This window comes from Cupressus sempervirens, chromosome 7 (assembly GCF_028749045.1).
Source record: "Cupressus sempervirens isolate cs-2001-9-10 chromosome 7, ASM2874904v1, whole genome shotgun sequence".
In the NCBI taxonomy this organism is placed as follows: Eukaryota; Viridiplantae; Streptophyta; class Pinopsida; order Cupressales; family Cupressaceae; genus Cupressus; species Cupressus sempervirens.
In genome coordinates this window covers 430,794,796-430,938,974 of record NC_143124.1, presented here as the reverse complement: position 1 = coordinate 430,938,974, position 144,179 = coordinate 430,794,796, and the positions used below count along the sequence as shown (strand labels likewise).

The 144,179-nt window shown below is 35.3% G+C and overlaps 1 protein-coding gene across 2 annotated transcripts; it reads right to left on the bottom strand.

Moving 5' to 3' along the window:
- Positions 1–49,911: 49,911 nt before the first annotated feature.
- On the bottom strand, positions 49,912–91,606 carry LOC149547388 (BolA-like family protein). Of its 2 annotated transcripts, none has more exons than XM_089791624.1 (2): positions 91,164–91,606; positions 49,912–50,306 (listed from the first exon to the last, which is right to left on the bottom strand). In XM_089791624.1, the coding sequence occupies exon 1, from the start codon at positions 91,507–91,509 to the stop codon at positions 91,183–91,185; it is 327 nt and encodes a 108-aa protein (XP_089647750.1). In that variant the 5' UTR covers positions 91,510–91,606; the 3' UTR covers positions 49,912–50,306; positions 91,164–91,182. The 2 variants fall into 2 exon arrangements, with proteins under 2 accessions (XP_089647750.1, XP_089647749.1); XM_089791623.1 differs by lacking the exon at positions 49,912–50,306 and adding an exon at positions 50,476–50,867 and having other exon boundaries at positions 91,164–91,605.
- Between the last annotated feature and the right edge of the window lie 52,573 nt (positions 91,607–144,179).

Sequence of the window (144,179 nt, the reverse complement as noted above, 5' to 3'; positions counted from 1 at the left end):
GTGCTTCCTGAGAGGCCTTTATATAGAGGCACTCCTAGTGTGTTTGAACATCACATTCTGAATAGAGCAATGTATTCCAACATACTCTAATTAATTGATCATATCCATTTTTGGTCTACTGTGTGCTTGTGTTTGAGTTCTTAGTTCCTGGGTGAATTTTTCCCTTAGGCAAATTCTTACACATCTAAACAACAATCAACAAATATAACCAATCTAGGGAAGGAAGGAATCTACACAACACATACATAGCTTATAGAAATGTAACATATATAGATAATAGATTTAAAGAAGGAAAGAACACGGACAATATACTTCTAAACAAAATATCATCATGTAATAAGGATATACTCTCAAAAAAGAATAAGGTTGCAACATTAAAGTAAAACAAGAAATGCAAGAAAGAAAGAATCTCAAAGTACAAGAAGATACAAGCAACCAGAAGATATTGGAAGACAAGGAGGAACACACTAACTCTGCTAATGGTATCCATGTATAAAATACATGTACTTTCAAGAAAATATCAAAAAATGCATGCAAGAAAGGATATCACTATATAAAATAAACATAAATTCCAAGAGAGAGAATGAACTTCTACAAATAGATAGAAAGGTGAAAAAGAGGGGATAACAAACTAATCTCCCCATGAGAGATTCTTATATAAGCTATATAATTGCTAACCTATAAAACATATAGATAAATATATCTAAAATAATTGCATACATATGGAAAGAAAAATATATCCCCACAAGAGAAGAGGGAGAAAGAAATAGATTGTACCCCTCAGCCAAAAAATTAAAGGATTTGAGCAATACAAATCCACAAAACCTGAAGAACACCTGCATGCAAGAACCTATTACAGAGAAGAAAAGATAAAGAAGAGGCAAGGGTTTTTTTCTGAAAATATGCAAATTATATTATCAGACTGAAAGAATGAGACATATTTACAAAATATCAATCCTTGTAGAAGGAGATTGAAAGACCTAAAAGGGAAACCCTTAGAGGCAAATGATATTTAATTACTAATTAATTATTAAATAGAAATTCAAAATGCATGAAGTGAAATCTTAAGAAGGGATTCAAGGTAATTTAATAAATTAAATTAAATTAATGCTTTACTCTAACACCCTCCTTAAGATAAGCAACAATGTAGCTACAAACAATGTAGAAAAAGAAAGGAAACTACAATGCTAGAAGCAAATTTGGGTCCTGACAACAAGGCCTGATGAGGTACCCAATAACAACCAAATCTCTATGAAATAGAGAAATAGGGAAAACCACATGGAAAAAAACCCTACTCCAAAAAGAGATAGCAAGAAAAGAAGGAAGGAATAAATCATCACTGAGACCCCCCAAAGAAAACTTCCTTCACCCCGAGCATAGAACACAATTGAAGATACAACAGGGATGCAAAAGGTTTAGTGAAGATGTTGGCAACATGCTTAGTAGTGGGAATGGACCCCAAGTTTAGAGAGCCATCCTGAATTAGATGCCTAATGAAGTATTTGTGAAGCTCAGTGTGCTTGGTACATTGATGCTTAACTAGGTTGTGGGAAATGTGTATACCCCTTTGATTATCATACCACAAAAAGGTGCGACTATCAGGAGGAAATCCAAACTCTATCATCAATTGTCAAAGCCACAAAACCTCTTGACTAGCTAGCATAGCTGCCCTATACTCTACCTTTGTAGATGATAATGTGTGAGTGTGCTTCTTGAAAGACCATGTGATAGGACCAGAACCAAGACACACAAAAAAAATCTAGAAGTAGACTTGCAATCATCAATATCACCAGCCCAATCGGAGCCTATGTAACCAGCAATGTGAGGATCCCCTGATGTGTAGTTAATGTCATAACATGTAGTACCTCGAATGTACCTTAAGATACATTTGGAAGCTTGCCAATGACTCTCATGTGGATCATGGGATAATCCAGAGACAAGTCCAACCAAAAAGAAAACATCAAGACATGTGTGTGTGTCAGGTATAACAACCTACCCACAAGTTGTCTGTATAAAGTGGAATCCATTGTCGTAGTGCAAGTGGTAGATTAAAAAAGCCCTAACTGAAAAGGTGTGGGAACAAGCATGCAATCAAGCATGTTGAATATATGAAGCATACCAAGAGCATACTTCTACTAGAGTATGGATATCCCATTCTAAGACTGAACAACCTGTAGGCCCAAAAAATAGTGCAGAATTCCAAGGTTTTTCATCTCAAACTTCTCTCTCAAGGCTCCTTGAACACTATGTATCATGGGGGGTGAGCTACCTATAATGATGAATCATCTACATAAAGCACAAGTATCTGTTAGAAGTTGTAATCTTTCCTTGGTGTATTTATAAACCAAGGTTAGAACTCCTTTCTTTATTGTTGTAATATATTAGGATATAAGCCAAGATATCCTAATATATTTCTTTTTTTTCCTTTTTCCACTACATCTTATTTTGTCATCTAGTGGAATATGTGAGGACAAATATATATTGTAATTTCTAATTTTAGATTATTCCTCCTTAAGAGGAATCTCACACTTGGCCTCACACACTTATGAATGGTGGCATTCATAGACATGGGAGTTACATTCCAACTCCTCTCTCTCATCTCTATTTAAGAGATGACCCTCTTCTCTCATTTAACAATGAGGTTTCTTCCTCTTCTCAATTACTGTATGAGCATTGCTCTCTATCTCTCTCTCTCTTCCTTCTTAGGCTTTTTATGCCTCATTCATAATGTCACAAGGGGTTTTCTTTGCTTTCCCCTTTCCAAATATCTTGTCTCATGGTGTTGGAGCTTGAAGCTTTCTCTCTCCTATTTTATGGTAATATCTTTTCATGCATTTACTCACTTAGATTCTTTCCTGGTATTGTTTATTTACAGATTTCTTTTTCCATTTCTAACAGTATCAATAAGTCAACCCCATGATGCTATAAGTCAGCCCCATGACACTAAATGTAAACTGTAGGATTGGAATGACATGGAGTGAACTATGAAGCAAGCAAGAACAAGTTCATCTTCTCATACCAAGCCTGAGGAGCTTGTTTGAGACTGTATAAAGACCTCAAAATCCTACATATCAATGAAGAGTCCTGCACAAAGCCATGAAGTTTCTCCACATAGATCTCCTCATGAAAAGTTTCCATGCAAAAAGGAACTCTTCATGTCCATCCGAAAAACTATCCATCTATCTGGAGTTGCATGAGACAGTACAAGGTGAATAGAATTCATCTTAGCAACAAGAGAAAAGGTCTCAAAGTAATCAATACCCTCATCCTATAAAAATCCCTTGCAAAAAATATGTGCCTTGTACCTATTAATAGAACCATTTGTATTATACTTGGTATGGTACACCCACTGACATCAAACCACCTTTCTTTCTTTTAGAAGAGGACAAAGATCACATGTGTGGTTCTTCATCAAAGAAGAGTACTCCTTAGCCATAGCCCTATCCCACTCTAAGTGTCCTGTCACCTATGAAAAACTCTATGGATCATCTACAATGGCATGACTCAAGAATCTAGTACTAGAATTGATCATGAGTGTGATGAGATTCTATAGGATCACCTACCATAGGTCTTGTTGCATCAACAGTAGCATGAGCCCACTTAGGCACAAACTAAACAACTAGTGAAGGTAGTGAAGGGGGATCAATATCAAGATCTTCCTCATAGGATTCATAATCTGTTGGAGGAGTAGAGGAAGTATTGGGTAGTGAGGGAGAAGTTGGTGATGGAGGCTCCATTTGAGGATAATGCTCATCAAGCTAAACATCTCGCTAAAACAAGACATCTCTAGACTCAAGACCAAACAACTTGTGCACCTTCACATCCTCACAATAGCCAAAAAAAATGATTGGTCAGCTCTTCTTACCCATGGCTTTCCATTGAGAATCTAGAATAAATGCCTAATCCTCACTACCAAAAATGTGGAATGTAGAAACATCAGGCTTGACATGAGTCCAAGCCTCCTTAGGAGTCAAGTGGTGCAATTCCTTATGAGGCATCTGAATCTAAATACGGTTGGCACAATTGATAACCTCAGCCCAAAATGAAGAACTCATAGCTCAAGACTAGATCATGCAATTAGTCATCTCCCATAATGTTCTATTCTTTCTCTTTGCAACCCCATTCTACTGAGGAGTATGGGGAACTATGAACTGATGTTATAAACCATGATTAGTAAAAAAATCTCTTAAAGACTAATTCACATATTCCCCCCCATTTTCATTGTGTATATGCCTGACAAAAAGACTAGACTGCTTCTCCACAAATGTCTTAAAGATTCAAAATGAATCAAAGACATCAGACTTGTACTTCAAAAAGTACACCTATGTGCATCTAGAGAATTCATCTATGAAGGTAAGCATATATCAAGCACCTGAAAAAGATGGAGTGGGGAATTACATAAGATCATTCTGTATCAACTCCAATGGTGCCTTAGCACATGTGGATTTACCTAATGGAAAGGGATCTATGTGATGTTTTCTAAGTGCACAACCTTGAAAAACACCATCAATACAAGAGATCTGAGGTAGCCCAACACTAGCTCCTATGTACTCATCTGTTGTAGATATCTAGAGTTGACATGGCCAAAACTCTCATGCCAAAGCTTATTCACTATATCTACATGAGCAATAAGAGAAACACCTATAGAATCGAAGATCTCAAAGCCATCAAACTAATATAAGTGAGACTGAAGATAAACGCTCCCAGTAGCAACAACCAATTAAAGATCATGAAGGTCTCGAATAACCACATCATGTGGTCAGAACTCAACTATCTTACCAAAGACAGAATGAACAATCTGAAAGATAGACAAGAGGTTAATAGAAATGATTGGAACCAAGAGAACATCTTGTAGTGAACCACCCTCTAAAGAGATAGTTCCTGAACTTGTTATTGAAAGTTGTGTAGAGTCACCAATTGAAATTTGTGTAGTAACACTCTGAGAAAGTGAAGTAACCAAATCAAGTGAGTGTTTCATATGGTGGTAAGCACTTATATCAATAATCCAAGTAGTTGTAAAAGACAATGCTCATGTAGAAAGAGCATGTCATTTCCCCGAAGGAGGAGGTAGTGGCTTTGAAGAAGAAATACGATGTTGTTGCAAGGCCTTCTCCAAAGCCTCAAGACATTTCTAACACCTAGAAACTATATGTCCTACCTTTTCACATGAATAGAAAGAAAATGGAAACATTTTTCTCAACCCTAATTTCGAAAAGGATTGATCCAAATTGATTAAGCACAAGAAAGTGTTCAATGTAGAAATGGATCAAGTGATGGAAAATAGGGATAAAGGGGGTTATATGATCTTCCTATTGTTAGGGAGTATGTGCCTAAATCCTGAAATAGATAAAAGACAAGTACTAACCTTGAATCTGGAAAAAAGCTATTTTCTAATGTCTATATGTAGTTTTTAGAAAATCTGCAATCTATTTAAGATTGGAAATGTTGAGATGGAGAAAACCCAAAAATCTTTGGTCTTTTTGAAGGGAGGTCAACTTTGACCCTATTGGCAGGGCACAATCTTCTCCAGAGGCACAATTGTACCCTTAAAAGTCAACCTTGACCTACACTTCTCCAATGAAATTTATGTTTGCGGATCTCACAAGTTTGACAAAAAGGGTATTTGAATATGCTCTCCAATTCATTGTTCCACACCTGTATCTATAAGAAAAATGGTTTGTTTTTTTGGATGGGGGGTTTGCCTTAGTCAAACCCCATTTTGGAATTAACTTTGAAATATAATTTAAATTATAATATGCATAAACAAAGTAAATAGAATATTCACCTTGCTTATGTGGAAATCCTTGTGGAGGATTTGAATCCTTTGATCCACAAGTATGGATGCTCCAAATGAATGTAGAAATGGATGTAGAATGCATCAAATCAATTTCATTAGATCTTCAACACCAATCTTGAATATATCTTTGCATAGACGAAGGTTTGAATGAATGTGGATGAAATCTTCAACAAGAGGGCTCCATAGAGATTGAATCCTTCAATAGCTAACAATGGGTCTCCTTGATGAATTGGATGCTTGAAGACTTAAATGCTTAAATGCTTGATAGAACTTTACTTCATGTAGATGAATATGCTCATAACAATCCGATAACTTATGCATAAATTGTAGATAATAACTTCGCTCATAGATAGTGGATAGAAAGTAGATGTCAAAATGAGGGAAGAAGGCTTCCTTATATAGAGATCTAGGGCATTGACTCCTAGAGAAGGCTGATATAGGAGTATTAAATTCAATTTAACCTTAACCCTTAGAATAGACCTAGATTAAATGTAATTTAAGAGTGTACCATTCTGAAACCCGAAATAGACAACCCAAAAGTGGGAAAAGAAACTTTTTGAAGCCTAAGATCCCTAAAACTCCCAAAAATTGAAAATAGGACCCGAGGTTAGGGATGAGGTTGACCTTTCCTAGGTTAGGGTCGAGGTCATCCTTCACCTAGTTCAGGATCTAGGTTGACCTTGACCTAGAAGGTTGTCCTTGACCCAAAGGCCAAAGTCCTCAACTTCACAAAGAAGATTGTTAGAAATAGGTTGGAAATAGAGATAAAGAAGTAGAAAAAGGGGAAAATAACTAGATCCATGCAAAGACCCATTCAAGGAACTTGACATGACCTTAGACTACTTACTTGAAGGGCTAAATGCTATTAACATGGAAGTGATTCCATTTTAAGATGATACACCACAAAAACAACAATGATTACCTATGCACTTCTTAGTCTTGGAGGAAGACTTGCCAAATTTAGAAGATTTACCCTTCGAAGTAGGTTTCCAAGAATCTAATTTAGGAGTGGTCTTGGATGAACTCTCACTACCTATTGAATTTGTCTTGGGCTTTGATTTCTACTTCAACTTCCCTATAGATGTCTAAGAAACCAATGTCTATTTCTTTGAACTTGTGATAGTATCCAACTATCTAAGCTTCAACTTCTCTCTAGTCAATCAATCAAAAAAGACCTCAAAAGCTGGCATGGTAAATTTGGGACCGAAGGCATCCATAGTAGAATGGAAGGTAGAAGAGAAAATTTGAAAAATTCCTCAAAGCTTTGATAGACTCAAAGAGATGCACTCCTTATCTATCTTTTCTTTCCTACATCCCTATAAAAAAGTTTGCTTATATTTTAACCTCATGATGAAGTCCTAAATGGAGGGAAAATCATGTGGTATAAAAGAAGCTATTCCTCAATTTGAAGTGCTTTGAACTTGTTGATGGTACCAAACAAGTCATTGAACCTATCCCACATTTCTTGAGTGGAACACTTGTCAAGATGAAACTGTACGCTATCTAAAACACTCAAAGAAATCAAACTCATGGCTTCATATATCTTATTCATGTGCTGCAAAGTCTGATATTAACTCTAAAATACAAGTTGCACTATATCTAAACAAGACCACAAACCCTTTGAATGGAGAAGCTATTGCATATGATATTTCCATGTGTGATAGTTGTGTGGGTTTAGAAGTACTCGACAAGAAGAGGTCCTGTCCATTGTTTTAAGAAAGTGTTTTGAAGTTTTCTGATATGTTGATATTGTAACAGAAAATAATGAAAGAAAAAAACACCCCCATAATGCAAAACATTGAACCCCAACTTGCAAAAGGAATCCATATAAAAGAATAGGGAAAAATGACTTCAGTTGAGTATCAAAAATACCTAGTATAAAATACTAGTTAAATGATAAAGAATCTAGAAATTTATTGAGAATATTGTTTTAGTGCTTCTTTCAGATCGAAAAATGAAGCAATAATGAACAAGTTATGCCCCCCAGAAGATAGAAGGCATCACCTAACTTCAAGAGAATAAACAAGTACTAAATTGGAAAAAAAAAATGCAAAAAATACCTTCACAATCATCTACGTCTCTGAATCAGCTTTTTGGCACTTCTTTTGGATTGAAAAAATACCTTTGTATGCTCAAATTAGAGTAAAAAGATTGCAGGGCCTCCGAAAGGCTAAAAAAATTCTTAAAAAATTTAATTTAATTTAAAAAATTCTTTAAAAAAAAACTTATGGGCAAAGCGTAAAAAAATATGTTTCTTTTTTACAAATTTTAAATTTTTATCTACATCAGAGTGCGTGCCTGAAGTCGTACGGCCTTGGTATGCAAAAAAAAAATTGCCTCCCTAGTCAACATTGTCCAAAATTGGCAAATTTTATATGAAAATGCGAGTTTTTATGCCTTCTAAATCCAACCGTGAGGTTTTTTTGGCCTCAAAGTGCTTTGAAAATCAAAGACCCCTTTATTTTCACATAAAATACCTAAAAAGGGCTAGATCTATTCTGTCAAACCCTCATTCTTCTTTTTCTCCAAATAAGAACAAGCTATAGCAAGTCAGGCTTTGATACCATGAAGGATTTGAGCACTAAAAATCTACAAAACCCAAAGAACACCTACATGCAACAACCTGTTATAGAGAAGAAAATAAAAAGAAGAGGCAAGTGTTTTGCTCTAAAAATATGCAAATTATATTATCAGACTGAAAGAATGAGAGATATTTACAAAAGATCAATCCTTATAGAAGGAGGTCAAAAGGCCTAAAAGGGAAACCCTAAGAGGTAAATGACATTTAATAATTAATTATTAAATAGAAATGCAAAGTGCATAAAGTGAAATATCAAGAAGGAAGTAAAGGTAATTTAATAAATGAAATAAAATTAACACTTTACTCTAACAAAAACAAGGAAGAGAAACCTATTGGTTGATTCAGAATGCTCATTATGTCACATAATGAGGAACCTTCCCAATAGGTGGAAAGGAAAGGCTAAGTTAAATTATGAATAATTTGTAACTCCTCTTGTATAAAAGGCATAATTCCTATGACGGTTTTTCCCCCACATACAAATGGAAGTACTCGATATCAACAAGCATATGAAAATTATCATAATGAAATGGACATTTAAAATGAGAGAGGGCATATTTCATGGGAGTTATAAATTTTTCCTTGTTAGAAACTTTTAATTGAACATACACCATTTTAGCCACATCCTGATGAGTATCAGCAAAATTAAGGTTAGCAGTAGATAATAGAATATGAACATGTGTCCTAGGAGTATAATCAACCACTTTAAAGTTAGAAACCTTAAAATCTAAACCATGTTCATTTTCCCTAGTGTGAATATGAATAGAATATTAATACCTTGTTAATTAATTCCAAGCCCTAAGACTTTCTAACCTTTCTTAGAAACTATGTTATATCTTGTAGTATATGTGTCTTTCAAAGCTTCCATGGGAGGAGGTTTTTCATGATAATCATGAGAAAAGGTAGTGTAAGATGGAACAATAGGAGGAGGAAAGATAACCTTTCTCTTCCTCTTAATATCATCATGAATATGAGGAGGAGGAGAAGGTACATCAAGGAACTCTTGAACATTCTCATTGTGAATGGTGTTTTGAGCTTGAACATATGTTTGAGAAGTACTAGAAGATGAATACACAATAATAGTGTAAGGGTTAGGAGGGTTAGGAAAAGGATTTGGAAGATTAGGAAGAGGTTCATCAACTAAGTTTCTCACATAATCAAAAGAATCCTAATAATCCAACCACATAAAGACCTAACTATAGATTTAAAGAACAAAAAAATGTGTGTGTTAATCTCATAATAGCATAAGGAAGAAAAGCATGAAGATTCATAAACACTATGAAATGAGAGAAGCTATCATATACCTCATAAGTGTTATAAAGAGATGCAAGGAAAATAAAATTAAGAAAGATAACCAACACCAAAACATCGTAAATATCTTAATATTAGTTGCTCCAAAGTGTAATCTAACTCCAAGAATTATAAAGAGGCAAAATATATCAAGTTGACCAAAATGGATTGGGGGGGGGGGGGGGGGAATGAATCCACTTCCCTATAAAAATATGACGGGTGAAAACCAATAATGACCTCCTAATGTAGGCCCAATTTACACAAGATGAAGTGTCAATTTGTAACCTAATGAAAAAGGCATAAATAGCTTGGAATTACATCTCTCTTAGCTCTACAAAGAGAGGGTTTTATATAGGTAGATATGCAAAATATATCTAAATGTAAAGAAAAATTTAATATAAAAGAATGGAAATGTGTATTGAAATAGAAAGGGGAAGAAAACTCACCTTGAATGATACAAACCTAAAAGTCTATCGTAAACTATCAAAACTCAAGTTCTAGACCTAAACTTGCCATATCTAGAAAACTTAAAAATCATTTAAATCCAAGGCAGGTCCAATTTCCAAGGATGGTGTCAATTTAGGATAGGTTGAATATGTAAGGGTGGGGTATTTTGTGCATCTCTAACCTTACGTGCCTGATTGTAAGACAAATTTTGGATCTCTAAAGATCTATGAAGAAAGGATCTTTGGATTTGCACTCTATTCTACTTTCTAATATCTATAACCTAGAAAAAAGGGGTTATGTTTCTTTGTTGGGGGGTTTCCCTTGTTCAAACCCTAGTTGAGGAATTAACCTTGAAATTAAAATTGAAAGAGAGAATGCTATCAAGTAGTAGAAGTATACCTAACATGAAGAAATGTAAATCTATGAATATGCTCTTGAATTTAGAAAGAAAATCAAAACCCTAGGAAAGGAAATCAAAAACTTAATGAATAGGTGTGATTGATATTTTCCATGGGAATGAATGTGGATTTTGAAGAGATGAATATAGAAGATGTAGAGAAGGATCCCAAATGTATGAAAGGGAGATCTTGAACATTGAAACTACTAGATCTTGTATAGAATCTATCAATTTCTTAAATGTGTGAATCCTTGATCTTCAATGGAGAACTTACTTGAAAACTTGAGTGCTTGAAGAATGATTGAATACTTGATGTGCATGGAAAAGATCTTTATTATGGAATATTTTTTATCAATTCCAAATGGAGAAAATGATGTGCTTATGAAGGAGTTGGGATAAAATTTCTCCCACTGGTGGATTAGGAAAAGAAACAATGCCTCCTATCAACCTCGACAAAATGGATGAGAAGGGGACACGAAGTAGGTCTCAAGTAAGGATGCACTACATCCCTAACATGGGTTAGGGATGTAATACATCCCCATTCTAGGACCTAGAAAGCACTAGGATTCTCATGGGCTCCTTGAATAGGTGCTCATCTTTGAAAATTATTTGAAGATATCAATAAAAACAACATTTCTATGCAAAAAAAAAGAGATTTTTTTTGTTGGAAGATGAAAAAGGATACAGTTTGGATAGGTCATAACTTGAACTTTACACCAAAGAATAGGAATACCAAGGAGGATTCATTAGATCTTGCCCAATTCTATCTAAGAGGAATAAAAAGAGATAAGAAGAAAAGGGAATATGCAACTTAAATGAAAATCTATCATTAAATTGCATTAAATGGGTGCTCAACCATCATTAAATTTAAGAGATTCTAATTTAAGATTATATTGTATGCTATGACAACTAGTGTGTATGGAATACAAAGATAAACCAAGCATTCAAAAACTAAAATTCAAAGCAATGAATGTGATAAATCAAAAAGGAAACCAAAAAAAAGAATGCAAACCTGTGAATTTTTATAGCCTCCTTGATGTCTTTGATATGGACTAAAGATGGTGTATGTGTTCTCAACGGTGTGTTAAAGATTCAACAATGGATGATAATGGTATATGGATGCATGGAAATTGGAGTATAATAATAGTGTTTTCATAGTAATTAGCTCTCAAAGTAGTATAATAAGTTTACTCAAAAGGTGGATAATTTTTGAAGGATTGAGGGTTCAATTTATTGTTCATGGGTAAAGGAAATGGATGGCCAAGATGTAAAGCATAGATATTTTGAGGTGGGGCTAGGATGCAAGGGTAAAAGAGCACATGGATTATGCTTTCTTGAATCCATAGCAACACTATAAGTGTCACAAGGAGAATGAGTGTGAGGAGATAGGCTTTGTGGAGGATCGATTAAGTGAATGAGGTGTAAAATAGACTTGAGTGTTTAAAGTTGGAAGAGGGAGATGTGGCATCAGAGTGGACTTGGGATTAAGTCAGGAAGATGTAAATATTGCCTTGATTTGTGCAAGTGATCTTGGGATGGAATTTAAACATAGATAAGGGGGTGATGTGGTTCAGTTGAGATGGTGAGTTGGCTCAGTTAACTAGATGAAGTGGTTGGTAGATGGATTTGTTAGAGAGAAAAAAATGGTGGGTGGAGGAGTTTGATTAAATAAATGAATTATTTAATTAAAAGGGGAATTGTTGGTGCATGAGTTAGGTTAAGGGTAACTATTGGGTTGGGGGTTTTGTTTGTGGTTAAGGGATTAATTAATTAAATAGAAAGGGGATTTGGGATTACATTAAATAGCTTTTCCATCCAATTATTTAATATAATAGAAGGGGGAATTTATTAATAAACCAGACTTTTTTTTGTCCTTTAATTTATTAAGTAGACAATAATTAATTAATTAGGAGATAAAATAAATTAATTTAATATTTAATATTTAATCAATAATTCCTTAGAAGATGACTAAATATGATTAGATTATTATATGATCAAATTTAAGTATCTATATGTTGTCCCTCTTTGACATAGTGTTGAGACAACACTATTTCAAAGATATTTTTATATAATAGATGATGCAGAGAAGATTTTTTTAAGCAAAAAAGTTGCCCTAATCTTGAATAGAGGAGAGAAGAATTAAATTGAGTGATGCCCCCTCAAGAAGGTGGCAGGGTGAGAATATGAGGCCATATGACATCTCAAAAAGCATGAAAGGCATGGCAAGAAAAAGGATGTTATAGGGCTAAGAAATGGGTAATCTTGTGATCAGAATGCAAAATTAGATGGAATGGGGTGAAAAGGAGTTATCGAGGAGGGCAATTAAAGAAAGGGGACTTAGAAGGAGTACTATATAAGGTCTGGGAAGGGGTGAAATGAGTCAGTTGCCTTTATTTTTATTGTGCATATATTGTTATTCAGAGCTCTGGCATTCATTTGCATCATGGTTGCGCAAGGATGACCAATTCAGGAGGTTGAGATTGTGTTATGTGTTTAGGTCTAGGGATGAGTTTACAAAGTGATAAGCTTTTAAAAAAGCATGTCAATTATGACTTTTTGTATTTTTTGGCATTCTTGGCCAGTATGAAATGTGTTCCAATAGACATGTGTTCAACAAGATTGTGAGTAGGACTACGAGGATCGTGGTCCTGCGAATAAGCCATAGGGTAAAGGTATTTTGGGGGGTTTTGGAAAAATGTTGCAAAGATGCATTCACAAAGGGATTTTATGTGGGAATTCATTCTTAGGAGGCACATCTATTGGGAGTGCATTCCTTCCTATGAGTTTGTAGTCCCGCCTATGAGAATCCACTCTTGCAGGGTAGACATAAAGTCAACATAGGATTGGGTTAGGGTCTAGACCCAGGAGGAAAAGGTATTGAAAGTGGTTCTACCAAATTGTATATCTGCAGGAAAACAATGAGAAAGTGGTCAAGTAGGATCATAAATATGCACCCATGGAAATGTGGGAAGTTGTTGGATCTAGTGTGGGGGTTAGGTTAGGGTAGAAAAATAGGCTCGATGGGTGCCCAAGGGGGTTAGAATGTAAAAATTTAGGGGGTAGGTTAATAGTTAGGTGTTCGGATAGCTATGAGATTGGACTAACAAGTTTATGGCTGTAGATGCAGTGGTCGATAGAAATGCTAGTGTTGGGAGAAAGGCATGCAACAGTTTTGTAGGTGATAGAGAATTTCAGACTGGTGGAGTGGTTTCTTGTGGAGGCCACTGGACTTGGATATCTAGTGTGGATGCCCCATCAGTACACTTACATGGTGATGGTTAGTTTCATATGTGAGAGGTCACACTCTAAGACTACCACTTTCTATCGCCTTGTAGGGGAGATGACAGTGACTTTGGAGGACATATACATGATATTTCAATTTCTTATATGAGATACAAAGGTTCTAGTGACCTATGACATGATTAGGGAGAAGGAAGTGTGGGTATTAGTTCGTCTTGGCATCCAATTCAAGATTCAATAGGGGTAGCTTTCTTTGGAGAAGTATGTAGATGTTGTGTCAAATAGTCATCTTTACTTCTATGTGTGTGGATTAGTGTTAGGGTATATTTTCCTAGACACAAGTGGGACAAGTGTGACTCTTGGATCCCCACCATAGTATAGATGTGGGCCTAGCATGGGGAGGAGCATTAGTTTTTTGACACTCTTGTAGGTGTGGGCCTTAGAGCATATTGTTGTGATTAGGTCAGTTGGGCATCAAGATCGAAAGGCAGATCAACCAATGGTATATTATAGTTGGGAAGAGCCTTGATGTACCACCATACTAATGACTTGGATTATTGGAGGGTGATATTTTTTGACATCTGAGTTGTTACATAGAGACCCTATACAGGGTTAGGGTCATTACCTAAGGAGTAGTTGTACCTCCCCTATACCATTACACCTAGCTTTGTTTTTCTTTTTTGGTATTACATTGTAAAGAAATATTAGCTAGATAGGATGTTGCAATAGTTTGGGTGGTCATAGGGGGTACCTGCAAATTCAGTGTGGTATTAATGTGTGACACCTAATCCCACCACTACTTTTAGGTTGAGGTTATGGAGAGATGGATTATTGGGAGAGTAGTGAGACTAACAACCACAAGATTGGGGCTAGTTTGAAGGGTTGGCATAAGTAGGGGCCACACAAGAGTATTTAGCATGGTGGAAGAGGCCTAGGTCTATTGGGAGATCATGGGTGGTATAGATTGTGGGGAGGATGAAAGAGGATATGTAAGCGGCAAGAAAGGGCCAATTTTGGAGTGTTAGAGATAGAAGGTAGAAGGAGGGGGAGAGGAGAGGAGAGAGGAGAGGAGGAGAGGAGGAGGGAGGATAATTTTGGTAAGAAACAAATAGATGTAGATGGTGAACAGGGTCCACAGCTACCACCTACAACACAAGTGTCTATGGGAGGATCAAGAGGAGGTTCATCTACCAAAGGAGAGGATAGTGAGTTGGTGGTCATATATGTATCGTTAGAGCACACACATGTTGCAATGAGTTACCTTTGGATGCAGTGTTGGCTAAGAGAGATTAGTCCTAGATAAAGCAAGACATTTTGTAGGGCTATTTTGAGATATTGTAGTTAGAGAAGGATAGGCTCTAGACAGAATTGGGAAAATTGGAGGGGAGGATAAAAACTCTACAGGAAGAGAGGGATTGGGTGTAAGAGAGGCTAGATGTCATGTAGGTGGAGAGGGATAGGTTACTAGTAGATGTAGAAACCCTTAGAGATTAGGCAATAATGGGAGGAGATAGCTCTCAAAGGGACATTGATTATTTCTGTGAGCTATAGGGAAAGGTTAAGAATATTAGGGAGAGGGTTGGCTTCTACTATGAGCAATATCGTACAACATTTCCAATGGATTGGATTGATCATTATCAACAAAGTACTCTATTGGAGAATTATGTCACACACGTTGGTATAGAGGGAACCAATAGTAGTTTTGTGGTTGGGGGATCATGGAGGATAGGACAGAGTCACAAGAGGAGGTCAAGGTAGTGCAGAGGGAGGAGGGGTAGAGCTTAGGGATTGGAGGAGATGCAACAAGGGAAGATAAGGGATGAGGATAAGGGAGTGGTTGGGTGAGGGGATTTACAATTGATATGATGTCGTTGTGACCTCCAAGTCAACCATAGGTTTCCCAATGGGAGGACACACTCATAGATCTAGTCAATGAGTCTCTAGGAGATGAGACAAATGTGAAGTGATATGTTGTATTTTGGGACTATGTATGATATGATTTTGAAGCATTTATAACATGATGTATATGTATAATTTTTAGGGCATCTAGACTGTAATGTACTTTAGGATGGATATTGTGCACATTGGATGGACTCTTTATTCTTTCATGGGTAAAATGTATTCTTTGTTCTTTGAGGGATGATATACATACATACAAACATAAATACATACATACATATATACATATATATATGTCTATGTATATGTATATGTATATGTGTAATCACCTAAAAATGGTCATCTAGACTATTAGCCCCCTTCTCATCATTTTGGCTAAATTAATTTAATCATTTACCTAGACCAAATTGCTAATAATCAATTTATTTGATTATAACCTATAGTTTGACTATGCTATCCTAAGTTCATTATTTTATTAAAGGAACATATCCCCTTTTAATTAAATAAAAGACCCCATTCTTCTAACCCACTTAAAGTGCACACATAAAGTCCTTTTTCTATTTTGTAATTAAAAGAAAAGGCTTTGTGACTCTTATCTTATATGACAAGTCGACTTATATTCTATTGGTTGACTTGTGTGTGCACATGGATCACTCCTCTTTTTCAATTCCACTGTTGATCATCCACCATCTTCATCTTGATCTCTACCGTCCATACATCTTTAAAAGGGAGAGAGCTTTCCCCCTCAAGCCATCCATCATTTGAATATTGTTATGTTGCAAGTTTTCTAACAGGTTTCTTTGGAGCTTTACGGAGAACTTCTCTTTCTTTTCTACATTCTCTCATCCATGGAATTCTAGCTTAACTTTGCATTCTCATTCTAACTTAATTTTTATTTGCATTGCATTCTTGAGAAACTCCTTGGGACATTTTCATTCTTGCATCTTGTCTTTGGAACCTCCCATTACATGGTTTACTAGTAAAAAGAGTATTTTGAAGGCTCAACTCAGAGCCCTTGAACTTGAAATACACTCTTTTGCACTCTGTGGATAGGGAGCTCTAAGCCGGCATCCAAGCATTCCAAACTCATGGAATCGTTTGGATAGAAGGGTTTAGAGTGTAACACATTTCTAGTGTACATTTTTGGCGCCCACCGTGGGGCTTGAATCAAGTTTCTAGCTCCATTTGCTTTCATTTCTTATCTCTAGTTTTTTTTACAGCAGCATATTGGATCTAATCAAGTGCTTTTTTAGAATTATCACTTTGGTTTTAAGGCCAATCCATAAGTAGATTGGTTTGAAGGCCAAAAATCTAGTTGGTTTAAATATTTGATCATATCTTTTAAACCGCTTGGAGTTTGGTTCTGAATTTTTTATTGCAGCTTTAGTATGTGTCCAACATGTATCAATCCAATTTTCAGAGCATTTTGATGTGATTTTTAGGAGTTATGATTTTTTCTTTATTTTTCATAAAAAGCCATTTCTGATCGCAAATCAGTGCATTTTTTTTTTTTTAACTTAACATTTTCATAAATTTTTTTGAATTATAAGAGGGGTACTCTCTTTGTGTTTTGACTTTTGAGGTCGTATTAGGGATCAAAAACCCGATTTGATAAATCTGGTATGTTTTGACAAAATGGGTCCCTAGAGCACAAATGAAGAGAATTTTTTGAATTTCTTGCATTTTTGAAAATCTCTCTTATTTTTATCAGGAGTCTCTTCTTTTCATTTTTATTTTTGGATCCGAAATCATAGCAAACAAGTCCAATCTTATTGACTATGTCAAAATCAAAGATTAAAAATGAGAGCATTTGTGATTAATTTGCACTTTCTTTGCATGCACTTGGTTGGAAGATAAATTGGCTTTTTGAGGAAACTAACCACTTTTTATTGTCATATTTTTATGTTATTTCACACTAAATTTTGGTGCTAACAAGTTGTGATTTCAAGTTGCCATCCTTGTGAAAAAATTGAAACATTGCATAAAAAGAACGCATGTCAAAGCTTCAAATGCGCAAGGGCTACTAACATTGTTTGCAGGGCTGCCCAAAGCATAAAAACTCAAAATTTCTTGCTTTTTTATTTTCATGTTTGGCATTGACTAATTGTTCATTTTTCATAGGCACATAAAACTTGTGATTGGAGTCTTTTGGTGATAGGAGAGTATGCTCTTCACCCTTGTGGTGAATCAGAAATCTTGACTTACCATTTGGTTTCAAGAGTAAGAAGCAACTGAATCTTCTTGGCATGTTTGGGAAAAAATTATTGGAATAGGAGAGTATGCTCTTCACCTTTGTGGTGAATCAAAAATCTTGACTTCCAAAATTTGATCCACTCTTTGTGTAGTTTAGAATCCTTTAGAGGGCCTACTCTCAGACAACCTGAGAGGAAAGACCCAAGTGGGGACAAGCAGATTACCTGGCTCTTCCAACCCAATATAAACTCAAGGCTATCAAGGACACAAAACCTTGGTAGACGTAGTGTTTGTCTTCGCCTAGTGTGATTGCTTATGGGATTTCGACCATAGGGAGATCGCTAGGCAAGAATGCTTAAGGTACTTTTGTGGTCGCAAGATCAGTTACTCATTGCAAGGTGAGGTGTCTCGTAATTGGGAGCAAGAGGAACACTATGAACGGAAGCCCTATCTAAACACCCTAAGTTAGTAACTACTTTTTTTAGCCGCTCAACTTCTTGGTGCAAGGATTGATCCTAGTGGACTACCCGGATCACCCCAAGATTTACACTCACCATATGTGTTCCCTTAGTTGTGCTTATGGCACTTCTATGACAAAGTCAATATCTCTTTTGGGCAACTACTTGGTGTAAGGTAAAGGAGCATCAAGTGTGGGCCAAGTTGTTGAGTAATGAACCATGTCTTTTAGGTAGATATTGATTGATGTGTTCTCGAATGTGGTATACCTATGAAAATCTTTTGAACATACACATGATGATAATTCTAGGGATTTCTTTTGAGACCATATATATGCTTGTATCATGCAAGGTTGCTTTGTCTCTTGCTTGATTGTTTGAAGACTACTCCATGTGTCACTATCTTGCTTGGAAAGAAATTGCTTTTGAACATCAAACTTGCTATGCTATCAACTATTGTCAAACTTTGTCAACCAAGTCAAAGCATCAAGTCTTAACATTTTTCTTGTGTTGCTTGCTAAGGGGAGTCTCATCATTTGATTTTTATTTTCTATGTCTCTAGTTCTTGAACATGATTAAAGTGGCTCTTTGGTCTTAGTGCTCTTGGTCTTTCTATCTTCATGGTCTATGTCCACTTGCTATTTATCCTTTTGCTGAAATGGTTACCTTGATTCTTTGATTGCACTCTTAGGTTGGGAAAGTTGTTCACTTCTCACCCCAGTTGCTCTATCTACTTGGCTATTGGCTTCTTTCCTAGCTCTTGACTTGAGTCACTAGTTTCATAAGTAAATTGGACACTTTCTTGACAAGTCACTTTTCTCTATCTTTACTATATTGGCAAGTGAATAATCTACCTCTCTAGTTTGGACATCAAGTTATCTTGTGTCACCTTATTAGCTTCCTCTAGTCTCCTTCATGCTTGATTATCTATCTACCACTATGAAATTCAAAACTTGTGCTATCAAACCTCAACCAAATCTAGATGATCATGATATCCTCCATGCCGCTAAAGAGTTTCAAGATCTATATGCACAATACAAAGAGCTGGAAGAGACAAATAATCTTTCTTACCTTCATCTCTCTAAGCGCATGACAGAAATGAAGTCTAAACTTGAGAAAAGGTTAGAGGAGAAGATTTCATTCTTAAATAATTATCCCTTAAGAACTCTACATACACATGGTTCATCTTCTTCGAGGTCTACATATTCTACTCCAAGACATCAAATATCTTCATCTTCTAGATCTAAAGACCTCCTTAGAGAGAAAGAAAGTGATACCTACTTTGAGCATATTCCAAGATATCATGATGGACCTATCTTTGACCAAGACAATGATGAAGACATGGATGCATACCATTCACTTGAGAAAAAAAAAAAAAGGACTCTAGACATAATTTTGATAGAACTTTTTCTCCCTTGGAAGATTCTTATGATGACACTTTGCAAAAGATTCTTGGCAATAAGATAATCATGTTACCTAAGTCTAGCTCATATGGAAACCCATTCTTGGATATCTATTGTGCTTATCATCAACATAATGAGAATAGTACTTTGGATTGCATTGAGCTAAAACATAAAATCCAAGATCTTATTGATAATGGAATTATTGATACCTCTAGTGACTCATGTCATGAAGATACTTCTCTTGAGCAAGATTATGTTGATGACCCTATGTCTAGTAGTGATGCCATTACATCTTCCACTTCTTCCAACACTCATGCATCTCCCAACACTTCAAATCTTTCCAACATGCCTATATTAAAAAAGGAATCTAATGCTTCTCACATTGATTATGCATACCCTCAAGGGCTACCTCTAAAAGAAACTCAAGCTAACCTTCACTTGGCTGCAAACCTCTTCCATGCTACTACAACTAAAAATCCTCAATCTTCATGTGCTACTATGCCTACTCCACGTGCTACTCCATTATCTCTTCATACTCCCTTGTCCTTATAAGTGGTTCCATGTCAAGAGGACTCTCAAAAAGCTAAATCTATAAATGTCAAGAAAGATCAAGACCAAGCACCCATTCATCTCTTTCAAGATTTTTCCCCTCCATATCCTATGTCTTATCCACCTCCTAAATATGATGAAGACACCACTTCCACCATTTCCCTTGAGCTTACTGAAAATTATGAGAAAAGTTCTCTTCATATGCTATCCAAAGCTACTAGTCAAGATCAAAGCATCCCCTCATGTTCTACTTCTCCACATCCACTTCAAAATTGTGCTCAAGCTTCAAGTGCTTCTATTAAAAATGTTGTTCCTGTCAAAGGTACTCATGAGTCTATTGATGGCTTTGACCATGTTGGTCACTCTAAAGATGTTGATATCCCTTCCCACTATCCCTTTGCATCTTCTAAATCTATCCTTGGTCCTTATCCATCTAAGCTAAAGCATTCAAACCTTCCATCCATATTGGGGCCTTATGTTCCTCCATCTCCTACATTCACTCCTAGCTCATTCCCTAGCTCTCCTATAATACCTCAAGATCAACAAAGGCACTCGTCCTTGATGAATTTTCACCCATCTATACATCTAAACCAGTCATATCATCCTTATTCATCCACAAATCCCAAGTCCTTTGGAAGTGAGAATAAACATAAGAATCCATTGAAAAAGAAAGATCACTATGTCCCATCTAATCGAGATGTGAATGCTAAGAAGGAGAATGCACAAAAGAGACCACAAAGGTCCACTATTAAAAAAGCTAAATCAAAGAAAATATGGGTTCCTAAACCCATTATTGAAGAAATGTGTTTTGAGGTATTCAAAGGAAAATCTAAAGCTATATGGATTCCCAAGTCTCTTTTAAAAGACTTGAATATTGAAAATACTTCAAAGTTGACATTCAAGCTTCCAAAGGCTTCCATTCCATCTTCTTCCAAAAATCTTCCTAAAAATATTCCAAAGCCTTCCACTTCACTTTTTTCCAAATCTCTTCTACCACCTCATATATCTAAATCTCAATGTATTTCATCCATGATTCCTTCATTGTTCCAATACCCTTCAAGGTGTGTGTCAATGTTGATCTTGTCCAATATTTTAACTACCCTCATGAAATCCTCTAAATCTTACACTTACTTTCTATGCATGAACTATTATCCTCCATATACTCTTCCTACTACCATTTCTCTTTCATCACCCCATCAACATCTTTGAGCATACCTTTCTATGGTCTTGGCTTATCATGACTTACCTTTCCTATAGGAGCACTATCTACATTCAAAAAGCTTGAGCTCTTTCTAAAAATTCAAAAAAAAAACAAAATAGAAAAATAGGAAAAATGCAAAAAATGAAAATGTGCCTTGGTGAAAACCACTTCTTGTGGCACCTTAGTAGCAAAAGTAAAGAGAAATAAATTTATCCTATGGTGAAAACTACTTCTTGTGGCACCTTGGATAAGTAGCATGATGAAAACCTGGCAAATAGGCATCATGTGTAATTCTTCCATCATCCATATATCCCCTCTTCTCTCTTTGATCTTGACAATGTTGAGCTATCATTTTGTATTGGCTATCTTATCTATCGCTCACCCCATCCTTCTCATTCTCTCATATCGTTCACATCTAGCTTCTTTCTTATTACTCTATACCATCGCTATCCTATCTAGTTGACCCCTTGGTCTTGATCATAATAAAGAAAAACATGGTTCTCCTAGGTCTCTTGACATGGCTACTCTTTTGGACTACACACTTCATACTATCTCACTTGTTGGCTTCACCGCTTATCCTACATGCTATCTTTCTCATTACTTCCATTGCTTATCCAAAACATACTTCATATGACTATTTCACCTCTTTCCCTAGCTTGGGTACTCTTGAGGAGTCAGTCCTTGAGGATCACTTTTACTTGCTTCATACTTTTTTCTTATCCATCTTTGCTTATCCACTGGCTTGTTTCTCCATCATGTCCTATACCTTGCTAGACATTGGGAGAAAATGATGTGATCTTGTTTGAAAACTAGTGATCTCTAAATTATTCTAAAAAAATCCAAAAAATCATATATGATGCTGAAAAAACCCTAAAAATCAGAAAATGTCCTAAAAAAAAATGATTATCTTAGTGAAAACCTAGCAATAGGCACTTTGATGTATCACCAAAAAAATTCAAAAATTCAAAAATACAAAAAAATTGAAAAAAGTCCTGAAAAAATATGTCAAGTGGTGAAAACCTAGAAACAGGCGCTACTTGAAACCCTCGCACCTATGTCTATCCGTCTTAATCGTCCATTTCACTACACATTTCCTGGCTTGGAATTGTTTCTTGTCCTCATCACGAGGACATGGCTACTTCGCCTATTGAGGTATTCTTGTGCATTAGGGTTTCTTTGACAACTCACAAAACAATATTTCTCAACACTTCCCCCACCTTGACATCTAGTGTTCTTCAACACTTTTCAGATAGTTTACCTACCATCTCCAATGTCGCGATATTTCTCACTATTAGAATCAAGTATTAAAGAAATGGCCAAGTGACTTACACACTTTAACACTTAAACGACTGAGCTATGTTGATCTTTATCTACTTTGTGTGATGTCTATGACAATTTTTTTACTATATGTTCCATCCCTAATAGTCTTTCAAGGATGTCATTGACTAGAAGACTGGGGGCATGGGGCATGTTTTCTTGATTTCTGCTTGTGGGTGTACTTTGTTTGTCTATAATGTTGTAAGCATTTATGCTTGACCTATTCAACATTTTGACTTACAAATGTATCATCCTTGACTATTTCGCAAGACCACACTTAGGGTTTATCCTGGCGCTTATGCCTTGATACAGGTGTAATCTTGCTAAATTAAACTTAGGGAATCTAATCACGTAGTTACCTTGACTTACATGTCTCTGATGCTTAGATTAGATTTCCACATACCTATCTGATATCGATTATATTCATATCCTCATAGTTATACTAGTGATGGTTGTATGATCTCATGATGTCCCTAATAAATGCTCAATGATGAAATTAAGAGTCTAAATTCTATACACTTCTTGTTGGTAAACCACTTTTCATATTAGCTTGCAGTTTAGGTTCATTTTCTAGCTTAGTCTTGCATTCTTTCATATGGGGAGAGCTCTCTCTTCATCTTTTTGTGGACATATTAGCTAACTCCTTTCATATATTTCTTTACTTTCTTCTTGTTCATGTCTTTTCACCTTCTTAATCTTTCAGTTCATCTCTTTTCTATCTTATCATCACATTATATAAATTTTTGACCTCTTAAATAATTTCAACGTCCTAGATTCATTTTTGAGATCGAAATCCAAATTCGATTTCATCTTGATGGACAAAATTGTCTTTTAAAATTCTACTTTCTTCTGAGTAGTTAGCTGACCTTTTGAGGTCTAATCTTTGGATCATCATTGGGGCATCTTCATTTCTTCATGTCTTCATCATTTCCATACTTCATATCTACTTCAATTCACTATTTCATGTCTAAAATCACCTTTCTACTCATTTTGACCTAATTTTTATGCTATATCCTTCAAGGTCAACTCTAGTCAAACTGGGGCATTTTATCAGTTTCTTATAGTCATTCTTGGGTTCTAATCAGATATCTGTCATCTTAGACATTGCTATATTCTAATTTTCTCATGTCTAGCCAATTTTTGCATCCCCTTACCTCATTTCAATTTCGATCTCGAGGGGGCAAAAATACTATGTCACTGATTGCTACAGCTATCTATTTCTTAGGAGCATTTGTTTGACCTTATCACTTGCTCTCAATCTATTCGCTTTTCTAGGTGTTAGAATTCTTTTCAGATCCTAACATCATTTTCTTAGTGTTCAGTACTACTGCTATCAGGTTGTGCATTCAGAACTTGCTATCTATTTCTGCATTTCATTCTTCGAAATCAAACATCTATATCTACCACTGCCTACTTGGCTTCGATTTTCTTTGGCCAAATGTAATCACCTAAAAATGGTCATCTAGACTATTAGCCCCCTTCTCAGCATTTTGGCTAAATTAATTTAATCATTTACCTAGACCAAATTGCTAATAATCAATTTATTTGATTATAACCTATAGTTTGACTATGCTATCCTAAGTTCATTATTTGATTAAAAGAACATGTCCCCTTTTAATTAAATAAAAGACCCCATTCTTCTAACCCACTTAAAGTGCACACATAAAGTCCTTTTTCTATTTTGTAATTAAAAGAAAAGACTTTGTGACTTTTGTCTTATATGACAAGTCAACTTATATTCTATTGGTTGACTTGTGTGTGCACATGGATCACTTCTCTTTTTGAATTCCACTGTTGATCATCCACCATCTTCATCTTGATCTCTACCATTTGTACATCTTTAAAAGGGAGAGAGCTTTCCCCCTCAAGCCATCCATCATTTGAATATTGTTATGCTACAGGTTTTCTAACAGGTTTCTTTGGAGCTTTGTGGAGAAATTCTCTTTCTTGTCTACATTCTCTCATCCATAGCATTCTAGCTTAGCTTAGCTTTCATTTTTACATGTAGCTTAAATCATATAGTCTAATAGTTGGATTGTAACACTCTCATCCATGCTTAGAATAGCTGCACTTTTCATATTAATGCTAGCTTAATCTTTAGTTGCATTGCATCCTTGAGGAACTCCTTGGGACATTTGCATTCTTGCATTTTGTCTTTGGAACCTCCCATTGCATGGTTTACTAGCAAGAAGAGTACCTCTAAGGCTCATCTGAAAGCCTTCTTATTCTTGAAATATACTCTCTTGCACTCCGTGGATAGGGAGCTCTAAGCCGGCATCCAAGCATTCCAAACTCATGAAATTGTTTGGATAGAAGGGTTTAGAGTGTGACACATTTCTAGTGTACAATATGTACACACACACACACACACACACACACACGTATGTATGTATCTATATATACATACATATATGTATGTATGTATATATAAATATTTACATACATCTATATGTGTGTGTGTGTAGAGAGAGAGAGAGAGAGAGAGAGAGAGAGAGAGAGAGAGAGAGTTGATTGGGTGTGATGTGTATGTGTTTATAGACCATGTGCCTCTTTATGTTTAATGAGATACCTATGATTTTATATGATGATGTGATGCATGTATGATGTTACTGACGTGTGTGGTTATAGGATGTGATGCTTTCTATTATGCTTTGTATGATGGATTATGATACTAATGTATTTGTGCAAGATGTGATCCATATGAATGTACTTATGTGTGATAGTGTTCTATGATGTAAAATGTGATTTAATTTTTGTATGATATGTATGAGATGTAGATGATTTATGTCTATATGATTATGCATATGTATGAGATGTAGATGGTTAATGTGTACATATTTTATTTATGATATGTATGAGATGCAAATGTTTTATTCTATAAGTGTATATGAGATGCATTTTTATGATGTTGATGTTTTTACATGAGTTATATGTAACTAAATGGAATGATAATGAAACATGATGAAATTACAGTAAAATAATAATGAAATGTAATTTACTTAAATGATAAATAAAATAGTGATAAAAGGATAGTGGATGATAAGAAAACGTAATGTAATGAAAATGGTTTATGGATTGAAATATGAAATTAGATAACTTAATGTAACTAAGGATGAAATGAAATGTTAATGATAATCGTAGGATAAATGAGATGGCCTAATGTTCCTAAGGAAAATTTAAAAAAAGGAATTATAAGAAACAAATGTGGATGTAATGTATGTGAATAATGTTAATGGATATAAGGATAACTAAATGAAATTACTAAAGCAACGCAGGTACAAAATTTATAACAAAATGAAAGGGATGTAATTAAATGATAATTAAATGAAATGAATGTAGTAAAATTTTAATGAAAGAAATATTGTGTTTAATATGATTTTTCATATAAATAGAGTTTAAATGCATCTAAATACAAATGAAATTCAATGATAATGATAATACATCTATTTTGGAAACAAAAAAATCGATTAAAATGCAAATAGAATGTAACAAAAATGATAATGGATTTAAGGCTAATGAAATGAGAATGATGTAATAAAAATGCAAGAATGAATATGCCTAAATGCAAACAAGTACAACTTAATTGATATGATATGAGAATACTAATTTTAATGCAACTATTTATTTTGGAAATGGATCATAAATGGAATGTATGTAAAGAGGACAATTTGATGGAATGAATATAATGTAATGGTGATGAAAGAACCAAAGTACCTAATATGATAGTGTGTAAAGTGGTTACGTATTTAATTAATATGAACATGCAATGAGGATGTGTCAAAATGAATATGAGCTGCATGAAGTGAATGTGAAATGACATGATAGATATAGGGTGTAATGCAATATATCACTAACCAACTATTTCTCTTAAGTGTTGATAGACCACTTGCACAACTTAGATAGTAGGGAGTGTATGGAGGATATATTGGGGGATTTTGTGTTTCAATTGAACCCTTAGTATATCAATGTAAAATGGAAACTTTTAGAATTTTCTCAGGTTTTGGTAGGATTTAATAAGATCAAGATTGTAGGATTGATAAAGCTATAATTTTAGGCTAATTGATATGTTGTTTGATATTATTGTATTTGGGTAAAATGAACTCTTTTTTGTGTTTCCATTTTTTGAATGGGGGGTGGGATGGAATCCATTTGAAGCTTAAGCATGGAGTTATCTTTAAAGAGGACCACCATGCAATTGAGCACCTAATGTAATGTAGAAATGTTGGGGATTTTTCAAGGTTATCAAGATCATCAAGGCCTTGTATCCATTATTGCATAGCATTGACTCACAATAGATACCCAAGAATTACCCCAACATCACACATGAAACCCAACGGGGGTCAAAATGGAAACGATATTGGATCACCCATAAACAAAAAATATTTCCCAAGTGCACCATGTAACCATAAATGATCACATGTTTGGATATTCAACGGTTGTACCCAACTAACTCACAATTAGAAAAGATAAACAAATGAAGATTGATCAAGACCCTGCTCTCAAATTGCCTCTTCACAGAACACCATGATATGAATGATCATGATGACCTTGAGTAAAGGATAACCATTTTTTTTGGAAAAGATAATCAAGAACCAAAATTGAAATCCAACAATGAAAGAAAGAGTAAAATCCATTAAGAGAACCTTTTGCTAGAGAGATCACTAGGACTGGATAATGACAAACCAAAATTAGACATGGGCAAACATATTTCCTTCAAGGACTTTTTGGTAGCATCTAGAGCCAACATTGAATAGAAAATGGAAACCTTTAGGAAAACACTTTAATGATAGTGGATTTTGCATGAGGCCTTTCTAGAGTAAGGAGTGTGGTGAACTAAAGAACCTAATCTGACGCAAACTTACACGGAACTGGGATATGTACAATGGGACAAAATTGATGATTAATATAGGTCATGGTATATACAATGGAACTGACTAAGATATTTACAATTATGACCCTATGCTAGATATATTTATAGAGGTGGAATATTATGCAACTAAATGGTGTAGTACAACTTTGGTAATGTAGGATGGTGTGATAGTGAGCTATTGATATAGTACATCTGAAATAATGCATCTAGATCTATTTATAATACATGTGAAGATCTGGAATGGTATCATGCATGGTGGAACAAGTCTCATGGTATAGTACAATGTTTGGATATTCTACAAGAATGGTGATTTGGTATAGATGTTTTGTTTGTCTAATGTTGGAACACCTTAGGGATGTAGGTAAGTGGATAATGGGATGTTGTGGGAATTGGGGATGAGATGTGATAGGTAATGGGTAGGTCCAAGTACACCTAGTGCCTATTGCTAGGTTTTCACCAAGATACCTAAACAAGGTGCTTGAATTACCAAGTTCTTACCGTTGAAGCTTATTTTTTTATCTTTTACCTTTTTCCTTTATTTGGATATTTGGATTTATTTATTTTTTATATTTTATTTCTTGTACCTTTTACAAGACTAGCAAGGTACATTAAGTGGCTTGGGCATAGAATTTCTTTAGGTGAATGATATTGGTGGGATCATTCAGAAGCTTGCCTTCTAAAGTGAAAGAATTATATGTTCCTGAGCCAAAAGATATTGTGACAACATAGGGAACTAGCCATGTGGGCTCAAATTTACCCTCCTTTCCTCAATTTGTTTGAAACTTCATGTTCTCTTTCAATATCATGTCACCCACTTAAAATTAGTTGGGGTGAATCCTATCCTTGAAGTTTCTCTTGAGTCCATTTTGATATACCACTAGGTGGTAATAGGAATGTTTCCTACCATGGAGTAGATTGAGTTGGGTGAGTCTACCAACTATGTAGTCATCATTACATATTTCTCCTTGAAAAGAGATATGCAAGAATAGGAGTTCAATCTTTACTGGTAGGACAACTTTAGCACCACAAACCAAGGAGTATGGTTTATTCCTATGTATGTTAAAAATGAGTTGTGGTATGCCCAAAGGGAAGGGGTGATTTGTAAATGCCAATCATGGTTGGAATCATTGATAACCTTTTTGAGGATTTTGAGGAGGGTTTTTTTGCTTGCTTCCACCAAATCATTACCTTGTGGGGAGTACGGGTTGGAAAAGAATTGATGGGTGTGTAGATGGGATCACAATTCCTCCATATTAAGATTTTCAAATTTTCTTTTGTGGTCAATGAAGAAAATGACTAGGATACTGAAGTGGAAAACAATGTAGTAGAAGATGAATTTGGAAACTTGTACTCCAATGACATGGACAAGTAGAATTTCTTCCACCCACTTTTTAAAATAATATGTGGTTGTAATGATCCACTTATGTACTTCAAAAGACAAGGGTGTGATCACCCCAAAAAGGTCAAGTCCCCAACATGTGAACGTCCATGGTGGTGCAATGGGGTATAGATCTTCTGTTGGAGCATGTATAAAATTGGCATGTTGCAAACATGGCAAACATTTCCCGACAAATTCACATGCATAATTCCCTAGGTTGGGCCAATAATACCTAGCTTTTGAGATCTTCCTAGCTAAGACCATACCACTTGTGTGGGCATCACAAAGTCTAGCATGTATTTCCTTTATTGTGGCCTTATTTGAGTCTAAACATCTAGAAAGGGCATTGTGATAACCTAGGTGATATAGGATGTTTGCTACTATAGTATAGCAAGAAGATCTGCAAATAAGCTTTTGGCATCAGGTTTATGTTAAATTTAGAGATATGATACCATCTTTTAGGTATGCACTAATCTCATGGTACAATGGGAACCAACCAAGATGCATATCACTATGGACTCGTTGTTCTCATAAGTAGGTGCAAGTAACTAGTCAATTAATAATTCATACTTTGATGCTTCATGAGGAATATCTAGGAGTGAGCCAATAGTGGCCATTGCATTTTTTGTTTTCTTTTGAATCAATCATCATGTCATCATTCAATCCTTTAGGAATTGTTACATCCCTGAATGCCTTATCAATAGTCATTAATCCATGGCATGTGTCCTGGACATGCCATCAATCCTATCAACCAATTTCAATCAGTGTATGGCATTTACAGAGTCCATTAAATGTCATATATCATCAATCCTTGTCATGTGCCATTGGCAAGTCATCAATTTATGTCATTCATCTAGCATCATTAATTCCATCAATTCAATCATTGCTTTGGTCCAATCCAACATCATCATATTTGATCCATATTTACATCATGATCCTTCAATAGGGTTATTCCTTGTATTTATTTTATCATTTGGCCAATCAATTTTTATTAATTTTCCTATAGAAATAAATAACCCATGATTTATTCCTATATCTATAATCATTTATTTAATTTCATCTTATTAATGCTTCCTCTTTACTAATCCCTCTCAATTAATTAATATTTATTAATTAATTGTTCCATTTTCATGAAATTTGGGAATTTCACATTTCCTAAATTTTTAATTTCCATTTGAGAGGGAATTATGAGTTTTTTGAATTTGAATATTCTCACTCTTACAGTTTCCCACTAATTGTGCTTCTGCTTCCTATTTTTTAGCTTCCACTCTTACACCATTTTTTTAACTCTTACAATTTCCATTCCTTTCCTTACACCTTCTCTTTCATTTGCCCCTTCTTCTACCAATTTTTTTTACATGTTTCTATGCTCATCTCTTATAATTTTTCATAATGTGCCATTTTATGACACGTTTTCTAATTTAAATCTTTTAATCTTGGCTTTCTAAATTGTACAATTTATCTATGACATATTTCCAATTGCACACCTTTCTTTTCATTCTTGCATTTGGTTGTCAAATCATATAAATTGAGCCTCTTTGCATTTGTTTTATTGACCACATTATCCTAGTGTACTCACTATCTTGTCATTTTTCTATCATTTCATCGTATCATTGTCATCTTGCTATTGTTTTGTAGGTACATCTTGTCAAGATCAAGAACTACATCAACACACTTATTATGGAGAAGAAAGAAGAACATAAGAGCTAAACTTTAGGGAGTTTTCATTTTTTTATTCCCTTTTACTTTAAGTTACTTTTATGTTAAGAATAGGATAGTCTTCATAGTTTTATAGAGTTTTTGGTTCCTCTATTATGCATTCTCACCCTTTTTCTAGTTCTACAGACACATTTAAAGAACAACATTTACAAGAATAAGAAATGAAAAATAAAAAATGAATCAATGCATTGGAACATTTAAGGGTTAATCATAAATCCCTTCAAAAGCGCTATAATAATAAATTATTTGAACACTATTTTTCTATGGGTGATCTTGTTCTTTATGAAAATCAATGGAACGTTAATGCTTTACCAGATAAAAAGGGAAAATTTAGTCCTAATTGGTTAGGTTCTTTTGTGGTTACTAAAGTTTATGGCTCTACTGCATACAAATTATTGATATGGATGGTGTTCCTCTAAAGGAACCTATTCATAGTATGCATCTTGGTCATTATTATGTTTAGCTTACCTTTCTTATTATAATTTTGTTTCTCCTAATAGAATTTTCATCATGTTTTATTAGTGTGTAATATTTAGATTCCCAAAATATTGCTTTAGAAACATTAGTACATTCTTTATTTTTGTTATTTTTAGAAACATTAGAAACACATCTCTCTCTCTCTCTCTCTCTCTCTCTCTCTCTCTCTCTCTCTCTCTCTCTCTCTCTCTCTCTCTCTCTCTCTCTCTCTCTCTCTCTCTCTGTGTGTGTGTGTGTGTGTGTGTGTGTGTGTGTGTGTGTGTGTGTGTGTGTGCATGTGTGCCTGTAATAAAAATATATAACATGGCATTAGTCTTATTATTTTCATTCTCTAAATCAAATTCAAATTCATATATTTTATTTCTAACTCTACCTAGCTCCCACTCGAGAGCACTCTATCTCTCTCTCGAATATTGATGATGGGGACGTAGACCAACTCCTTTCTCCATGCTCTTGTTGCTTTGGCCATGGGAATGGCGTATCACTTTGGGATTGGGGGTGTCGTGATCATAATGGTATAGCATGCATACGAAACTCTGGCTTCTCATCTATCGCATGATCTAGTGGAGGAATCTCCTCTGCAACTACCTCCTCTAGGGGGTGTTGTATCTCATTTCCTCTCTCCTTTGACTCGAGGATCTCCTCATCTTCCATCTCATGTTATGGGTGATTCTCGCCCTCCATCTCTTCACTCTCTCTCATGGCCTCTTCCTCCTCTCTGTCAGCTCCTCTATGAGTTTTGTAGAGTGGAATGAGATCTTCAACGAGGTAGGCTAGTGGAAAGATGGGTCTCTCTTTGTGTCTAATCGAATAGCAGATGTACTCCTCTGTACAACCTACATATAGGTCTATTATCATTGGAACATCTCCACCCTCCTTTGTATCACTAGAGATGATATCAGCTACTAAGGGTTGATGTATGACTCTGGCTCTCTGGATATATATCTAAGGAGGGCATACCATGGCACTACTCCTGGTATACCCTGTTCCAAGCCAAATTATCTCATTACTAGATTATAATAGTACAACATGATCACATGACCCTATTGTCCCTCTAGGAATCTCCTCCTTTATGAGTATCTCATCTTGTATGCAGTCTCAAGCCACTCCAGCATCTAGAGGTATGGTCTACATACTATCTCATCTCCTTGCATGAGATCAAATCTGACTCTCCAAAATAATATGTCTTTGAACTACCATAACTCGGCAAGAGGATATTCATGCACTCTCAAAAGGCTCTGATATAGTGCTATAGGAACTCCTACTAGTTTGGTGTATGTAAAGTGCTCAAACAACCATACCTATAACAATGTACATACTATTAAACTATCTCTCTAGTATCTTGGTGAGTCTTCTCAACTTTGAATATAGAGTAGCGAACATACTCCTGCCCCATGCAAACATTGATCAGACTCTCTTTGTTGCTCGTACCAAATGTGTAAATGGTGACACTAATATTGTCCCCTTACCATTTGGGGTCATGATGCACCTCAGTATACAAAATATCCACTATCTCAGCAAAGGAGTGCCACCTAGAATGATATCGTGTAGACCTATTTGACCTGCTCTAGATCTCATTAGTGATCTCCACCATGTGCAATACTCCTTACCATCAAATATCTTATCTACATTTCTACCCATATGAGGCCTCACTAGAAGCCCTTTAATAGGAAAACATATTATCCAGTACACATCCTCTTAAGTAGCAATAATCTCTCTGGTGGGAAGATGAAATGTACAAGTGTCCTCATTCGACCACTCTATTACTGCTAAGATAATCCCTTAGCAAAATCTCAAGTATAGAATTTTGCCTACCCAATATATGCCCACATCTCGAAGCAATTGATTGTCCTCCATGCTCATGTTTCGCATCCTATCCTAGATGAAGCACATAGAATGTAAAATATGATGCTCCCAAAGACATACTAGAGCCTGCATATTACATCAAATTCAACATCACTATCATCATGTGACCGAGTCTGATCAATCTAGATAGGGTCAAATTCCTCTTGATCAAGATTGACTTTTCCTTATCAGAATCGATCTCCCCTTGACCAGGATCAACTTCCCCTCATCAGGGTCGACCTCCCATAATTAGGGTCGACCTGCCTCATCAAGGTTGACCTGGTTGATCAAGGTCAACATTATGCCCATAATTAAAGTCAAACTCTCCTCTATACATCATAAAAGGTCAAAAATTGTATTAGAACATGCATATAGAGACACAAATCATTCTACACTAGCACTCACCTCAAGAAGCAGGTCATCGGTTACAATAGCTTCTCTCAAAACCTCCATCCACGTTGGCTCTCTCTCCTTCTTCATCTTCAACACTCTTTCACTTCTTCAAGCTAAAAATGTAACAAATGAATGGTAAGACCCTCTATAGTGTTTTTCAACATGAATTAAGGTTACACTTAGGGTTTCCTTTCTATGCATTTAGAATAGGCATTTACTCTTTTCATCATAACTTAAACTAGATAGCTTTGATTTCCTCACTGTCAAGAGCACTAGAATCGTGACTCAATTATCTTCCCTTTGAAATTGGTTGATTGACATTTTGATAACTTCCTCACTAACTTTAAAGGCCTTCTTCTTCAATTTGCATTTCTATTTCCTAGGGTTAGCTAATTCAACATGTTTTACCTTTTAATAAAGAGCAAGCTGAAACTGGGGGGCATATGGGCAACTATGAACCTTACAAAGTCATTCTTGGTAAGATCTAGGTGGTTTTTTATTTTCATTAACATGTGTTTTGTAGGATATGGCTGCTAACACTTTCTTGTAGGATCATGGCTCTTAGACTTTGCTATATCCTTTTTCTTTTTAAAAAATTTACTTTAACTTGCATATTGATGTAGTGTCATAGCTAGCTAAAGTGGTGGAAAATGTACAATCCTAAATTAGAAAAACTTCAATTTATGATCATTTAGCACCTATTCAATAAGGCCCCCTTAGCATTCCTATTTTACAACACAAAACTTCTTAAATAGAATTTAGGTAGGACCCAATAAGGCCTCCTTAGTATTCCTATTTTACAACACAAAACTCGAGGTAGCATCTACTTACTTAGGTCCTCTGTTATTCTTTCACTTCAACTAGCATAACTCAGTTTCACACCAAAACAAGATTTCCTCATAATCTGGACCTATTTTCTGGATTCTAGGACATGTTCTGGCACCCTAAGATGGTCTTGGGGGTTTCTGCACCTGATCAAGGGCACAGAGCACCTTTGATGATCCAATTAGGGGCATAATGCACTCCTGATCTGGTCCCATTTTGGGTCCCAACAATTAGTTACTTCTCGGGGTTTGATACTGAGTTAGGTTTTGAGCCCAGTCAACTTGCGGGAGAAAATTAAATTTGAATCTTATATAAACACCCTCAATTGCTTCATTTGGAATGGATAATGTACATGGATGATCAAGCAAAAAAGCATACTTATGCTTTATCAAGATCAAGAAAACATTTCTCATGTGGACAAGCCATTGTAGACATCCCCATTTGTTTTAGCACATTCGCAAGGTGGAAGCAAAGAGACTTGAAAACATCCTTTGAAGCAAGAGAGTTCTTCATCTTCATCTTCATATTCTTCAAGAATTCAAGATTTAATCATGGAATAGAAAATGCATATCATGAGTATGGCTTAGAGTACTTTAGCCTTGGGGGCTTAATATGCTTTCTAGATTATCCTTGAATCTATGCATTGTTAATTCATCGACATTCAAGTAGAGTACCTCATGCTAGGGTTTTGGATCTAAGGATTTGAATCCTTGCATTGCACATTCAAATCTCATACATGAGCATCACACACATTACATTTTATAAATTGATTATCTATGGAGGTGGAAATCACCAAAACATAGGTTCGACTAAGGAAAACCCCTGCATAATCACCCAACATCCCAAAATTTAGATATCAGCAGATCTCGAAAGGAAAACCAGTTGCGAATTAGACTACCATTTTTGTCATTTACCAAAACTAGGAAGTCAAAATTAACATTGCACATTGTCCACCATGAGTGCACTACACCCCTGATGACTCATTTCACCCCTAATTGGCCTAGTTAGCCCCTAAAAAATCATTGAAAGATTTTTGGGTTTTTTCTACCTCGCATCTTTAAGTCTAGATCCAGTCTATTCATTTCTGGCAATAGCATAATGCACAGAAATCAAGGTTTCAATCTTCAAGATAAGTACCTCTTTCTCTCTTTGTCAATTCAACATTAGTTTTATTGTACATTCTTTATCTTGCATAGATCTAGAAGTAATTAATTTAGATCTCAAGGACAAGTTGCATTCTTTTCCCTACCTTCATAATTGTTAGATCTTGTCCTATATTGATGCTCCTTTATCCCTTGGATTGCATTAACCTACTAAGATTTTCCACCTTTAATGGTCAGTTTGAAATAATCTCTTTCCTTGGACTCAATCAGTTTTGAGGTGTGTGCGGTTATGTGATGAACTTAAGGTTATTTTCTTGATTCACATTTCCTCCTACACACAAAGACAGTGAGACAAACATATTGTTACAACAAGGATAGTTGATCATTCTTCCCACTTGTAATATTTCTTTCATTTTGGTCCACCATCTTCATTGTTGGAGAATCATTATCTTTATTCATGAGAGATTATTGAGGTGAACTTAGCTCACTTGAACTTATTTATTGTTCTTCAGTGTAGTGTTGTGACTTCTATACCTCCACCTCCTATTGAGTTTGCATCTTCTTAGCAAGATTCTTCTTTAGATTTTCCTGACATTTTAGCTCTATGCATCAAGTCATCTAGTGCAGCTGTTAAAAACATATCAAAGGGCATTCATCTCCTATCATATGATAAATTCAACACATCTATTATCACACCTTCATTGGAGATCCCACTATAAGATTTTATTTCTTTTTGCTTTGCACATCATCCAAGCCTTCCAGGTTGACCTTGCATTTAGGAGTTTCCTCTTCTTTGTCAGTTGCCTTTCTTCTGCATTGGAGCTAGATTATTTTGATCAACAACATCGATTTTTTATCATTTGGAGGGAATTGGAATCACGATCATCTTTCATAGAGGGGTTTGTTGTACTTATGGTTTTGAAAGTCTCTTAAGACATTGCATTTGTACCTTTTTTCCCATCTCTTTTTGGAGAGGAAGCTCACCTCACTAGATTTTCCTTTTTTCTTTACTTTATAGAGATTTGATTGTGATTGGGTACCTCGTTAGACCTAGTTGTCAGGACCCAAGTTTGCATTCTTGCATGGAGTTGCATTCATGCACTTATCATTTTAGTTTTTCCCTAGGTTTCTCTTAAAGGGGGATGTTAGAGTAAAAAGGTTATTAACTTAGTTAATTTAATCATATTGGTTTATTAATTAAGTCACCTTTTTTAATTTGAGCTAGATTTAGGAAGCTTTGGTTTGCATTTAATAATTCTATCACTTTATGCATGCATCCTTGTGTTTGCTTTTTTATCTTACTTTTCTTTTATTTAGTGTCTTTTCTTTCTATAAAATCAATGGATCCCTTTGTAATTTATACATTATTGCAATACATTTTATTTTCTTCATGATTTCAAAGAACCTTGTGCGTGTTTAGGGTTTCTTGCACATGATAGGTGTACGCAGATGATGATTGGGTTCTGAGAGTATTCACCATTTATGAATTCTAACACATTTAACATTAAGATATCTTCACCTAGTTGTCTTGAAACATTTTTTTCTTTAATATTGATGGTGTTTACTTTGTATATGTGTATATTTGATGTTTTTTGTGGATTGATAGGTTCCTAACCATAGGGTATTGCTTCTCTCAACTCACTCCCATCCTATCCCTAGGTTGTCTATCTTGGAGTTGCTATATCTCTTTATCTCTACTTTACTACAAGTATGAACATCTAGTATAGTAAATTGTAACCCTTTACAACTTCACACTATGTTTGGAACCTTTCTTTAGTATTTTCTCTCTCGAGTCATTTCAAACCTATTTAGGCCTTATCTTGTCATATTGGTATCAAATCCTAAGATTGAGAAAAGATTTAATATTTTGCGACCTAATAATTTGCTAATGCCTTCTCTAGTCCCTTTTAGAGTGAACTAGGGTGATCGGTGTCCTAGTCACTCCATAAGGGGCTCAAATTCAAATATGTGCAAGTGTCACTACCTTTCATTTGTACCCTGATCTTAATATTTTTATTTGGTACTTAGAAGTTGGTTTAAATTCATAAATACCTTAAGAATCCAATATACAAATATAATTAGCCATTCACAAAGTCTAATTTAAGAACTTGTTGCACAAATCAAGGATTCATATTTGTTCATTCAAGAGCATATTTGAGTACAAGGAGTAGCAAGCTACACCAAACTAGCGCTAAGTGTGATATTATGATGAATTTTATTATGATTTTCTTGTTTTCAATATTAAAAGAAGCCAAAAACATGGGGGTTGACCCATTACAAAAGAAAGTCCCATCAATAGATTAACAAGACATCAACAACATATGGCAGTACAATAGGTGGTAACAAAAATTATAGAGCTTAACGATACAATACATGAAGGCTTTTTCCCAAATAGAGTGGGCCAAACTCAAACCGCAAGAGAAGAAGGTTGTGAGTTCTTCATATGTCATGGAACCAATGTCTAGGCAATATTATCTGTAGGATCCCCAATAAAGGAGACTCCACTAGGGTAGATGAAAGCATAATAGTAAGAGTATTGAAGAGGATGAACAAAATCAACGAAATCTTGGTGCAAAGTAATGACAGAATTAGAGTGGATAGATATGTCCCCCTAGCCAAAGGACAAAGCACCAACAGAATTAGGAAGAACAAGAGTTGCATCAGGGGCAAAATGTGTATCAGCCACAAAAGCTTGAACATGATCTACAGTAGGGGCTTCATTAAGATTGTACTTAAAGGTTTCAACTTCGTCAACAATCTTTGAATCCTCAAAAGAGGGATCAAAAAGTGAGTCAACAACACACTATCAAGTGATCATTCTTTGCATTCTTCCACCAAGTAGCACCACCTTTGTGGCATAAAAGAGCACAATCAGTAGCCACATGACCAATAGAAAAGAAGTGCTAACAAAGGAAAGGGATGCTCTCATAATCTAGTGCTTATGTCCATAGTCTATCCCCGACTATGAGTACCACATCATCAAGAAGTGGCAGAGAAACATCCATATCAAACAAAATACGGGCAAAAGTAATATGACCCAAAATCATCATGAATATCTCCACCTCCAGAAACTAGCCAAGAGTTCCCAATACCCTCAAAAAAAGACCTCCCAAAAATGGTGTAAGAAATTTAGATGCCACACCCACACTAAACACACATCGAATGGTTCAAAGACGGTTGAAATTGCCCAAGGTTTTGGAGAAATGAAATGATTTTTCCAAAACCACAATTTGTTCATAATCAAATTATGATTTCCAAATGAACAAAAGGAAGCAAAGGAAGCCATAAAAAATCTATTAGCACGTGGATAAAGTTCAACGTCACCTGTAACAAGGGGCTGAAAAGAGTTGTAAATCCAACCATACAAGTTAGGTGTGAGGGCCAAAGGCCTTCAAACCTACCAATTAGACGATGTTTTTGGTATTAATGAGATGAGATTTCACCTTAAATGAGATGGTAGCAAAAGATTTAATAGAAAGAGCGGAACTCTTTTCACCACCGGGCAGTAGTTTCCTAAAGGGGGAACCCTTCCCCTGACAACACCACCAACAGTACCTAAACGCCCCAAAAAAATCACCTTCAACGCATTCCTGCAAGGCAGAATCTGATCCAACAAGGGGGTCTCTAGGGGTGGAAGTAGAAACAACTCTCTCCAAATGGCTCACTGATGAAGTAATACTAGTTTTCCCAAAATGGGCAGACACCAAAATAGTCGGTAGCCTCAAGCCATCCGAGGAAGGGTTGTCAACAGCCACGAGGCCCCCGGCAGCAGCTTGAGGTGGAGGGGGGTCGCCAAAGCTAGATACAGGCATGGGCAAAGGAGTGCAGCCAACAGTCGGAAGCCACCTGCAGAAGATTTCCCATTGGCCACAGTGGCATCTTCAGAGCAACTCGTAGACCTCCTACGAGCAATGTGGGTATTTCTTCCTTTTCTTTATTCTACTCTAGATTGAGCAACTAAATTGCATAAATTAATCTAACCAACCTTCTTCCAAATATTATTATTAGTCCCTGCCTATATAGGCAGGGAACTAATGTTCCCCATTGCTTCTCCCAATTAATTTTTCCAACTAAAACTAATGAATTCGTAAAGTTCAAAATTCTTTTTATTTTTAAATTAATTTCTACTCATTAATTTTTAATTTATGATTGGCCAAGAGTAATTTTGCTGGATTAAAATTGATTTTTTAAACCAAAAAATTAGAAAACAAAATGTCTAGAATCTTCTGCAAGTTCTATGGCTTTTTTATTCCATCAGATTTCATTGGCAATATATTCCAGCTGTCCATCACCCTTATCTGAGGTCGTTCCCGACTTTGGTTTGGTACTTGGGTCTATTAGCCATGGCTTCTAGTCACAGATCAACATTGGGAACTAAATCAGACAACATTACAGACAACCCTGTTCCAACTTCCCATTCTCTAACCAAACCTGTTGTTATTTGTTTCCAAAAAATTTCCCAATTTGTTGAAGAGGGTAAATTTCATCGAATTCCCATTATAGTTTAAGCATTTTCAACTTCATCATACAGTCCAGGAACTAAAACTTTAGTAATTTTCAAGCTGTGGGCTCTTTAATCTACAACCTAGGCTTATTTTATAGCCTGCACGGTTCCTGCGATTTTGTCAAGCCCTCTTTGTGCTTCATATCATACACGGGTTGGAAGATGTTGGCAACCTCTATTAAACTTGACCTTTTTTGGGAGTTTCTATGGTCGTAGGAGAGCAAAAATGACAGATTGGTCTGCTAAACATTTTATATACATTGCTTCCATCTTCATATTCGTCCTTTGCATTTGCAAAAACACTCACTACTGCGGCTCCTTAAGTCATTGTCCTCGTCATCTTCTTGGAAATACAGCTAATGCAGTAGTTCCCAGCCTTGCATGGAATTCATAGCAGGGTAAATTAAAGATAACTGCTGGAAGCTTCCTTGAATAACACTTCTTTCTCTTGTTCCTTACTATATAGTTTATGATAAAATATAGAAAATATTAATAGTTTATTAAAATTTACGAATTTAATGATGTAAATTTTGTTTCTATAATTTTATATTTACAACTAGATTCTATCTTATGTGGAGAATTTTTCCTTTTCCTTTTGTTTAATTTAATATTTTATTATTAAAAAAATGTCAATACACTTAATTTGCAAATTATTTTAAATGTAAAAATTTCTCAGTTTTAAATTTCTCAAGATTAATTTTATGCATAATGATATAAAAAATGAATTAAAAGACAAGAAAATCAACATAACTTATAATAATATTAACTTATTTCTAAAATTATATATTAAATGTATGTATAATTATATATATTTAATAATAAACAAAATATGTATAAAATACATTGTAATACATAAATCAATGAATACCTGAAATGTATGATGATCATATGCATGTCTTTTTGTTTAAATCATATATCCCTACCATAATCATGATAATCAAATTTTACATAGACACACAAAGTTTACATAGACACAAAAAAAAATTGTATTAAGTATTAGGAAGTTCAAAATCATACAATAAATCCGCAAAATATCAGAAGATCAGAGGGCAAGTCTCACATCAAAAAAAGAGCAGAGGACAAGCCTCACATACAACCCGAGAATAAGAGAAAGAGAAGGAGCAAAAGGAGTAATTAATGGAGCACATCTTCAAACGTATCCATCTTCTGATCTTGAATTTGTTTCAACATGTAGAGCATTTCGCCTGTGAAGCTATGGAGAGTCCTCTTAACCTCCTTGCTGATGAGCTTAACTGTTTGATTGAAAATGTGAATATTATCCAAGTGCCTATTCCTTACCTCATTAGCAAAGAACGTAGCATGACCATCTTTAAGCAACCTTTTAAACTTCGACTTGTTGGTCTTCACAGTAATTTGGACTTGCAAAAAAATTTTAAAATAAGTGAGACTTCGAAAAGACTCAATAAGCAACCTGGGTATATTTTGAAACCATTCTTCATTTTTGCACTTCCAGATTTGCCACAAAATGTTAGCTAAGAGAATATCCCAAAACATGTTGACATCATTTTTTGCATTAGAAATAAAACCAGTAATAATTTCAAAAATATTGAAGGTAGAGGGAATAGATATACCAAACATTAACCAAACTCTTTAGCAAAACTGCAATCAAATCAAATATGTCTTCCCATTTTCGAGACTCTGCAAATGTTGCAATAATCAATATTAGAGAAAGAGCTTCTAATGGAAAGCTTGTTAAGAATGAGCAACCATTTAAGACATTTAATTTTTGGATCAATAGAACTTTTCCAGAGATAATCAAATCATTTCTTCCAAGCAAGAGTGTCCAGATCAATATACCTAATGTTATTGATATGACTAATAATATCTTCATTGTGATTGATAACTTTGTAAATATCCTTATCTTTGAATTTGGAGATGATGATACCACCAGGCCATTTAATTTTTAGATAATTGTTAGAATCAACATGACATAAGGTAGGGATATCCTTACTAACCTTAACAATCATATTATAAGTCTTTTTGTGAAAATCAGGAAAGTTAAATTTATTCTTTAACTCTTCCCACTGGATAAGAGTGCCCTTTTCAAAAATATCAACAAATTGTTTGATCTCGTAGTTGGCCCATATCTTGGCAGAGCAACCTTGGGTAAGTGCAAGGGGTTTATTGCCCAGCTTAAGGTTCCACCAAATGGACCTTTCACCATGGAGGATCTTATTATCAAAGAAATCCTTGTTATTGATGAAATGTCTAACATGGTTCCAAGCTTTCCAGATGGACTTAAACACAACAGAGCCTTGAACCATGATAGGAAAATCACCACAAATGAGATCAGCAAGGGGAAGGTCCTTCCAAAACTTAGCCTTTTTTGGACAACCTCTCCCGATATTATTACGAATCGGGACTTTCCAAGGATCCTCTCCCTCCAAAGCATGAAGCATCCATTTAGAGGCCAAAGCAAGACCACTTAACTTAAGGTCCTTAAGGCCTAGGCCCCCAAGGAGCTTGTCGACATGGCACCAACTCCACTTGACAGAGTGAGTCTTTTTATTCCCTTTTCCATCAGACCAGAGATAATTTCTGATGGCTTTCTGAATCTCCAGCACTTGGTAATCATTAAACATCTAGGCAGAGGCACAATATATGTTGTAAGAAGAAAGGATTTTCTGACACACTTGTATTCTACCCACAAGAGACAAAGATCTATTATGCCATTTGTTAAGTTTATTATGGATCTTATCCTTGATCCAGCTCCACGTTTCCTTTAAGGAGGGCTCAACAGAGAAGGGGATATTGAGATATATAACAAGTTTGGATGGGCCACCCCATTGGAAACCAAATTTCTCAAACCAATCAAAAGGTTTGCTATCCCATCCAAGACAAATAGATTTAGAATGGGATAGTCGAGCTCCAGATATTTTACAAAAGAAATTAAGTTTATTGATCATGGCTTCAAAATTAGACTTAGAGGCTTCATAAAATAGAGAAGTGTCATTAGCAAACTGGCAATTGATAATATCCTTACCATTAGGAAGGGTGATACCTTTAATCGCAGGGGATAAAGTGTTGTCCCTAAGAATATAGAAAAGAGCTTCAAAGGCAATAACAAAAAGGGCCGGGGCAAGAGGGCAACCTTGCCTAATCGATCTTCCCAAAGGGAAGGGGGCTGATAGGGATCCATTAACATCAACCTGAGCATGAGTATCTTTGAGGAGCATTTTAACAATGTCACTAGAGAAAGAGGGGAACCCAAAAGCATCAAGCATCATATTGATGAACTTCCACTCAACTCTGTCATAGGCCTTTTCAAAATCCAGTAAAAACATAGCAACATTTTGATTAGTGTGCTTAGCCTAGTCAAGAGCCTCCCAACTAGTGAGCAAGTTCTCTAAGATAAATCTACCTTTAACAAAGCCCGTTTGGGAAGGGCAGATGAACTTAGGGAGAATTTTTTATAGCCTACGAGCCATAATCTTAGCAAAGATTTTATATGAGAGATTTAGCAAAGTTATGGGTCGCCAGTTTTTAATAAGGGACTTATCACCCTCCTTGGGGATGAGTTTGATAATCCCAGAATTAATATCTCTACCCAAAGTTCCAGTACCTATGGCTTCATTGTAAATATCAAAAAGAAATTTACAAATCCATTTGATGTTAGTTTTATAGAATTCCACAGGCAAACCATCAGGACCAGGGGCTTTATCATTACTAAAAGAGTTAATGGATTGCTCAATTTATATTCTTTTGGGAATAAGACCTCTACATTGGTCTCTAAGAGTCTCAGCATCTTGAGAATCCTCGGAGGTGAAGAGATCCTCATAAAACTGAGCAAACTCATTCTTAATAGTATCCAAATCTGTACTCATCTAGTTGTTAATCAACAACTTATCAATAGTCTCTTTAGCCTACTTTTGTTTAATAAGATTGAAGAAAAATTTACTACCTCTGTCCCCGAATTGAAGCCAACGAGCTCTTGATCGAACTCTAGCTCCCATAGCTTTATGATGCTGATGCTTCCTAAGAGCATTCTTAGCATGAGCGAGTTGATGACAAAGTTGAGGATCATCAGAGTTGTTCTAAATAGCCATCTCAGCATTATAAAGGTTATCATTCAACCAAGACTCTTTAAATGTAAAGTCCTTGGCTTTCTTTTGACCAACAATTCTAAGTAACTTCTGCCAAGCAGCAATATCCAAATTCCATCTACCAATGTGAGATAAGGAGGGATAATGAGACTTATTGATAAGTCTTATTATGGAAATAGCAGTAAGGATGTCTTCATCTGTCAGAAGACTAGTATTGAGGATGAACTCATGGTTACCTTGATTGTTGCAAATCGGGAAAGGACCAAAGCTGACAGAAATAGAGATAGGATGATGATCTGAAAGAGTGGTAGGGGAGACACTCACCAAATTGTTTTGCTTATCCAGAAGCATAGAAAAGAAGTTGCTATTGAGATAGAATTAATCCAGCCTAGAATAGATTCTAGCCTGACCTTTCTGAAAGTTGCACCACATAAACCAAAGGCCAGGGTTAGTGTTCTTATTCCCACTTAAGGGATCAAATAAAGATTTAGTATTTTTAAAATTATTCCAAGCAGTTCTTTTTTTATCTTTCCAGGAAAAGGGAAGACCTCCCATTTTATCTTCCTAGTTTTCGATGATGTTAAAGTCACCTCCAAATAACCACGAGACATCTAAGAGCGAGCTAAGCCAAGACCAAAACATAGTCCTTTCAGTATAGTTGTTGGTAGCATAAATAACACATATACCAAATTCAAGATTAATATAATTCACAATCAACCAAATAGTTCTATTGCAGGGAGAAATACCATAACACTTAATCTGATGACCGCACTTAGGGCTAAGTAAAATAGCCACACCACCTCTTCCCTGAGGGTGATTAGTGAATATTTTAACATCTTTCCAAATAAAGTTAAGATTGGATTCCAAAATGAATCCATTAGCTTTAATTTCTTGTAGCATGATCAAATCTATGTTACCATTAGCACTGAGAAAAATTTTAACCACAAATTTTCTATCGGGACATTCAAGTCCTCTAATATTCCAAGAGATGCAATTCATTGAGACATAATATTAGAGATGGACACTTTAGGATCCATACTATCCTCCATAGGAGAAGCATCACCAGAGACTGTGTTGTTTTGAAACTTGTTGTTCTTGTTTTTGTTTTTAGATCCAAGGGGTCTCCCTTTTCTCTTTGAATTGGGGATATCCTCACTATTAGACAGAGAGGGGGAGGATTTGTCCAACATGGAAGGTTGGCTATTAGCTGTCGAAGGAATTGCTAGTATGGCCTCCACAATAAAATCATCAAAAATTTATTGGAAACTTTTAACTGGGAGCTTCGGAATGGAGGGGGTTTTTGGTGTTGAAGAGGAGGGGGCAAAAATCTTGGCAGATTCTTGCACATGAACATTCGCATTAACCGTAGGAGGAGGGGGGAAGATTGTCACATTTGGAGCCACATTATTTTTATTCGAACGATTTTTTCTTTTTTTAGTAACAGTTTGAAAGTGATCAGCATCTGTGATGCTAGTGATAGAAGCAATTTGCAAAGATGGTGACGGCATAGACCGGGGGGGGAGGGGAGATTGGGAGGAGGCAAAGAGTTGGTTTTAGCAGAAGTAGAAGAGTTTATGTTGGAAATAGAAGGGGGGTTCAAAGGGTTAGAGATTTTAGGAATCTTATTCTTAATGATAGGGCAATCTTTCCTAAGATGCCCTTCCTTCCTGCAAAAAAAACAAGCATTTAAACCACCCAAGGTTTCGATAGGGAAAGAAAAATTTTCATCTGCAATGCAAATGGTGAGCTCTTTTGGCAGATCATTACTAGGTTTCAAGGCTATAAGAATCCTAGCATCAAATTGAGGGACCAAGCGCGCCGAGTCATCCATGCGCAGGAATTTGCCAAGGGGTTCAACAAGCTAAGGGATGAATCTCCATAGAAAAGGAGGAATGTGCTTGATAAGGACCCATCTGGGAGTTGAAAGAGCAATAATTTCCTCTAGATTGGCCTCAACATTCCAAGCTAGAGCTCGAAATGTGGTATTTCCAACATTCCAATATTCTTTTTTAAGAACTGCAAGCTGAAATTCACAATTATTAAAGAAAACAACAAATAGACCTCTTTGTATTTGACGGCAAAAAGAAATTTGATAACCAGGCTTCAAATTCCAATAGTTATAAAACCAATCATCTACAAATTTTAATAAAAAATAACTTATTATAGCTATATTTGATAAAAATATTTTTATGTATAATAACTTTTACTTTAAAATGTATGTATTATTTATTAAAAAAAAATTTAAACATTAAGAGATTAATTAAAATATTCTACTATTTAAACATGTATGTATTTCGGGGTTTTTGGCCCTCTCTTGCTAATCTTCATGATTGGATCTCCAAGCATTGGGAGCCAATTTTGGACTGCGATGTCAACATCTTTCTGATGGCTAAAGGTTTTTTCATAGTGAAGTTTAAAATTGTTAAAGACAGGAAGACTATTTTGTGCAACAACAGCTTTTCATGGCAGGATAGATATCCTCTTATGGCCAAACCGTGGCATAAGGATTTTGATCCGCTTACTGAATCCTTTAACAAGGTTCCTATTTGGGTCAGGCTTTCGAATCTTCCGATGCATCTTTGGCTAGATTTTGTTTACGAAATTATTGGGGATACTATTGGTGATTTTTTATGTGCACTCAGACACTTCGAATATTTTCCATTCGACGTGTGCTCGAATTCTTGTTGAGATGGATATTTCATAGGGGCTTCCTGAGAAGATTTGATTGGGTTCTTTGAAGGGCTCCTGGACCCAAATGCTGGATTACGAGGGCATCCCTTTTCAATGTAGGAAATGTCATATGACATGTCACATTGTTGCTCGTGCTGCTGCGAAAGAGAAATCAAGGTGACCACCATCGTGGTGGTCAGGGGTCTCTTCTAAGCACTATACGGTGTATAAGTTCACGAATGTGCCTCTAGATCCTGTGGATGGCACTGTAGTTGATCCCCCTATTGTTGATCATTCGGCTTCAGTAGTTGCAGGGGATGTCTGAGCTTTTGGCCAAGATCTTGTTCCTTCTCTTGCCCCTGCCCCTGTTTCAGATTCTCTTCCTGGTCCTGTCGGGGGCGAAGACCCTATTCCTTCTCCTGCCCTTGTTTCAGATGTTTCTCTTGGTCCTATGAGGGGCCAGCTGGCTATGGGTTCTCCTAGGGAGATTGTTGTTGCTTCTAATTCCCTTGGTATCCATGGTTCTATTTCTTCTAGGGATTGGTTTGTTGAGGCCGCAAAGGTGGAGGATGGTTGGACTGTGATAAAAAGAAAGAATGTTAAGCCCTCTGCTCCTCCTTTAGTTATGAACCTCTGTTCGTGTAAGGGAGGCTCTAATTAAAAGGGCAAATCGTGAGCTCCTTGCAGCTTCTGGCCCTCAGTTTGTTTTGGCTGGTGATAGTCTTTTCTGTCGCCTTGGTCACCCTTTAGTTGGGGGGTGCCCAGTTTCTCCTGTGTCTGATATTCTTTTGCTTTTTCTCTTATTGAAAATATTTAGGCTTGTACAGGGTTTCAGGCACCCTTCAAAACCTATTTTAATTAATGAAAAACATGTATGATTTACTTAAAACATTTTTTACTATTCAATTTTTTAAAAACTTAGAAATAAATTATATAAAATTCAAATAAAAAATTACTTTAAATTATTTCTACCATAAAATTATTTTATTTTCACTCTAAAATATTTTTGCTTAAAAATATCAAAAGTGGGAAACTCATGCAAAAAATTAAAATTTTAAGTCTCTTTTCAAATTACTTAAAAATATATATAACTTTGTTTTTACCTTTATCATTCTAAATGCTATTTTATATTACTAATATAAAATAGCATTTATATATATATAAATATATATATATATATATTACTAATATTACTAATATTACTAATATATATATATATATATATATATATATATATATATATATATATATATATATATATATATAAAATAGGCAAGGACTCTTGCTCCCACAGAGCTCTTGTTTTATAAAGTGGCATGCATGCTAGCATTATTCATTTGAAGGGATTAAATCAATTTATATGTAAGACTTAGAATAGAAAAAGAAATTCTACTCATCCATCACTAAAAACTAATTTTACCTAACCTTTCTCAACAATCTTGTGTGAACTATTATCTCCAACAAACTACTTAGCACAACCATCTCCACTGTAATGCGAAATTCACTCCTCGAGAGGAACCTAAATAAATGATCAACCATGAGTAATTATGAGAAATGTTAGTGAAAATAAATAAAGCATCGGCCTCCTCCTTGGCAATCTAATAGATACTACAAAATTTCATAGACTTGAGTATTAAAATTTTGAGTCATGTCATTTCTATTAATTCTAAAAAGTTTAGATGTTTTAGGTATTCCAAGGTGTGGTTGTGCTATGGCTAAGGATTATTCCTCTTTGATGGGGAACTATGCACATGATCGTTGTCCTCTTCCTATGGTCAGATGGTTTAGTGGAAATGGGTAGTATCATACCAAATTTGCCACTAATGGTTCTATTGACAAGTACAAGGCCCACCTTGTTGCTTAGGGGTTTTCTCAAAGTTGTTGATATTGTCTACTCTTAAGACCTTTTCTTACATTTCCAAGAAGGGTTAAATTATATTTTTACTCTCTACTATTGTACCTCAAATTTGGTATGTATATCAATGGATGTTCAGAGTACTTTCCTACAAGGTGGTTTTGAGGATGAGATCTATATGGAGCATCCTCCTAATTTTGTGAAAGACTCTTCCCTTATTTTGCATATGCATCATATAGTTTGAGAAAAAAAAATTCTATCAAGAACCTTTCTCACTAAAAATATTTTAATAAAAACTATTCAACGGATCAAAAGTGTAATAAGTACATGTATTTATCCATCGTTTTTATTTGCACTACAAAAATAGTTTAATCTTCATTATTAATAGAAGATTTACATAAGGTTCTGGCCCATTTGGCAAGCTCTTATACAAACATCATCTTTCCCTATCTTAGATGCATGCTTTGTGTTGAGCTTGCCTCTTCGCATACAACAATCTACTTGGCAATTTTGTATTTCTAACTATTGTATTTTAGCCCTTCCTTTGATTAATTGATTTTCAAGTACTATAGTATTTAGACTTTTAGACTCTTACCTTCCTATTGCTACATCAAAGATCTTGTTTTTTCTACTAAGGATGGATACAATTTTGTTTTGGCATGTATATCACAGCCATAAAAGTAGATCATGTGTTCCTTAGTGCCTCCTTAACTTCTTTCAATCAATGTAAAATAGTTTTCATTTTCTTATATTTAAACTCCAATCTAGTGACCAATTAAGTTTATCTAAGATTACTAGGATTTTATAATGAAATGTTCTAAGATTGTCAGTAAAGATCAAAAACTTCTTTGAAAATTAACATGAAAGTATATGATCCAACTTCAAAATTATTTCCATGAAAAAAAAATCAACTTCAAAATTTCAAAAATCAGCATAAAATTCTATAGTAAATATTATTTTGAAGATCTGAACTTAAATCTTCACAAAGAAAAAAGACTTCTAATTAAAATCAATTTTTTAGACAAGCATATGCCTACTAAGACAAGAGGAGTAACTAAGACAAGAGGAGTAACTGATTAAACCCTAGCTTCAATTATAATAAATTACAAGTTGTTTGAAGGACTTGCATAAGATTGTTAGTCAAAGACTTTTTCTCTTCATTCATTCACTAACGATTTAAGTTAAAATCAAAGAGAGGGAAAATTTCTATAATAATAATTGTACCAATCAAAAATGACCATTGTGATGTTTATAAGCTAAGGTACAAGATTCGAATTCGATTTCAATTTTGATAATCATAAAATTTGAATGAAGTTCAGCAAGAATAAGAATTTGACACTAAATTCACCTTCTATAAATTTATTTATTTTTAATATAAATAATATATCCACAAAATTATAAAAATAGTTTACAATGCTAAATAATTTTAAAATAACTCAGTATTATTTAAATATAATATAATATAATATTAAATATCATGAAATTAAATGAGGAAAAAATATTGTGCCAAAAGTCGAATAATGTGACATACCGTATAGGCTTACGCATGGCATATAAACATGCCCCACTTCAATACCAGTGAACGAAGTATCATGTCAGCTGTCATGAAGACTCGCTAAGTTTTTGTCTTAGAGAAAGGTATGTATTCAAGTCATCAAAAAAGTAATATTCATAATTGACCACTTGATGGCACATACTCCTATTTGAATATTGAGGGAAGACTATACCAACATATGGCGAAGTTTCTATTAGCACAACAAACACTAGTTGGAAAGCCATACGATCACACTATATTTTTTTTAGATGATTTAGTTGCGACAATCTACAGAGATCCCACCTGGAAATAGAGAAAAACAGTACCATCGTCACAATTTGTTACTCGCCTATCCTTCATTGCAATCCCGGCTACACGGGATATTTTATCATATAGAACAGATTAGATTTTCTTTTCATTTTAAAAAAGTTTCCTTCATCAGAAGGCTAATCCTGCTCATATGAAAGTGCCATTAGAAAACAATATTTATGGTTGAGTAGCTAAACATTTCTTATATTATAGAGGAAGATAAAATCAATCCTTGCACATTTTGCATCTCCAGTCCTTAAAATTGCAATACTACTGCCAAGAACATTTATTTAGCATATATAGCAAGCTTTAGGTTTTTCAGTTTCCATTCATCAAAACGGCTAATTCACATATTAAAATGTGACATCGAAGCACAACATTTTTCTGTAATAAAGTAACCAAAACCCTGATTATATATCCATTTTTCAAATATTCGAAACTTTCTGAAAAAAGAACCCTTTCAACCAAATGTGTAGTAGTCTATACACTATTTAATTTCCTTCTTGTATGCGCTCTTCTCTTCTTGCACAGAATTCACTAATTTCGAACATTATGCTGTGGTAAAAGATGCAAACATTAGAAAACTAGAATAAGAACATAAACCTACTAATTTTTAATGCACTCGAAAGAAATAGGTTTTCTGAAATAGTTCGACAGATTGAACTACAAATTTACCTTCCTTTAAGCAAATGGCACATGTTTTTGTGAGGTAATTGTGCAGCACCAAAAACAGACAAGTGATAAGCTTTTCAATCTATCAGACGAATTGCAAACATGATCCAATTTATGAATACACACGTGGCCAGTACACATTGAAAGAAGATAATAACTAGACAATGAATGAGCTACTAGCTTATATATATAAAATAAGCCGAGAGATAACCTTCTTGAGGCATCTATTTTCATAATCCCATAATTTTCATCATCGCATATTTATGCGAGTCTAAGAGGTGATTCAAGACTCTTCATCTGCCTCATTTTTACTTCCATTTCCTCTCTGTAATTTTCATGATTTTAATTATAATTATATTTACTCTATTTTTTATTTTTTTTCCTGACATGTAAATGAACGTCAAATTTTTTTCAAAATGGAAAATGTTTACATTGAAGATTGCTGCCACTGTACAAAGCCTCTCGGCTTAATAATAAGTATAAATTTATAATTTATTGGCAAGCTTCATAAATTTTGGAAAAACTAGCAGCCAGGGAGGTGATGAGAAGGAATTGCAGTACAAGGATTATAGTAACTACATGACAGGGATAGAAGCATGACAAAATAGGCGACAGAGTAGTTCAATTTCCAGTGCAAAGGGCTGAAGTGTTCTACACATCACAGCATAACTGATAAACCTACCATGAATTCTTATATGATATTTCCTCGAGAACATTTTGTCAAGTAGCGTCATTTTGGACCCTTTTCTTTATAGAAATTGTTTTTTATTACCAGAAGAACTCATTAATGACTTACCAGCACAAGGCCTGTTACAAACCTTACCTTGATGCTCAGATTCCATAACTCCTTCCTAACAGCACCCTTGCCCCAGACAAAAATGCATCTTCTAACTCGACAATTGCACTAATGAAATCCCTCAAAAGTACAGAATTTGCTAGTTCAATAAGATCATCTTCTATGATGGATCATTATACAACAGAAGGTGACTGAGGGCAAGGTTTCAGCTGAGAGAATTCAATGTGTCCTGGCAACATATTTACCAGGAAATTTTACGTTGGTATCAGAGCTGACAGGTTGGTAGCATTGTTAGCTCTGATACCAATGTGATGTTCCCATATATATAGGGCTTTTACAATATTCTGATTTTTCCAAATTTCTGTTTTTTGGAAATTAAAGCAATCTGCAAATTAGAAGCTGATCAAACAGATGGAATTTGTGAGATAAACCCTCATATGCACCACAACAGTAGATCAAACTTGTAGAGATCCAATTAATTAATGGAAGTGTAAAATGAAAACAAATAATCTTTTTCAGATCTTAAAACAAATAGAAGCATAAAATGAAACCCCAAAATTGATTTTATTCCAAATTTTTGCTTTTGGCACACATTACAGTTACCGACCTTCCAAGAAAACAACTTGGTTAAGAAAGGTCAAACCAGTGTCACGAGATTCATTCACATAGACCACTGCTGGTAGAATGACTGGCTGCAACATAAGTTATTATGCCATAACTACATCCTACATGGCTGCAAAGGTCTGCGATGCTTTAGCTTGGCCTGAAACTCCTGAATGGGCAAAAAAATTAATGTAAATGAACATCCTCAATGCTGATGTAAAGATCCAATGGTGTGAGAGTCGAAGATGATAATCGGGCCACAATGATGCCCATCTGTTATCTGTACTGTAATTGTCTTCATTGGTGACCACCTATAATAGATTGTGGATCAGCACCCAATGTGTGAAAAAACTTGAAATTGCAATATTGAACCCTCATTCTGAATGATATGCTCTGAATTTTCCTATAGAAAATTGCTAAAATGGAGTAGGTTTTTCATCCTAATCTCTGTAATTGCCTTCAAGAGTTTTCAGCCGGGCTGGCTTGGAATGCCATACCCAACATATCGACTGGAATGTATGAAATCAGGTGATTAAAATGAACACTCAAACCAGTAGTTATACCTTACGTGTTTAGAACTCACAGGTCCTATTTGCAGGCACAAAAAAAATTGTTTTATTTGTTATTAAAAAAATATTTTATTATTTTTGTTCATGTATATTTTATAATATATAATTTATTCATTTTTATTTATATGATTAAATTGGTGTTAAGAAAAATGTTTAACAAATAGTCTAATACTATATAAGTGAAAGAGAGGGGAATGATATTTCCATTTCAGATTGAAAACTATGTACATCCCCTGCTTGCTGAAATATTGAATTTCCAGCCTCCATTGTCAAACTCGCCTTCTGAGGCCTCAAAACTTTTGTTTTCTCACTGTGCTGCTCTTGATCAACTCAAATAGTCAAAATGCATTCAAAATCACTTTGTAACTTCCATGGGAGCTCTCTAAAGCTCCTTCATTTCTGTCCTTGTTCTTGAACAGCGTATCAGCACATTAGATATTCAAATTTTAATATCTACTAAATGCACACACTTCCCAGCCTTCTAAGGCCTTACTTCTAACTGTCTTGCATTTGCAACAGCATATGCACACAAAGATATCATTGAAAATATTGTATATAATTGCTCAACATTGAGAATAGATTTTTTTATCTTCCTAGCAGACTCCTAAAGCATATTGCTCTTTGTCTCTGTATTGTACCAGCACTTTGCATGCTTGGTTATACTATTCAACAGTCACTGAGTATTCTTAAACATTGATTGGATATTGTCTTCTATTGAATAAGCCAATAAACACTTATATATGCATAAAAATGAATTCTTTGCCTGCTGGTTCTTGTGTTGCTTCATTTGGACAGCAACATACAAATTCCATTGTTAATTTTCTCTCAGGGTATTTAAACATTGCTATTATTATCTGATTTTGCTTAATCTTAACATAAAGTCTGAATTGAACATAGATACTGTGTTACTATCATATAATTTTAATAATCAAAGCTCTGCTTGCTTGCTTTCTTGCATTAGAAATTGCATATGTCTTGGTTGTATTTCACTTAGACAAGTTTTTCTTTATTTCCTTTATCAGTTAGTAAACATCCTTAAAAATTAAAAATGCAAAAGCAGTAAAACAATTGAAAACCCAAGAACATTAGCTAGTTTGTAGTTGTGTCCCCACATGTGCACTAGGATATGGTTGGATATTATCGAGGATTTATGATAATAAGGCACTCTCCCTCCCACTTTAGTTGGTTGTAATGACCCTCCTCAAATCTGCTCTCAAAAAAATGCTGATGAAAGCTCAAAGAATTTCATCAAACAATTCACATGCAAGGGACGTATGACTGATATAGTATTTCAGCTGGCTTTAAATGACTCTTTTTCAATTTGCATCAATGAGAATCTTGTGCTAGAAGACTCCAAATGGACTACACAATGGCCTAACATGAGTGTGCTACTAATTTTGACAATATTCAGTACATATATATGATCTAAGTATGAGAAATGAACACCTACAGCCAACTGGCATTTTTACAAACAGTTGGTGTACAAACTAACTAGCTGATAAATAATGATATTGAATTGCTTAAATGACACCAGCAACTATTATCTTCTTAATTTGCAATAAAATTTCTAATACAATGCTCATGAAATATGGCCAAGACTTTTAGCATTTACATGGATTACAAAATGATAATGCTGGTATAATGCACACTTACAGCTGAAACTTATAACACCCTAAAAAAACAATACTAATAAAGGAACCTGGTTGTAGATGGCTGTAATAATTTTCTTCAATGCTGCCCCTTCTGCTTTTCTTTTTCGATTTGTTTTTTCGAACTGCTTTTTCGGACTACTTTTTCAATTCTGCTTTTTCGGACTCCTTTTTCGGCCTACTTTTTCGGTTCCACTTTTTCGGACTGCTTTTTCATATGTGCTTTTTTCAGACTGCTACCCTGTTGAATCTCAAGACCATATCTTTCAATGGCGTCAAGATTTCCAGCTTGAAGGGATTTCGTCCTTCAAACTATTGAGACATAATCTCCAGAAAAATTTTCCAATTTTTTTGATATTTCCAAGCCTGCCTAAAAGAAGCTCTTCTATTTCTTTTATAGTGTTCTCAAAAGGGCTCAATCCTTCGTTTTCTCAATGTGGGATAAAACATCACTCCCTTTTATGTAACTTATGTCTCCAATGTGTTATAAAATAAAGGGGACTCTTTTAATTTAAATATTTCCCACAAACTATAGTCTATGCATTAATAAAGTTAAATATTTAAATTTAACTTTATAAAATAGCTTTATCAATGCATAACAAATCTTATCAATGATAAACAATTCTTCTTGCCGATTTTAAACAATTACCATCGACATACCGCTGCCACTGGATGTCCGACCATATCCAAGATGACTTACTATAAATAGTAAGTATGCCCAAAGTTGCCTCAAAACTCCTCAGAAAGACCTGCAATTGAAACTATCTAGGCCAAATGGCCTCTAAGTCCCTTTAATGTCCTGGTTAGCCTACGGGACAGTGGGGAAATAGGCTAACAACAACATCATGCTATGAATGCTAAAAAGGGGCCATTACAGTCCGCCCTTCCCAAAACTGCTTGTCCCCAAGCAATGGTCGAACAACAACCCAATCAATCCACCTGGATCCCAAATGTAGTCATGAACTATACTGCTGTCAGTCAATATAGGCTCCTGCAACAACCTCTGAAAATTAACCAAGAGGAATCCATAATCAAATTGACAATTACAGCTCAACCAAACTCCAAAATCACAATTGCCACAGTCAGAAACCCACAAGACACAAACTCTTAGAACATCAGAACCCAAGTAAAGTGGACAAATCAAGCTGCCAGCACAGTAAATACCATCAATGCATCCCATTGGCCTATACGGAATGTATAATCCAACTCTGCAACAATGGTGAACGCTCCCGAATGAAACTGCACCAAGTATGGAGAATCCACACACTGCACAACTCCTGCAGTCAACACAACTCTACAAATCACCGGCCATTGTCTCATAACCATAACTCCCATGCACCGCTGATGGTGAAAAGACATCACAAGATAAACAGCAAGAAATGGAACCCAAACCAAATTTGCCTGCCATCAACTCCTCAACACAAGGATCAAATGCTAACTGATGTACATACCCTGCAGTATAATGCTGATAAAAAGAACCAACCTCAATCAACAGCTCACCATGAACAAGTGATACAACCCACTGTGACTAATCACCAATTAAGTCAGGAGATGTCATAGCCAAAGGCGTAGAATCAATAACAACAACCACCGAAGCATCACTCCCAAACTCCTACTCTAAGTCATGTATTATCAAGCTGTCAACCGCAGAACCTATCGCCATGTCATGCCCATCACAACTCTCATCCCGAGGCATCAAACCGTCCCATAACTGATGACAAGCACTAGGAACCAAAGTACATCTCTGTATCATCATCTCATCAACATGGTCATCAAAGGTAAATTGATGAGCATACCTCACAGTGTAATGCCGATAGAATGCGCCAATCTTAGTCAGTGGCTCAGACTGCAATCGATCATTAACCATGTTGGAACTGACTACTACCTCCGAAGACATCACCAAGGGAGTAGTATTACTAGCATGAACCATGCCAACTGCCGGCTCACCAATATCACACATGATCTTTGATACAACATCGCTAGTCTCCGTGCCATCAGTACTACAGGCCACCACCATGTCAGGCATACCACAACAATCTGCTGCAGCACCCAACTCAACTAATCCTGACTCTAGTGGGAACGAACCCGATATGCCAATGTTAGTATCAAGGATGGATGCATTCCCATCTCCACTGTCTTTGACAATCTCGACCATGGACATCCTCGGATCACCAGACACCATAGCTTGTGACTGTACAGAATCTGGTAAAGACTGCAGTTGCTCTAACTCCACAATCACCTTAGCCAAATGAAATTGTGACTCCTTGAAAGCCAACTGTGTACTCTCAAGAATCTCAGAAGTCACCTCGAGCTGTTGAGTAAGCTCACTCACCTCATCTTCCTTGGCCAATAATGCATCGTATGCTATACTCCTCCACTCCATAAGATAATCTCTGTCGGCTACCAACTGCATATAATTCTGTCTCAGAATCCGAATAGCCTCCCATAAAGAGTGGATCTCTATCAAGGAAAGATAACTGCCTCCCTGCTCATCACTAGTAGGAGAACCCCATCCATAAACTGCTAACAACTGGCGAGCAGCATCAAAATGTTCACACGCAATAGCAATGTCTCGCTTGCCAACTCTCAGCTGACTAGACACATGATTGTGCTGATTGGTCAAACTCCTATACTCTATCCCTGGTACACTGTCCAAAGGAGTAACCTCAGAATAGCTATCATCTGTAATACTCAGATCCTGGGACTCTCCTGTAAACTCTGTCATCTTTGAGAAATCATCATGTGACCTGACTGTAAAAGAAAACTGAGTCCCTGAACTGAGCTCACCTCAAGACAAAGCTCGTCCACATGTCTCTCAGAATCCTGGAGAGCCAACTGAATACACACCAAGGAATTTTGAGTATCCTCCAGCTCATGAGAAGCCGGTCAACCTCCTCCTCCTTCTTTAATGCATCTAAATAGATCCTTGCAAGATTGAGGAGATGATCGCGATCTGAAAGTAGGTGTATGTAACTTACCTTCATTGTCTCCATGCCTTCCTTGATCTGCTGTAAGTCATCACAAGAAGAACCTATTGTGACTCCTTTCTGTCTCTCCTGCAGTTGAATCATCCAAATGTGATTCTCAATCAATCCATGCATCCTGTCATGATGAGATAAAGCCACGACAATATCCTTGTCCCCTGTCTTCAGCTGGCTTGCCAAACCAAGTGAAGAGCTACTAGCCTCTATCTCATGTGAAGAAACATCCAACTATGCTTGATACTCATTTTTTGCAAAGTCCTGAATGCTCACTTTCTGATCAACTGTACTATCCTCAAACATGACAGTATCCTCAACTGTTGTAACTTCATCTAGCCCAACTGTACTAGAATCACTATTTGTGTCAATCACGCAATCTGGTGTGCCTATGATATCACCTTCTGATGCAATTGGCTCAACCTGCACAACATCTGAAACCCCTTCTGCCTATGAAGATGATGCAGATAAACCATTACCTGAAGATGTGCTAATGTCTCCCTGTATTGAATCAACATGTCTGTTAAACTCCTCATACAAGTTTCTGCCTATCATAGGGAAGGTACGATCCTTAGGCCTATCAAAACGTTCAATCAGTCTCTCCGTAAACTCCACATATGAGGTAATGTGTGCATGACCCATAGTGACCATACCATGATGCCACCACTCATGTGCTACCCCATCCAGGTGAATTGCTGCATACTTAATAGCTTCTTCCTCAAGCATAGGGTTCATTTGAAAGTATGTGTGAAGCTTTTGAACCCAAGCTCTTGCTGTAGACTTCTTCGAGCCATCATAATATGGTAACTGAAGTTTCTCTACTTTCTTCTGTAGCTCATAGCTCTAGTTCCTGTCATGTCCACGTGGCATATGCTTCATCCGCACATCTATATACTCCCTAAAGGTGATTGCAGCAATAAAATTTGGACCTCCAGCTTCCCAATCTCTCCTCAGCTGGTCCTGTATATCAGTGATCTAGGGCTCTAGTACAGGCTGCTCTAGAGCTCTAGGAGGAAATATGGGAATCATGGGCCGTGAACTCACTGTCCTAGTTTGCTGGGGTGCATGACCGAAATTGTTCTCAACTTGTTCACCTCCATTATGTGCCCCATCCTGATTATTACCATTCTGATTATTTCCTCCACCCACATTAGCATTCAACCCCATTTGACAAGCCATCATCTGCATCATAAGCTCAAATCTCTGACTCTGTTCCTGTGCTCTTTGCTTTGCTGATCGCTGTCCCTGTGCTAAGGTGTCTAATAATTGTAAGAATCTTTCCTTTCCCTGATCTGGACCGGCATTCATTTTGTCAAACATTTTTCTCTCTATTTGGCTATTCCAAATTCCCTATAAGACCTCCACAGGATGGTAGGACTTATAGCTCTGATACCACTGTAATGACCCTCCTCAAATCTGCTCTCAAAAAAATGCTGATGAAAGCTAAAAGAATTTCATCAAACAATTCACATGCAAGGGACGTATGACTGATATAGTATTTCAGCTGGCTTTAAATGACTCTTTTTCAATTTGCATCAATGAGAATCTTGTGCTAGAAGACTCCAATTGGACTACACAATGGCCTAACATGAGTGTGCTACTAATTTTGACAATATTCAGTACATATATATGATCTAAGCATGAGAAATGAACACCTATAGCCAACTGGCATTTTTACAAACAGTTGGTGTGCAAACTAACTAGCTAATAAATAATGATATTGAATTGCTTAAATGACACCAGCAACTATTATCTTCTTAATTTGCAATAAAATTTCAAATACAATGCTCATGAAATATGGCCAAGACTTTTGGCATTTACATGGATTACAAAATGATAATGCTGGTATAATGCACACTTACAGCTGAAACTTATAACACCCTAAAAAAACAATACTAATAAAAGAACCTGGTTGTAGATGGCTGTAATAATTTTCTTCAATGCTGCCCCTTCTGCTTTGCTTTTCCGATTTGCTTTTTCGAACTACTTTTTCGGACTGCTTTTTCGGCCTTCTTTTTCGGTTCTGCTTTTTCGGACTCCTTTTTCGGCCTACTTTTTCGGTTCCGCTTTTTCGTATCTGCTTTTTTCAGACTGCTACCCTGTTGAATCTCAAGACCATATCTTTCAATGGCGTCAAAATTTCCAGCTTGAAGGGATTTCGTCCTTCAAACTATTGAGACATAATCTCCAGAAAAATTTTCCAATTTCTTTGATATTTCCAAGCCTACCTAAAAGAAGCTCTTCCATTTCTTTATAGTATTCTCACAAGGGCTCAATCCTTCGTTTTCTCAATGTGGGATAAAACATCACTCCCTTTTATGTAACTTATATCTCCAATGTGTTATAAAATAAAGGGGACTCTTTTAATTTAAATATTTCCCACAAACTATAGTCTATGCATTAATAAAGTGAAATATTTAAATTTAACTTTATAAAATAGCTTTATCAATGCATAACAAATCTTATCAATGATAAACAAGTCTTCTTGCCGATTTTAAACAATTACCATCGACATACCGCTGCCACTGGATGTCTGACCATATCCAAGATGATTTACTATAAATAGTAAGTATGCCCAAAGTTGCCTCAAAACCCCTCAGAAAGACCTGCAATTGAAACTATCTAGGCCAAATGGCCTCTAAGTCCCTTTAATGTCCTTGTTAGCCTACGGGACAGTGGGGAAATAGACTAACGACAACATCATGCTATGAATGTTAAAAAGGGGACATTACATTGGTATTGTAAAGAAACTTGCAAGAAAGAATACAACCATTTCCGCATAACCCATAATAGATCTGAAAAAAATATGCAATTAAAATCCACATGCAAGATAATAGACAACATACCCACAAATATATGACACAAGATATACCCTGGGAAATTCTCATTGAGGGAAAAAACCCAACCTCCAAAAACATCCATCACTATGTATTATTCAGCAAAAATATCATTGCAATACTACCATGGAAGCCTTCAAAGCCATAGCCACAACCAAGCAATCCATGTGAACAAGCATGAATCCACACATCTCATGCCATGCTTCCAACCTTCACAAAAAACTCCATTGGTTAACCTGTCAAGCCTTGTCTCGCTTGACTCTTACCTTTTTGCCTTTTATCTTGTCTTTACAACCACCTTTGTGGCTGCTTATATAGTAGCAAGTCTCACAAAACCACCAAGTGGTATTACATAAACCATGTGCTACCTAACCCATTGACCCCACATTTAATATTGGACATTTAATTTCTTTTTCCTAATATTAAATAATTATATCAAATATTATCACGATGTTACAATACAATTCATCAACTATATCTCATGGGAATCTTTACATGTTGCACGTCCATCTAGTTGCAACATTACATAATAAAATAAAATAATACAATATAAAAATATTATGCAATGTGTGCAACACCCATTATCTCAACAATCTCCCACTTGTTGTATACATTGCATAGGGTCAATTTGTAGCCACATAGATGAACAAGGGGACAATCCCTCCTAGCACATTCACCATCATGGATTGAAGTAGACCATGTGCTTCATTCTGGTACCCGCAACAAAATCAAAGTATCCGGCATCTCAAACATGAATGATCTCGCCTCCTATTATGCCATTGCCACCAAACATACATAAAAGTCATCCAAAGAGAAAGCCACCGAACTTGTCACATTAGAAGATCAAAAAATCCAGTACCAACTGAAATGTCAAGCACAAAAAACCTGATCCAAAGGTAATCACATGTATCCGTAGTTGTCAAAATATTCATAGCTGAAATAACACCCACAGCAAGTGTCAAACCCATCCAACTATCCATACCTTCAAAAGTATACCAAGTGAATCTCACATCATCAACATATTCAATCTATAACCTGCAATCACAAGCCTCAAAAAGAAATACCTACCACATATATACCAAGAAGCTCCCACTACAAAAGATAATTTCAAATCTATAACCAATCCACTCACAACATCTCAAAAAAGTGAATCCATGTAGTCTCAAAGACATCCACATCACAAACCAATAACCTGCAAGAACAATTCTCATAACCAATCTCCAATGCTCTCCCAAGTTCTCCACAACCAACAGAGGAAAAAGATAAAGGGATAACCATGTCATCTCTCACATGACATACATGAGCACAAACCAGTGATCACAGTCTCTAACCAATCTCAAATCCAATGTAAGTGAAACCGAACATCCAAAAAGATAAGCAACACCAAAGAGAAACCATGCAAATCATAACATGTATCATGTCCTTCTACACACACCTCTAGATGTAAATTGTGCAAGTATGACCTCCTCCATAAAACCCCAACAAGAAACCACAATAACACCCAAACCATATGACCAATCATAGATGTAAGCCTCTCACAAGAAGATCAAACTCATAAACCATTCCTAAATAAAGGAATACCCATTCCTAAACCAAGGAATATGCCCAATATAAAAACCCATCTCTCAAATGAACCCTTCAAAACTAACTCATGTACCATAGCACAAGATTCATATCCATGAAAGACAAGCATAAATATAATGCACCTGAGAGAAACAATGGGTTATACCTCTCAAGTAGCAAATTGCTGAGTAGGCCAAGAGTGGGGAATGAAAATGCTCATCAAGATATCCAAGTTTCCAATCAAGACTCATCTAAGAACAATCTTCTCTCAAGTCCATATCAGGTGAATGCCCCTCGAACTCTCCTACTAAAACTATCATATATCCCAACAAATACTTCTCTAATCTAAGAGAAATCAACATCACCACTATCTCTAAGTATCTATGAGCACCCGTAACCAATCAATCCATGCCAACTCCAAATGCAACATAGCAATATCATGAAGTATCTAGCGTATGATCAACATACTCAATACCAAGAAACTAAACCAAGATCAATGTCAAAGTTCCAACCATGACCTTAGGAACATAAACATGACAACATGATCTAACCATCTCAACCAAAGAGATAACATGCTCCATATGAACATACTATAACATGTCACAATTCTAAACGCGTATCAAGGGTATACCATGACATAAAAAACAAAACCATCCTCACACCAAGGATAATATGTCAAATGAAAACATAAACCACACCTTTACCAAGAACCCCATTAATCCTCAAGATGTAACCATCTCCACATACTATGAAGAACCATCTCCACACACTATGAAGATAACCAAGAATCTCATAAGTCCTCAAGATTTAACCATCTTCACACACCATGAAGATAACAAATGCACCATGCAAATGTTAAAGATGCTTCTGTAACAACAAGATCTAAGACGAATCTCCAACATCTGCAAACACTCAATAAATATACCAATACCAAAAAACTCCCACTGAACCATGGTACCAAGTCACCTATGGCATCATAAAATCCACCTCCTACATGAATATACTCCAGGTCTACATTCACACAACCAAAGTGTCAGTACTAATTGAAACCAAGATCTCCAAACCAAGAAGATACAAATCAAACCAGGAACTAATCCTACACTATCACCCCATCACTGTCACAAACTCCCACTAAACCGTGTATCCAAGCTATCCATAACATCATGATGAAACAACCATCCTCTAACCATGAGAATCAACCAAGGCATCAAACCAGTAAAGAATCCAAAGTGCACATTATGAGCTCCTCAAAAGAAACCAAATAACCATAATCCTCAACCAAGAAGATATACCACCATAACCAAATCAGAAATCCAAACCAATAAATATCAAGAATGTACCTGTATATCCAATCATGTCATGCCAAAATCCATGACACTATGATCACATTCATAAACCAAGCATCTGACTCTCAATGTAACCAAATTGTCAGCATAAAATAGTCAACCACAATCGTCCACCATGACTATTCCTGGTAGCATCTCATCCCTTCTACATGAAAAAAAATTCAGCAAATCATGTGACTTAGGACATAGACAACCCAAATCCAAGCCACCAATCTAAATATGCATCAATAATGAAAAATCAATGGGCAAAGACAACCCATAACCAAGTTATAAATGTACCTATAAGTATAGACTGCTTACAACATTGCACAACTTGCAGACCCAACAAATCATCATATATATCCAAAACAAACACTAATAATCATATCATAATGAGACCAATCTAAATATGAACTGAGTATACAATGACATCAAATCCAAATCTCCAAAATATACAATATCATAAACTCACAATGCTACCATAGTCAATATGTACCATAAATTGTTCAGATTAATATATCACCAAATAAACCATGTCAAACCTGCACCAAATACAAACCAATGTGTAGAGCTCTCTAAGACTTTTTTGTTGACTACTCGAAGTCCAAAATCTGACTCTGTATGCCCAAGTTATGCCCTAATTTGTGCTTAAAATAAACAACATCTGACTTTCAGGCTCTTAAAACTTGACAAAATGTCAAAATCACAGAACCAAACCTACATCAAATTGTAGTGTTCTGAATTAACTTTCCAACACTTGTAAGAAGTCTGAAATCCAATATTCTGAGAGAAAGTTATGGTTGTTTTGACAATAAACAACTCATATATCTTGCCCTTTCTTTTATCCTCTCATGCATTCTCATGGATTCAATCTAGGGTTACAACAATTAAACCTGGCTATGATACCACTTGTAAGGAAACTTGCAAGAAAGAATATAACCGTTTTCACATAACCCACAATAGATTCGAAATAAATATGCAATTGAAATCCACATGCAAGAGAATAGACAACATACCCACAAATATGTGACACAAGATATACCTTGGGAAACCCTCATCGAGGGAAAAAAAACTAGCCTCCAAAAGCATCCATCACCATGTATTATTCAGCAAAAATATCATTGCAATACAACCATGGAAATTTTTAAAGCCATAGCCACAATCAAGCAATCCATGTGAACAAGCATGAATCCACACATCCTATGCCATATTTCCAACTTTCACAAAAAGCTTCTTTGGTTAACTTGTCAAGCCTTGTCCTGCTCGATTCTTACCTTTTTGTTTTCTATCTTGTCTTTATAACCACCCTTGTGGCTACTTATATAGTAGCAAGTCCCACAAAACCACCAAGTGGTATTACATAAACCATGTGCTACCTAACCCATTGACCCCACATTTAATATTAGACATTTAATTTAGTTTCCCCAATATTAAATAATTACATCAAATATTATCACAATGTTACAATACAACTCATCAAGTATATCTCATGAGAATCTTTACATGTTGCACGTCCATCTAGTTGCAACATTACATTATAAAATAAAATAATATAACAATATTATGCAATGTGTGCTACACCCATTATCTCAATAGGTATTTCTTTTGAGTTTCTTAACAAAATTGAAGGTGAGCATAGAGGCCCTATCACACTACCAATAATGAGCCCAATCCTCAACCTTCACATACAAATAAATGTTTTCCAACAGCACCTCCTATTAGTACAATCTTGTTGCCTCATGAACATTTGCAACCTACAGACTCAAAGCCTTGTTGATCTATCTATATGTCTCTTATCTCAGCTTTACTTGCCCAGTCTGACTTGTTGATCTAGATTCTAGTGCTGAATTCTTTTGACTGCATGGCATGGTTTACCCAATAGATTATCCTAGTAAACTTTGACTTTTCTAGAAAACCAATTTGACTTCTGCTGGCCAAGCTAATGCAGCTTAGCATAACAGGATTCACAACTAAAAAGTCTCTTAGCATGTGGTCCCAGACCTCTAGGTTTGGTTCCTCCTTTTGGATCTTTATCCAGGAAATATATATATAGATATATGCAGTGTGGGGGTTCCTTCAAAACATTTAATGCATATGCAGAAGGACTGATATTCTATTTTTGAAACAGTTGGAAACATTATACATTTAGAAGAAACATGAAAGTAAAACCTAAGATGCTTAAAAGTAAAAAATAACATCTTAATGTATTGAAATAGATGTTAACAAGAGAAAAGATCAGTTATATTTATATTTAATAGTCATCATTGAGATATAAAAGATAAATTTTAAATCAAAATCACATGGATATGGTCAACAGGGTTCTTTACAGTTCTATATTTTCAATCAATTGATAAAGCTTCACTGCATGTACACATCTTAAGCTCGTTAATGTTTTTCTGTACTATATTACCTCTTTGGAATATAACAAAGAAAAGCTTCTTGTGCAGTAAAACTTAGAGTTTGCACAAGAGAATAAAAAATTACAATTAGATTAAGTATTTCATACATCCTTTAAATTTCATCAAATTACATCAGTATTTTGCAAAATCCTGTTTTTAATTAGTATACTTGAGAAGCCTCTATAGGAAGTTTTCCGATTTTCAAGAAATGCTTCCAGAAGACATACAGAGACAAACTTAATTGAAAGTCTTTTGATGTTTAGAAGCATCCCCTTATAAGTCTCTAAGGAAAACACATTTCACACATGAGATGAGTACGAAGGGTCAAGGAACGAGTCTACAGTAACCATCATTTAGAGGTAATCAGAATTAAAGAAATCATATTTTCTGGTCAAGGATTATCGTGCCCTACTTTCGTAAACCAAGGAAATATTTTATTTCCTGATAAATAGATTGGTAAATATGACCTTTGCTGGGCAATATACCATCAAGCTTAGAGTATGTACTTGGATTTTGAAACATCATGGTGGCCAATGTTATTATAGCACTTTAACATAGGTATAGCATTTCCAATAAGGTTAGAGTTGTCTAAGCAAACAGCATTAAAGTTCACTGCACCAGAATTTGACATGAACTATGTCGAACAATATACTAAAATTGTTTTCAAATTGCAAGCTCAAACATCATTTGGTCCCCAGTTTTGGAGGAGTCTTTGAAACAATTGAAAGGAAATGAAATCATTCTTGAGCCCTTCAAAGATATAAACACAAGTTTATGGGATTTCACAAATTTGTGCCCTTCAGATTTGGAGAAAATTTGAAACTGAAACATCTATCGGTAGGATTGGCGTCGGGACAGCCTCCGAATCTGCATGCTTATATGAAGCATACTCATACTCCAGAAAACTGTTTTCCAATGAAGATATGCATGCCCTTAATATTATGGCACACAATACAATACTTGACCACTTGAGTCCATCTTCTCGAATCTATCCTATGTTATTCTAAATCCCCTTTTTGGCAAATATTGGATTCCCAATTCATTATTTCTAACCCCTTGACTGCAATCAATTATTTCTCGGATTAATGGTCTCTAAAACTGTCAAGATGCCAGTGTTTTTACTTAGGATGGCTACGGTGCCTTAATTTAGTCTCTTATAAAATGACACAAAACTTAGTTGAATGTTCTATTTCTCCCACAAAGGCTGCAATACCACAGAACTTAGTGTGCAGGTTCTTTGTTTACCTAGTGTTGTTCCAAATTGGAAAAAGGTCAATCGTATGTGTAATGCATGAACAAATGGGAATCTAAGCCCCACAGGCTTGAATATATATCTTTTTTTTGGACGGTACTCACTCTCAAATACTGGACCACAGCACACAAGACCCATTAAAGCATTGTTTAAAAAGATCAAATGTAGATTTATAATATTCAAGCCCCTGTTGTCGAAACCGATTCTTTTATATGGTGGCTCTCTATAAAATTATGCATCCTCGTGTGGTCGACTTGGTTAAGCAGGTTCTCTCTCTAAATTTAATACTAGATTCAGTTAAGGGAATTTGTTGCTTCCACCTCCTCTCCGCTTTCATCCAGCCTTTCTTGTATCTTATTCTCAGAACCTTTGATTATTGATATTTTTGAAACTCTTTTGAATCTCTAAATGACATTATAATTAAATAGAGACTATCAATAAACCTTCAAATCTTTTGTGACGTGATACAGCATTGCAAATACATCTCAAATACTAACATTATTAATGTACATGAGAGAGGGATCATAATAGAAATGACTGCTCGTATAAAACATGTAAGGGAATATTTTCCACAGCAAGTCAAATTGTTATTAGTTTATTTAGTGTTATGAGTACTTAATGAGGTATCCCTTGGAAAACTTAGGGCTTTGGTGCTTTTGGGTTTTAACTTTTAAGCATATTTTAGAGATAAAATCCCTTAATGGTGTTGTCTCTGGATGCAAACTTTATGTGAATTTCAATGTATGATTCGATTCAACCTGTTTTTTTTGGAAATAGGTGTTTATCTAGTTTTATTAGGATTAATTAGAGCCAGTTGTCCAAGAAAGCATACGTGTTGCTGTTCCCTTACAGTTAAATACTGGACTCAGCAAGTCTAGGCAAGTCAGGAGGAATTCCAACTATGGTTATGCATTGCCATGATGGAATCTTGTGCCATGGTCTTGTTATTAGTTTATTTAGTGTTATGAGTACTTAATGAGGTATCCCTTGGAAAACTTAGGGCTTTGGTGCTTTTGGGTTTTAAGCATATTTTAGAGATAAAATCCCTTAATGGTGTTGTCTCTGGATGCAAACTTTATGTGAATTTCAATGTATGATTCGATTCAACCTGTTTTTTTGGAAATAGGTGTTTATCTATTTTTATTAGGATTAATTAGAGCCAGTTGTCCAAGAAAGCATACGTGTTGCTGTTCCCTTACAGTTAAATACTGATAGCAATATTACAATTTGACTTGCTCTATTTTAATACAGCAAGTCAAATTGTAATATTGCTATCAGTATTTAACTGTAAGGGAACAGCAACACGTATGCTTTCTTGGACAACTGGCTCTAATTAATCCTAATAAAAATAGATAAACACCTATTTCCAAAAAAACAGGTTGAATCGAATCATACATTGAAATTCACATAAAGTTTGCATCCAGAGACAACACCATTAAGGGATTTTATCTCTAAAATATGCTTAAAACCCAAAAGCACCAAAGCCCTAAGTTTTCCAAGGGATACCTCATTAAGTACTCATAACACTAAATAAACTAATAACAAGACCATGGCACAAGATTCCATCATGGCAATGCATAACCATAGTTGGAATTCCTCCTGACTTGCCTAGACTTGCTGAGTCCTAAACCCTAACCAGTAGGTCAGGCCAAGTCAAAAAAGAATAAAAAATGAATATGCTTAGACATCAAAGCATGAAACAAAAAGCGTTTTTGAAGGGTTTGGAGGAATAAAATATGAATAATGTCATGCATCATGAAGGTCTATGTGGTTTCAAAGGCTTCCAACAAACCTTGCAATGGGCACTATCCCTTAGCACCACTGAAGCATTCCCCTCCAACCCCCAAAAGGGTTCTATCCTGAAATCTCTAATCTAATTTTCAAAACAAACAAACAAAATGAAAATCATTTTGGGCCATATTGGATTCCCAGTTAAATTATGAGTAATTAAATTACACATAAACTTCTAGTTTGCTAGGTTGAGCCCTGTCTTAGGTAATGCTCCTAAGGCCATAGCAGTATGCAAACTGGTTTGAGATACAAGCTCCTCTCTACCATAGCTTGACTCCGTGCTGTAATTTTTGTTTTTGATGGAATGGATATCATAATCCACATTTTTTGTAAACCTAAAAAAATTAACAATATTGATATGTTTAAATTGGTGTTTCCTTCATTTAAATCAACTTTTATACTCATGTGATTTATGTATGATTGTGTATGTGATCATCGTAGCTTCTATTTGATTTGATTAGTCTTTTAAGATGGTTTATTTAAGAGTGCATGATATAAGTTTTAATCTTTAAAAAAAATTATACTTCATGTGCCTATAACAAGGGTTACAATTTTCTTTTGAGTGATAGGAAATTGCTCTTTAAACATGTAACGAAAAAAAATGTTAGGTTTTTAATACCAGAAATGAAGAAAAACAGCAGAATAAAATAATGAACAATAAGTCATGGCAAATTATCCTAGGGAAACCTTCCAACTTGAGGGAGAAAAACCCAGCCACAAATATATCCCTTATATTTAACGAAAGAGCAGAAGACTCATTTACAATCTGGCCAACACTCGGTCGAACTGAAGCAATGACTATAGCACCTATCCATATGCAGACAATAATAAAATTCCTTAGTATCAATCTCCTGAAACGAAAGACTCAATCTGCAGAATCCATTCAAATTCTTCTTGGAAGAATATATAAAATTATCTTGACCCTTCATTGTCTTGACAATAGAAAGTGAAGACCCTTCATTGCCTTGACGTTACAAACTGGTGTGACATTATGTGTTGAGTAGGCTTCAATAAAATATAGATTATTTATTTGCTTCAAATTTAGGAGGGAAAGATAACTCCTGCCATTATAAAATCAACACTCCCTCTTAGCTAGGGAGGTATCTTTCCAGATATTCATGTTATGGAGTCCCTAAACATGACACCCACAATGGCTATATCCATTTGTGGGAAAAGAGTTTATCCCGGAATCTCTCAACGTGATGATATCATGGAGTCACTCAACATGACACCCATAAGGGCTAGATCCATTTGTTAAAAAAAGTTTATCACAGAATCTCTCAACATGATAATGTGCATGGAATCACTCAACATGATGTCCACCATGGCTACTCCCACATGTGGAAAGAAGCATGTGCACAAGTGCTCAACATGATGTCATCATGCAGTCCCTCAACATGACATTACCATGGCTACTCCCATAAATGGAAAGAGCAACATCTCTGTTTTAGAGGTGGAAGGGGGCTTCACCTCATATTTCTTTGTCTTAAAGATTTATGCATTTTAGCAAGTAACAAGGATTGCAAATGCTAAAACTCCCTCTCAGCAAGGGTAACATTTTCCACAACACCAACCTTATCTCAAAAAAGTGCAAATTTCACAATGAATCATAGTTGGCTCCAATGTTTGACCAAACAATCCTATAAAGAACTTTTGAAGTAACACTCCTCCTCGAGCTGCTACACATGCTGCAATGCTTTGGGCCAGAAATGTTTATTTCCTGCTACACCAAGAAATCATGGCAAAACTCCCCCCTGATACTTGCCTTGATGCAGAAGTTATGAAATACTCAGGAGGTGTACTCCCCCCGCCACCCCATTATTTGATCTCAAAACTTCAATTATTTTCTATCAAAGATCTCGAACAATATCAAAATCCATCAAACCCTTATGGCTAGGAACCAAACTGGTGCAGGAGCACCCACATAAAGTATTTAGGTCAAAGTTTTATATAAAGTATTCAGGTCAAGTTTTATGTATTTAGGTCAAGTTTTATGCATGAGCCGACTTGAGAAATTTATCTTGATTTCGTAATTAGAATAAGATAATTTTCTTGGGATTTGTACAGATCAAATAGTGATATGAATTTGTCTCCAAGCATGGAGATATTGCAGCATAAGGACATTGATAAAAAGGATGCAAAGGTTCCTAGAGTGAACCACATTGATGAATTCATATCTGATGAGGTCCCATTTGCTTTTTCTAATCCATTTATTGCAGGTTTGCAGGAGTTCTATCTAAGTTCTTATGTGGAAGAGGTTTATGAAAATATGAAAGTTGACTTGGGTACTTGGCAAAAGTACAAACAACAAATACCATGGAATTGGAAGACAAGAAAGAGGAAGGAAAATCCAAGGGACTTGGATTCTATTGTCCCCGGGAGTATGGTGCAAGAGCACCCACATAAAGTATTTAGGTCAAAGTTTTATATAAAGTATTTAGGTCAAGTTTTATGTATTTAGGTCAAGTAGGTCAAGTTTTATGCATGAGCCGACTTGAGAAATTTGTCTTGATTTCGTAATTAGGATAAGATAATTTTCTTGGGATTTGTATAGACCATTGTGGGGTCATTCTTCCCCATTCTATACTAATCTAGAATTTTCTATTTTGTAATAATCTAGAATTTTCCGTAGACCGTCTTAGCAAGTATAAGTAGAGTCTTAGGTTTAGGTTTGGGTCAAGCTTGAGAGCAAAGTTTTTGGATAGAAGTTACAGAGAGAAGAAATCTGCAGGAGAGCCAGTGTATGTACTATTCATTTGATAAATTAAATAGAAGAATTTTATAATCTATCTCTTGCTGGTGCTGGTGTTTTACCTCTACATCACAAACCCTATACTGCATTCCAGTCGTGAGACATTCTTGCAGACACTTACGCTGCCCTAAACCCAACTCACCTAACATCAATAAGGTTGTATCAAGGAATTTGTCTATAACACCATTCCTAAAGACATTGATACACAGCTTACAAACAAATAACTGACCCAATCCCTCTCTGCATGATACTGATTTGTTCGCTGCCCTAAACCCAACGCACCTAACATCAATAAGTTTGTATCAAAGAATTTGTATATAACACCATTCCTAAAGACTGATACACAGCTTACAAACAAATAACTGACCCAATCCCTCTCTGTGCGATACTGATTTGTTCATATCATCTAGACCCCACGCACCACTGTTAACAAACGTAGCACAGTAAGTGAAATTTCACATGGAAAGAAATGTTCTGTTAAACAATTTGAACTCCCACGTTCCTTCTATTGGGTCAACAACACAATGCCTAAGAATCCACCCATACAGAAAGGCGTTGCTAAATGTATGGCAACAACATCAAAATTGAAGGAGTGTTGTTATGACAAAACACAATCTCACAACAACACCAACCACTCCTCTCAAATAGGCGTCAATTTTTATCCCCCATATATGGTGCTTTATAAAGAAATTAAACCAAAATATTCATATAAATACCTAGATCTGAAACCATGTTAGTTTTTTTATACCAGAAATGAAGAAAAGTAGCAAAACAAGATAATGAACTATAAGATATAGCAAATTATCCTAAGAAAATCCTCCAACCTGAGGGAGAAAAAGCGAGCCACAAATATATTACTTATATTTAATGAAAGAGCAGAAGACTGATTTACAATTTGGCCAAACACTAGGCCAAACTAAAGCAATTATGATAGCACTTATCAATATGCATACTAACAAAATTCCTTAGAATCAATCTTTGGAAACAAAAGATATCAATTTGTAGTTTACATGTGAATTCCTCCTAGAAAGAATATATGTAAATTGTCTTGACCCTTCATTGTCTTGACGTTACAAAGTGAAGACCCTTCATTGCCTTGATGTTACAAAGTCAAGAGACATTATGTGCTGAGTCAGCTTCAATAAAATATAGATTATTTATTTATTTCAAGTTTATGAGGAAAAGATAAACCCTGCCGCTATAACATCAAGAAGAAAAAATGTAGGAAAATAGCAAAGATGGTCGAATTTTGATGCCTATGAAAATTCATCATTTGCAAAATAAGAAACAAAGAGTGTGTAGGAAGCAAAAACTCACACCAACTACCTTACTTGGCTAAACAATATTCCTATAAATAGACTAACAGAGAAATGCTAATCAGAACCAAAGACAAAAAATTGTGAAATTTCAAAACACAATTCTACATATCAATGTCACACATTTTGTTGAAAAGGAAGAACTTGGCAATCGGATGCAAAGTTTTAGGAAAACTCTAAATAGGAAAGAAATTCACAAGTGAGTCAATGAGAACAAGAAATCAAAGGAGGAAATTAAGTTCCTCCCAAAGGAATTACTCTGTGGTTGTAATCAAGGAAGTGGAAGAAAGATAAATGGTTTTAGCATCTACCCAATCAAAACTAGGGCATTATCACATCTACATTCAAAGTGGAGACCAAAGTTTGACGTAAGAATAAAACACTCAAAGAAGAACCAAAATGGATGCACCTTCACAACTTGCCACTCTATTATTGGTCTTCTAGTGTTTGCACAAAATACGAAATAGTTTGTGTTGAGCCCTAGAAGTAAACATGGGCAAGGATGACTCGAGGCTTTATGCAAGAATCTATGTTTTGGCAATACAAAATTCACTTAGCAATATTTGGCTTTTATTGTTAGCAGGAGAATGGATTCAAATAATTGAACTAGAAGAAGATGAAGGAAAAAAAACTCTTCAATGCAGGAGCAAAAGATATTTGAAAGATGGATGCCTTAAACTGCCAAAGGTGAAATGGCACTTAAAAATCCTATGGCTCCTAAAGAAACAAACGATAGAACACAAAGCCAAGAAATTATTTTGCTCTCATTGGAGTTGCATGTTGAGGAAGAAAGGGAACCAATTAAGACATCGATGCATGATTCCTCTACAGAAATGGTGAAAGAACGAAAGGCAGGGACTCCTATCAAAGAAGATAATGAAGAATAAATAGAAGAGACAAGTACTTCAACTGAAGGCAAAAAAACCTATGATGGAGGGGTGCTAAAGAGCCTAATAGGAAAAGATTCGCAAGACAAAGGACGGGAATGTGATGTTCCTTGCACTAATGAATTAGGTACCATGGAACCCAAACACATCAGCCAAACTAAGAAGAGACTTGCTCAAAGGCGAGTTCGTTGTGGCACATTTAAGGAAGGACACTTTCCTGAGAGGAACATAAAGCCGAAGTAGATTAGCCATTATAATATTAGAAAGGATTTCTCAAAATGCCTACAAAATTGAACTACCAGAAGTTTAGATATCTCAAAGGTGTTCAATGTGGTTGATTTGTATGTATATCGTGAGGTTGAAGATTTGGAGAAGAATATACCATCATCCTGTGAATCATAATACAATTAGTAGGTTCCTAAAAATCCTAGAGATGAGACTGAGTGGGTTCTAAATGAATTCCTAAGCAATAGAACTTTGGAGCACAAGGAATATTTGATCTGATGGAATGGAAGGGGGCTAAAAAAGATGAAGTGGGTTAATTGGGGTGGTCACCACTACGTCCTTTCCTTATAATAACACTCTACTCAAATATTTATTACCTAGGATGTTGAATGTGGGAGCATATCAAGGGTCAAGGAATCTAGCATCACTCAAAAAAAACTTGATTTGAGTTATTTGTGTAGGCTTCTAGTAAAGTTGTAGTCATCATCTCTTCATTGCAAAAAAATTCTTGACTATAAAGGCATACTTGTGCTCCCAACTCACTTTCAAGCGCACTTGTGATTGGAGTTCCAATTGAAATTCATTATGTGACAATGCAAAGTACCACAAATCACCATAGTTCATATGTGGAGGTTCAAATACATATAAAAGCTTCAATTTAGATTGTTTTATACTAAACTGAAGTGGTTACTCAAATCTTATCATCGGTTGAAAGTTATGACTTCATCTAGTCTTTAAGGAAAACCTATTTGAGTATACGGCAAATATTGAAACTTTAGCCAACGTTTGAACACATTTCCAAGCTTACTGGTTCTAAGAGGATTTATTGTATAAACCACATTAAAATGCATTGCCTATCCTTTACCGAATTCATTACAAAATGTTTCCTTCAACACATTTCTCTATCACACATTTACGCAGATCATTTTAACTACTAAAGCTCACGATGCTGACATCATTCACCATCAAGTGGAGGATTGGCATTGTGAAATATCCTTAGCAGATCTTTAGCAAATTTTGTATGCAAGACTTAATGCTCAAATATCATGCACAAAAAATAAGCTTCTAGAGAACCATTCAACGCTAGAATCCTTCTTAAAAATGACAACCAAGCAACAGAATTTCTAGCTACAACATCATATATTTTAGAGATCAATGATAATCTCAGGAACCAATATAAATCTGACAAGGTTTTTTAGTACAAAATGTAGTAACACACAATACCAATTACAAATGGCACTCCCAATTGTAAAGACAAGTCACGAGACTGAACAATAAATGATTGTGTATGGTTATGATTCTATCGCTTCTTTAATGCTCCTTTTCTTTGTTGGTGTTAGATGACACACAGAAAAGGATATTGAACACTGCCTACAAGTGTGCAAACCATTGGAGTTTTAATCACAAACTATAGGTGCATCAACCATTGACATCCTAGTCATCATTCACAGGTGCGTACATCAATAAGCAGTACTTTTGTTGATGGGAGTTTTCTCACACTTCTCTAAACAGAATAAAACAAGTATTTTATCCTCTGTTGAACAAGTAAACCTCAAATGCTAAACAATATGACAATGTGATCAAATAAGGCAACCCCAAGGTTTACACTGCAAACTAGTGGCTTTGAGCTGGATATAACTTGGTGAATCAATATGATACTGCTGGTAACACACAAAGGGACTTATGCTATTCTTTTTGGCGTGAATAATCATGCACGAAGCAACTGGAACTTTAACTAAACTAGCTAGAACTTCAAATAAAAACAAAAAAGGTAAGGGTTTGAAGAATCTAAGGTACTTCCTAAGGACAATGATAAGTGACAATGGATAATGTTTGGATATTAGAATTCCTGATACCAAACTTTGCTCCACTATGTGCGAACAACGACACAACTCATGATGCAATTGCCAAAGGTAACGAAGGGTTTCATATTGTAAACATTCATCTAAATACCCAATACTGGCATAATCTAAATGAATATCCACAATCCAAATTGTGCTTTTGTGGAGTTCAAACTAACGATACACTGCAATTTGCAATCAACAAACTAATAATGGTATGAACCAAGAAATTCACCCTATATCTCCACATTTCTGCATTAAACATAAATGAACTTTAACTTAACTTCGAGAAGTAGAAACCAAGCAATATGTTGAAACTCTGGTGTGACCTTCTCACATATCAACCCATTGCAACTGCAGACCCCCTCTTTTTGTTGTAGTTTGGCTTTTGTTCTTTGTAGTTTCTGGCTCAGTCCCCTAAGGTTCCTCATGTTTCAAATGAAAATTGGTGAGATTGGCTAAGTCTAGAATAAAAAAGCGTTGCCCACTTGGCTTCTAGAATGGAAACTGTTTTTGTTGGTGCATTAGATCAAGTGTGAATGAGAATTGACCTTTCAAGAAGAATGCTAGTGAAATTTTGAACATTTTGGAGCACTTGCTATTTTTGGAAATTTCTATTTTTACTATGTTTACTTTTAGTAAGATTTATTGCATCCTGAAATGACCTTATTTTGAGTTTGGAAGTATTTATTATTTTTAGCAGGGTCTGTCTTTAGAAAAGCTATCTTTAATAAGTTTCACTATGACCCGGAATGGACTTATTGAGTTTGGAAGTAATTACTATGTTAAGCAGTATCCATTTTTAGCAAGCCTATTTTCACTTTTAGTAAGTTTCATTGTGTCCCAGTTTGCTCAAATTTTGTGTTTAAACAAAATATTTTGGTAGGTCAAATAACTTGAAATAAGTACAGGTCGAGGAAGAGGGAAAAGGGTACCCAGTTCTCCATACAAAAAGTTGAACAATTTTGGTAGTAGGTCAAAACTGGGCATCCAGAAATGCAATCAGATGGTGCAGTCTAAAAAAAGCATTCCTGAAAAGGCAGCCTCCAAAAAAGCAATTCTTGAAATGGCAGCCTCCAAAAAAAAAGCACCCCCGAAAAAAGCAGTGCAAAAGCATCAAAATGCGGAAAAGCGGCTTAAAAGGTGAAAACAAACACTAAACTTGGATCGGTGTGTAATGCGTTGCTTATTTCTATGGAGGTTTGAGAACAGGGCAAATAACTTATATAGGTGGACATGTTCAATCATTGGGTGAGCTCCAACGCCAGAAAGCGATGCAAATGAGCCAAGTCCAAAAAGTTATGCAAGTGAGTTCAGTTTGGAAAGCAATGCAAGTGATCCGAGCTGGGAAAGCATGACAAATGAACAAAAACTGGCTAATTATAGGATGAATATGCATGGAGAAGCAACAAAATCCACAAAGCCCAAGTTCAAAGAAAGGAGAGCAATCAGAAGAAATTCGTCTTAGTTCTGGAAATCCTCCTGCGGTGATCAATTTTCCGAAGTGTTTAAAATCCTCCTGCACTTAGGTAAATTGATAACACTTATAATGGCCCCTTCATGGATCTCCTTATGCTTTACCCTAACTTCACAATTCTAGATGAAATAAATACAGTTGAAGTTATAATCCTTTCCTTCAACAACACTATGAGATAAGCCTATTTTGGAAACCTACAACCAGATTAGATAATAATGTAGATATAATTCATGTAATACATCCAATTCTCGGGTTAGGAAATACACACACACACAAAACAAAGCTCAGTGATTACATGGGATATAATGAGGGTTGGTTGGGTGTATGACAAGGTGTCGTAGCATACTCTACACTAGGCCCACCAGCAAGACCTTATTCTTTGAGGCCTCATGTGGACCTTAACCAATGGTCCTTAAACATCATAAAGAGGTGGTGTACCTAGTGAGGGATTTATGCCATTCTCCTCCATCATGTCAATCTCTTGCCTTTTATGACCAACTCACTTCAGCAATTGATCAATGTGGGCTTAGTGGGGGAGATGCAATAGGGTGTCAAACCTCAACCCTAGGCCCAAGGAGGAACCATATCCACATTGGTCTCATGTGGTCCTTAACTGGCAGTCCTTAACCATCTGTTGCTGCTGACAATGTGTATCTCCTGTCCCGATCAATTCTTGTCTTCTTTACGTATTTATATCCACCTCCTTATTCGAGACAGGCATGTCCCTTCCCACATATCCCTTTCTTTTGCTAATTGCATCTCATAAGCGCACCTCTTTAGGAAACTGTTTCTTTAATCTTGATTACATCACACCTCTTGTAGGTCAACTGTCAAGTATATTACACCCATTCATTGATTTTATTAACCACTACGTATTATTAATATAAATTTCTTAATGGATCTTAATTGTATTTTACTTCTCTTCTACTGATTATTAAATGTTAATTCTTAATTTTTATTGCTACCAACCTCACATTGGTTCACTAAAGATTATTAGTTTTCCACTGATCTTAATCATATATTATTGAATTGTTTATCTGAAAGGGAATAGTTTCATTCCATTTCTTCCACTGATCTTCTATATGTGCCTCATCTTGGAAGGAAGGTATGTTGGGCAGAAGCCTACTTTAAGAAAATCATGAAGTCTTCAATAAGACAAGTTTCTGACAAGTAATGTCTAATTTAGAGATCTGTTACGTCAGGGACATGACAATTAACCTTTTAAGGTTTTTAAGTACAAGATGCAGTAAGACACAAACCAATTACAAATGACAGTCCCAGTTCTAAAGCAAGACTGAAGAATAATGATTGTGTCTGCTTATGATCTATTGCTGCTTTCGTAACTACCCTTTGCTTTGGCGGAATCAGATGGCACACAGCAAAGGAAATGATGTCTGCCTACAGGTGTGCACGCCATTGGAGTCTTAATCACAGACTACTGCAAAAACCACTGACATCCTAATCACTGTTCACAGGTGTATACATCGACAAGTAGTCCATTGGTAATAATAATCCTAGTAAATGCAAACATAATCCTCCAGCAGCTATAAGCAGTTCAGATTTGATGTTTTCTTTATCATGCCCTGGCACTGATGGGTAAAGTAGCAGGGTTTCCATCCCACCACTATGGACTTCTCAGGTTTGCATCTTCAATAGCAGAGTGCATCCATTTAATGCAGAGAATATAAAACTTCTTCCATGACCCTTTTCACCTAACATTCGCTTATTTATTATGATCTTTCTAAACTGCCACAAAGCTAACACCAGCCTATATGTGCCGACTCAAATATTTAATATTATTTCCCCATATAATGCAAGTCGGTCCAAAAAACAAATTATCAATAATATTTAACATTTATTTATAATTTTGATGTCTTGCTTATTTGATATTTGCTTGTTGACCCAGCCACGTAAATTGGGGACATTACACATTGGACTAAAGAAAATTTGAACAAAAAGTTTGAGGCTCTCAATTTTTGGAATGAGCACATGGCCTACAGGCATGTAATATTGCACAAGCATAAGAATTCATGAATTATGTAAAAACCACTCTTATTTATAAATTCTGTAAAGACCTATTGAAGTCAAAGCATGTATTGTGATGAGTACATTTTTTGAGGAAATTGTTGTGACATGTCATTTTAGAGCATTTAATAATGACATATATAAATCTTACGTCTTTTAAATCTCATTCTGTTGTATACTTCCATTAGTTGTTTTCTATGTTTTATAAACTGTCTTTCACTAGGCACCCTGTCTATGACTGCATCAAAATATAACATTATTAACATCAGCGTGGATAATTGAGATTAAGGTGGAATCACGACAGGAGGCTTGAAACAAAAGGTTTCGCAACCCTATTCAGATTGCCCTGCTGGATGCTAACTAGGTAAAGTCACACTTTCTAACATCAAATTCATTGCTTGAACATTAAAATGTATGTAACATGAGCAAAACTCTTCAATTTTTTTAACATTGGACGTGTACTTTAACTTTGGCACTTGCATAATAGTTCGTTAGTGATTTTTTGAAAGGTGTCTCATTTGGGAGTTTGGAATTCAAGAGTAACGACTGAACCATATTATGATGTAATTTATTTTTTGTATAGTGATTTTTATAAAGATGTCTCATTTGGGAGTTTGGAATCCAAGAGTGAAGACTAAACCATGAAATAGAATGAAATGTATTTTACTTGTATTTTCTGTTGTAACATTCATTTTTTTCTGAACACATTCGTCTTTAGCTTAAAACATTTAATCTATATAAAACTTGTCAACTTTTTACTAGAATGCATGTAGTTCTGAGCAAGCATTTTTGTCCTTATATGAGCAGTAACCCCCAAGCAGTAGCAAACACTCTGAAACCAGAAATGGTTTCACAAAGTTCCTCTGTTACTATCTTCAAAGGAAAGTCTTTTAATTCCAAATGCAGGTGATAAAAGAATCAAAGATGTCATCAACTGCACATTTTTCCAAGACAACATAGTCCTTTATCTGTGTTCATGAATAAAGTATTAGTATATTGTCAAAGAGGCCTTTGGCAACTGCTAAGTTTGACAGAATTCCCCACTGTCAAACAAAATTGAATTATAACCAAAGCCTGCCCTAGCCAAATTACATGTAAACCAATAACATGAGGCCTGATGTGTGTCTGGTACAACTCTGATGGAACAGATGCTCTATGGCACATAAACGTAGCGGAGGGAGTGGTAAGGCAGGGGGAGGTTGCAGAGGCACTCTCTCATCAGATAAGCAGGAAGTAAAAGTATTGATCTTTTGCTATGGTTGGATAACTCCTCCTGTGATTAGGTGTACTCCCCAGGTTAGCGGGATCTTCTGGCCTGCAATGAGCAGTGCATAACTTTTTATAGATAAATTGTATGCAGAAATACCAGACATTCTAATAAGTGCAGAATAGTATATAAGCACCCAGCAAACCAGATCAAAAACAAATATGAAGCTACATATGTTGGAGTTTTTCAGATGTGTCTCCCTGGTTTAAGTATGCCTTTAGTTTCTGGAATTTTGTAATGTTCCTGAGTATTTACATATGTTTGCAAAAGGCAAGTGGAAGTGGTCGTACGGTATAATTAGGTAACCACACAAGGTAGGGATACCGTCTGATGAATTTGACAAGTGAACTGCAGGTGACCGTACAATGAGGAAGGAGGGATGGCCATACAGGATCTATTGGAAACGTTGTACAGTATAAGAATATGTCCATACGGTACTGGGGAGTGATGTATGGCTATGTTCGTAGGGTGATGCCTTGGACGTATGGTGGGTGAGGGTGATATCGCAGCCGTCAACAGAAGGGACCAATGGTCGTACAGTGGAGTGATGTGCAGTACAGTAGGAGGCCGTACAGTGAAACAGCTAGGCAGTACAGTATGGACAGGAGGATGTATGGTGAAGTGATTACAGTCAGGAGACATGCAGAGACGTTTAGTCAATGCTGTTCGAAATACAAATGCAATATATTGAGCACAATGATTTGCAAAAAAAAAAACAACGATCAACCAGATACACACTTGCACCAAATAACAATGATATTTCATATATAAATGATGCTCCGATTTGCCAGATCCGAGCAAAGAAGTACACAGACGGAATAGGGTGAGGGATGAATCCCAACGAAACCGCATGAGCCAGATAGGGAAGATCTTTCACTTCCAAAATGGCGAACAATCCCGAACTCCAACAAGAATTTGCAGTACAAAGAAAATAATCCAAATTGCACGCCTAAAACAACTTACAAGAAGGCCTTGTAAAGGGCTTCAAGGAAACTTCTCGAAGGATTACAAAATGGCAATAAGCCGACAAGTACTAAACAAAAACAAAGAGTGGACCCAAGAGATTAAAAACATCGATTCTCGGCCACATACAAAATATTATTATTTAATAATATTGGGGACATTACAGTCCTCCGTGCCCAAATATTGCTTGCCCTCAAGCAATTGCAAACTTGGATGCTCTAGAATTTGCTTGCCTTCCCAAGTGGCATCCTCGACAAGAAGATCCTTCCATCGCGCAAGAAACTCCTTAATGGTACAGGACCTGAGCTTCTTCTCTCGGACATCTATGATCTCTGTCGGCTCTAAAATTAATTTCCCTTCTTCATCAATGGGAGGCAATTCCCTTTGACACTATGACACGTTTGCCAATAGCCTTCTTCAGAGATGGCACATGAAAAACATTGTGGATTCGACTCCCTTCAGGAAGCTCTAATTCGCAGGAAACTTCTCCTACCTTTCAAACCACTCTGTATGGTCCATAGAAGCGTGGTTTTAGTTTCTCCTTACCAGATGACTTCAGGGAGGATTGTTCATATGGTTGAAGTCGAAGGTATACCAAATCACCCACCTCAAAACTTCTCTCAATTCGATGTCGGTCTACAAATATCTTCTGTTGATTTTGAGCCCTTTGTAGATTTTCCTTGAAAGATCTCATGATATCTAAACTCTCTTGTAGCCAATCTTTAGCCCTCGGTGCACAATTGTCTCCCAATGCCAAATCCATGAATGATGAAGGTTCATAACCATACAATGCTTTGAAGGGTGGCATGCCTATTGACATGTCATAGGTAGTGTTGTAACAATGCTCAACCAAATGCAACCAACGCACCCATGCCTTCTGTTGCACTGAAAAACCTCACGAAAGAACAACTCAGCCACTTGTGATGCTTGGTACCCCGTGGAAATGGAAAAGAAATAGGCATACTTGGTCAAATGATCAACCATGACAAAAATGCAATCCTTCCCCTAAACTTTGGGTAGCCCAATGATGAAATCCATTGAAATACTTTCCCACTTTTGATCAGGGATTGACAACGGTTGGAGAAGTCCCGCGGGTAGGGTGTGCTCAAATTTGTTTTGTTGACAGGCAAAGCATTCCCGTACATACTGTGAGACGTCATTCTTGAGGCCCTTCCATGCAAAACGTTCTCAGATCTGCCTGTAGGTTTACAGGTATCCTAGGTGTCCAACCAATGGTGAATCATGCATCTCCTTAAGAATTCTTTCCTTCATTTTGGACTCGGGCACCAGATAAATCCTACCCTTGTAGTAGATAATATCATCTACCACCTTATACCTATCATGTTGAACTTGACATCCATTAACTGGCAGGTAAATATGTTCTTGGAGTATTCAACCAATAGTTGTTCCTTCCAATCTGCTGAAATTTTAGACAATGAGCATATTGTAGGCCTTCTTGATAGAGCATCAGCCACTACATTATGTTTCCCTTCACATACTCAATATCAAAGTCAAAAGCTTGGATTTTGCTCACCCACTTCTGTTGTCGTTCATTTAAATCTTTCTACTCAAAAAAATATCTTAGGTTGTTGTGATCTATCTACACCACAAATTCTGCTCCAACAAGACACTGTCGAAACTTTGTTAGTACATGCATGATTACGAGCATCTCTTTATCATAGATGGAGTACAGTTGTTTTGCTTCTGAGAGTTTTCGACTCTCAAACGCAACAGGGTGATGATTTTGTATCAACATCACCCCAATACCTTCTCTTGAAGCATCACACTCCAAGATGAAGGGCAGACTGAAATCGAGTAGTGTCAGCACTAGGCATGAACTCATGACTTCCTTCAACTTGTCAAAAGTGTGTTGTGCCTTCATATCCCAATGAAAAGATCTTTTTTTTGTCAAGTCTGTCAGTGGTGCACTAAGTTGTGAGAACCCCTTCACGAACCTTTTATAATAACTGCACAATCCAAGGAATCCACGTAGGCCAGAGAGAGTCTTGGGAGGCGGCCAATCCAAGATGGCTTGAATCTTTTCCTTTTGTACCTGAACCTCTTGAGCACTGATTATATGCCCCAGATACAATATTTGTGTCATTCCAAACTCGCATTTAGACCTCTTGGCAAACACTAATTGTGACTCCATAATTCCAAGTACTTCATCCAAATGCCTCAAATGTTCCTCCCATGTCTTACTATAAATAAGTATGTCATCAAAAAATACCAATAGGTACTTTCGCAATTGCTTGTTGAAGATGTAGTTCATGCATCTCTGGAAAGTAGCTAGAGCACTGGTTAGACGAAATGGCATAACTAGGAACTCATAATGTCTGTAGTGGGAATGGAAAGCGGTCTTCTCCACATCTCCGTCCCTCATGCGGATCTGATGGTATCCTGAACGAAGATCTATTTTGGAAAAATAGAGTGCACCATGTAACTCATCCAATAGTTCGTTGATCCTGGGAATGGGGTACCTATTAATGGTTTTCTTGTTTAGTGCACGATAGTCCACACACATTCGGAGGGTTCCATCCTTCTTAACCAAAGCTACCGATGATGCAAAGGGACTGGAACTAGACCTAATCCATCCTTTCTTTAGGAGTTCTTGGATCATTTTTTCTCTCATCCTTAAACTTTTAGGATGGCAGTAGGTGTAGTGATGACGGGTTTGGCTCCTTCCTCCATCTCAATGGTGTGCTCAAATCCTCTGTGTAATGGGATGCTCAAAGGGATGTTGATGAAGACTGTACTATGCTTATCCAACACTGTCTGAAGCTCATCATCCTGGTAGTCGGTCTGTTGTCCTTTCATCAGTTTTGTTGATATCAAACATTGTGCTGCCCAAACAATGTCATCGTGTCAAAGAATGGCTTCCATCCATTGTGATGAGATTTCCTTCGACCCTCCATTTGACATTCCCCTGAGGACCACCTTCTTTCCATCCACTTTGAATGAAAACTCCATTTGTTTGAAGCTTTTTGTGTACTTGTCCAAAGTTTCCATCCACTGGATGCCAAGAATGACTTCCATGTCATCTAGATCTGCTACAAAGAAATCTTCAGTCGCCGTATGGTTTCCCATGGTAATGCTAAGTTGTGGGACCAAATGGGTACATGATAGGAGGTTTCCTCCTGCTGCCTTGACTTGGAATCCCGCACGTGTCTCCGTAGTTAAACCTCTTCGTTTCACAAGTGATGAATTAATGAAATTAAGTGTGGCCCTACTGTCCAACATGACTATGACCCGTTGTCCTTGGAGAGTTCCTCGTACCCGAAAAATAGTACACCTCGGAGTGCCCACAAGAGCAATGGTTACTCCTCAACATACTAGTGCAGCAATCCTCTCTGCATGATATATGTTACCCTCTTTCACAATTTGTTGATCATCTTCTTTGACTTCTAGTTCCTCATCCTCTTCACTGTCTAACATCACCTCTATGTAATGGATCTTCCCCTTCCCTAAGCATCGGTGTCCTAGTTCCCATGTGTTGTGAGGGTTTCACACCATCGCCCCAAAATTTTGGGGACCCCCTTTTCTTGATCGCCTCGGCAAATTCTTGGATTGTACAACAATTTTTGAGTTTTAAAAATTTCACGCCTTGGACACTTTCGGACAAATGTGGGGAGGCTTAGCTTATTTTCACTCGATTTCAACTTGATTTTCCAGAGCAACCAATTTCATCCTTAGGCCGAACACAAATTTTAAAGAGCAATATTTGGCAGGATAAAATTGTAAATTTGTACTTAGACGTTTTCCTTTGAAAATCCGGATATAATTGTGTAAATTTGAATAATCTTTCAAAAGAAAAAAAATTGTTAGACTTAAGTTTAGAAAAATCTCAAATTTTTCTTTGGTGAAAATTTTAATTTTGTTGAAATGAGGCTAAATTGCAAAAATCAATTTTTGGCTCTAGAGGAAATTTTATTTTATTTTTGTCAAAAAAAAATTTATTGGTATAGCAAAATCGATTTGGATAAAAATTGCAAAAAATTGGCTTTAATAGATTAAAATTGCCTTGAAAACTTTTTGCCTTTAATGAAATTGGTAATTTAATATTGAAAAATGGCTTTGGGTTAGCCAAAATCCAATTTTAATAACGTATTAATTACTAAATCCTCATTAAATGGAAATATTTAACATCTCCAAGGCACCATTTAATTTCCTTTTGCAATTTAGAACTAATTGGCAATTTTAAAAGGCAATTTTCATTTTAGCAAAATTAATATTTAACTAAGTATTTAATTGTGGGCCATATTTTTTTGCATTAATTATTGTTTTTCTTGCTCCCAGGGTCCAAGTCGGCTAGCTTGGGGGGAGTAAGAAAGTTGGGTATAAGAGGAGGCCTCTCTCCCATTTCTTCCTCACTTCTCACTTCTCCTTCTCAAGGCGTTGGTGATTTTGCAAGAGTAGATCTGCACTCTTCTTGCTTGGCAAATTTTGTGGAGGGCGAAATTTGTGGGAGCCGAAATTTGTGGAAGCCGAAATTTGTGGGAGCCGAATTTTGTGGGAGCTGAAATTTGTGGGAGATAAAATTCTGATTTTTGCAAGACGCTGCAATTTTTGCCCTAGGTTGGGTAATTTTATTTGGAGAGGAAGTGCATGATAAATTTCTGATTTGCAAGAGATTTGAAGTTCTTAAGGTCAAGTCCTAATTCCGAAAAGTCACTGTAAGATTATTGGTTAAGGTGAATTTTCATCATCTAGGTTGCAAGGGGTCCTTAAGCTGACATCCTTCTTTCGTTCTAGTCTTAGGATTGCTTCCTTTGGTTCTACTTGCCTTCTGGTCCACCACTCTACCATCCCGTAATAGGGCGACGAGCATGGAAGATGTTAGTGCAAGTAAGAATCCCAAGCGGACAAGACTAAAAAAGACAAAGAGGCTATGATGCCCAAAACGCCCTTCTTCTCGAAAATGAAGATAATAATCGACACCAATATCAATACAGTGGACATGATACGGATGAAGGACAGACTAAAGGAAGGACAATCCCCCTTGGCAAAAAGGATATCAATGAGATAGGTTTTGGATCGAGGTTGGATGAGTTGGGAAAGGTTGCTATCAAGAAGAAGCATTTGGGCACCCTTTCCTCTCTCAGTGCTTTTATTAGATTTGCGAAGGAATATGAGAAGGATCATGAAAAGGTACTACAAGCAGAAAGTACTGTGGTGAAGTCAGTGGAACTCAGGGCGAAGCAAACACCTTGTCCTCCTATGGAAGAAGTTAACGAGAGGCTAGCTAAGTTCATTGCCTTAGCTAATAAAATGAAAGAAAAGGGAAGATTTATATTAGAAGATCATTTGATGTAAGCCCAAGTGGCAATTTCCCTTTCTTCTAGAATAGGATAAGTGTCTATTTCTGATTGGCCACCATTTTGGTGCCTTCTCATTGGTTGCCACTTTTTGCACTTTTTTCATTGGTCCATTGATGGTGGCAGCTTCTCATTGGCCGATGGGGTGGCAACCCTAATTAGGGTTTTGAGGATCCAATCTAGATCATTGATCTTGTTTTGATCTCCACCGTCTGTTGTATTTTTGGCCCCTATAAAAGGCCATTTTCTCTCATTTGTAAAGGGTTGGAGAAATTGTTGCGAAGATAATACCAAAATTGCTCTCTTTTTAATTGTTGTGATTTGCATGTTGATTAAGAACATTGGGTATTATTGCATGTTTTCTACTTCCACATGGTTAGATTTCTTTTCAAGTTGTTTAAGCAAATTGCATTTGAAGTTGTTTAAGTAAAGTTAAAGTAGATGGATAGTTGTATGGTAGCATTGGTAAATGTTTGATAGGGGTCAATACTAGGCCACTAGCATCCTAGCGACTGGTTGGGAAGCTTTGTGTGGTAAACTAGTTTATTATTCCTTCGAATCATTGCACCTGTGGAAGTGAGGCCATTGGTCAGCTCTCATTAGGTTCGATCCCCGTTCATTTGCTAACCTTCCATTCATAGGAGTAGGAGTAGAATAGTGAGTAGCTGGGTAGTCGAAGTTTAGGGAAAGAAGTTAGAGGAGTAGGTCGAGTATTAGAACACATCCATTCACCTTCCACCACCATCACTTTCCCATCAACATCACAATTGGCAGACACATCCTCCATCATCGCCACCATCAACATTATCTGCCTCTGCACATTTCACAAACCGAGCCACCATCACCTTCATCCCACCAGAGTCCAAGTCATTCTCGAAAGAATAGCGTAAGGCCGCCTACGTGATTACCAGCAAATCACATCGATAAAACTGAGCGAGTATCCACAAGAGTAAGGAACATTGGAGTTATTCTCATATTCCATGAGCAATAACTTTTCAAGAGAGGAATTGTATGTTTGATACTCTGTATCAAATGTTCAATTGCTAATATGTTATGTAAGTGATACAAAACTAACATCAACACCATGATTCCTTACAATTAAAACATAGCTTCCTCCTCAAATCTTGTCTCGTAGTTTCATCTATTGACTACTTCTTTGGAGGGGGCTTGTTGTCTTTCTCCTTCGGAGCGATGGGTGGCCTGGCATGTGAATAACTTTTAGAAGAAGTGGATGTTGTCATGTCCCATGCCTTCTTGATTTCTGCCACAACTGTGTCAAGGTTAAAACCGTGCACCCAACCCTTTAAGGGTTCGATCAACCCATCCATGAATAAAACAAGTCTTCTCTCCGAAATGTCTGTCATTAGTATTGATAGCCTCTAAAATTCTATAATGTAGCTCTCTACTGCTCCAATTTGCTTTAGTTGTGCCAACTCCTTGAAGTTGAGCTCCGGATCCTTTCTATCAAAGCGGTCAATAAGTCTCCATGAAATCAGCATATGAAGTGATTCGATCATGACCGAGGGCGACCATCTCATGATGCCACCATTCATGAGCGATTCCCTCCAAGTGAAGTGCTACAAACTTGATTGCCTCTTCTTCAGGCATGGGGTTGAGCTGGAAGTATGTATCAACCTTTTGAACCCATGCTCGTGCTGATGTATACCCAAATCCATCAAAGCATGACAAGTTTATCTTTTCAATCTTTCATCTAATGTCATCACTGTAGTTGCCCTGCCTCCTAGAATATCTCATCCACAAATCCACATAATCCTTGAAGGACAATTCTGCACCAAATCTGGCATCGAACCTGTCTTGACGGAATTGATCTTGCATCTCAAGGAAAGTAGCCTCTTGTTCCCTAGGTTGTTCCAACCGTTGGGGAAATGTCGGCATCGTTGGTCGTGTGTGGGATCGCTCTGTGTGAAGCCTTTCATTGACAAAATTATCACCATGCCCATTGTGTCCTCCATTTGACCTTCCTTATGCCAAAAACTGGAGGGTCTCGCCAATTTGATCTTGCCCCTTCACCAACGTCTCACTGAGTTGTCATTGTCCATTTAACAAGGTTTCACTGAGTTGTTGTTGTCCTCTTGTTAGCTCCCTTAGAAGTTGCATCATCTCAGTGCTTGATTCACCCATTCTTCCTACTAATCGGGATCTTGGTGACATCCAATGTCACTAATAGGCTGGCAAGATCACTAGCTCTGATACCACTGTAATGTTCTTGAGTATTTACATATGTTTGCAAAAGGCAAGTGGAAGTGGTCGTATGGTATAATTAGGTAACCACACAAGGTCAGGATACCGTCTGAGGAATTTGACAAGTGAACTGCAAGTGACCGTACAATGAGGAAGGAGGGATGGCCGTATAGGATCTATTGGAAAGGTTGTACGGTATAAGAATATGTTCGTACGGTACTAGGGAGTGATGTATGGCTATGTTCTTAGGGTGGTGCCTTGGACATACAATGGGTGAGGGTGATATGGCAGTCATCAATAGGAGGGACGAACGGTCGTACGATGGAGTGATGTGCAGTACGGTAGGAGGTCGTACGGTGAAATAGCTAGGCAGTACAATATGGACTGGAAGATGTATGGTGAAGTGATTACGGTCAGGAGAGGTGTAGAGACGTTCAGTCAATGTTGTTTGAAATACAAATGCAATATATTGAACACAGTGACTTGTAGAAAGAAACCAACGATCAACCAGATACACACTTGCACCAAATAACAATGATATTTCATATATAAATGATGCTCCAATTTGTCAGATCTGAGCAAAGTACACAGATGGAATAGGGTGAGGGATGAATCCCACCGAAACCGCACGAGCCAGATAGGGAAGATCTTTCACTTCCGAAATGGGGAACAATCCTGAACTCCAACAAGAATTCGTAGTACAAAGAAAATAATCCAAATTGCATGCCTAAAACAACTTACAAGAAGGCCTTATAAAGGGCTTCGGGGAAACTTCCCGAAGGTTTACAAAATGGCAATAAGCCAACAAGTACTAAACAAAAATAAAGAGGGGGCCAAAGAGATTAAAAACATCGATTCTTGGCCACATACAAAATATTATTATTTAATAATATTGGGGACATTACAAATTTGTAGGCTAGGACGTCTATCACAAACTTGTCCACAAATTTGAGGTTGCTCAAAATTCTTTGGTATAAATAGGGCACATCATCAAAGTGTGTTCTTTTTGTTTTGTTGATAGGATAAACATCCCAAATCATTGTAGCAACACGTTAATATCAGAAGTACAATCAAAGGTGCACAAATGTTGACCTCATTTGGCTAAGTATCAAGGACTGAAAAGTATCCATAATCAATGAATCCGAGTGCATCCTTAGAATTCAAGATGTTTGCAAGACACTGGAAACTTTAAAGAGAAACAGAACCCTAGAGCCAAGAAAAGACAAATTACCAGTACAGGCGCAAACTAAAGAATACATAAGAAACTGCATATAGGTTTGAGTTCAAGAATACATGAACACCCATACATAATCCTGGAATCAGGAATGCATAGAGAACCTCTATAAGCTCGGAATCAAGAATAGAGAGAAAACTGCTTGTAAAATAAGGTTTAAGCTGTTAGATATACGCCAATAAATATCAGCTTGATTCATTTTTTTGGTAATTGTTTTTGTCATCTGGTGTACAGTGACTGTTTCATGTTCAGCGAAGGTGTTTAACTTGCCTAACACATTGTATATACTATATACAACTACGTGTATTCCATATATAAAATCAAAGCTCGTTAGCCTTCCATCTGGCCATTGATCCCTGGTGATGCATTTAAAGCATAGAAAATAATGTTTACTGTTTTCTCAGCATGAAAATATGATATGTTTCGTTAAGTTAATAGCGCAAGTTTACTCTTGCCAAATGGAGTTTATGTTTGTGTCATAGACATCTATTTATGAATTCAAATTACAAATTACGGAGAGACCCATATTATAAGTCCAAACTCAAAATTTCAGTGACAGACACGTTTAAGCTTAATCCTCAATTCCAATATTCTTTTGGACCTGTTAGTTGTATTGGAATACCGACCTATTATCTTAATTGCAAACCTTTTTTTCCCCTAATTGCAGCAATTAGGTTAAAACACCTTCACAAAAGCTTAACCTCAATTCCAAGAAAAATATGACTTTTCCCGATCAGAAAAAATATCGCCAATAATTTTGACAAAAGAAGAGAGACGCCTAATATAATTCTTCGGAATGTGCGCAATGAATTAAAAACATAACGAAAAGAGCAAAGTAAACATTTGACACTTTTGATGCCAAAGACCACCAGAATTGTTCGCAACTGCTTCAAACAAAGAATTAAGGACATACCCATGTCCAGGTTCGACTGTCACTTGGCCTCCACTTCTGCAGGAGTTTTTGCAACAATGGAGAGGGCGTGTAATCCAGTCTTGAGCTCTTCATTAAGAAGATCATAAACAATTCTATGTCGTTTCACAAGGTTCTGTCCTTCAAACCTGGAAGAAACAATTTTGAGATTGAAATGTGTTTCAGTGGCACCAGCATTGGCCTTGACAGCCTCATGACCCGCATGCTGATATGAGACATCCTCAACCTCAAGCAAGGTGGGTTCCAACGTGGACTCCAACTTTTGCTGAATTCTGCTTGCCCTTGACATTATAGCACTCAATACTGCACCTGAACCTCTTGAACTCATCTTCGACAATCTCTATATTTTTGTGGATCTTCGACCTATAGAAGGTTGAGTTCTGTTCAATTCTCGAGTTACTCCTCGCTTCAATAAATGATTTAAGATGAGTTTTTATTATTATTAGTTGTCTAGCATAAGTTAGGATCTGAAGTGAGGCATGTTTTGGGAATATGTTGTTTTAAATTGGATTAAAATATAAAATTAAAATTAAAAAATGTCAAATGATATAGAAAAAAAGAAAAATCCAAGTTAAAGGTCATAAAATGAAAAGATCAAAATTGAAGGAAATTGAAGGTCATTTATATGTTTTTTAAATTAAAAAATTAAAAATCTACCACATCTTGCCAAGACTTGTCACAAGAATCCCGCTAGTAGGGTAGCATATGGAGCTCTTGCTAGTGAGGACCTTGGGGCACCTTTGGCAAGTTGCCTCTCATGGGTGATATACACTGCACTGGGCATTTCTCCAATTACTTTTTTTTTTAAATTTAAAAAAAAGACCCAAATACTCTTATGGGCATTAAAAAAGATTTTTTTTAATATTAAATGCATGCTCAATAATGGCCTTTTTTGGGTTTTTTGAACTTTTGGAGGGGAACTTGGAGGGCACATTTTGGGGAATATGAATGGTTGAAAGATGCATCATTGAGTGACTTTCAATTGAGTAACAACTTTTTGCACCAATCGAGATCAAGTCGCCAAATAGAATCTAGATGGACTATCCCGAAACTCATCTATGTGCTTGTAAGAATTCCCAAGATGGTCCTTGTGCACTTCAAAGTTCTTGATACTCCTCACGATGTTTGAGAAATTGCCCTTCAAAAATTGTTACCCAATTTAGCATAGTGCACCTTGGGAACACTTCAGTCTAGTGCATTCTTGATGCTACATAGGCAAAACAAGGTCTCCATTAGCATTTTTCTAGCCAATCGGAGCCGATGTAGCAATCAATTCAATCCTACAACAAATTGTTTGAAATATGCACCATTCAGCAACTTTCAACTAAGCAACACTGCAACTTTTTGCACTAACCAAGATTGGGTCGCCAAATGGAATCCAAGTAGACTATCCCCAAACTGATTTACATGATTGTAGGCTTTCCCAAGACACTCCTTTTGTATTTTACAGTTCTTTGATACCCCTTACGAGGTCTAAGAATTCACCCTCCAAAACTTGTTGCTCAATTTAGCTTAGTGCACCTTGGGAACACTTAGGTTCAACATGCTCCATAATATTATTGATGCTATGCAAGTGAAACAAGGTCTCCACTAGTGTTTACTCGACCAACCGAAACCAATGGAGCTGATGGTTTGGTCCTACGATTAATAGTTTGAAAGATGTACCATTGAAATCGAGTGGTGTATCTTAAAAAATGAGCAACAATGCAACTTTTAGGTATTTTACATTAGTGATACTAATAACTTTGCAAACATGACCAATGTGACTTAGATAACTAAAAACATCATTCTTATGCTAGGTTGACCTTATTTGACCATTTTGACAAAAAATCTAATGAAATCTATATTGTAATTGAAATCTATTCAAATTGAAATGTAATGAATGAAAATTATATGTTTGGTCATATCACAATGTTTTTGTTAACTATGTAGTTGCATTTTCCCATGTATCTCATTGTTAGAAAAGCTTGAGTTTACACAAAACAGTGTGTACAAATATAATGTATATCATTGATACAATACTTTTCTAAATAAATATATAAATGTTATCGAAAGTCCTAGATACATCATTACCAAATCTATTAAAATTGAAATGTAATGCATGAAGATGATATGTTTGGCCATATCGCAATTTTTTTAAACTTAGTAGTTGTATTCTCGCATGTATTTCATTGTTAGAAAAGCTTGAGTTTACACAAAACATTGTGTACAAAGATTATGTATATCATTGATACAATAATTTTATAAATAAATGCATCAATGTTATCAAAAGTCCTAGATACATCATTAACAAAAATCTCAGATACACAACTATATATCAAAAGTCCTTCTATATAATAAGTGTATCATTTTTTCTTTTGATGTATAATTTTAACCAACAGTACTCGATGACATCTACATTCAAATTATTGCATACTGAAGACATAAGAAAAGTTAATAGGTAAATCAAGAAGTTTATACCTATTGAAAAAAAGATTATGAATGTATTGATTCAACCAAATAAAGAAGAGAACTACAATTAATGTATTCAATGTAAGTGTAATCAACATGGAAAACCTAAATGCAGTGAGTTGCACTTACTTATTGAAGTGTGCTTGAAGGGTCATCTCTTTAGTTGAGGGTATTCAAGATTTCTTCATAATCAAAAGTACTAATAGTCTAAGGATCTTTTATCTTTGGTCTTCCTGGATGTTTCAACAACTTAACATTGGCTTTGTCAGCTCATCAATCTACCCATTTTTTGCATATCCTAAAAGCATTACATTCCAAGAGACCACATTTCAATTGTTGGTGTTTTTACACTATTAAGCAAAAAAATACTTAATACCAAGATAAAAAGATCACAAAAACCTAAGGATTAGCTAATTCCCATAAACAGTTATATGTGATTCAAATTTGGACCCAACTTCAACAAAATCAGAAGGAGTTTCTACTCTTTAGGCTTTGCAAAACCAAGGCGGGTGCACCTGAGGGATGAAACATTTATAACATGATACTACACACATATTTCACTCATTTCATGACATTCTATAACAATTCACACCCCTTATAGCAGATTGGTCACAATTCTTCTTAGATCTACAAGTAATTCTGAGAAATAATAGCTAACTAAGACTCAGCGGTTAAATGTAAACAAGTGATGACCAACTTTGACACTCTTCAAACATGAAAGTAAAATTGATTTGATTTGATTTTTAGCTTAATTCTCATTCATGGTTTCTCCATATATAGACTAAACTTTAATAGATTAGTGCCTCATCCATTGGGATTCAGAGTCTATCCAATTTGCAGACCTGATTGACTACATTACAATCAATATTATCAGGAATTCTCACTGAAACTCATTCTTATACACATCCTTCCTATTACCTTAGAAAATCCTATCAACTTCATTGAAGCATTTACTTAATTCATTTGAACTAAAAGAAATAGTGAAATGACATACAATTTGATTTAATTGCATTCAATTGAATAAACTTTGCTCATACAATTTCAAGATAACCAAGCAATAAAAATGGAGACAAGGTTCAGGAAGAAAATATATGGAGACAATTCATCTTTGTATTAATTTCCTTTGAAAATTGTATAACAATTGTAATAGAACTCAAAAATGACTCAAGATAAGACATTAAATCCTATAACATCAATGTATTCTCAGATATTTGCAAAGAAAACATCATAAAGTTCGCACCAAGAAACTAGATTGAACAATTCTAATAATACTAAAATTGTTAATGACTTGGACCCTTTCTCTAGCCTTGGAATCTCACTTATATAGTGTGAGATGCAACAAGCTTCAGGCATAAAGAATTGACAGCTATCCTTTAGAAAAAAGATATTTACATTGTTACAACCACAAAGGACAAAATTTGGGTAACAAAAAAACTTTATATCATAACATTCAGTTGTGGGACTACCTTTCATTACACCTTCAAATGCTACAAATTTCATGATTGCCCCTTTTTTTGTTATAACTCCTCACAATATGTAGCCATTAGGTCTATTAGTGATGTGTCAGGCTTTGATTTCTGCATATTCACTTTAACTCGAGGCTCTTCATTTTCATCATCATGCACTATTAAAACAACAGTTATATATGTGTCCTCACTTGCCACATCATTAGTTGGGACCATTGAACTTGCCACTGAGGTTAGTTGGTCTTCTTTGTCTTCCTCTACATGGATTGATGTATCTATTGCTTGACTCTCATCTTGATCCACATCCTCTTCTTCTATTTTCATTTTCTTTGAACACACAAGATCATCCATCCATTTGTTGAAAATTGCATCATCGGGCCAATCAAAGTTCAAGATTTCACATTGATTCTTAACCACAAAATCCCCTATTTTACTTATTTCAATAAATTCCTCTCTAATGGAATTATAAAACAGTTGCGCTTTAAAAAATTCTTTATTTGTCATTGCCCATAAGAAATGTCCCTTCTCATTAATGACTTCATTCATTCTTTGATATAACAAATCATCCAATTCTTTCCCCCACTCTTCCTTTCCTTTTATTTTATCAATCTTTTTAGTGCTGCAGGTAACAAATCAAAATTTTCACCTAAATACCTAGAAAGGCAAATCATTATTCTTTTCTGGACTACAACCCTCTTCTCATCAAACTCAAACATATTATTAGTCATATCAAAGGTTCTTTCTATTTATTCACAGGATAGAGTAATAATTGAGATACATAAAAGGGTGATATCTTTATCTCTTCCACCCCATTTTTGCACAATAGGCTTCGAAGTATCTTCATTACTTCTTATTTCATTCCACATATTAAGGATCTTCACCATTTGCTCATAAAATGATGGCCAATCAATCTTATCTACTAGATATAAGATTGTTTTTCTGAGTTTTTCTAAGTTTTGATTATTTAGCTCAACATACAAGGCCCATAGCTTATTCTTTTCCTCCTCAAACTCCTCAGTAGTATAAAACACTAGCCTTTGTGGAGTGTCAAGTAGCTCTACAATTGGAGTTGACTTAAATGGCTCAATTGGAGGGCGAGGATAAATAATTCTAGGTCTGCTCGATTCTCCCACTTTCCTCTTTCCTAGCTGCTTGTCCATCAAAGACACTTGAGTCTCTAGCTACTATATTATGTTTTCTCTTTCCTCATATTCCTTTCATATTTCTTCAAACTTGGCATTGAGCTCTAGGAACCTACTTTTATCTTTCCCAGCAACCATTGTCCCAAAGTCCACCATTTCTTTAGTCATTTTACTTATCTCCTCACTGTCCACTTCATCTGATCTATATATTGTGAGAGTGCCTATATGCTCAATATTTGAAATCTATATGCTTAGCATTTGAAATCTCTTGGAGCTTGGTTTTGTCTCTTTTCTCAATAGGTCAAATCACCAATACTTGGTGATTATTGCTATACTTTATTCCTCTATGTGCTTGTAGGATTTCTTCGTTAGTTTTATACTAAACATCTTTTTCTTTCCTAATAGAGTCAAAGATCATAGCATTAGCTATGTCCCATTCAGGTAATATTAAAACTCCTGACACTTTCAATAATTGTCTTCCCCATTCAAGGGTCAATTGTACAAGTCCTCCATGAAATTGGCCTTAACCCCTCCCTCAATTTTAGAGTCCAACTTACTTGGTTGCTATGCTTTTATTGACTTGCACTTATTTTCAAAATTGACAATGTTCCTTCTCCACAAAAATTGTGCAAAGGCTCTGGATTTCACAAAATTTTCATCAATGAATTTTTTAGATGCTTGTGCAATTATAGTGTCTATCTCCCTACCTCCAAAGTCTACAACAATAAGATCCAAAGATGGCACAAGAGGCTCTTTAGGTACTCCTCCTTGAAAATCAGCAGTTGTAATCACAATCTCCCCCTCCCCTCCAAATTTTTCAGCTATTCTCTCAGAGATACCTCATCATATATTCTGAGTGGATTCTGGGATGGTGAGTATTCTCCTGCTTGAGAATATGATCCTTTTTCTAAATTTTGTTTCTTAGCGGCACTTGTGTCAAATGGGTTTTCTAATCTTGGCCTCTTGTAAGGAGGGATATACTGTACATTTTGAGCCACAATATATCCAACTTTTCTTTGGAAAGTATACTGCCCTGGAGTTACAATCATTTTACTATTTAATCTCCTCTCCACCTCAACAACTTTATATGGATGTGCCTTTGCCAAAATGTCCTTCTTCTCATTTAGGGTTTGCATAATTACAACAAAATTATTCATCAACATATCCATTTTTCCCCCTCAATATTTCTTATCTACTAAAGGATTATAGGTGGGCTCAAAAGCATTTATAAAGTCAAGGAATTTGCTGTAAACTATCCACTTTTCTTTTCTAACTTCATGTTCTTGCAATGAAAGCATATTTTTGATGACATCCTCCGGGAAATACACAATTTGTGTATGAGCCTTAGCATTAGTCCTTTCTCTAAGAAGGTCATAGAATCCCTCTAGATTAAAAATAACGAGCATGTGATTGGGCCATTTGATACTTATCCAAAAACATTCCCAAACTTCTCCACCCTTTCTTAATAAATACAAACTCATGCACAACAGTAACTAATGGGAAGACTGTACCTTTGGATTTCTCTAGTAAATCCCTCTCATCAATTGTCCCAATTTGCCACAACAATTTTGCAATTCCTACCTTCAAAGGTACCTGGTGCACTAACCCTTACTAACAGCTTTTGAAAAAGTTATGGCAATGTACTGATAAGCCCCAATCTTTGTGGTGCATTTAAGACCCAATGTTACCAAGTGTTATGTGGCAACAAGGTGCTTGTTTGCTTTACATAAACGTCAAACAGATTCATCTTGCGGGCATACACTTGCTACCAATCTTCAAAAGATCAATGGTTGATCAAAACAAACCATCACAATTAAGATACTTCTCAAAAATGCTTAATAAAACCACCATGGTTAGGGCATGCTTAAAGTGAAAAAGGTTTATTTCATGAAAAGTAATAAAATAATTATGGGACAAAAGAAAACTTAGGATAAGAGCCTCCCATGTAATTTTATTTAAAATATTACTTTCGACCACTTTTGAGGGCTAGGGCAAGACAAAACAAGTTCTTATGAAATTTTTAAAAGATTTCATCTAGGGTTTTAACAGACTTCGCAAGATTTTAAACATAACACTAGGGTTTTTCATTGTGAGGTATAACAAAATTACAAATAGTGGAAAACTAGGCCAACATCAATCGAGCTCGGATTCAAAGAGCTTTATGGCTTCATCAAGGCACCCAATCTATGCATATGCTACAATCATTAAAATGGTAAAACTAGTACAAAAAAACTTCACGAACTAAGAATACGTAAATGGTAGAAAACAAATTAAGGCCTAGATCTAGATTTTTTGCAACTAAGCTCTACAATATACATAGATAGCCCATAGCCTAAATCAAAGAATATCAAGAGAAAAATTACAAAACAACTGGGTATATCTAAATTTCCTTATCTACAATCATCATTATCCAACATACAAAATTTTGTTATGATATTTTGTCAAACATTTGGCATGCATCATTCACATGTCTACATTTCACATACATATTTACATAAAATTTCAATTAGAAGAACACTTATTTAGTTCCAAATGTGTAGAAGTTTTGGTGTAGCCTCTCACCTATTGTCCAAAAATACTAAAGCAATCCAATTCACATAGGACAAGTTGGAAAACCAATGACACTCAATACTATGCAAGAGTAAGGGTTTTGAGAACACCTATAGGGAATGGTTCCTTTGAAAGAAGAGTTGTTCTTCCAAGCACAATGATCACTACTATATAAATAGTTGCTCTTGGCAGTCAATTTTCTCTAACAGTTGATGGTGGTAAATCTTTGGGCGACCCCAATACTAATCTCCTTGGTATTTGATGAGTATGTGCATCTTCTTCATACTATTTATTTATACTTATTCTTGGGATATACTTTCTCAGCTATGTCCAACCAATTTTCATCTATTGACACAATGAGGGAAAGAAGAACTAGGGCCAATGGCACACCCAACAATCCAAACCACCTTGTAGAGTTAACACAATGGAAGCAATGAGTATGTACATCTTATTCATACTATTTATTTATACTTATTCCTGGGATATACTTTCTCATCTATGTCCAAACCACCTTGTAGAGTTAACACAATGGAAGCAATGAGTATGTACATCTTCTTCATACTATTTATTTATACTTATTCCTAGGATATACTATTTATTTTGATCGATTGACGCAAGGAGGGAAAGAAGAACTAGGGCCAATGGCATACCTAGCAATCCAAACCACCTTGTAGAGTTAATAGAATGGAAGCAAACACACAAAGAGAACAACACCAAAGAGAGAGAATAAAACACTTTTATTGATTTATCAATTTTCAGCATACATGCCTAGTTGTAAGGCCTTCTAGGTTACAACCAGATACAAAATACATTCAAGATCCACTATCTAGCTTCAAATTTGTGCTCCCAAACACATATGCAACAAACTTTTGAAACTCTCCAAGTTCCACTCTAGCTTCTCTCCAACTTTTCTAACTCTAATATAAGCCTAAACACCCTATTTATACTTGCCAAAATGGATTACAAAAGATTCTAGAAAATTACATAATAGATAGGGCAATTTAAAAATAGTTTGTACACATCTCAAGACAAGATCCTATCATTAAACTCACAATCATAATTAAGCATGCAAGTTGGCTCCCAAAACATAGACAACTCAGCAAAAGAAGGAACTAAGTGTCAGCAAACAACAAGCTCACTTGGCACATGAAGGAACACTCGGCCAATACTGGAAACTCGAGACACATTGGATAACTTGGCACATACTGGATAACTCAGTCAACTTTGCAGAGTAAGATGGGATAATACACTAATCCAAATGTTAACACAACTTGGAATAACTACAACTCGGTTGATACTTCAAAATTATTAGCACTTGGCAATTGTTGCAACTCGACAATGACTACCACTTGGCAACAACTAGTAGAATGAACACAAATGAGTAGGATAACATGTCAACCCAAGATGCTCTTGCATTAGACAACCAAGGTAGAAATAAATAATTCTCCCAAATCATTGAGATATCACAACTTGAGCTGAATCTAACTTAGATAAAGAAATCCAGGTAGTATCTTCAACTGGTATGTTCCTCCACTTCACCAAATATTCATAGTAGTCTTTTCCTCTTGTGCTTTTACCAACTCTCTGATCCAAAATTTGTTCAACCTCTTCAATCTTCTTCTTAGGATAATCATCAAGTACAACAACTTCATCATTTGACTCATGATACTTATACAAATCAGCAACATTGAATATAAGAGGTATGTCCATGTCATCAGGTAATTCAACTTCATAAGCATTTCCACTATCAAACTTCTTCAAGATCTTACAAGGTAAAAACTTCTCCATCTTCAGCTTATTGTATGTTCCAACAGAAGATCTGTCTTTCTTCAAATGAACCATCACTTGATCACCAACTTCAAAAACATGATGCCTTCTAGACTTATCAGCATTCTCCTTGTACTTATGATTACTTTGTTCCAAATTCATCTTCACTTATGCAAAGACTCCATAAAATCAGCAAATTCTTCTCCTACAACCCTTCTCTTTTTTTCACTAGCAACATCCCTTAAATTTGATACTCCTCTAGGTTGCATTCCAGTAACAATCTCAAAAGGTGTTTTCCCTATAGTCCTATTCATAGAATTATTATATGCAAACTCAGCTTGTCCCAATACCATCTCCCAATTATGTGGTTAATCTCCAACTAAGCATCTTAGCAAATTACCCAAGCTTCTATTCACAACCTCAGTCTGTGGATGGAATGTAGAACTAAATTTCAACTCAGTACCCATCTTCTTCCACAAAGTTCTCCAAAAATAGCCAACAAACTTACTATCTCTGTTACAAATAATACTTCTTGGTAATCCATGCGATCTAACAATTGCTTTGAAGAAAAGTTCAACAACATGCTCAACATTTGATGTCTTCTTGCATGGTATAAAATGAGTCATTTTAGAAAATCTATCCACAATAACAAATATACAATCATAGCCCTTTAGTATTTTAGGAAATCCAAGTACAAAATCCATACTAATGTCACTCTAAGGTTTTTCAAGAGTAAAAATAGGTACATACAATCCAGTATTCTAACTTACTCCCTTTGAAACTTGACAAACTCCACAGCTCTTTGCAAACTTCTGAACATCCTTATACATCTGTGGCCAATAATACTTCTCCTTCAACAAACTCAATGTCTTATCAATTCCAAAATGTCTAGCCAATCCACCACTATGCTTGTCTTTAATCAAATTCAACCTCATAGAACTTCTAGGAATACACAACTGAATAACTTTGAACAACATACCTTCTTGAATAAAATATTCATCATACTTACTGATGTGATTTGTTATATTTGGTGCTTTTCACTCTCTCCATGCCTCAGAAAAATCAAGGTCAGTATCATACAACTCTTTCATTTCATCAAAACCAAGAACTTCAACCTTCATCTCAGTCAACAAAGAATGTCTTCTACTCAATGCATCAACAACTCGGTTAGTGACTCCACTCTTATGCTTGATCACAAATGTAAAACTCTGCAAATACTCAACCCACATATGTCTCTAATTCAATTTATGTTGACTTCCCAAGTATTGTAAAGCTTTATGATCAGTATACAACATAAACTTCTTAGGAATCAAATAATGTCTCCACTTCTTCAATGGTTGAACAATAGCATAAAACTCTTGATCATACACACAATTCTTCCTTTTAGAATCATTCAACTTCTCACTAAATAAAGCAATAGGTTTACCTTCTTGACTTAATATAGCTCCTATTGCACTACCAATTTCATCATATTTAACTTGAAATACCTTATTGAAATTAGGAAAAGCCAATACATGCAACTCAATAACCTTTTGTTTCAAAGTCTCAAAACTCTTATTAGCTCCATGTGTCACTTGAATTTCTTTTTATCTCCTCTCATTGTCTCAGTCATAACATTACAAATAGAACTGAAATTCTTAATAAACTTTCTGTAAAAACTAGCCAAACTATGAAATGATCTTACCTCACCCACATTCTTAGCTGTAGGCGATTCCAAAATTATTTTAACCTTCTCAAGATCCATCTTCAAACCATTTGCTGAAATCACATATCCCAAATACACAATCTCTTCTTGCATAAAAGAACACTTCTTCAGATTAATCATCAACTTTTCCTCTTTCAATCTCTGCAATACTTGTCTGACATGCTCAAGATGCTCTTCCTTAGTCTTACTAAATATCTGAATATCATCCAAACAAACAATCATAAACTTATCCAAAAATCTTTTTGAAACTTCATTCATCAATCTCATGAAAGTACTAGGTGCATTATTCAAACCAAAAGGCATAACCAACCATTCATACAAATCATCTTTAGTCTTAAAAGTAGTCTTCCATTCATCCCCTTCTCTAATTCTAATTTGATGATAGCCACTCTTCAAATCAATCTTGGTAAAATGATTTGCTCCACTCAAACAATCCATTGTGTCATCCATCCTCGACCTAGGAAACTTATATTTCACAGTGATCTTGTTAAAGCTCTGGAATCAGTACACATTCTCCATTCTCCATTCTCCATTCTCCATTCTCCATTCTTCTTAGTTTCTAATACATTAGGTACAACACATGCACTCAAACTTTCTTTGATCAAACCTTTCTACAACAATTCTTGCACTTGTTTGTTAAGTTCTTCATTCTTTGTAGGTGTCAAACTATATGATACTTTGTTCAGAAAACTAGCTCCAGGATTCAGATCCATACAATGACTTATAGTTCTTACTAGTGGTAAACCATTTGATATATCCTCTGCAACAATCTCTTTATACTCATTCAACAAGTTTTCAATTTCTACTTGTACTCAATCATTATCAGCTTCTACTGCTCGACCATTACTACCAAAACTTGGTCCTCTAGGGATTATGGGAAAACAAACTTGATTCTCATTCAGTGCTATTTCAAATTTCTTCCCATTAACCAAAAAATTTGAATAGTAGTACAATTAACCTCATTTGGACTTTCAATCAAAGGAAACAATATTTTCTTTCTCCCATTCACCAAAGCGTATATTGATACAATCTTCCATCATGTATAACATATCTATTATATTGCCAAGGTCTACCCAACAAAATATGACAACAATCCATAGTCATAATATCACACAAAACTTCATCAAAGTAATATCCAATCTTGAACTTCACAACACATTGTTCACTTACCAATATCTTATGCTTGTCTTTGATCCATGAAACATGATAGGGTTTAGGATGCTTTAGCTTTTGCAACTACACCTTTGTGACTAGCTCTTCTGATGCCAAATTTGTAGAACTTCCACTATCAATGATCACCTTGCAACATTTTCCAAACATCTTACATCTGGTCTTGAAAAGACTTCTCCTAAGGATAGGTTCCTCCTTGCTTCCCTTATTACATAAGGTTCTTCTTACCATCAGATTTTCTCCAGCCTTAGGTCTATTTGGTGAACCCTCAATGTCTCCTTGAATCACAACATTTATGTTACCTTGCCCACTTTCAGAAGATCTACACTCAAAAGATCTACGCCTAAAACAATTACCATAGAAACCACCTATAGAATAAGAATTACCACTTCCTCAGTAAGAACCAATACCTCCTTGGTATGAACTACTGCCTTTCCACTCAGTCTTGTCTTTGTCATCATTCTTCCATTCAGATTTTCCTTTATCCTGCATAGAACTATCATATCTACCACTTTCACCATAAGATCTACTTCTACCTCTTTGGAATCTACCACCTCTACCTCTTTGTTAAGATCTCATCTTTCAAGGCATATTGGTATGCTTCTTCCACACTTTCCAATTTCACAAAACTTATTTCATCCTGGATTCTAGATCTCAATCCATTTAGATACCTTGCAATTTTCTCAACATCATCATCCACATGTCTAGATCTAATGTCCAATCTATAGAATTCCTTAGTATAATCCTTCAGACTCATGTCTCTTTGTCTCAAATTTTACATCTTTCTCAACAAGCTAACTTGGTAATCAACAACAAGGAATTTGTTCTTTACCTTGTTCACCATTTTTGACCAAGCCTTGATCTTTTCCTTTCCTCTCCTTTGTCTATCACTTGAAAAATGCTCCCACCATAGTGAAGCATGACCTTTCAAGCTAGTAACTGCAAGTTTCACCTTCCTACTATCAAGAGTATTTTTACACTTAAATAACTTCTCCATATTAGAGATCCAATCCAACACAACATTGGTATCCAATTTTCCATCATAAGGAACAACTTCTACAATAGGCTTTGAATGTGCCCTAGATAATACTCTTAGTAAAGTTTCTTCATCTTGATCTTCATCAGGTTTTGGATTAGGGTTTGGTGCTACCACTTCATCATCACTGACATCATCAAAATGTGTTCCTCTCCTCTAGGTTGTCTCCACAACATTTAATCTAGTTGCAATTTGTCTCAGTGTATCCAACACGACATTATCAACATTTCCTCTACCTCAAACCATCTTTATAAATCAGGTTCCTACAAGATCATAACCCTCTACAAGTTATAGGTCAAATCCTTAGATCTGTAACCCTACAACCAATTTCAAATCAGGGTTCTACATGATCTAATATCCACAAGGACGAACCTCAAGCTCTAATACCACCTGATGCAAGGAGGGAAATAAGAACTAGGGCTAATGGCACACCCAAGAATCCAAACCAGCTTACAACATAAGAAAATACACAAGGAGAATAACACCAAAGAGAGAGAACAAAACACTTTTATTGATTCATCAAATTTTTTGCATACATGCCCAGTTGTAAGGCCTTCTAGGTTACAACCAGATATAAAATAAATTCAAGATCCATGATCCAACTTCAAATTCACACTCCCAAATACATATGCAACAAACTTTTGAAACCCTACAAGTTCCACTCAAACTTCTCTCCAACTTCTCTACCTCTAACTAAGCCTAAACACCCTATTTATACTTGCTAAAATGACTTACAAAAGATTCTAGAATATTACATAATAGAAAGGCTGACCTAAAAATATTCTATACGCATACCAAGACAAGATCCTATCATTAAACTCATGATCAAAATTAAACATGCAAGTTAGATCCCAAAACATAGACAACTCAAAAAAAGAGAGGAACCGAGTGTCAACAAATAGTAGGCTCACTTGGCACATGAAGGAACACTAAACCAATACTGGAAACTCAGCACACATGGGATAACTTGGTCAATACTATAGAGTGAGATGGGATAGCACACTAATTTGAATGTTAACATGACTTGGAATAACTGCAACTTGGTTGATACTACAAAATTACTAGCACTCGATAATTGCTTCAACTTGGCAATGACTACAACTTGACAACGATTGGCAGAATGAACACATTGAGCAGGATAATAGGTCAACCCAAGATGCTTCTACATCATCTATTTAGATGCTTCTTACATTGAAACCCTTGGGAATCATGTACAATTACACTTGCAAGCACTCTTGTACAAGAAAAATGGATTGAAGATAACATGGGATCATCAATTTATAAAGTGTATTTTTAAATGTGAGAGACAATGTACCTATTTCAAATCATTTTATTCTCATAGAGTATTCTAATGAATGATGGTTATGATATTTTATATGTTAATTGCAGAAACATAGGAGTTTTAGGAAATCTAGAAGGAGGCCCTAGTTCCATATCAAAGATATCTTCTCCAAGTTACAAAATATCAAGTAGCTAAAAAACTTACTATCATAAGGTTGAATGAAGGCTTTATTCCCAATGCAAGATCAATAGTATTATTCATCAGGTGATTTTTCTTCCACTATCACACACACAAACACATGTGCATGCACACACACATGTAAAGAGAGAGATGTTACTCTTGAGGAAGCAATTTGAGGACAATTGAAACATCAATCCATATGCATGGACAATAAGTGGAGCTGAAAAAATACAATGTTTATAGGTTTTTTAAGTTAAAAACCATGGTGGAAATAAAAATTCCAACTCTTATAGGAGAGGATAATACCATCAGCAATCCAACCAATCACAATAGCTAAAAGACTAGATTAGTTTTGATCAAAAGAGATAAGAACTCCCCAATTACAAAACCACCAAAGAGTTTCGACAACCAAGGAATTCCAACAACCAACAATTTTCTAAATATTCTCGACATATACAACCTTCAACTACATATAAGAGTTTATCATAGAAGGTATATGCATAGGTGGGGAGCACATAATTTTTTCTAAGGATTGTTGGGAGATGACCCTACTACAAATTTACTAGTGTAATATCCAAAACCTATGGAATCATCATTGTATAAGTTTAGAAATTAGTATGAAAAGAATATGAAGCAAAAGCCAAATATTCAAGGACTAAGATCTAATAAAATAAATATAATAAATTGAAAGGAAATAGAATAATAAAAATGCAAACATGTGAATCTTCATATAGCCTCGTTGATGTGTAGATATGGTCAAGATTGTGGATGTGTGCTCAATGGATGCTCAATTCTTCAACAATGGATGATCGTGAATAGATGCATGAGATTTTGAGTATACCAACAGTGCTTTGATAGTAATTAGCTCTCAAAATAGTACATTAATTCTACTCAACATATGGATAATTTGTGAAGGGTAGAGGGTTCAATTTATAGGAAATTGGGTGAGGAGAAGATACAAATTCTTGATGGATAGTTAACTAAGTGAGGTGTGAAATAGGCTTCAATTCACTAGGATAGGTGGAAATGATGGACTTATGTGTTTAGAGGTGGAAGAGGGAGATGTGGCAAGAGAGTGGAATTAGGCTTTGAGTTAAGGAGAATAAGTCATGCCTTGATTTGTATAAGTGATCCAGAGAGGGATTTTAGACATGGATGAGGGGTTGAAGTGTTCCAGTTAAGATGGGTGAGGTGGCTTAGTTAACTGGTTGATGTGGCTGGTGGGTGGATGTGTTAGAGAAAAGGTTGGTGGGGGGATTTCATTATTAAATAAATGAATTATTGAATTTAAAAAGTGAATTATTGGTGCATGGGTTTGAGGGATTTGATTAATTAAATTAATTAAAAAGAGAGGGGAATTTGGATAAAATTTAATAGGTTATGCATTTATTTGATTTAATAAAAAGAAGGGGGATTTGATTAATAAATTAGACTATTGGTTGTCATTAAATTTATTAATTGGACTATAGTTAATTTATTAGGAGATAAAATTAAAATTATTTAATATTTAATATTTAATAAAAAATATCTTAGAAGATGACTAAATGTGATTACATATTTGCGTAATCAAATTTAGGTGTCTACACTTTGCCCCTCTTTGATATAGTGTTGAAACAACACTATTTCAAAGATGTTTTTAAATAATAGATGACACAAAGAGGATTTTTAAAGGAACAAATTTTCCTCAGAATGAATGGGTTGTGTGATGCCCCTTCGAGAAGGTGGCGGGGAGAAAAGACAAGGCTAGACATCATTTAAAAATGTGTTAAAGGCGTAAGGAAAAGAAGCATGCAAAAGGACTATGAAAATATTTAATTTTGGGTCGAGGATACAAAAGTATGCAAAATGGGGCAAAAAAGGGGCATTAGGTAGAAAGAATGGAGAATTTGGCTTAAAAGGGCCCCATACAATGGTTGGGAAGGGCATAAATGAGTCATTCTTGTTTATTTCTCTTATAGAGATATTGTTGATTTGTGCTCTAGTTTTCAGTGACTAGATGGCAGATTAGGGATGCCTGACTCACCAATTAGTGATGGTGCAACACATACGAGTGTGGGGAGTGACAAACAAAGTGGTAGGCATGTAACCTTCTTTTTGATTTAAGTATATTTTTATCTTTATTGTGTTCTTGATGGCTTAGAATCATATTCCTATGGACACAGGTCCAACGAGATCGTGAGCAAGACCTGCAGGATCTATTCCTTGAAAAAAGGCCAAATGGGGGCCATGATATGAGGAGTCTGAGGAAAATTTGGTGAGAATGTGTTCCTGCAAAAATTAATTATTACATCACATTCTTAGTCCTGAGGACATTTTTTTGGTGACAAGAATGCATTCCTAGTTATGGGGATACATTCCTGGTGGTGGGAACATGTTCCCAATGATGAGGATGCATTCCTGGTGATGGGAACATGTTCCCAATAATGAGGTTGCATTCTTAGTGGTGGGAACATATTTTTGTAGTTGTGAGAATGTATTTCTTTTGGAAAAGACAAAGTCAATTGGGGTCAAGATTTAGGGTTTGACTATGAGGGAACTTATGGCTTCATGTTCCTACATTAATATATTTTAGTTGTTGTGCTACATGAAATAGATAACTATAAGAACACATACTTGATCTACAATAATGTGATTTGTTGTTGTACTAACCATGGAGTTAGGTGGTTGAGGTTGTAGGTTAAATGGTGGGGGGTGGGGGTGGGGGGGGGGGGGAGGGACGTGGGGTGGCTTAGTATGTAGAAATAGATAGGTGTTTACATACATCTATAGGATAAGGACTAACTTATGTTGAGATTTGTGGATTTAGTGATCGCTAGACATGTTAGTGTCTCGTGAGGGGCATGTGTTAGTATTGCAAGTTACAAATCAATTCAGAGAAGTTGAGTGGGATTGTGTACAGGTTATTGGTCTTGGATACTTGGCATGGATGCCCCATTGATGCACATAAATGACAATAGTTGTGTGAGAGGTGGAATTCACATGCTGTTACCTTCCATCTCCTAATAAGGGAGATGATAGTGACATGAGAGGATGTGTATAGGATATTCAGATTTCTTGTACAAGGGTAGAAGTTTTGGCAACTCGAGCTGTCACTGATAAGAAGGTAGAATGATAGAAACTAGGCCTTAGTGTGCCTTTTAGGATTTGCCTAGAGCAGATTGTACTCGATCAATATTTTGATGTGGCATTGCCAACTAGGCATTTGCATTTCTTTGTGTGTGGATTAATGTCTAGGTACCTTTCCCTAGACTTGGGAGGTACTAATTTTATTCTGGGACTAATCTCCACTATAGTATGGATCGTAGATACATGAGTACCAACTGTGTGGGGATCTATGATGCTTGCGGAATTATACAAAGATCTCCATCAAATTGTATATCATGGTGACACTTTGAATATGGGAGGAGTATTGGTTTTGTTATACTCCTACAATTTTGGGCCTAGGAGCATATTTTGTTATCAAGCTCATTAGATGGCGAGATTGATAGGAAGATGAGACAATGGTATTTAGCTGGGAAAATCCCCTTATACACCATTATACTAATGATCTAGATTACTGGTGGACTATTTTTATGATATTAGAGTGGTTTTTTGGAGGTTGTGCATGGGTTAGTTCCTTAGGCAGAGGAGAAAACCCAACTTCCTTATACTATTACACTGAGTTTCATTTATAGGAGATGGGGTTATATTGTGGAGCAGTATTGGTTGGACAGGGTACTACAATTGTTTGGGTGGCCATAGGGTATATAGATAGATCTAGTGTGGTATTAACATGTTATATGTGAGCCTACCACCACTTCTAGGTTAAGGCCATGTAGAGACGAGTTTCTTGGAGATTGGCAAGAACTACAACCACAAGAGTGGGATTGGTTTGGTGGTGTAGCTAATGTTGGGATGTTTCTGAATTATGTGGCACAATGACAAGAACCCCAAAAAGTGGGGAGAGCCTAAGTTATACAAGTTGTGGGCAAAGGTGGAGAGGAGGCAAGAGCAACATGGAGGGCCCAATATGAGGCCTGATTAAATAGATAGACTGAAGGCCCATTTTGGGAGCGATGGAGAGAGGGTGGCTAGAGGAGATGAGAAAATGATCCATAGGTACCATCTTCAACAAAAGTACCTATGGGGGGTTCTAGGGGAGATTCATCAGCAATGAGAGAGGACAATGGGTTGGCAACTAGGTATGCCTCTCTAGAGAAGACACATACGATGACTAGCTAGTTATTGAGAGATACCCAACAAGAGAGAGATGGACTTTAGCCTGAGCATGAGCAATTTTGGGCTGGATGAGACATTTTTTGTAGGGTCATTTTGATCTCTTGGAGTTAGAGAGGGATAGTCTTGTGGTAGAGTGGGATGGGCTCTAGATGGAGCAAGGTAGATTGGAGGGGAGGTTGGAGGCTTTGGAGGCAGAGAGGGGGAGACTACAAGAGAGGGTAGATACCCTACAGGTAGAGAAGGATAGGATACTTGTGGAGGTAGCTATAGTCAAATCTCAGGTAACAGTAGGTGGTGGTAGTTCATAGGTCAACATTGATGAGATTGAACAACTACAGGCAAAGATGGAGGACTTGAGGGAGAGGGGTTAGTTTTACCATGGTAGATACTATGTGGCTATCCCAGTTGACTAGATAGAGAACTATCAATAGATGACATGCTCTCTGGTAAAATAGGGACAATAGGGACTGACACAATGATGGGTGGTGCTAGTAGTATAAGTTTTAGGGTCAGTGGGTCACATTATTCAAGTTGGAGACATCGACAGAGATATGTGGGGGTTATGATTGATGAGGCTCAGAGTTCAGGGATCCAAGGTAGAACCATATAGGGTGGATAGGGTGGTGGGGAGGCGAGGAGAGTAGGATTACAAGTTATGCCACCACTACCTCCAGGTCCTACCTAGGTTGTATTGAAGCCAGATCTAAAGACAAAGGATTCGTGTTCCTCAGATGATTAGTGATAAGTCACTTTTTGATATATGATATGTTGTATATGATTAAGGGCACAAACCTTGATGTACTTTTATGATGGACCTTATGGACTTGGATGGAATCTTCTTCTTTTATAAATGAGATGCATTCTTTATTCTTTTGTGGGATGTGGGTGTGTGTGTGTGTGTGTGTGTGTGTGTGTGTGTGTGTGTGTATTATGTGAGCTTGATTGAGTGGGATGTATATGTGTCATGGATTATGTTCCTTTTTTTGCTTATGATATGCTTTATTATTTTATGTGATGCAAATATGATGTCAATTATGATGTTACTGACATTTATGATGCATGATGGAATAATTTTTATTTATGCCTTGTGTGGTGCATTGTGATACTGACATGTGTATGCAAAATGTAATGTGAAAGATATCTATTATATTTTGTATGAGTACTAACAATTTGATGCACAATGCGATGCAGATGGATGTACTTTGCCTATATGGTTTATGCACATGTTATTGTATGGATGGTTTTTTAATCTTTTTTTTTTAGATGCACATATTTATGTATGTATGAATGATATGCAAATGTGTTATGGATATTTGATTATGTATATGTATGAGATGCAAATGTAATAAATGAAAATGGATGATATGCATATGTTTTTTGTGGATGCTAAAGTGAATGATAATTTAATGATATGAGTGAAAGGAATAAATTAATGATAACTAAATGAAGTACATTTATATGAAAATGGATGATAATTTATGTAAGTTAAAATGTGGAATGAACGAATGAAAATGAAATGACATTTAAAGTGAATTGAATGGATAATATGAAATGATACTGAAAAAATTGTGTAATAAAATGAAATGACATGACAAGGAATGTAATGAAAAAAGGATCCTAAAGATTGCTAATGAAATGATACTAAGAGTGTTATTGAAAAAATAATCCTAAAAAATGTTTTAATGAGATGAATGACAATGAAATGGATGAATGTAAATGGCACTTAGAATGTTAAGGAAACAAATGGAATGTATATAAAATGGTAATGAATGTAAGTGAAATGATACCAAAAAAATGTTTAAGGGATGAATGAAAATGATATTAATAATAGTGAATGAATTGAAATGACATGTTAAAGAATGAAACAAAAATGATCCTAAAGAATATTTTAATGAGATGAAAGAGACGAATGAAATGGAATAATGATTTAATGAATGTAAATGAAATTATAGATGATATGAAAGAATGTAACTAAGATGAAAGGAATATAAATGTAATGATAAGAAAAGAAAACAAAGTACCTAATATAAAAATGATAATGAACAAATTAATGCAATGAAAATAATGGAATGGGATGATAATGTGAAGATTGATAAAGCTAAATGATATGCATGAGGTGGATGTTTAAATGAGTTTAAATCCAAAATGTGATGCAATGGAAATGACAATGTTACACATTAAATGACATGCTTGAATGACAATAAAATGATACTAAATTGTTAATGAAATGATACTAGAGAATGCCATTGAAATCATAATAAAGGCCATGAAATAATAATGAGTGTGAATGAAATGCCACTAAAAGAATGTTTATGAAATGATAATTAAAATAATGAATGAAATGGAATGATGGAATTACAACTAATGAATGCAATAATGAGTGTATCTAAATGAAAATGAATGTAACTATATTGATGTGAAATGTTAATGTAACTAAGTAGATATAATGAATAGAGATGAAGATGCAATGAGGGTATGTTGTGATGAAGTGGATCTGTGATGTCATAATGGACATGGGGTGTAATATGATATATCACTAACCAAATTTTTCTCCTGGGTGTGGGTAGATGACTAGCACAAGTTTTAGATAGATGTGTTAGGTTAGAGGAAGTAAATGGGGGATATGTGTGGGGGTAAATTGCTTTTAAATTGAACTCTTACTACATGAGTGAGTGAATGGGTGAAATTTTGGGAACTCGTAGGATTTTTTGGATAGGATTCAATGTTAGGATTAAAGAGACAAAAATAACAATTACATGCAAATATAACCAATATCAGAAAATAATAAATAACATAGAAGAGATCGCAAGACATAAATATTTAATGTGGTTCACCCTATCCTTGGGTTGCGTCCACCAAAAATGAGTCCCATATTCTTATTTTCCAATGATTACAACTTGATTACAATGTGTAATCACTTACAACTCAATATCATTGCAAGAATCTACAATCTCATCATACATTATGGAATCCATAACACTAACGCATTTATAAAGTTTTTTTGACAATTACAAAATTAGGGTTGGAATAAATCATCCAATAGAAAAACAATAGGCAATGTCTTTTATAATAATAAATTCAATTGAGCTTTTGGGGGTGTTGCCACTGAAAACCCTTGCAGATGCATTTCCCCTCAACCCTGCTTTGTACTGCAATAGAGAGCACATTTGGGGCTTTGCCCAAAAACACTGCAAGTGGCACTTCCTCTTGACATTGTCTTGGGGGTGGTGCCCCTAAACCCCCGTAGAAATAATCTAGGGGGAAACAACACCAAATAAAGTGGGAAAAAATAACATCTGAGTCTGATTAGGCTCCACATCACAAAATTCTAGGATGATTTTGATAGGGATAAAGCAAACTCTTTTTTTTTTTTTTTTGTGAAATGGGGGATGATATAGAATCCATTTGAAGCTCGAGCATGGGATTTTTGAGCACTTAATTTAATATAGAAATGTCAAGGACCTACCAAGGTTACCAATAACATCTAGGCCTTGTCATCGTTATTGCATATGACTGACTCAAAATAGACATGCAAGGATTGCTCCAACATTACACATGAATCTCAATGGGAGTTAGATTGCAAATGATACTAGGTAACCCACAAGCAAGTGTTATTTCACAAGTGCACCATAAAACAATGAATGATCACATGATATGTAAGGGCTATACCCAACTAACTCACAAGTAGAAAAGATAAACATATGAAAGATTGATCAAGACCTTGTGCTTAGATTGCCCTATTCATAACACACCATGATATGAATGATCATTGTGACTTTAGGTAGAGGATAATCAAATTTCTTGAAAATAAAATTGAGAACCAAAATTAATATCCAACATTGAAAGAAAGAGTAAAATCCATAAAATATAATATCTTCCCAAAGAGATCGATAGGACTAGATACTAACAAACCAAAATTAGACAAGAGGAAAGATATATCATGTAAGGACTTTTTATTACCACCTAGAACCTACATTGAATAGAAAATAATAACTTTTAGGACAACACTTTGATGATAGTGGAATTTTCACGAAGCCTTTCTAGAATGTTGAGTGGTGAGAACTAGAGGACATGATCTAACATGAGCTAACACAAGACTAGGTTATGTATAACGGGACTGAACTGATGACTAATGATTGATGACTAATATGAGGGATGATATGTATAAGCCAATGTCTATGCCAGCATCAAAATGATATTTTATTGATTTTAAAAATTAAATTAAAAATCATTTAAAAACTGCTTTATCAATTTAAATTTAATTAAAATTTATTGTTTTGATGCTAGCATAGACATCGCTTATGTATAATGGAACTAGATGAGATATTTACAAGGATGAAAATATATAGGATCTATTTATAAGGGATGTACATGATTTTTTGGTGCTATGTACAAGGGTGGAAGATTGTGGGATTGATGTATAATACACATTTGAGGGTGTAGGGTAATGTGATAATGAATTATTGATAGAGTACATGGGATATAATACAGTTGGATTAATTTATATTACGTGTAAAGTGTTGGGATGATATTGTACATGGTGGAGATTTTGAATATAATACATTTGGATTTGGATATAATACAATGTTTGGATATTCTGCAAGGATTGTGCTTTGATACAAGTGTTTCATTAGTGCAATGTTGGAACATCTTGGGAGGATTAGTAGTGAATTGTAGGATGTTGTGGGGATAGGGGATGAGTTATGATAGATAATGGGATGGTCTAAGTACACTTGGTGCCTATTGCTAGGTTTTCACCAAGTGGCTTATCCAAAGTGCTTTATTTCCAAGTTTTCATTGTTAGACGCTTGTTTTTGTGTTTTTCACCTTTCTATTTTTCTCTTTTCTTTTCTTTTTTTACATTTTTTACTTTTTTTCTATCACTAGGTGCCTAAATTATCAAGTTTTTACCAAGAGGATTTTTTTCAAGATATTTTGAAGATGTTTTTGTACTTTTTGTAGGACTAGCATGGTACATTTAGTGGCTTAGGCATAGAGCTTCTTGAGGTGAATGATCTTGGTGGGATCATTCAAGAACTTTCTAAAGCAGATAAGTGATATGCTCCTGAGCTAAATGATGTTGTGATAAAATATGGACCTAGTCATGGGGGCTCAAATTTACCTTTCTTTTCACAATCTATTTGAACCATCATGTTCTCTTTTAGTACCATGTCACCCACTAGAAATTGACAAGGGTGAACCTTTTTGTTGAAGCTCATCTTAAGTCTATTTTTTCGATGAGTCTAGTAACTCTATAGTCATCATCAAATATTTCTCCTTGCAAAGATATGTGCAAGGATGAGAGTTCAACTTCTTTGGGTAAGACAACTTTGGCACTGTTAGGACTCAAAATCACCTTCTCAATTTGAGTACCATTCCAAGCTTTTGAGTCCTTTTAAGCACTTTTTAATGCAAGTGTACTCGACTGTCCTTTTAAGGCGTAAGAGGTGTTTAATATTTCTAATACCTTTCTTTCAATGTATCCACTTTTCCTATGAAGATAAATTTCTATTCCAAGTCATTCTGTGAAGTTTCATTTTGAGCAATGTTCAAATCTTCAATTTTGCCCAAGTGTTGAACAATGAGAAGAAGCCTTGTTTGCAATTGAATATCTTGCACTTGATTATGTTTCATGACTTGCCACTTTGGGAGTTTTTATTATGCCTATCAAAGAACCTATGTTTCAAATTTCAAGGTTTTTTGACATGTTTTGACTATGTTTTGAATCCCTCAAAGTTGGTTGTTTATTGTTGTCATGCTGATGTAAATTATTCAGCATTATGGGAGGCCATGTTTGACTTGTTATAACTTTCATCCAATTGACCAAATGAGATAATTCATTTTGAATTGAATTCTAGAGGTCAAAGACTTATTATGTTTCAATTTTGAGCTTATGACAAATTTGTTTGATCAATTTTCAAATGTGATTCCACATGCAATTTATAAATTTTATTGGTGTCAAGAAATGTAGATTAATCGTGTAGTGCCTGCCCTAGTTCACATTTTTTCTATTGTTGCCGAACTCTATTAGGATAGTTTTATGTTGATGATTATTAGTGACATTATTTTGAGATTATCAGATATTATTTTAGATTCAGTTCATATATGATGAGATTACTTGGTACTTTATATTTCATGTATGTATGATGATTATTACAATGTTTGCAATTATTGATGATGATTAGTTAGATGATTTATTATCATATGTGTTTTCTTATGGATACTTACCCCATACTTGCATGTGTATGGTGTGTGTGTTTGTTTTCTTTCTGTATGGCATTTCTGATGTGGTTAAGGCCGAAGGGAGTCGTAGTCACCTGCTAGTCGAGATACACATGATGCACCACTTCCTGCCATTACCTATTTAGTTAGTATATATAGTGTATGTACATGCGTGAATTTTATGTAGGTTGCAGGTATCGGGTATCGACTTCCCTAAATTTCCAGGATGAGCGTACCCTATTGCATTATCTCAGTGGTAAGAGAGGGGAGATAAATTCTCAAGTCCAAATCCCAACCCTTTAAGCCATTTGTCCTAATTGAAAATTAGGACAAGTATCTGAGTTGAGTACCCTCTGAATGCGTTGGATGACGTAATTCGTGATATTAACCTCTTATTTTAATTTTGTATGTGTTTTGCTATAATGAGTTTTTGTATTTTACTTTATGAGTCTTCGAGGTATTTTCCACTAATTAAGTCTAATTAAAAGATTTAATTAAATGGAAAATTATTATGATATTTTAATATTTATTTTATTTAATTAATTGGGAAATTAATTAAATAAAAAGATTGGAGATGAAAGTTATAAGTTTAAATTTGGAATGTGATAATATTTATTTAATTTAATAATAATATATTTAGAGTTCATGCTAAATATTATTATTATTTAAGTTAATAAATATTTTATCAATTAAGTTTCAAAAATAAATTTAAAAATGGAAAACATATTAAAATTATTAAAAGATTCTAGATGGCATGATGTGTGCATGTGATTAAAGTATATTAAGATAAAACAAGTGGATTAAATAAAGTGAGTGCATGAGATTTAGAATTAATAAATCGAATTAAAAAGAGTAAAGTGATTATTAAATAAATTAATGTGCATTATTTTAATATTTATTCACATAGGAGTATGCGAACTCTTGGGAGTTGTCATGTTGACAACACATGAGTTTGTACTCTAATTATGCACGTGTTGTCTACACTTAGGAGTTAGCACATTATTTGAGCACATGGTGTCTACAACATTCTAGACACCTCATCATGTTTATCTTCTTATTGTGGAAGTTCTATGCTTAGTTGTCATGCTTATCTCCTAGTTCTTTCTAGACACATTCTAGATGCATCTTAGAGGCCTTTATATAGAGGCTCTCCTAGTGTGTATGGACAAGCTCATATGCTTCTACAAGCACTCCTAGTCACTAGGAGGGGGTTTTGGTTCTTGGAGAAATTGCGAATGTTGGAGAACAAAAGAATTTTTAGAAAGGGGAAGGTTTTGAAAGGAGGAGCTTCTCTATAATTTTTTGAAGCGTAGCGAATTAGCATCAGTGTCCAGGTAGGCACTTGTGATTATTTCACATACTCTATTATGCTTTCTCTCTCTCTTCCTGTCTTAATCGTGTTTGCTAGGTGATTGCTTGGATAATTCTTGTGATGAATGTTCTATATTGTGGAAATTTGGGTATGCATGTTGTTTCATCTGGATTGAGGAATTAAAATATTATTGCAACCCTCCCTTAGTAGAATCAAGATTTGGAAATTGATTCGGGTTTGGGTTCGAATTAAAATAGAATCTTATTATTGTGCATTAGTTTTATATGATTTATTAACTAATCTAATTAAATTTAATTTAATTAAGATTAGTTAATAGTGGAAGAAGTGTAATTAATTATTAGTCAATTTAAGTAAATGGATTTTTAAATGAGGGCAAATTAAAAGAAAAGAGATATTAATAAGTGTTTAGTGGAATTAAATAATTGAATTATTAATGAGATTGATTCTACTTTAAATCAATGAAGATTATTTTAAATGAATGATTGTCCTTGAGGAAATTATAAACTAATTATTTGAAAGTGATAAGTATTATTCTAATGTTTCGAATAATGTGAATGATTTTATTAAAAGTCAATGGGAACTAGTTCAATGATTTAAATAAGTAAATAATTATCTTCTGATTATTTTAGAAAATTGTTTAAAATAATGGAGGGATAATTCTATTTTTAATTTGAAGAGATAAATGGGTTGACTTGGAGATTAAACGAAGAATCTTATACACTTGAAATAAACTTGAAACAAAAACTGAAACCTAATATTTGGCTTAATCATGTGATTGAGAAAGTAAACTAAAATATGTGTTTGTATTTTGTTCTTTATGCTATCCATGTTTGGGGTTTGGGTGGTCCTAGAGTGTTGACCAGTTAGGACGTCTACCAGAGGCTTGGGAGTTATGCGAATGTGATGGCATGTTGATGTTATTTGATCTTGATCTTTCTAAACCCAACCATGGTAATGTGATGGTGTGCTCTATGAGATGTTTGTATTCACTGTTTGTTATTGCTTTCCAGTCTTCTTGTGTGAAGCTAGGGTGTATGTATTTGAGATACTTGACTTAACCATTTTCTTGAGTCATCGATCAATCATACTTGGATTTCTTTCCAGTCGCCATGATGGGACTGAAGTGTTGATTTATTCTTGAAGTTGTCATGTTGTGACATGTTTTGACTCGACCATTTTGGAGTCTTCGATCAGTATGATTTATTTTGAGATTCCTTACGGTTGCTTGTTGAGAACCGATGAATGTTGTAATTTATCATTGATATGGATATTGAGATTTATTTTGGAATACTATATGGTTGCTCGATGAAGATTGATGGATATTGTGATTATCATTGATACCTTCAGTTGCCAATAAAGAACTGTTGTGGTCATGATTATCAATGGATGATTTTCAGTTGTTCATGGAGATTTGATGTTCTTATTGTGGATTATCTTTTGGTATTTTTCCAGTCGCTCATAGAGGACTGAGGTGATTTTGTGATTCTATGAGCCTAGGGTAGGTTATCTACTTGTAGTGTCGGGAAGTGGCTTGCAATGGGGGCTGGGGCCCTAAGTGGCTACCAGGGTAACTTATTGTAAGTTGTTTTAATAAGTGAAAACATTTACACTAAATGGGGATTAAAATGAACCTAATAAGATAATTGTATGTTCTTGCCCATGCCTTGAGTGTTAGTACAGACTAGGATGGGAGTAGAGAGAACGCTTGGTTGCGACTTTGCATTCTATAGTATGCCTCGTCAGTACCAGAGGATACTAGTGGCCGCATAGGGATTACTAGGGGGCCAGGGTCTATTGAGAGACTACCAGGGTAACTCTAGCATGATTCCTGCGATGACACTTTCTCGCTTACATAGTCGGTTTCCTACATGTCATTGTTGTGCCTCTGGGTATAGGTGTCGACCCTTTTATGTTGGAACTTTTGAGTTAGTATACTTTTAAGATTCCTAAACTTAGAGAGTACTTGTTTTATGTGATTTGCTATCTTTTGTTCTGTGATTTGATATCCTGTTTGAGACTTGAGATTATCTCCTCAGCGCAGTGGGAGTGGGCCATTTAGGTTCCACGCGGTCGGGTGGTAGTGCTTTTTCACTCTTACCATTTGAGATCCATCCATAGACACCATGGCTAGAGCATTCTTTGTTGGTATTTATCTTAATTCTTTTCTTGGATCTTATGATGGATGTTATTTACTGGTACATTTCTTTATATTGATTATTGGCATGTGATAGATGATGTTATCTGCTTTGAAGGATCATCTTATGTTTTATTCATGCATGTTAGATTTCTTTATGCATATGTAGTAGTATGTTTTAGGAGTGACATCCCTACTATGATAATGTTGATGATCTCTTCGGTGACTTGGAATGTTATGTGCAGAGGGATGGCTAGGGCCCATGATGGTCTAATGATGCTATTGATGGTTGGGAGGAACTACGCACTTAGATAATTATGTTTATGGTATATGATTTCATTTACTTTGTTGCACTTGTATCATGGATTCGATGAGGATGATGTATCTTTATTTTTACATATGTTTAATCTTTTAAGCTTTTCATGCCCTGTGACATGTACAGTGGATGATTGAGCATTCTGAATTTAATTGCCAAGAGGCATTCAGAACAAATGTATAATATGGACATTGGACTTTTTAAATATCCTTTTATGTGGATGTGGTAGTTGTTAGACTTAGTACTAGTTAGATTAAATGTGACTCAATGTCTTGGGATCCTTAAGGAATGTAACCTGTTATGTATGCTTATGTATGTATGTTATTGCTTCTGCTACTATGTGATTGATATGAATGGTTTATCTTTCATGATTAAAAAAAAAATTTGTTCAACAAACTTAGTAAAATTTTAGGTTAATTCTTTTGAATCCCTTGGCAGGATGTTACAAATTGGTACCCCTATTTGGGATGTCATAACTCAAAATCCATGATTGCATTAACCAAATGGATTGTACCGTTACATTCTACTCTAAAACTACTAAGTGTGCTAGTTTGCAAGTCTTAACAAATCCATTTGCACACTTTCCTAAGTCCATTCCATTTGCAAAAAATTTCTTTTCTTCTAGTGTTTCCAGTCCTACAAATCTGAGTAGCTCGCTTTGATTGCTTGCCAAATGTGCACAATTATCATCATGAGCACAAATCCCAGATTTATACTCTACTTGTGACAGTGAACTAATGCCCTAGTTTTTGTGCCTCCATGTATCAGTTTACCCTATTTTTGAATCCAAAACTGAATGCGATTTATGGTTTTTTGACATGTTTGCTTGTAGGTAGTTTTAAATGAGAAACTTCGATGATTAATATCTATTGATTGAGAATTCGTCACAAGACAAGATTTGACATGGTACAAGAATACAAAATAAAGAATCGGTAGGTTTGATTTCAAAACTTGATCAGGTGTTTTGGTCAGTTTTTAAGGCCAATCAGAGGACCTCTTGGTAGGAAAATCATAGTTTGCATGAACATGGTAAATTGAGTTTTAATTGATCAATTGATGATAGTTTTCAACCCAGTTCAAATCCAATAATTTCAGAAGGTATATTTAGTGGATTCGATGGGTCAGGTGTTTCAATTGGAAAATATTTTTAGCTGGATTGGCTTTCGGGCCTGACTAAATGGCTATCAGATTGCTAAACCATGGTGTGTATTGTAGAGGCTATGTTTCATAAATGTTTTCAATTGGAACATTATTAGGATATGCTAGATTTTTGTGTTCATGTAGGGCACATAAATACATACATAAAACTCTCTCACAATGCTCTCATAGCTATTATCATTGCCTTTGATTAGAAGTTTTCATTATGGGGATTGCCTGAAGGAAGTGCTGAGTGAACAAAGAAAAACATAAAGTTTATCTTAGAAGTGCAAGTAAACTCCACAAGCCATGTTTCCAAATAGAGGAATCTATATCTTGCATTGGTTCCATATGAAATAATTTCCTATGCCTCAATAGCTACCAGGTTGGGTTGAAGAACATCCAAGAGATACACACCTTCTTTGGTAGATGTATGCCTATGAGACTAGTGAGAGAAGGCACAAGAGCTGATGGCCTTGCCTCTACACTTGAAGCGTTTGCATAGATTGAATATGCTCCAACACTTGACACAACAAAAAAGGTCCCATTTAACATCTTATCTCCCTGTGACCTCCAATTCCAATGCCTCCATACATTTCCTACTATATTTTCTCATTTTTTCACCTGTGTGTTATAGATATTAAGGGAATCATACAACTATTTCTCCACCAATTACCATGATTAGATAAGAAATATTAAATCTAATTCACAAAATTATCAGGTGAAAGATGGAGAGGTTGATTAAGGGAATGTAAATCTTTTTCAAGTGGAGGGCGCATGTGGTATTGGGGAGATACTTGTGGTTTGGATAGTAAGAACAAGCAGAGTTGCAAGAGTAAAATGTAATTCAAAAAAAAATTGAGATGTCACTCAAAGTTGATGCAAAGCTATTGATTTTAATAGTTCATGATATCCTAGAATGTATGATGATTGCCCAAGTTAATAACAACAGTAGATACCTTTAGCTTTGTAGCAAGATTGTGCCGATAGAAGTTTGTGGAAACAAACCAAGAGGTTGATGCAACTCCAAATCTAGGAATAACTTATTGGGGAGAGAGCATATTGTAGAGGATGATAGATGTTTACTGCATCCATTTGACCCACTTGCCCCCATTTGCAAAGCGAAACATTAATAAATGTTGACTTCTTTCTACCATTTCCAAGCAAGAGAATGGCATCATTAGATTGTTGTCACACATGAGGGAGCAACTCATGGTAGTAGAATCATAAGCTTCACTTCACAATGGCAGAGGAGATCAGTCATGTGGAGAAACATGGCAGGTGTTGTACAAAGGAGATCTAGTAGGGACCTGATTCTTTTGCATCAAAGGAGTTTTTTGCATTCCCAAAGCTATGGTCAGTGGGGAATGGCATATGTCGTTCTTTCTGAATTGATCCCATGTGCAGGAAATTATAGAGACCATGAGATTGCTGATGGTTTTAATAGACTTTTCAACATGCTTTACAACAATGGAGGATTATGCATGAGTGGATGTCTGCTAAAGCCTTCATTCACATGAGGAAAGGAGACTTGGATGTAGTCGGTGGCATTTGGGAGGAGATGTTGGTGGTAGTCCCCACCATAAGCATCTTTATTTTATTAAAAATATAATCCAGGTTCATTAGAGTAGGAAGAAAAGAAAATCATGTTGTCAAAAGACAAGGAGGCTCACAATTTTTGAAAAAACATTCCAAACCCATAATCCCACATTCATGCAGTAGGGATTCATTTTGTTTTTTAAATACCATAAGCCATATAGTGAACTTGTCTAAAAGGCTCACACCTTTTGAGACATAAGGCATGATCACATGGGGGGCCCCACCTTGGTGACCTCAAGCAAAGTTTTGAACAAACTTGATAACATGGCATGATGAATGGACTTGTATAGACCAACTAGCAGGTGATAAGTGGTAGTACATGGATTAAAATGAACCAATTGTAGAATGACACATGGTAGGGCTCTCTAGATGTGACACAAAAATTGAGGCAATGACATGGCAAACAATGACACATGGCGCAAGGTCATTATGTCACAATGACATGGCACTATGTTGAGGTGTCATGCGACATAGCGGCCGACTACCACATGGTGGGGCCAATGATGTGGCAGGATGATATAGACAAATGATGTGGTGCTATTGGCTAGGCGACAACATGGATAGAGGTGCCATGTGTCATGATGTTGCTATGTCGTGATGACATGGTATTGTGTTGAGGTGTCATGTGACATAGCAACCCAATCAGAGCCTGCCACCTGGAAAAGGACCTAGGCATATCTGTCAGAATGAGGACCGGTAGAATTCTGACATGTGGCACCTAGGTGGCAGGTGCCAGATGACATGGCAAATCAAAAACTAATTAGAACATGACACATGTCCAATTAGTCAAACCTAGTTTGACCCAAAATGCACAGTTGGAGGGAAAATCAAAATTCATAAAATAATAAATTTTTATTATTTTCCTATTTATGAATGTCCATGTCTTCTTTAATTTATAGAGGATATAGTCTAAAGTTTTGACTTTGGAACTTTTTTTAAAAATTGCATAAAATTTAAAGGCAAATTCAGACTAGAAAGTCATGACAAAAGCTTGATTTTCAAAATGAGATTCTAGGTATTTTTGATGTGCCAATATAGCAATATTATATATTGCCAAAACTGGGAGAGAACAAGCTTTCCATTTTTGGAGTTTATTTTTGCATAGGAAGCCACTGGTTCAAGTTATTTAGGGTTTTTCCTCAGGTATCCTTTTTTTAGTTTCATTTAGTTGGGGTAGTTCAGATTTGATATATGACGAAATGATGAATTGGGTGAATGCTAGAGTTAATAAAAATGTAGTTAGGAATGAAGTTTGTAATCTCCAAGTCAACTAAGTGGAGATTTTATTAGTATTTCAGATGCATTTTAGATATTTTTGACAACAGAATAATTTTCATCATTGAAGAAGAGATATTCCAAGTGTGTTACATAACAATGATGAGAAACATATTAGATTTCAGTTATACAAAGATGAGAGATGTTTTACAATAGTAGGGAATGAAGATTCAAGTGGACACATGTCACTTCCAAATCAGATCTAGGATTTCATTCTTTTCCTATATCTCTCTCTTTCTGATTCATGGTAGAGGTTCCAATCTTGAGTTTTCTCAATATTGTGAGACTAGGGTTGTAGTTTTTGATATGTTTTCATGACTGTGATACCATTCTTCAGCATACTTTTCTATTATAAACAATAGTATATAAGCTAATATAGATAGTTTTGATCTATCTAGTGGTTTTATGAGTTGTTTACATGCATCTTAAATATATAGTTTCAAAGAAATGAATACAATGAGCAAGAATCTTCTTAGTTTTATTTTGATTCTCGTCTCCTATCTCTGTAATCTGCAATGTTTTGAGGTTTAGGGACAAAGAACTTAGACCCTTTCGCATCCCCTTAAGGTTGTATGTCTGGTATGTTTTTCTATTGGAACAAAGGGCCAAGTAAGTGCTTGATGTATTTGATAGGGTTGCTGGTATTTGAGAAAGATACTTCATGAGAATGAGGTCTTTATGAACACCAATGTCTGATTCACAAAGTGATAAGATGGATCTCATATCTTGATGTATGGAATATGTCAATGGTATCATAGATGTATGTGTATAATTCATGGAATTTCCTAATAGATAAGGCACTAATCAGCTACAAGATTAACTTGTTCTTACTATTGCATATTTGGGGATTTTCTAAAATCAAAATTTTAATCATCCATTTCCCTTTCTGTTTAAGAGTTGAAAGGATGCCCTCACTTAGCTCATTAATTTCTTAGGTCATGTCATTAACTATTTCATGTCTATGATATTTTCATAAGTAAAGAAGATATAAGGGTTTTTATCTACTTTGTTTTAGATTCAGTGTATGCTTTGAATACTAGTACCATATAAAGAATCTAATAGGTCCACCCACCTAGGTTTTGCAGAGCTTGAAGTAGAAGAAGGGTCTAGCCTTATAGTTAGCCCGGTGTCTAAAAGGATATGTTGCATATGGGAAGTAGTTGCCCCTAGATTTATTTTATTCTCATTGGGGTAATTTGAAACTATAACTTTTCAAAACACCAACAAAATGGCGACTCTACTAGGGAAGACACAAGGAAAGTAATACAATAGTGAGGAATTGTGGTTCTTTTCACATCCTTGCTAATTTTTTTGTTTCCCAATTATGCCTTAATCTTGACAGTAGTAACTTTAAAGATTAGTGATGAATAATGTTTCTAAGATCACTTGTGAGTTCTTAGGTTTAAACTCAAGTGACCATGAAGTGTTATTGAAAATTTAAAGAGTCAAGAATATAAGTCTTTCACTTTGTCAAGAGAGTGAAATTCCAAGGTTGTTGTATAAAGCTTTTCAAATACCCATTGTAAATTTTGGACCAACTTGTTATGTTTTGGCAAGTTAGGAAAATCTTTTCTCACTAAGTGAGTGGTGACTGGAAGTTATAGCTTTGTACCAGTTCATTGTGAGTTTGAAGGTATTATGAAAGATATAATAGTTGGAATACAAATTTGAAGAAGTGATCTCAAGTTCGTGAAAATGGTTGGAAAGATTATGTGAGATGTGGTGCAAAGGCTACTAAATCAAGATAATGTCTAAATCTGTTGCTATTTTCAGCATTAAAGTGGTTTATAGGCATCAACACTTAAAAGGTATTTTCCACTTTCTTGAGATTTCTTTTCCATGAAAGTAAGTTCTACAAAAGCTTCCTCATCAAGTGGTATTTTTAGCACTAAATAGCAGATTTGTTTGATGCATCTCAACATACTTTTTGAAAGATAGATTTAGTGAATGTGTTTACATATTGAAGTGTGTTAGAGATTGAATTGGTAGAAAGTGTTTTCAGATCTGCTGTAAGTTACAAACTCTGAAAGTAAGCTTGGTGAATGAATTATATGGTGGCACTAAGCTGGGTAGATTTTCTAGATATTGTTTGAGTTTTTCAAAGTTGTGTTGAGAGATATGATTCCACTTAATTTTTTGGTCCTTTTTCAAAAGATGCGTGAATTGTTGACATTTATTAACAAGTTGTGAGATGAATATGCAAACTGGCTACAACTTCCCCTATAGGCTACAAAGATGTCTAAGTATTTTGGGAGGAAGCATTTCCAAAATGAATTTGACCTTTTTAGGGTTGATCTCAATCCCTCACCTTAATACAATGAATCCCAAAAGCCCTCTTGAAGTGATGGTAAAGAAACATTTTTTTGGATTTAACATGAGATGATATTTTTCTAGGTGGTCATAGACCTCTTCTAGATCATGAAGATAGTTCAAACTATTAATTGATTTGATTAAGATATCATCTATATAATCCTCAAGAGTCTTATAGATTAGGTCATGTAAGATAATAGTTGTCGTATGTTGATAGGTGGTACCTACGTTCTTTAATCCAAATGACATCATATTGTAATAGAGGGTTTCCCATGGGGTTGTGAATGTTGTCTTGTTTTGATCTTCTTCTACAATACAAATATGATTGTATCCTGAAAATCTATCCATTAGAGACAACATCTCATGTCTAGCTATGAGATCCATGATCATGTCTATGTTTGGTAAAAAGTCATCTTTTGGACATGCCTTGTTGAGTTTTTGAAGTCTATGAAAATTCTTATATATCTGATGGTTTATTGATTGGTACCATGTTGGAAATCCATCTTGATTAATCAACAATTCTAATAACCTTTGATTCAAGAATTTTATCTTGTTCTTCCTTTGGTAGTAGAGCTACTTCTAGATACATCTTTCGCAACTTTTTTTGACTGGATTTTCCTTTGGGTCTACTGCTAGATGGTGAACAACTAGTTCTAGGTCTAATCCTAAAATGTCATGATAAAACCTTGCAAATTGACCAATGTTCTCTCTAAGTACTTCTGCGAGGCCTTCCTCTTGTGATACTAGTAAAGGAGTAGATATGTGTACAAGCCTTGAGATCTCAATTGTACCAATGTTGATTAACTTTGTCACTTCAGTTATGATAGATGATACTTCCAACTTGTTATTCTATAAGGGAAGGATGAAATCTCCATCTTTAGGTTCCTCAAGGAGGTTTTCACCATTAGATATGTCATTTATTTCTAGTTTTATTTTTATTGGTTCAGATGGTGCTCCAGTGGAGTTTTCACCAAAAGACCTTTTTGTTTTCTTATTGTTTTAATTTTTTTCTTTTATCATCATTTTTGTGACTAGAGATTTCCTCCTCCCCAAAGTATCCCTTTAGATCCAATTTGTAGACATATGTTGATGGTGGTTTTACTTTTTATGTGGTACTTCAACTGCCATAAATCTTAGGAGCGCAATCTCACTTGGAAATTCTTCAACATGGAGTTCACTTGGTTGGTCCTAATCAATGAGTTTGAGATGTGTAAGTGGTAGGTCAATGAGGTTAATTAATAGTTCTTGGATAATAGATTTTTCTAGGGATATGCCATTCATAACATCATCATAGGATTTCTTTCCTACCTCTTCCAGGATGTCTTTGACTTCCACAAGTTCATTTGGGATATTAAGGACATCATGACGATTCTTATTAATGCCCCCAAGTGTGGGTAGTCCAAAATCAAGGCCTTTTTTCTTTACTTTCTGATATGCTTCTGCAAGTTTTGTAATCCTTTTTTTAAACCTAGGCCTCCTCCTTGATAGTCTTATTGTTCTATCGCAAGTTTATGTGAATGGAAATATTTGTCTTTTAGATAGTTTAGTAGGCATTCTTCCTTTAGAGGTGGTTCCTCATATTACTAGGTGCTATGTCTAGGGACATTTATTTCCCATTTAATATTTCATTGGAGAAAAATGTACAAGGTCCAACATATTTGAGTTGTGGTGTAGTATCCTTTTTTGGTCCTTGATGTGATGGGAGTCCTCATGTATATGAATTGAGGGGGAAGGCACCAACTACAAATGTATCTATGAGGCTATATTCACCACATCCTTGGTAGTTGATCTTGATGGTGGATAGGGTAGAGGCTAATATGGTGTGGGGATCATGGAATCTTTTGGAAGAGAGGGTGACATAAGTGTTGGTCTTGATTCTAGGGCAATGATTGTTTTATGGAGCTTCTACTGCATTACAATATGTGAAGGGTTCTATATTAGTATGGATGGTTACCTCTATGCCTTGATGCAAAAAAAAATGCATTGATGATATTTAGATGGAACAATCTTCATTAGATGAATATGAGGTCGGTTGAGGAGGATGTTAATTGGTAGGTTCAGATGAACCACACAACACACAGTCTCTTGAATGACATGGCTCACTTTCATAGGAAATATGATAGTTCCCTATAATTATCTTTCAAGGTTATCATATTCCTTGATTGTGATTATTTCATCCATGATATCTACAGTATACCCTTCCTATTTGATGAATTTTAGGGTGCATAAATTTAGGGTAAACTCATTATCTATCATGGCTCTTTTGAAGACAAAGTTACAAACTATGATGAATATACAAAGTGGGAGGATATGATATCTAATAAACTATAGGAATGTTAGATGGTTTGAATGAACAAAAGGTGCATATAGGTGTTCTACAAGGTTTGTAAATTCAATGGTGTTAATATCTGTAGGAACAAGAGACTCATTGAGGGTGTCATTTAGGATTTCCTGAAGATGTAGGCTTGTGTGAAGAAGATCTAGGATTGAGATTTGGGCTTGTGTGTTCCCAAGGTGTTCCAAGATATTTTACTAGGCTCATGAGGTAGCAATTGTAGATGCATTTTGGACTCTTGAGGTAGCAGTCATAAATGGGCCTGCAACATTCATTCAACTACATTGGGTTGTTAGAATACATTGGCACTCAATACCTTTGACATGTATGACATCTAATGAAGGATCTTCTTTGGATATGATACCAATGATATTTTCATAATTAATCTAACATATGATGTAATCCTTGTTATCTCAAAAGTCACCTCGCTTGTGCTTTCTATTGTCATTGTTATTGTTCATGTTGTTGTTGTTATTTTTCATAGGTTCCTTTCCTGTGTTGTTGTCATTGGGTGGAAAGGAATTTTGATAGATTTGTAGTTTGGCATTGAGGGAGGTTTGTGAATTACCTCCTACCATGATCTCTTTGCATTCAATGAGCTTCCATATGTAGTCTTTGAGTTTCATACACTTGAGAGGTGTGTCCTTTCACTTGATGATAGGCATACAATTCATTTTCTTTGTACCAAGTTATCTTAGATGTCTTGTCATCCAATTTTTGTGTATATAGGAAGATCACTAGTTTTTATTTTCACCATTCTATCAAATATAACATCTAAAAATTCACCAAGATGAGTAAAAACTCATTTAGGGTCATTTTGTATGTGTGGTCTTTGTCCTAGTGTGACAAATATGACATTTGTTTCATTTGTAGTTGCTTGTTGCTGGTATGCCTTGTGTTTTGTTGATATTTTTGCTATTGTTGATAGAGTTGTTGCTGATAGACTTGTTGTTGTTGATAGGGTTGTTTTTGTTGGTAGGGTTTTTGTTGTTTATAAGTAGTATTTGGTAGATTTTGATCCATGCCTACCACATGAGTATGTTTTGTATCAACAACATTGTTAGTCACTATGCTCTTGTTTTTATTCCAGTATCTAGATTTGTCATTAGAATGAATACAATCCTGGGTATTCTCTTTGTACAACTTTATGACTCCGTCTTCAATGAGTCCTTTCTTTAGGTCCATACCTTTTCTCTAACACCCTTGAATGTTTGTAGGTAGTTCATATGCATGTGGTGTACAAGTTTCAGATGTATCTCATTGATGAACATATTAATTATTTTCTTCTTTAAAGAAGTTGCACGATACTCAAGTTGTGAGGTTTTTCCACCTCTATAAGAAGTCAACAAGGCTTTTTCCTCCCTTTTGTTTGGTGCAGACTAGGTCCACCATTGATAGTTTCATCTTAACCAGGTGAGCATATTAATACACCTCAAAAAGCTAATACATTAATGGACATCCATAATCCCTATTATAAGGATTCCTTAGGAAAAGAGGATAATGACAGTTTCCTTAATGCTCCCCCTTCTAGTGTTGAGCCTATAAAGAAGCAATATCTTAATCAAGTTAATGTTTCTCAACCTATTCTTACTCTCAAGGGTTACCCTTCATCAAATAAACTTCTTATCACCCTTAAGGGTTGTCCTCCCATAAACTTTAAAGGGGAACATAGATATTCTAAGGATTGTCATATGATGTTTCACCCCCATCGTACAAGGAATAATCCTTAACCTACTACTTCTCTTCCACCTTCTCAACTTGTTCTTACCCTTTGCATCATCTTTCTCAAAATCTTGGGTTGGATTATGATTTGGAATCATAGTTACATAATACCCCTACCAATATTTCTCTTTGAGTACTTCTTCAAACATCTTCTACATATCATGAAGCCTTAAAACATCCACTCTTCCAACTCCATCTCCTAATCAAGTTAACATCAATTCATTTTTACAATGCATGAATACTCCATTAGTCCCACCTTAAATTATGTTTACTCATAATGACTTACTCCTAAAGAGATTCAAGATCACTATGACAGTCTTATGGTAGCTATTCTAGTCCATGGTAACTTATTTGTCAAAATCTAGGTGATAATGGATCTATGCTTAATATTTGTAGCATGAATATGCACAAAAAAATTAATGTTGATCTCTCACATATCAAACTTGATAGTAATTATATTTGTGTCATGACAATACTTGCTAGGGCTAGCTACTCTTTCTTTATATGTGTCTTAGATTGGTTGATTAGAATTCTACACACACTAGCTCGATCACTTGACCCATCCTAGTAGATACACAAACCATTCTCATGATATAGGAGTACTATATCATGAGAGTGTAAAGAAAATTTGTGGGATTGACTATTAGGAACAAAAAGCCACTTGACAATTCAATCCTCCCCTTTCTTTTCTTTGTGGGGTTGACTATCAAGAACATGAACCCATTAGACCATTTGATCCTACCTCCTATTTTTCATGGCATTGAATATCGAGAACACAAACCTACTAGACCATTCAATTCTATCCCATTAATGTGATTCACAATAAGGAACAAAAATCTTACTAGGAAAGTTGATCACAACCTCTTTTCTCTTTTTATGATTTTGGGATATGATGAAGAATAAAGTTCCTTAGTGAAAAATATTGATTCTAAATATGGCTTGTAGTACTTTAGCCTTTTTGGATGTGTATGATTTTTGGGTTATCTTTAGATCTCTGCATTGTCCCTAGTTTGATGATCTATTTGCCTTCTCAGTTGTGATAAGATCATCTTTTTCTTTTAATCTACATTACCATGAGTTTGAGGAAACTCATGGTCCTGCTAAAGTGGGGGCTAAATGAACCATCTTAAATTGAACACACTTTCCCTTAAAGACTATTTAACACCCTTTTGATAATGTATTTCTTTGGACCGTGGATGTACCTGTACTCGATTCCCTTTTCTCCTATCTTCTTCCTCTTTCCTCCCTATTGTTTCTATCACCTGCCTCTTCTTTCTGTTGTACCTTGTACTTGATCTCTAAGACCATATCAACTTAGGTCAACCTATTCTAGACTAGGTCAACCCAATTCTTGGTGATTTTTGGGTTTCCCAAAAGGTCTCAACTGTTTAATTAGTTTTACTTTGCTCCCCCATCATCCTAGAGTTAACTATCCACTTAATAATTAGTCTTTAGTTAACTCTTCACTTAAAAGTTGATCTTTAGTTAACTCTCCACTTAATTTTTGGCCTATAGTTAACTCTTTTCTTAAAAGTTGACCTACTATTAACTCTCTTCTTAATAGTTGGCCTACAGTTAACTCTTCATTTAATATTTAGCCTTAAGTCAACCTTTAACTATTTTCGACCAAAAAACTAGTATAAAAGGAGGCTTGCAAGGGGCTTCTTTTCACATCAAGCATTCACATATCATCAAGTATTAAGGATATTGTAGACCTCAAGGTGTCCATTCAAGTAAGTTTCTTCAAGCATTCAAGGATCTTTTGTTAGCATTTCGTCTTCAAGATCTAACATATTACAGGCCATCAAGGGAGGAGATGCACATTGAGACATTCATTATCTTCTTTGTTGATGCATATTTACATCCATGGCTCCATGATGTGGTTATGTTAGATCCATTGCAACTATGGAGATATCTTACATCCTTTATACCAAATTCAAGATCTACAACATTGACCACGACAAATCCTTATTAACAAAGGTTTCTACAAGCAAGGTGAATATTTATATTTATCTGGTTTCCTTTACATTTATATTTATTATTTATAATAAATTTATTATCCTAGGGCTTCACTAAGGAAACCCCCTGCTCCCCCAAAAAAACCCTCAAAACTCTTATTTTATGTGTTGATTTCCAAGATACTAGTCGAAGCTTACAAATTTGGAACCTACTTTTAGGGAGGTTTTTGGAGAAATTAGTTTTAGGTTGTCAAAATATGTCAACCTAGTTATAGGATGTCCTTTCAAGTCAAACTAGTCCTTTAGTTCCCTTTTCTAGGGAGATTTATGGGTTTTGTCCCTTTTGTCATTTTATTTTGGGATCTATAGATGAATATTCATAAATAGTTTAGATTTGCACATTTTGGAGCTAAAATACATCTTCCTCTATGCATTTCAAGGTGAGCCTTTCATATTTTATTTCCTTTCATTTATTTACCCCAGATCCATATCTTAATTAGGCTAATTGTACACACATAGCATCTATATTTATATTATTCAAGTAACTAGTTCAATTTCACATTGACATTATCTTATCAAGGGATAAAGAGTACATTTCCTTATATTGCATGTAGAGGTTGATGAAAGATCAACCATACAGCGACCAAGAATCACCTACATGCAAACACCTATCATAGAAAGTGAGAAGCAAAAGATATGGAGACTGGAAACCCCAGATCCATAGATGAGACATTCTTGATGAGCAAAAAGATAAATTGTTATTATCAAAAGTGAATTAATTAGAAAGAGAGATCATTCTTATAAAAGAGATTGAAACCCTAAAAAGTTCTAACCTAGGTTGCATCATAATAATTAATAAAAGAATTAATTATTAGATGCCTAAAGTTTAGCTTAAACAAACTAGAGTTGATTAGAAAATATCTAATTAATCTAATATTGCATTCCCCTTTATAATTCAAATTTAGTATTAGCACCCTTCTTCCTTTTGGTCCTAGCTAATTTATTTGGATCATAAGTGGAATCATATTTGGTAATTCCCCTTTTTCCCTCACACACATATTCAAATGGCTTAGTGGTTCAAAAATAGGGAGACCTACAATCCTATTAAAATGTCTTCCTTTTCCCCCTAAACATTACCAAGTTCTCATTATGGTAGGACATACAAAAGCTAACAAGGAGAAGCTCAGTTGTTACCATGATGGGTTAAGGCCAAACATTTAGAAGGAGCTGAGCCTAATTAGAATGACAAGCATTGAAAAGGATTACCAAGTTACCTTAAGAGTTCAAGAGAAGCTATAAAAGAGGTTTGATGCAAAGAAAAGAGGGTGAGACCAAGGAGGAAGGGGTCGTGGTAGGTCTTTTGAAAGCTGAAATGAGGATTAGAAGAAAAAATGAAGATGTGGATGTCATCTAAAACTAGAGGAATGATGGTTTTAATCACTCCTTTCATCAAAATTATGGATACCAACAAGGGAGAGGGAGAGGACAAGGACTAGGAAGAGGAGGCTTTTTTGGAACATGTTTTTACTACAAGAGAAGAAGGTTATTGAGATTATTAATTCCTTCAATGCCAAGGAATGATAGGTATAAGAGATGAGGACCAAGCAAGGGTTGTATATGTGGATGAAGATGCCAAGTCATCATATTTAGAAGATGTTAAAAGAGGAGAAGCCCTAGTTACTAAAGACTCTTGCTAAGTGGAAAGAATAAACCTAAACAAAGGAGGGGCTTAATATTTTATACTAGGTGCAAGTGTGAGGGTAAGTGTTGTGATGTAATTATATATGGTGAAAGCCCTAAAAATTATGTGTCAGAGGAGATGGTCACAAAGTTTAAGCTCTTGAGAGAGAGAAACAACCATGTCCATACTAGATTGTATAGGTGTAGGATGACCATAAGGTCATGCTAATGAATAATGTTTAGTGAAGTTCAAGATTAGAATTTTTCATGATTAGGTTCTATGTGATGTCATATAGATGGATGCATCTCATATGCTATTGGGAAGGCTATGGAAGTACGCTAAACATGTTGTACATGATGGTCATACTTATTCTCTGACAAAGGATATAGTTTGTTACAAGCTTAAAGCCCTAATGAAGGAAGAAGAAAATGTATGTGGTAGTGCTAGGATATGTCTTGTTAATGGAAGAAAATTTATAGATGACATGAAACATCATCATTTGTGTTATGATTTAATTCCTAAGGTAGATAAAGAAGGTAAAATAGAAGTTACAGTAGAGGTTTCATGCCTATTAAATATAATTGAAGATATGTATCTGATAATATCCTTGAGGGGTGACCACCAGTAAGACAAATCAACCATCAAATAGATTTAGTCTTAGGAGCTAGTTTGTCCAACAAAGTTTCTCATAGGATGAATCTTACAACGATTGAGAATTTTAATAAACAAGTTTAGGAACTATTGAGGACAGGTCCAATTTGGGAGAGCCTAAGTCCATTTGTGGTACATGTAGTTCTAGAACCAATTAAGGATGGAGATTGGAGGATGTGTACATATTCTAGGATGATAAACAAGATAACAATCAAATACATGTTTCCCTTTCCAAGTATGGATGATCTTATGAACTACTTGAGTGGAGCTCAACACTTCACAAAGATAGACCTCAAGAGTTGATATCATGAAATTTAGACCAGAGAAGATGATGAATAAAAGACTATATTTAAGACCAATGAGGGTCTATATCAATGGTTATGCATGCCCTTTGGAGTAATTAGTGCATCAAGCACCTTCATGCAACTTATGAATGAGGTACTAAAGATATTTATTGGAAAAACTATTATTTTTTATTTAGATGATATTTTGATTTTCAATAAGGATCTAGATGAACATTTTTTGCATATTCATAGAGTCTTTAAGAAGATAAGGGAAGAGAAATTTTTGATTAATTTGAACAACTTTAGCTTTGTCAAAAGGGGGATATTCTATTTAGGGTTTGTTGTCTCACCCAATGATCTCAAAATGAACCTAGAGAGGGTGAAGGTAATCTTGGAATGACTAACCCTAGGTCTACCACTAAGGTGAGGTCTTTCCATTATTTTTCTAGTTTCTACAAGAAGTTCATTAGAAATTTATTAATATCTTTGCACCCCTAACTCAAATAATGAGGGGGGAATAGGAAAGAGTTCAAGTGGACTATAAGAGCTAAAAAAAGTTTTGAGTTACTAAAGAAGAAGGTGAAAGAGCAACTAGTGTTAACACTCCTTGATTTCAACAAGTTATTCCTGATGGATTATGATGCTAGTGTAGTGTCGTTGGAGCTATATTGAAACAAGAAGGTATTACTACATATTTTAGTGAGAAATTAAATGATGCAAAGAATAAATATGTTTATTATCAACAACTATAAGTAATAGTTCAGGCATTAAATAAATAGAAGCATTATTTGTTGCCAATTTTTTTTTTTGTATACGGATCATAAAGCATTACAATACCTAAATATCCAAGATAAATTGAATCAAAGGCAATTTAAATGGGTAGAGTTCTTATAGAGCTATACATTTGTATTGAAGCACAAAAGTGGGTGATCTAATAGGGTTGTAGATGCATTAAGTAGGAGGAAAATATTACTCATAGAAATGTAGGTTGAGGTGGTTGGGTTTGATGAACTCAAGACCCTATACCCAGAGGATCTTGACTTTGCAGAGGCTTGAAAGGATTACTAGGAACGTGCTATTCTAGATAAGACAAGGTAGGTAAACTATATGATCCATGATGGTACACTATTGAGAGGAAGTTAGCTATTTATTCCAAGGAGTTCTATGAGGGAGGACTTGATAAAAAAGAAACATAGTGGAGGAATGCCATGACATTTTAGTCAAGACAAGACCATTTTCAATTTCAGAAAACATTATTTTTGGCCTCATTATAGTATGCAAAGAAGATTTTATAGATTTTTTGAGTGTGTCAGATAGATAAAGGAGGTATTTAGAACACACAAATCTCTCATCCATTACATGTTCCATCAAGGCCCTAATAACATATAAGTATGGATTTTGTTCTTGGTTTTTCGATAATAAAAAGGTCAATGATTCAATATTTGTGGTGGTTGAGAGGTTTTTGAAGATGGTTCATTTCATTTCTTGCCACAAGACCCCTGATACAGTTAACATCGCAAATTTTTTCTTTAGGGAGGTGGTGAGGTTACATGGTCTTCCAAAAAGTAAAGTTTCATAACGAGGTACAAATATTTTTGGGTATTTTTGAAGAACCTTGTGGAAGAAATTGAAGACATAATTGGAGTTTAATTTATAACATCACCCACAAATTGATGGGAAAACTAAAGTAGTGAACATAAATTTGGGTGATTTGTTGACTTGTTTAGTAGGTGATAAGCCCAAGGGATGGGATGTGATTCTACTCCATAAATAATTTTCTTAAAATAATTCTATAAATAGGAGTATTAGTATATGACCATTCCAAACTGTATATGGGAGTAGTGCAAGTACTTCACTAGAATTGAGGCATATGGAGCAAGGAGGGAGGACTATTTTTGAGGTAGAGGACTTTTTTGAACATATCAAGAACCTACATAAGGAATTGCATGAGCCTATCACTAGGATGAACATGCAATATAAGGCTAAAGAAGATCAAAAGAGGAGACATAAGGAGTTCAAAGTTGGGGATTAGGCTATGGTGTACTTGAGAAAAGAATTATTTTTAGTGGTCACCTACAACAAAAAGTTGAAGATAAAGAAATTTGGTCCTTACAAGATTTTGAGGAAGCATGATTTAGGGAATGCATATGAGGTGATGTTGCCAAGTGGAATCCATATTTCTTCTATTTTAAATGTTGAATATTAAATAGAGTATGAAGAAGGTAGTATAGATTAAGAAACAATACATGAGCAATGTCCAATTCCCACTTTTGAGAAGGAGGAGATTGAAGAAAGCTTGGATAACCACGTGGGAATGAGAACTAGAAACAAGAAGTATGAGGAGTATCTTGTGAAGTGTAATTGATGACCAATGGAAGACTAAACTTAGCTATCTAAGGTGAAGGTTGATCACTTGGATTTTCCTCAATTGTCTAAGATGTGACTGGGCCACTTCTCAAATTACGTTGGGTGCTTAATGCAATAGCATCTAGTGGTGTAATGACAATCTTGTGTCACCCAAAAATATGTTTAGAGATAGTTTCTATTAAATGTGTTTTCATTTCTAGATACCCACTTGGTAAAAACAAAGATTCCAACTCTTAGTATTTTCATTGTTGCTTATTTGGGTTATTATTTTGGCACACCATAGGACACATACAAAATGGAAAAAATGGGTTATTTTGTTGGTGAGCCATAATTATGAATAATTAGAGGGTATGAGTTGGAGTGAATGTTGTAATTGCAATTTTAATTTCTCCAAAAAAAATAATCAAGCCAAAAGGCTCCATGATTTGAAAGTTATTGTAGTTTTAAGTTGCTTAGAGACCTTCTCAAAATGCATCAGAGTCATATTTGAGCCACTAAATGACTAGGCACAAACCTGAAAAATGTGGGATGACCATAGATAGTCTAAAGGTATATAAAGTTCTCAAATATCTTTTGTTAAATGTAAATTATTTGTTAATTAGAGTCCTAGATCAAATGTTATACTTCCTAGAAGTTGGATTACTTCAAAGGAAGTTTTTAGTGGTGTTTGGGAGAAGGTATTATGAGAAGGATTTTCCCTCTAGAATATGATACTATTCTAGCCCATAGGGCATGCATATGGGTCTACTTTTACTGTATTGCATGTAGTAGCTTCTTATTTTAGATAATAGAAATTTACCTTTTCTATTTTGTTCATTTTTGTCTTGAGTTGCAACCTCATTAAGTGGTACCAGAGAAGGAATTTTTGAGTGTATAGATAGATTACTAATTATGAGGTAGTTTAAACCAAGACTATGGTTGTGGGTTGTGAGAGAGTGATAAAATTGATCCATAAAGAAAGTACGTTGGAAGAGTTGGAGGTGTGACATCAGAGGGTTTTAAATCCCTCCAATGACAAGTAGAAGCCTTGCAAGAGCAACTAAAAAGACTTATTAATATTGGAGCTAGAGATGAAAATGATGAAGAATTTGTAGAGGAGGGACAAATTAAAGTTCATGAATAAGAAGGGGATCTAGAGGTTTATAATATTTTTTAGGGTTATTTCCAAAATTGGAAAAAGACCTAAAATTGATGTTCCCACATTTTCTACAACTCTTAATCCAAAAGATAATCAATTGGATCAATGGTTAGAGGAGTATTTTGAGTATGAATATGTAGAAGATCCCAAGAGGGTTAGGTTTGAGAAGGCTAAATTGAAGGGTCATGCAAAAATTTGGTGGAAAGAGGTTCAGTAGGAAAGAAATTGAAGAAGAAAGGAGAAAATCACCTGATGGGTTCAGATGGTGGACAAACTAAAGAAGAAGTTCATTCTTGTTGACTATGAGATTGATTTGTTCAACAAGATAAAAGGGATAGAACAAGTGGGAAAATATGTTTAGGAATATACAGAGATTTTTACTGAGTTCTCATTAGGATAGGACATGCAAAAGCTAACAAGGAGAAGGTTCATTATTACCTTAATGGGTTAAGGCCAATCATTTAGGAGGAGCTAAGCTTTGTTAGAATAACCAACATTGAAGAGGCTTACCTATTTTTCTTGAGATTTGAGGAGAAGCTAAACAAGAGGTTTGATGGAAAGAAAATAGGGTGAGGCCAAGGAGGAAGGAGTGGTGGTAGATCATTTGGAAGCCAAAATAAGGACTGTAAGAAAAATGAAGCTGTGGGTATAGACCAAAACTAAGGGAATGAGGGTTTTAATCACTCTTGTGATCAAAATTATGGAAACTAGCAAGGAAGAGGAGGAGGAGGAGGAAGAGGACGAGGACTAGGAAGAGGACTAGGAAGAGGAGGCTTCAGTGGAGCATATTTTCACTATAGAGAAGGTTATTAAGCTTATGAATTCCCTCAGTTCCAAGGAAGGATATATAGGATATTTGATGACTAGACAAAGGTTTCACATGAGGATGAAGATGCCAAGTCACCACATTTAAAATATGTTGAAAGTTGAGAAGTCCTAGTTATTAGAAGAGTCATGTTGAGTGGAGAGAATGAACTTGAACAAATGATGATCTTATTTTGTTCTAGGTGAAAGTGTGAGGGTAAATGTTTTGATGTGATTATCAATGGTGGGAGTAGTGGTAATTTAGTGTCAGAGGAGATGGTCACATAGTTGAAGCTTAAGAGAGACAAGCACCAACATCCACATTGGATTATCTTAGTGCAGGATGACTACAAGTTCATTTTTTATGAACACTGCTTGGTGAAGTTCAAGATTGGAAGCTTCCATGATGAGGTAATAGGTGAGAAGTGCATGTTTAAAAACATTTTCTGTAATGTTTAGATGAGAACATCTAGTTTGAGACTACACAAACTAGGGAAGGCAACAAAGTGAGAATTTTATGGAATATTTTTGTAAAACATTATTTTGTGAAGGATAATTTTTTTAGAGGTCCTATTTTAATTATTTTATCAATAAATTGAGGTCTTCATGAAAATCTAGCCTTTAAGTAAAGGTCTTCTTTTATTATTAAAAGATTGATAGTTAGGAATATTTTATATTATTTTGACAACCCAACAAAATACTCAATATAAATTACACCTTTTAACCTTTTTTAATCAAGTTTATTTGAAAATGAAATAATAAAATACTAGTATGAGGGTATAAGAACTTACCACTGTGATGAAAGAGAATTTATACAAGGAGACAAAATGAGTAGAAAGATAATAACTCACCTACTAGAAACTAGGTTTGTGTAAGTTGCAAAATATACTATGTAGTTTAGCCTAAAACTTCATGTCTACTTGTAATCATGTTGATGCATATGCACCACTTTTACCCTAAAGAATATTTTGATATCCATTTTCTAATTTGAGATAACATCAAATAAGAAGAAAAAGTACATCTTACAAACCATGATATAAGTTTGTGTAGGTTGTACATTACAATGTGTAGTTCAAAAAAGAACTTTTTATTTGAGATGGAAGACATCTGTGTGTGTGTGTGTGTGTGTGTGTGTGTGTGTTCACTTCTTTCCAATTTTGTCTATACATGAACTTTAATTTTATTTATATACAAATTATATCAACCTTTGTGTTATATTGTAAGGTTATGTAGTAAATTTAAGATAATTATGCTTGTTTTTCTTATTATCCTTTTATTCCTCACATGCTCCTTACATTTATTCTCATCTTGAATTTTCTTTATTTTTCCTCCAATAAACCATTAAAAAAGTACACTCTATAAATAAGTTTAATAACACAAGTAAAATAAAATACAAATAAAATTTGATAGTCCCCACCTTATTCTTGACCTAGTTTATGTTATACTATTTCCACCAACAAATATTTAAATTAGAATAGGTTATCTCTCAATTACTCGTGTCCATTTGTGTGAATGTTAAACTTCAATTGTGCTACCTTGGGATACATTTCATTTTTCTAAATACGACGTTCCTATATATCTTACTGAATGTTGTATGAGATTAAAGAATATGATCTAGGACTTTATAGATGCTATTTTGTTTCAATTATAAGAGAAAAAATCTATGGATCACCTAATTTAGGACTTGCATATTGGAAAACTATGCTTGGAGAAATAATATATATAATATAATTTCCATCTCTATATTGTTATATAAGTGGAACAAATATATTTGTTTTTTATTCTAGGTTTTTTCATATGGATAGGGAGAAGTTTACAATTAGGGTTAGTGGTAATATTATGCTAGGGGTTATAATTTAAGATTATGGTTTGAAAGTTTGTTAGTGTTTACACCATGATTAGAGTGGTTTGGTTTATGGTGAGGATATGAGTAAGCATATGGTTAAACTCTCTCTCTCTCTCTCTCTCTCTCTCTCTCTCTCTCCCTCTCTCTCTCCCTCATACACACACACACACACACACATATATGTATATATATATATATGTATATGTATATGTATATGTATATATGTACATGTATATGTATATATGTATATACATATGGTTAAACTCTCTCTCTCTCCCTCATATATGTGTGTGTGTGTGTATATATATATATATATATATATATATATATATATATATGTATACATATATATATATATATATATATATATATATATATGTATACATATATATATATATATATATATATATATATGTATACATATATATATATATATATATATATATATATATATATATGTATACATATATATATATATATATATATGTATACACACACACACACACACACACACACACACACACACACACACACACACATATATATATATATATATATACACACATATATGAGGGAGAGAGAGAGAGAGAGTTTAACCATATGTATATATACATATACATATATATATATGTATATATATATACATACATACATACATACATACATATATATATACACATGTATGTACACACACACACACACACACACACATATGTACACATATTATATATATATATACATGTGTACGTATATATATATATATATATACACACACACACACACATATGTATATATATATATATATACACACATATGTATATATGTGTGTGTGTGTGTGTGTGTGTGTGTGTGTGTGTGTGTGTGTGTACACACACACACACACACACACATATATATATCTTCTCTTTATACTTATTGTCTCCATTTATCACTCTCTCAATTTGTATCAATAATTAACTAACATCAAATTTAATCACAACTTATCAAAATTGATTAAAAAATATTAGATATATCATTTAATCAATCATCTATTTATTCTATGTTTACTTGTGAAACTAACCATAAAATAACTCATAAAAGTATCTACTCAAGTAGCATAATATGTGGAACTGTGATAGGAATTGATATCCACAAGTATATTGTATAATCACATAAAGAATTTGTTAAAAATAGATTGATACAAATATGATAATGCGTTTCAATCATTGTTTTGTCACTGATGTCAAACTTGCCACTTGCTAGTAAGACAATTGCTTAGATGATTTGAGTACTATCATTTGTTTGATTGATGAAGAGGATTTGATCAAATGAGGTAACAATGGCACCTAGAAGAGAGGTTGAGTTATGATATGGAGAATGAGTACAAGGATCAGTTAAGATAGTGATATTATAGTGCATTGATAATCTACTTAAAGTTTCAAAGGATAGATACATTGATTGAGTTTAAAAGAACATGTTAAACAAATTGTGTCTGCCAAGCCTAACAATCTGCATAGTAGGTGCTGAGCAAAGTTAGTGTAAGCCGAGCATAAAATCATTTGGAGCCAAGAAAGGTCAAATTTTAGTGTAAGCTAAGTTATATAGTGTAAGCCGAGTAAAGTTTAGTTGATGTTGAGTACCAGTAAACTTTAGTTCATGCTGAATGTTTTGATAGTGGATGTTGAGCAATGCAATATGTGCCAAGCATCAGAAGCAAGTTAATGTTGAGTGTCAGCATTATGAGAAAGATCATGAATTCAATGAATCTAAGTTAACAAGTTTGATTTCTTGGATTGTGTAAACTGTGTGGAAGATAAGCTTGATGAGCTGGTGGCACAGAATTCAAGATGAGCCATTTCGAGATGAATTCAAAGAGGATTAAAGGAGAAGTTTCTAGAAGGGAATAAAATAAAATGTTGGGTAGATTCATTTAATCCTACCTAATCCAACCTAACCCTAAAATGGACGATGGAGTTTGAACAGGAAAAAGATCTTAATTTTCTATTTATAGAGATGACTAGTCAAAAGGAAAGGTTGTCATGCAATAACCTAAGGAAGATCAGAAGTCTAGGGTATTGCTTCATTTAGTGACCTAAACGAAGAGACTACAATGGAAAGCAAAGTAAGAAGACTTAAGGGTATGGATGCTTGAAGGGTGAACAAGCTATTAGAGCTGAATTGTGTGAAAGCCAAGCAAAATGGAGGACTAAGAAAGAGATCTATAATCTGCAAGTGTGTTGTAAGTTGTTATCAGATCAAGCCTTACTATTACTCTCTAATCATTGTATTGGTCTAGGATAATTCCTTTGGATTAAGATTGACCTAATAGCCATTTGTAAATCCTTTAACCAAGTGACATTCCAAGTGAATGGTCTAAAATCCTCTAACAAGGCTCACTCCTAACAGGGTGATTGAAATCCTTTAAGTAGGTCACATTTAATAGCGTGCATTGTAACCTTTAACAAGGTTGGCCTTTCGCAAGGCATCACTTCATAAGAGTGAGAATGAGTAGCATGTTACTAGTGGTTTTTCCCAAATTGAATTTCCATGTTTAATCATTGTATCAAATGTGTTATTGAATCTATTATGTTTCATGCTTACATTTATGCAAAGTTGATTTGATAGTAACCTACAAGTTTAAATGATTATATGATCTAATGGATGAATGCATGATGAAAATGTTTTATAGATATGGGTTCACTAAACTGTGAAAAGTTTTATTTCTATATCTAGACCCTGGATAACTAATTCACACCCCCCAGTTATTCTAAAGAATTCCAACAATTGGTATCAGAGCCATCTGCTTCAGAGGACTATTTTGAAGGTACTAGAAGCAAAAAGATCAAGATGTCAAAAAGAGAGGTACCCAAGCTTAATAGAGATAACTTTCCTACATGGAAAAGTCTGATGAAGCTACACCTAGAAGGTCTTGGAGATCAT

Coding starts and splice junctions, on each gene's coding strand:
- LOC149547388 (XM_089791624.1), bottom strand. CDS start 91,509: ATGAGTTCAAGAGGTTCAGGTGCAGTATTGAGTGCTATAATGTCAAGG.